This window comes from Procambarus clarkii, chromosome 48 (assembly GCF_040958095.1).
Source record: "Procambarus clarkii isolate CNS0578487 chromosome 48, FALCON_Pclarkii_2.0, whole genome shotgun sequence".
Lineage (NCBI taxonomy): Eukaryota > Metazoa > Arthropoda > Malacostraca > Decapoda > Cambaridae > Procambarus > Procambarus clarkii.
In genome coordinates, this window is record NC_091197.1 from 33,067,279 (window position 1) to 33,211,457 (window position 144,179).

A 144,179-nucleotide genomic window follows, 5' to 3' on the forward strand; every position below is an offset into this window, starting at 1 on the left:
TCACAGCCTGGTTGATCAGGTATCCTTTGGAGGTATCCATCCTCGTCCTTACTTTCTTCCTCCCTCCGTTTCACTCCCAACTACACCCCATCTGTTTACCATAGCTAATTTTTCTAGAGCTGCAGTCCTCTTATCCAACTTTTTGAGGTATTCCAAGATATGTGTACCAGCCTCAGAATTCACAGTATTACCCCTGCACCTTATTACTGTACCACGAGGATACACTTTCCTGGGGAAGGGGGGAAGCCCCGTCAGCTCTCTGAAGCTATTTTACTGATCAAGTGCCATACTACTTGAGTGTCATTAGTCCCTTTGTAAGTCTACCCCAAATATCCCTAAAGAAGGAATAAGGAATAGGAGCACAAGTCCCGCCAAACCCCAGGCAGCGGGTGTCCCCGCTAAACCCCAGGCAGCAGGTGTCCCCCCCCCCCTCCCCCTGGCAGCAAGTGAACCCAACCCCCAGGCAGTGTGACGGAGGTGGGATGTATGGTCATCTCCCTGAGGCAGGGGTGAATAACAACCCTCAAAGTCATCCAAGGCGAGAGGAAGCCCGGAAGAAGTACTGTACTGTAGTACAACTGAGCCCACCAGCATTTTCCAGGGCCCATTCCTGCCTGCCTCCTTCCCTGCCTGCCTCTTTCCCTGCCTGCCTCCTTCCCTCCCTCTTTCCCTGCCTGCCTCCTTCCCTCCCTCTTTCCCTGCCTGCCTCCTTCCCTCCCTCTTTCCCTGCCTGCCTCCTTCCCTCCCTCTTTCCCTGCCTGCCTCCTTCCCTCCCTCTTTCCCTGCCTGCCTCCTTCCCTCCCTCTTTCCCTGCCTGCCTCCTTCCCTCCCTCTTTCCCTGCCTGCCTCCTTCCCTCCCTCTTTCCCTGCCTGCCTCCTTCCCTGCCTGCCTCCTTCCCTGCCTGCCTCCTTCCCTGCCTGCCTCCTTCCCTGCCTGCCTCCTTCCCTCCCTCTTTCCCTGCCTGCCTCCTTCCCTCCCTCTTTCCCTGCCTGCCTCCTTCCCTCCCTCTTTCCCTGCCTGCCTCCTTCCCTCCCTCTTTCCCTGCCTGCCTCCTTCCCTCCCTCCTTCCCTGCCTGCCTCCTTCCCTCCCTCCTTCCCTGCCTGCCTCCTTCCCTCCCTCCTTCCCTGCCTGCCTCCTTCCCTCCCTCTTTCCCTGCCTGCCTCCTTCCCTCCCTCCTTCCCTGCCTGCCTCCTTCCCTCCCTCTTTCCCTGCCTCCCTCCCTGCCTCCTTCCCTCCCTCTTTCCCTGCCTCCCTCCATGCCTCCCTCCCACACCAGTTTGGTTTGGCAAGTTAAATATTATGATAGATATCGTGAGGAGACATTCACATATGGGACTAATAGAACAAGAACCTGTCAATGTAAGTTAGTGTCCAGAATACGCCTGGGATATAGACGTATCTGGCAGCTTTCTCAAAACCCAAATGTCGAGTACACAATGTGTCAACTTTGTGAAAGCGAAAACATGCACTCTCTTGAACATTATACAGTATTGTAGAATGTCCCATATTGACTGACTTTCGTCCTCCTGGGCTAAGGTATGCTGAACTGTGCAATTACTATATGAGTACTGGAACACTTGATGATATATTGGACTTGTACCCAAGATTAACCATGTAATGTATCAATTATACAATGTATGTATGTGATGTAACTATATAACCTGAGCTTGTAAAAGCACCTTAATCGCCTTCAGTTATTAAGTGCTTAATTGCACACCAGTTTCTCTATCAGCTATCTCACCCTGTCAGAGTAAAAGAGTCAAAAGAGCGCTGTTTGTCGACATAATTGTATTTGTGCTGCTTTTTCATTTGTTTTTCATTTTTCATTTTCATTTCTTATGTTTTCATTTCTTGTTTTCATTCTACTCATTATGCTCAATTAGTATTAAGCTTGTCATTTAAGTTTATCATGCCCGAAACGCTTTGCGTAATAGTGGCTTTAGGCATTGTATGTACTAGCTCTACCTATAAGTCAACCAATCCTTGTAAAAATTTATTGTATGTATGTACCTTACCTAAATAAAATTGTATTGTATTGTATAAATGTATGTGAATGCAGGTGTGAGTATATAAGTATGTATATATGTATATGTACATATATGTGTGTAATTACCTAAGTGTAGTTACAGGATGAGAGCTACGCTCGTGGTGTCCCGTCTTCCTAGCACTCTTTGTCATATAACGCTTTGAAACTACTGACGGTCTTGGCCTCCACCACCTTCTCACTTAACTTGTTCCAACCGTCTACCACTCTATTTGCGACGGTGAATTTTCTTATATTTCTTCGGCATCTGTGTTTAGCTAGTTTAAATCTATGACCTCTTGTTCTTGAAGTTCCAGGTGTCAGGAAATCTTCCCTGTCGATTTTATCAATTCCTGTTACTATTTTGTATGTAGTGATCATATCACCTCTTTTTCTTCTGTCTTCTAGTTTTGGCATATTTAATGCCTCTAACCTCTCCTCGTAGCTCTTGCCCTTCAGTTCTGGGAGCCACTTAGTAGCATGTCTTTGCACCTTTTCCAGTTTGTTGATGTGCTTCTTAAGATATGGGCACCACACAACTGCTGCATATTCTAGCTTTGGCCTAACAAAAGTCGTGAACAATTTCTTTAGTATATCGCCATCCATGTATTTAAAAGCAATTCTGAAGTTAGAAAGCATAGCATAGGCTCCTTGCACAATATTCTTTATGTGGTCCTCAGGTGATAGTTTTCTATCTAGAACCACCCCTAGATCTCTTTCTTTATCAGAATCCTTTAAAGATTTCTCACATAATATATAGGTTGTGTGGGGTTTATGTTCTCCTATTCCACATTCCATAACATGGCATTTATTAACATTAAATTCCATTTGCCAAGTGGTGCTCCATATACTTATTTTGTCCAGGTCTTCTTGAAGGGCATGACAATCATCTAAATTTCTTATCCTTCCTATTATCTTAGCATCATCAGCAAACATGTTCATATAATTCTGTATACCAACTGGTAGATCATTTATGTACACAATAAACATCACTGGTGCAAGAACTGAACCCTGTGGTACTCCACTTGTGACATTTCTCCATTCCGATACATTGCCTCTAATTACTGCCCTCATTTTTCTATCAGTCAGAAAATTTTTCATCCATGTTAGAAGCTTACCTGTCACCCCTCCAATATTTTCCAGTTTCCAGAACAACCTCTTATGTAGAACTCTGTCGAAAGCCTTTTTTAGGTCCAGATAGATGCAGTCAACCCAACCATCTCTTTCCTGTAATATCTCTGTGGCTCGATCATAGAAACTGAGTAAATTCGATACACAGGATCTTCCAGATCGAAAACCATACTGTCTGTCTGATATTATATCATTTCTCTCCAGGTGTTCTACCCATTGAGTTTTGATTAGTTTTTCCAATACTTTCACTATTACACTTGTCAATGATACAGGTCTATGATTGAGGGGGTCTTCCCTGCTGCCACTTTTGTAGATTGGAACTATGTTAGCCTGTTTCCACATGTCTGCTACGATTCCTGTACACAGGGATGCCTGAAAGATCAGGTGAAGTGGAAAGCTGAGCTCAGATACACATTCTCTCAGAACCCATGGTGAAATGCCATCTGGACCAACTGCTTTGTTCTTACTTAGCTCCTTGAGCATTTTGTCCACTTCGTCTCTAGACACCTCTATGTGCTCTATGTTGTTCTCTAGAAATCTTATAGTGTCTGGTTCCCTGAAGATTTCATTCTGTACAAACACACTTTGGAACTTTTCATTTAATGTTTCACACATTTCCTTTTTATTTTCCGTGAATCTGTTTCCCATTTTCAACCTCTGAATATTATCCTTTACCTGCAATTTGTTGTTTAGGAATTTGTAGAATAGGCCCGGTTCTGTTTTACATTTATCCGCTATCCCTTTTTCAAAATTTCTTTCTGTCTCTCTCCTTATTGCCGTATAGTTGTTTCTCGCATCTTTGTATCGCTGGTATGTTTGGGGGTTTGGCCTCTTCCTATACTGATTCCATTTTTGTGTGTGTGTATGTATATGTATGTGTATAAAGTATATATGGAAGCTGATCAGAATTACATTTCACCTTTGTAAATGCACATTAATGACACTATGTAAAAGACACATCGAATACTTTATGTAGGGCATACGTAAATCTGTGTACAGTATCTATGTATTTATGTATGTAGGTTAGCTTAGCATTTTAAAAGCACTGAATCACCTTCTGTGGTTGATTGTTCAATAAACCCCTGAACTATATGTTTAACACATCTCTAACCCTGTCCATGGAGGACAGAAGAAAAAATATATATATATGCTGGTTAGCATTGTAAATGTGGCGCCACATCTGTGGTAGAAAATAACAATAAAAAAAACAGTTTGGTGAAAATTTTTGATAATTTCAAAAGTGAAATTATCTCAATAATTGTGATTGGCTGTGAGAGTTATGACAAGTGGTGTACAATGAGTGTTAGGCCGGGCACTTCACTTGTTTATATCTTGTTTATTTACCACCTGAGATCAGTGGTAAAGGTTCACATTTTATGTTCAGCGGACAAGCATACCCCCTGGTTTTGTATACAAGAACATAAGAATGAAGTACATACGAAGCAGCTTCTATTTATATCCACCCTGGATAATAAACGAGATAGGAGCTGGATAATAAACGAGAGGGTCTTATAACAAAAATGCGAGATTATAGTGAGAGCTGATAAAAAATGATGACGACTGTTGGTAGTCGGCGACTTAAATTTGAAATCCATAGACTGGGAGGCATATGAAGCTAGAACTTAGGATTTTTGGATGTGTAGATTCATAAATCTCATCCTGGCAACATTCATGTATCAACATGTTAAACAAGCTACGAGGATGAGGGAAGGGGATGTTCCCTCCATGCTGGATTTGATGTCACACGTGGAGTACCACAGGGTTCAGTTCTTGCACCGGTGATGTTCATTGTCTACATAAATGATCTACCAGTTGGAATACAGAATTATATGAACATGTTTGCTGATGATGCTAAGATAATAGGAAGGATAAGAAACTTAGATGATTGTCATGCCCTTGAAGAAGACCTGGACAAAATAAGTATATGGAGCACCACTTGGCAAATGGAATTTAACCCTTAAACTGCGCATGGCATATATATACGCCTTGAATAACATGTCCCACAGTGCGCATGGCGTACATATACGCCATAGGGTGCCAGTCACGATTCAAATGGCCCGCGGCTACACGGGGTTCATATTAGTTTTCTCAGGGCTCTTGTAAACAGACGCCATTTAAAAAAAAAATCGTGGGCAATATTCTCAGGTGTGAGAGCAAAGTACTGTTGGAGCAACCAAGGCTGGCGCACGCAGCATGAGCGAACAGCATTGCTGTTCAGCTTGTGATCACAGCATCGCCGAAAAATGTCAAAATAAATATATTATTGCTATTATTTAGCGATGACAATATTACAGATGACCCCTAACTGTGATATAAATAACCAGGGTTGTGATAATAGCAGGATTGTTGTAATAATTAACGCTGTAGGAGGAGTGATGCTGAGGGACGGAGGGAGATTGCATCGTTTACTGACTGTGTGGCCACCTGTTATTGTCTGCATTCACCATACCAGCTCAGTGGTTCTCTATGGTGAACACAAATGTAGATACTTATATATAATGTGTGTATTAGTGTAATAACAGCAAAAGGATTATGCTGGGTGGAGCCATTTGGACGACTGAGGTGATGTCTTCTGCATGATTTGTCTAGATGTGCAGAGGGTGGCCACTATACTCTACAAGCTTAGGTGTACAGTTACGGTGCATACAACATGTAGATACTTGTATATAATATATGTATATAGTGTAATAACACTGCAAACAGTATTGTTGGGGGAAAAGTTTAGTGCGTGTGACCTCGAATGAGTGAGGGAGCCGCCAGCTGACTGTGTGTATAGCGACGACTCTTAGTGCCTGAACTAACTATATCAGCTTAGTTGTACAGTTGTGGTGAACAAAACATGTAGATTCTTATATATAACGTCTGTATATTGTGAATAAAATATAAAACAGGATGGTGGGAGGAAAAAGTGGGCGAGTGGCTGGCTGGTGTGTGGCGGTTACTCCTCGTTGCTTTTCAACTCTCAATGCCAACTTAGTGGTTCGTTATGGTGAGCAAAACATGCAGATACTTATATATAACCTGTGTATAGAGTGTAATAGCAGAAAAACTATTTGTTTATTGTTTTATGAACATAATAATTGAATCACTAATATGCACACCATACTTTTGAGTACAGCGATTATTCACCACTTTTTTATATAAATATATTACAATACACACTATTAAATAATATTACTGCAAAAAAAACTAAGAAAAAATCAATCAGAGACATAGAAATAATTAAGTGATAATATCTTTGTGACAACTCCTACTTGTCAGCGCGGGTGACGCTGACTGACTCTGACGACCGCTCTGTCAACGCCCACTTTTTGTCAGAATTCCTCGGTCAATTGCGCCTAAAATATATCGCCTACGATTTTTTTTTTCTCGTGCTCAGGGAACACAAATTAACATTTTAAGAAGACAAAATAATTTTTTAGAATTTTTTTTCTTGCGCACAGGGGTGTAAATGTCCTCAGGACCCTTGAGCAGTGGAAGGGTTAATGTGAATAAATGCCATGTTATGGAATGTGGAATAGGAGAACATAAACCCCACACAACCTATAAATAATGTGAGAAATCTTTAAAGAATTCTGATAAAAAAAGAGATCTGGGGGTGGTTCTAGATATAAAACTGTCACCTGAGGACCACATTAAGAACATTGTGCAAGGAGCCTATTGTTAGACCAAAGCAGGAATATGCAGCGGTTGTATGGTGCCCATATCCTACTTCTGTTATGTTACGTGGTAATTGGTTCCACAAATCAACACCCCTGTTACCTAACCTAATTTAGACTTCATATATATTATTTAGGCTTCAAATGTTGATTATAGCATATAGGTAGCATATATGATGAAACAATATAAATCTACTGGAGGTTTAATAAATAATGCACCAAGTTAGAACTCTTAAACCCCACCAGTAGCGTTCATGTTATACACGTGTCATACTCTTGGCAATGCTGTAGCATACCCATTTTCATGCTCCTAAACTTCACTTTGGTTATTGCCAATAACCCCTGTTTAATTTTAAAAACACCTAGAATATATTTTTCAGTTGCTCTCGTGTAATCGAAGCATTTAATTTATATCATAAAATATGCCATCGTAAGAGGACTGGAAGTACCTTTCTCAATTACTTTAATGTAATTTTTCTATCCTAATTTATTTGATCTTTGTCCTTATTTTCTTGTAGACTGGCTGAGCAAGCAATATTGAAGGAAGCCAAAAGAGGTGCCGAGAGAGCTGAGATTTGCGGTCCATCTGGATGGCTTAAGTGTAACCTGCCTTCCACAAACAAGACCTTCCTTCACAATACCCTCCTCGGTATGACGAGTGTTATGTAATGTTGCTTTGATTTGATTATTTGTAACTAGAAAACACTTGCCAATACTGTACTACATTCTTCATTGGTACTAATATACTGTATAGTTCTGTATTCCTCCAATACCAAATTCATATTTCATATTTTGAACAAGTTTTCATGATTATTCCAAAAACTATCAATAATCATTACATGGCTCACTAATTACTAAACTTCAGAATTTGTAACTACATTGGAACCTCAACTTACAAATAAATTATTTATTTGTAATGACACCATTTACTACATTTTCTCCTCCCTCCCATGAAATTCAAGTTTACAAGAATTTCTTCTTGTAATTCCTAAATTACTGTACTTAGGAATTTTTTGAGTTACGACCCCAATTTCGTCTGAAAATTCGACTCGCCTTACGACCTTTGCCTCGACTTGCGACTTTGTTGATACACGTATGGGTCGACTGAGCGCGTGGTTTCTTTTGGCACGGACGACCCCGCTTCAGTTTACCAGACTGCCCGCTTAGTGACGATCGTGCTTGTATTCTTTTTAAAGAATTTCATTGTTTTTGTGCACTTTTGTTTTTTGAGCATAAATATAATTATTATATATCACGCCATGGGTCCCAAGATAGTTCGTGGTAAGGTTCAACCTAAGAAAATAGCTGAGTAGAGGCAGTAGAGGATGTCCCTTCCTCATTAATTTAAGAAAACATGTGAAGTATGGGAAGAACTGCAAAGTTTTGATGAAAAAACTCACCCAGATAAAGCTGTAGCAGGCTGTTGCATTGACCTTTTAAGATGTCTCATTACAGACAAGTATTAAAATGTAGGGAAAAACGAGTGTCTTTAGACATTCTTAGTAAGACAAGCAAATAGTGAGCCACAACCAGGTCCTAGTGGTATGCCTGCAAAACATAGGAGAGAGAGTACCCCAGAGAAGTAATCACTGCCTGTTGTTATAATAGAATGAGACTCCCCCTTCCAAACAGTAAAACCTCTCCTCCTCCCTGTCTTCCATACGCCAACAAAAGTAATCAATAAAGGTAAGCAATAACTTGTACATAGTGTACTGTAGTACAAAATATGTGTGTATTATATATGAAATGTATTTTGAAGTTAATATTTTTGGAAGTGTGGAACGGATTAATTCAATTTACATTATTTTTTATAAGAAAATTTGTTTCGAGTTACGAATTAAATTTGTAAATGGAGGTACCACTGCATTATCAGCCTCGTCATTTCCTGTTACATTCATGTTCTTCTTGGTTGGCCATGTGTGTGTGTAACTAACAGCATTTCACTTTAGATAATGTTGGTCTCTTTCTTATAAATATTGGATCAATTCAATATTTCTGAATTTGATCTTACACATTTTCCATATTCAAACAATTCTGAAAAAAAAATTCCTTTAACATTGCTGATTAACACCCAGGAAGCTAAAAAATCTAAATAAAAAGCCTCTACCTCATGTAGTTAGCTGTAGTGGCCTGGAGAACTTGCATTTTTTTAACTTATTTTTAGAAATAAGGTTGTGGTGGGTTCTCTGTAGTGCCAGCAGCCAGGTCAGATACGCGTCCCCAAGCTTCGTCTACTTCAACTTGTTGGCGCAATGATTGCTTAGAAGGCTGGCTCTTGTGGTTCGAGCTGGCCCTTTCATGGGTCACCTCTTTGACAGGGAAGCAGGAGGGGGGGGGGGGAAGGTTAGCTGAGTTTGCCGGCTCTTGGTCCCTCAATTTGTGGGCTTTTCAAGTCTTTTCTGTGTGGAACTCCTGTGGCTCCCTGGAGCTATCAGGCTAATATGTGATACATTGGACTGGGACCATTAGTCTGTTGAGTTCAGCATACTGGGGACCACGAGCCAGAACCAGGCCCCCCTCAGAGAGGTGCAGGGAGCATTGGCCCAGGAACCCCCCCCCCCCACCTCTTATGGTTGGGCTTATGGTTGGGGGCTTTCCTTATTTTCCATTGAATGGAAGTTAGGCATCCAGAAAGGAAGGCATAACAAAACAAACCCCACATAGTAAGAAAAATTACAACTAAAAACCGAACAAAGAGGCAGAACTTCCTCCAATCCCAAGGAAACAAGCAAACGTCACACTCTACCCCCGCGTCGCTCTTCCGAGCAGCCCTCCCCTCCCCTCCCTGCGCCAGCTACCTAGCACTCCAGCTCATTTGCTAATGTGGTCCGGGGTGGATATCTTCTCTGGCCTTGATTTCTAAGGTGGTGTTTTGCCTTCGCGGCAACCTCTGCAGTATTGTTGTGTGTGTGGTGGCCAGGTGTCCTCATCAGTGCCGGGGCTGCATGATCTTTGGGGCATCCTTCCCTAGGTGCCCTGTGAGTACTGTCTTTGCGTGTTAGGATTCCCTTCCCTAGTGTGTTTGGGAAAACCATTTCTGTAGGAGTTTTTTTTGCTCGGCATTTATTCCCACCCTTGGGGCTAGCTGGGGTTTCGTGGTCCTTGTTTGGCCTTGGGTAAGGAGTGGTATTGTGCTGGTTAGGGTGTCAAGGTGTTGTGCAGCCTACCTACCTACACGGCAGCCAGTTTCTGTTTCCTCTGGGGACGTTGTACCTTTGTGGGGGGTTTTCTTTGGTGGGGGTTTTTTCTTGCCTGGTGGGGGTCTACCTGGTGTGGCTATTGTTCCACTTCTAATATCTTGGTGGCCCTCTGCTAGGCCCCTGTGATTGTACAAGTCGCAGGGGGTTTCATTGTTTTGATTTCCCCCTTGTTAGCTTTGGGTCTTAACCGGTTAGCAACACTTGCCCGGGCTTCCCGTAGCAGTCAGCCTACGGGCCCTGGAAAACCCTGTCGGGGCTCTGAGGATCCATGGATGCAGCTGTTTTTCGCTTTGATGCTTCACTTCTGAACTGGAGTGCTAGGTAGCCGGATTGGGGAGGTTCGGGGCTCCCCAAGGGCTGCGCGGACATGCGACGCGGCGGTGGAGTGTGACGTTGGCTTGTTTGCTCGTTTCCTTGGAATTGAAGGGAGTTCTGCCTCTCTGTTCACTTTTTAGTTGTAATATTCTTACCATGTGGGGTTTGTTTAGTCATGCCTATCTTTCTGGGTGCTTAACCCCGATTGAGGGCAGATAAGGAATATCCCCAACCACGGGGGCTTTTCCAGGGCCATTGCTCCCGGCACCTCTGAAGGAGCCAGGTTCTGGATCGTGGTCTCCAGTAGGCTGAACTCCATAGACTAATGCTCCAGTCTAATGTATCACATATTAACTTGATAGCTCTAGGGAGCCTCCAGAGCTCGCCCAGAAAATGGGGTTTCATTACATTCAATGCTGGATTTTTGCAGCGTGCAATGGAGCTGGTCGGTCCCATCAGGGCTTTCGGGTCTGGTCTCTTCTTCGTGCCTTTGTCGAGTCATTGCAGAGTGGGTGGTTTTGGGTGTGTGGTCGAAACGACCTCGTCTTTCCAGTTGGTTCCCTGCCTGTTTACAGTCCCAAAACAACCTAGTCTCTTTAGTGGGTTCCCGACTGTTTCTGGCCCCGAAACAGGATTGTTTGAATCTCCAGTTCATTCTCGACCTTTTCTGATTGAATTACTTCTTTCCTTGCTTCTCCTTTTCGATGGCTATTCTGTCCCAGATCTGTCTCATTCGTAAACCAGGCACTTGGATGATTTCTCTAGATCTCCAGGACATGTATTGGCATGTCCCTATCCATCCTAGGTTCAGGGATTGGTTAAGTTTTGTGGTGAGGCGGCAAGATTCCTGCTTTTGGGTCCTCTCATTTGGGCTGAATCTGACACCTCTCGTTTTTGTGTGTTTAACTCGGGTCATGGTGGCCCATCTTCATTTGTTAACCCTTAAATGGCACATGGCTATCTATATACCATTTGACACCCACAGGTGCATACAAAATAAAAATCTTTTTTCTTCCTAACCTGTTAATTTGTGTTCACTGATCATGGGAAAAATTCTAAAAAAATCGTAAGTGGCATATATTGCCCGCTATAGTGCGGGGAAGTCTAGCAAAAAATAGGCGCTGACTCAGCGTGCGTCCCAGGCAGTCTGTTGATCGCCAGCTGTCAGGCCGGAGTTGCCACAAAGAGATAATTACCTAATTATTTCAATGTCTCTGATTGATTTTTCATAGTTTTTTGCTGTAATATTATTCAATAGTGTGTAGTTTGATATATTTATATAATAAAATGAGTGAATCATTGCTGTACTCAAAAATATGGTATGCATATTGTTGATTCAATTATGTTCATCAATCAGTGAACAAATACTTTGTCGGTTATTACACTATATACACAGGTTATATATAAGTATCTGCATGTTTTGTTCACCATAACGAACCACTAAGTTGCTATTATGAGTCAAAAAGTAACTAGGAGTGACCGCCGTGGACCAGCCAGCCACTCACGCCCTCCCTCAAGTCACCTGACTCACCCACATTCTCCTCCCACAATACTGTTTTTGCTTTTATTCACTATATACAGACGCTATATATAAGTATCTACATTCGTGTTCACCATAACGAACCACTAAGTTGGTATGCTGAGTGGCAGTGGCAGGCAGTGGCAGCCTGCCACTGGCTGCCACTCCCTCCCTCCCTCCCTCCCTCACCTCACCTGACTTGCCACCATTCTCCACCCACCATACTGTTTTTGCTTTTATATACAGATGTTATATATAAGTATTTACATGTTTTGTTCACCATAACTGTACATCTAAGCTTGTATGGTGAGTAAAGGCACAAAGACGTAGGACCTCACACAGTCAGCTGATGGCTGCCGCCCTCAAGGCCAGACGCACTAATATTTCTCCTCCAACAATACTGTTTGTGGTGTTATTACGCTATATACACATTATATAGAAATATCTACCTGTTTTATTCACCATACTTGTACAAGTAAACTGGTATGGTGCCCAAAGACCATCATGGTAACCAGTAAACAACACCGTCGTCTGCACGGTGGCGTCGTGCAGATGACGCCGCCGCACTCACCAAAATGGCGGCTCCCAAGCTACTCCTCTTGCTGTTTATACCCTCTATACACACGTTATATATAAGTATCTACATTTGTGTTCACCATAGTGAACCACTAAGCTGGTATGGTGAGTGCAGTCAATAAAAGGTGGCCACAAACATTCCAGCGATACAAAGATGCGAGAAACAACTACACGGCAGTGAGGAGAGAGGCAGAAAGAAATTTTGAAAAAGGGATTGCGGACAAATGTAAAACAGAACCAGGTCTATTCTATAAATTCATAAACAACAAATTGCAGGTAAAGGATAATATTCAGAGGTTGAAAATGGGAAATAGATTCACGGAAGATGAAAAGGAAATGTGTGAAACACTAAACGAAAAGTTCCAAAGTGTGTTTGTACAAAATGAAATCTTTAGGGAACCAGATACAATAAGAATTCCAGAGAACAACATAGAACACATAGAGGTGTCTAGAGATGAAGTGGAAAAAATGCTCAAGGAGCTCGGTAAGAACAAAGCAGCTGGCCCAGATGTTGTTTCACCATGGGTTCTGAGAGAATGTGCATCTGAGCTCAGCATTCCACTTCACCTGATCTTTCAGGCATCCCTGTGTACAGGAATCGTAGCAGACGGGTGGAAACAGGCTAACATAGTTCCAATCTACAAAAGTGGCAGCAGGGAAGACCCCCTCAATTATAGACCTGTATCATTGACAAGTGTAATAGTGAAAGTATTGGAAAAACTAATCAAAACTAAATGGGTAGAACACCTAGAGAGAAATGATATAATATCAGACAGACAGTATGGTTTTCGATCTGGAAGATCCTGTGTATCGAATTTACTCAGTTTCTATGATCGAGCCACAGAGATATTACAGGAAAGAGATGGTTGGGTTGACTGCATCTATCTGGACCTAAAAAAGGTTTTCGACAGAGTTCCACATAAGAGGTTGTTCTGGAAACTGGAAAATATTGGAGGGGTGACAGGTAAGCTTCTATCATGGATGAAAAATTTTCTGACTGATAGAAAAATGAGGGCAGTAATCAGAGGCAATGTATCAGAATGGAGAAATGTCACAAGTGGAGTACCACAGGGTTCAGTTCTTGCACCAGTGATGTTTATTGTGTACATAAATGATCTACCAGTTGGTATACAGAATTATATGAACATGTTTGCTGATGATGCTAAGATAATAGGAAGGATAAGAAATTTAGATGACTGTCATGCCCTTCAAGAAGACCTGGACAAAATAAGTATATGGAGCACCACTTGGCAAATGGAATTTAATGTTAATAAATGTCATGTTATGGAATGTGGAATAGGAGAACATAGACCCCACACAACCTATATATTATGTGAGAAATCTTTAAAGAATTCTGATAAAGAAAGAGATCTAGGAGTGGTTCTAGATAGAAAACTATCACCTGAGGACCACATAAAGAATATTGTGCAAGGAGCCTATGCTATGCTTTCTAACTTCAGAATTGCATTTAAATACATGGATGGCGATATATTAAAGAAATTGTTCATGACTTTTGTTAGGCCAAAGCTAGAATATGCAGCTGTTGTGTGGTGCCCATATCTTAAGAAGCACATCAACAAACTGGAAAAGGTGCAAAGACATGCTACTAAGTGGCTCCCAGAACTGAAGGGCAAGAGCTACGAGGAGAGGTTAGAAGCATTAAATATGCCAAAACTAGAAGACAGAAGAAAAAGAGGTGATATGATCACTACATACAAAATAGTTACAGGAATTGATAAAATCGACAGGGAAGACTTCCTGAGACCTGGAATTTCAAGAACAAGAGGTCATAGATTTAAACTAGCTAAACACAGATGCCGAAGAAATATAAGAAAATTCACCTTCGCAAATAGAGTGGTAGACGGTTGGAACAAGTTAAGTGAGAAGGTGGTGGAGGCCAAGACCGTCAGTAGTTTCAAAGCGTTATATGACAAAGAGTGCTGGGAAGACGGGACACCACGAGCGTAGCTCTCATCCTGTAACTACACTTAGGTAATTACACACAGTCAGAAGACATCGCCACCACCCTCCCTCCCACAGCATTACTTCTCGCTTCATGGTGCACAGCGCTAAATATCACCACAATCCTGCTATTATCAGAACCCTGGTCAGTTTTATCACAGTCAGGGGTCTTCTGTAATAATATCATCGCTACATAATAGCATGAACAAGTATATTATGGCATTTTTTGGCGATGCTGTGGTCACAAGCTGAACAGCAGTGCTGTGAGCTGATGCTGCGTGCATCAGGCTTTGTAGCTCACTCAATACTGAGGCCCCTAACACCCGGGAGTTTGGCCCACAATTTAAAAAAAATGGCGTCTGTTTACAAGAGCCCTGATGAAGGTGTGGTGAACCCCATGTATCCGCGGGCCGTTTAAATCTTGCGTAGTACCCCAAAGCATCACATGATGCAATGCGCAATTTACTGCAAGTCGGTCAAAGCATCATATGATTCGATGCGCAATTGAAGGGTTAATGTGTTGGCCGACCTCGACAACTGGCTGGTGTGGGCTCCCAGCCAGTTCATTTGTCTGCTAGCAAGGGATCCTGTTCTTCTCCAGCTTTCTGGGTTCGGGTTCCTAGTCAACTGGCAGAAGTTCCAGTTAGTTCCGTCCCAGATTAGGAACTGGTTGGCCCTGTTTTGGGGTTTTTGGACATCTTTGCTTTCTTTTCCTCCTGTGGCCTTGCTCTGGCTGCAGCTCCACCATCTACTGGTGTTGGGGAGGAGCCAGATGACTTGGCCGTTGTTCAAGCAGTTGTTTCGGGAGCCTGAAATTTGTCCTTTTGGCCTTTTCTTTGGTCAGGATTTGAGGACATTAAACATACTGCAGGGTGCAAAACACAATCAGATTAGCCCATAGTAGGAAAGCAGCATGTCAAGTATTTGGGAATAATGATGGCTGACAATCTAACATTTAGGGAGCATAATCAAACAAATATTGCGTTAGCCAGAAAAATGCTAGGATGGATTAAGAGAACTTTCAAATCCAGGGATCCCATCACAATGGTTGTACTTTCAAATCATTTGTGCTGTCCCATTTGAATACTGCTCAGTGCTCACTTACCCCTTCAGAGTAGGAGAGATTGCTGAAATAGAGGGAATATAGAGAACATATACGGCATACATAGATGCAATAAAGCCCCTAAATTATTGGGACCGTCTCAAATCTCTCCAAATGTACTCACTAGAAAGGAGACAAGAGAGATATCAAATAATATACACGTGGAAAATACTGGAGGGCCAGGTACCAAATCTACACAGTAAAATAACAACATACTGAAGTGAACAATATGGAAGAAAATACAGAATAGAACAAGTGAAGAGCAGGGGTGCCATATGCACAATCAGAGAACACAGTATAAACATCAGAGATCCACAGTTGTTCAACATCCTTCCAGCAAGTGAGAAATATTACCGTAACAACCGTGAACACCTTCAAGAGAAAACTAGATAGTTTTCTTCAAGAAGTGCTGGACCAACCAGGCTGTGGTGGATATGTGGGCCTGTGGGCCACTCCCAGCAACAGCCTGTTGGACCAAGCTCTCACAAGTCAAACCTGGCCTTGGGCCAGGCTTGAGGAGTAGAAAAACTCCCAGACCCCATCAAGCAGGTTTGGAGGCTGTTCTGATTTCTTCTGAACGGCCCCTTTTGCCTTTCACGATATCTGGGTGCAGACTCCAGGGGGCCTGAGCTGACTGCTGCATCGTCAGCTTCCTCTTTGGGCTTTTCGGGGTTTGTTTTCCTGGCGCCTTCCTCTGCCCCCCCCTCCCCTTCCCCTCACTCAACGTCTTCATAGGCACCTCAGCGTTCAGTTACGGCTTTGTGACCAGTGCTTACCATGTGGGAAAAACCTGCTGGGATTGATATGAGAGGAGACTACCAGGGACTTGTACTGAACTAAATTAAAAAATTACTGTCTGCAAATTAATTCAACTAAAATCTCTAGCTAGGGTTGTAAATTCTAGCTCCTCTTTTTTTAATGACAGATTGTGGGCTGTAAGGGACAGGTGGGGTGAATGAATTAGTTGATAGAAGTTCCAGTCCACCTGTAGACAGGGATTCTCACATCAGCTTGTATTTTATACAAGGATAAGATTTAATAAATTCAGTTCTATGCTGAACACTAGCTCTGTTTAAATCAGGGATTTAAACATACATAGTCTAGCCTAGCACCATAACTATTAACAGCCAATATGTTCTTATACTATAAACTACAAATTAAATTGTAAAAGTATAATAAATGGCTTTAAATGTACTGTTACTAAGTACAAAATTATATTCAATTAAATGAACTTATATGATAACTTAAAAAATAACTAAGCAAGCAATTGTTAACTTAATTTATATATTCAAGTATATATGCAATGTATTTATATTCAATTTATATGATTATGTACAGTCAGCCTGACTGAATCTCTTCCAACACCATGGACACTTATGAGGTCTTGTTTACTTATTGCAGCTGAATCTTTTCTCACATAATGGACACCCATGAGGTCTAGTGCTTGGATAAAGAGTCACAGCTACACTACAATATTAATAACTTACTGAGGTATGAGGCGTTGCCTCGCTTTATAACCGACAGGCAGATTTATAGGATATTAAAGTCACACAAGAATACAATTGGCCAATTAATTCTCTAAATAACCTTCAATATACTTCTCTGTTTGCCGGGTGCCTGTCTGACAGTGTGCCAGACTGATAACTCTCTTGTCGCGAGTTTAGGCGTGATATTTTATATCACAGCGTTGCTGTATGATGTACTAGTAGCGTTGCTATGTGATTTTTCTTTAACTGCGTTGCAAAAGAATGATAGTGGTGAAGGTGGAGACAAGAGTCACTATGTGCTCCACTCTACGCTTATAGATATAAATGTTCTAGGGATTTTACTTGTCCAGGTACTCCCCCAGTTCTAGAGAGTATTCACTGGTGATAAAGATATTAGATAAGGTGTCTTGAGCCAAATAATGTTCGCTAAGGATCCGTCACTGTTCACTCGGTTGTAAACAAACGCGAAGTGCCGCGAGGTGTGGTCGTGGGCGCTTCTTCTTCCCAAGATACCCCTCCCTCTCCCTTAAGAGGTAGCTTTCAATGAATATTGATTGATTATTTTTACAGTCTAGACTTATGATTGAGATAAGATGTGATTATAATATAATTAGATATAGGATTTAAAGATTATAAGTAGTACTTGATAGTACCACTGATTCTTATTAAGGATTCGATTTATAATCCCTACCGGAAGCGATTAATGTTCCAATAGTTTTTTAATTAAGAAATCCTTCTAGAAGCTTCTGGATCCTTGAGAGATCATGCACAAAGTCACGTAGGCATCTATAGGGCCCTATGGCGTACGTGATCCAAGTGGCATTGTCATCTAGGATCAAGCTGTATAATGAATCTATAATGATTTGGATATGATTTTGTTATGATTTTGATATGATATAGATATGATATAGATATGATATAGAAATTATACATTTCTTAGATGATTATTAGATATGGTGGGTAAAAATTTCCCACACACCAGTCCTTCCTGAGTCGTTGGGCCCCCTCCCCTTGTTGACAGTACTTCCCAGCGGGGTCGTACCAGGGCTCGGGGTTCTTCCCATCGTGGTAGGCCAGTGGAGTTAGATTTGGCACCGGCACAGCTTTCGGTGCTGTCTGTTTCTATTCGGCGCGGGGATCGCCCTTTTCGCAGTTTAGGTGCTCATAAGATGCGTCGGCCCTCTCGCAGTTTGTCCCAGTGACAGGGTTGGGGGAAGGCTCGCTCTGTTTGCTCGGGCCCACAATTTGTGGCAGGCCTCTTCTGTGCTCTGTCGGGTCATCAGAGGGTTCCTGGGGTTGTTGCTTGGTTGGTTTTGACCAGTGGTGCATCTTCTTGTGTCCAGTTGTGGCTCTTAGCCGTTGCCTGCGTGCCGTGGCCGGGAGTGCATCTTCTTGTGTCCAGTTGTGTCTCTCAGCCATTGCCTGCGTGCCATGGCTGGGGGTGCATCTTCTTGTGTCCAGTTGTGGCTCTCAGCCAATGCCTGTGTGCCATGGCCTCTGTGGCCCTAGACCTACTTTGGGTTGCCCGGGGTTCCCTTTGTCTGTTCTGGGGTTTGAGTCTCCCAGGTTGTCCACGGTGTCCTTTCGGTATTGCCTGTTGTCTGGCTTTTGTGTTTTCGGCGTGTGGTTTCTGCCTCCTGGGTTTGTCCCTCTTTTCTCCTTGGCTTTGGGTAGGTAGCTCCGGGGAGCCGAAAGCCCCCCCCCCCCCCCCCCCCCCCCGAAAATCAGCTTTGAATGTAACAAAATGCCATTTTGTAGATGAGACTCGAAGGCTCCACAACAACCTCCCCCTCCCCTCGGTCAGCAGGTTTTTTGCGTGTTTTGACATCCAGCCTCGAACTGAAGGGTGTATCTCCGGCATGGTGGGTCTGGGGCTCTCCCTTTCCCCTCCCAGGGAGGGGAGAGCTGTGTAAACATGTGGCCTGTCACGTCATGCTCGTTTGCTCGTTTTCATTTGTGGAGTTCTGTCCACTTGTTAGTTTTAGTCATTTTAACCAGAATAGGGGGTTTGTTTTGAGGTGCTTACCTTTTTGGGTGCCTGGCCCAGTCGATGGCAGACATAGAATGCTCCAGTTTCCATGTGCATTTCTATAGGCCATTGCTCCTTGTACCTCTCTGAGGAAGAGGGGGGGGCCAGGTTCTGGCTCGCAGTTCCTGGTAGGCCTAGAACACCATTCACGCTGATTGATGTCAAAGTCTAATGATATACATATCAGCCTTGATGTCTCCGAGGAGCCTCCGGGTCTCGCCTAGAAAATGGCATTTCATTACATACAATGCTGTTTTTTTGGTTCTCAGGCCTCCGGTTGCCGGGTGGGTGAGCTTCATGCTCGTCTTTGGCGCCGGGGATCTTGTGCCTTTGGCCCTGGTGGGCAGTTTGTTCGACTGCAGCTGGCTCCTTCTTTTCTGGCGAGGTATGAGTCGGCTGACTTCCGGAGGAGTTCTTTGGTCGTAAATTTGTTGTTGTTTCGGCCAGGCCTAGTGCACTAGACAAAGTGCGTCATACACTTTGTCCGAGGGGGCTTTTATGATACTATCTTTGTGCACCCGGTACTGCTTCGGTGGACTTGCGGATTGATCTGGTTTCCCTGGTTCCCTGCTCCTAGGTTCATATTTTTCAGGTCATCAGCTTTTTTTTTCTAACTATACAGTGGTTTGTGTTGTGGCACAGACTTTCTGGGTGCTTTCCATATTGGTTTCAGACATGAGTAACTTTAAGCAAAAGTTTTCATAGTGCCACCGCTCTCTTTGCCTCTCTGAAGGGGCCAAGTTCTAGCTCATGGTCCCTGGTAGGCCAATAAGAACTCTGCAACTGATGGCACCTAGTAGTATGGCTCTGGATCAGTGTAAATGCTTCAGAGAGCCTCTGGGGCTCACCAAGAAATTTGCATTTCATTACATTCAATGCTGCTTTTTTATTTAGTATTTAGTATTTTTTTAGGAAGTGGTACTGCAAGAGTAATACTGTATCATGTTTTTCCTACAGGTACTTTGGCTGCTAACCGTGTTAAAGAGAAGCGGGATAGAAACCGCAGTGAAGATGGGAAACGCAGACGACAAATGGAGGAGAAAGAGAAAAATACGTACAAGAGGCTGTATATTCAAGCAAGTACAAAGCCCAAAAATAGCCAAGCAGTAAAAAATCGAGAATACTCTGCAGAGATTTGTAAAGTTTCTAATAAGGATTACAAAACGACAAATTTCCAGAGTGACAAGATTATAATGTGGAATGAAACGGGCTTGGAGCTAAAAAATTGCAATATTCAATTAACTAATGACAAAAAATCCAAGTTGCTTAATAAAACTGCTAATAAGAAAAATAATTCTAATATACCTGTATTGCCAAGAAGTATACATTTTATATCGGGTTCGGTTAACAATACCCGAGGCAGTGGAAAAAGATGAATGTTTCTTCATCAAATATTTATAGTGACTTATAGTTTTATATATATATATATAAAACCTCATATTTGATGTAAACTGACTTATTCTAATGAGGATTTGTTAATGTATTTTATTATCTTGCATATATTTTGTCTCATAATTAAGACAAATTTCATCTAGATATATAAAGGCAGCAGTCTCATAGGGAAATAAATGTATTATTTTGTTCCTTTGATGGTCATTTTCCTTTGGCTTCTCACTGTTCTGACAATTTCCTCTCCCAACACATTACTCTTACAATATACCAGTACAGTACTGTACTAGAATTGGTCCCATTATCTAACAGGATCTTCACCATTTACATTTCATATTTCTTCCCTTCTACTTTCTCATTTGTATTGAAGGTAATCCTAATTCTTGACACAAATTTTTGTTCCCGGTGCATATAGGTGACAACTGCCTCACATATATGAGACAAGTCAACATGTATCTTGAGATGATTTCGGGGCTTAGCGTGCCCACGGCCCGGTCCTCGACCAGACCTCCTCTTTGTTACTCACCCCCCAGGAAGCCGCCCGTAGCAGCTGTCTAACTCCTAGGTATCTATTTACTGCTAGGTAACAGGGGCATCATAGTGAAAGAAACTGCCCATTTGTCTCCGCCTCCACCGGGGATCGAACCCGGAACCTCAGGACTACAAATCGGAAGCGCTGTCCACTCAGCTGTCAGGCCCACTGAAATTAATGTCAGTGGGCCTGACATTATGCAGATATATCTGCAACACAATGCTTAGGATATAGCAAACATTTAAACATAACTTGAAGAATCACAACCATGCTGGGAGGGTGACAGCTCTTCCACTTTGCTTTGTCAGATTAATGGAAGATTACAATACGATTCAGCTTTCAGTTAACCTCTGAACACATTGAAAATCAATTATCTAAATGAATTCTTTATGAATGTGACACTAACATCAAACATGATATCAGATGTCACGCTATCTCCACTGGACTTTGAAGTAGCCATAGACAGCATGCCCATGCACTCTGCCCCAGGCCCAAACTTCTGGAATTCCATATTTATAAAAAATTGCAAAACACTATCACAGGCCCTAAACATCTTTTGGAGATGAAGCCTATTTTGTGTCTACCTGGTGGAGGCTCTGAGGTACCAAATGCCCCATGGCCTGGTCTCTGACCAGGTCTCCTGGTTGGTCAAATGGTCAACCAGGCAGTTGGATGCAGCTGCTCGCAGCCTCACGTATGAATCACAGCCAGGTTGATCAGGTATTGTTTGGAGATGTTTGTCGAATTCTCTTTTGAACACTGTGAGAGGCCGCCAGTTATGCCCATTGTGTGTGTACCATGAGAGTGTTGAACAGTCTTATGCTCTTGATCTTGATAGAGTTCTCCCTCAGCATACCTATTGCACCTCTGCTTTTCAGTGGGCCTATTTTGCACATCCTGCCATGCCTTCTAATATTTTCCACATGTAGATTATTATGCATCTCTCGCCTGGGCTCTAGAGAATACAGAGTTAGAACCTTTAATCAGTCCCAATAATTTAGATGACTTTATTGAGTAGATTCTATTGGTAAAGGATCTTTGCACCCTTTCTAGGTCAGCAATTTCTCAAGCTCTGAATGGGGCTGTTCATGTGCAACAATGTTCCACCCTAGACAGCACTAGTGTCTTGAAAAGTATCAATCATCATTGGTATCACATCCCTTGTAATCCAACCTGTTATTTTTCTGGCAGTTGTGACGGCTTTTTTATTGTATTCATTAAAAGGTATGGTATTCCACCATGATTATTCCTGGATCCTTTACATTACTTTTTCATTCTATAGTGTAATTTGATTCCGTTTTATACACTATTTTTGTTTTTTCCATAGCGTAGGTGCTGGAATATATTTTCATTAAACATTATATTGTTATTTGTGGCCTATTGAAAGACCCGACTTGCATCAAATTGGAGGTTTGCCGTGTCCTCTGTATTATCTACCTACATGAAAATCCTAGTGTCATATCCAAAGGATGATACAGTTTTTAGTTTGTATCCTTGTCTATGTATGATATGAGGATGAGAAAAAGTACCAGAGGAAGTATAATACCTTGGCCGGGGAAGGGGGGGTAAGCTCTTCACGGTATATGATTCCGGATTTTACTTTGTTGACTATTACACTCTGGGTTCTATTTGATAGGAAGTTAAAGATCCATCTCCCTACTTTGCCAGTAATTCCTTTTGAGCACATTTTCTGTGCAATAACACCATGGTCCTATTTTTCAAAAGCTTTTGCAAAATCTTTGTATATTACATCTGCATTTTGCTTGTCTTCCATAGCACCTAAGACCATGTCATAGTGAATTACCAAGTGTGAGAGGCAGGAGTGCCCTGTTCTGAACCCGTGTTGCCTGGGGTTATGTAGATGTGATTCCATGTGATTTGTAATCTTACTTCTTAGCACACTTTCAAAGATTTTGATAATGTGTGAATAGTTTGTATTTTACACTATTTTAAGTATGGCCACAACATACTTAAAACAGTGAAGACACACCACTTAACAAAGGATGCAGTAAAGTGGATGCAGAATTTTTTAGACCAATATGGAAGAAAATGCAAAACACCTGGTTGATACCTGGTTGATGGGGTTCTGGGAGTTGTTCTACTCCCCAAGCCCGGCCCGGGGCCAGGCTTGACTTGTGAGAGTTTGGTCCACCAGGCTGTTGCTTGAAGCGGCCCGCCGGGCCACGTACCCACCACAACCCGGCTGATCCGGAACTTCTTTTAGAAAACCGTCCAGTTTTCTCTTGAAGATGTCCACGGTTGTTCCGGCAATATTTCTTATAGTCGCTGGGAGGACGTTGAACAACCGCGGACCCCTGATGTTTATTCAGTGCTCTGATTGTGCCTATGGCACCTCTGCTCTTCACTGGTTCAATCTTGCATTTTCTTCCATATCGTTCACTCCAGTACGTTGTTATTTTACTGTGTAGATTTGGGACCTGACCCTCCAGTATTTTCCATGTGTATATTATTTGGTATCTCTCTCGTCTCCTTTCTAGAGAATACATTTGGAGAGCTTTGAGACGATCCCAATAATTTAGGTGTTTTATCTCGTCTATGCGTGCCGTATATGTTCTCTGTATTCCCTCTATTTCAGCAATCTCTCCTGCTCTAAAGGGGGAAATGAGTACTGAGCATTACTCAAGACGGGACAACACAAGTGACTTGAAGAGTACAACCATTGTGATGGGATCCCTGGATTTGAAAGTTCTCGTAATCCATCCGATCATTTTTCTGGCTGACGCGATATTTGCTTGGTTATGCTCCCTAAATGTTAGATCGTCAGCCATCATTATTCCCTAATCCTTGACATGATGTTTTTCTACTATGGGAAGATTCGATTGTGTTTTGTACCCTGTATTATGTTTCAGATCCTCATTTTTGCTGTACTTGAGTACCTGAAATTTATCACTGCTAAACATCATGTTATTTTCTGTTGCCCAATCGAAAACTTTATTGACATCTGCTTGTAGTTTTTCAATGTCTTCAGCAGAGGTAATTTTCATTGTGATTTTTGTGTCGTCTGCAAAGGACGACACGAAGCTGTGACGTGTATTTTTGTCAATATCAGATATGAGAATAAGGAACAGTAGCGGTGCAAGGACTGTACCTTGAGGTACAGAGCTTTTAACATCGCTTGGACTCGATTTTATCTGATTGACTGTTACTCTTTGTGTTCTGTTCGACAGGAAATTGAGTATCCAGCGTCCTACTTTTCCAGTTATTCCCATTGACCTCATTTTGTAAGCTATCACCCCATGGTCACATTTGTCGAACACCTTTGCAAAGTCTGTGTATACAACATTGCATTTTGCTTTTCTTCCAGGGCTTCTGTGATTTTGTCATAGTGGTTGAGTAACTGTGACAGACATGATCTTCCCGCTCTAAATCCATGTTGTCCTGGATTGTGCAATTCATTGTTTTCCATAAAACTAGAAATTTGATTCCTAATTACTCTTTCAAACACTTTTATTATGTGTGATAGTGCAACTGGCCTATAATTTTTTGCCAAGGCTTTACTCCCCCCCGTTGTGCAACGGAGCTATATCTGCAGATTTAAGTGCTGCGGGTATCTCCCCTGTATCCAGGCTCTTTCTCCATATTACGCTGAGTGCTCTTGCTACTGGTACTTTACATTTCTTTATGAATATTGAATTCCATGAGTCAGGCCCAGGGGCTGAGTGCATAGGCATATTGTCAATTTCTCTTTCAAAGTCTTCCGAGTTTGTGGTAATATCCGTTATATTATCTGCAGCTTGAATGTCATTCATAAAGAAGCTGTCTGGGTCATCAACTTTCATGTTGTTTATTGGTGTGCTAAACATAGCCTCATACTGGCTTCTTAGAATTTCACTAATCTCTTTGTTGAACCAGAACCAGTGAAGAGCAGAAGTGCCATAGGAACAATCAGAGAACACTGTATAAACATCAGAGGTCCGCAGTTGTTCAATATTGTCCCAGCGAGTATAAGAAATATTACCGGAACAACCGTGGACATCTTCAAGAGAAAACTAGATACAGGTCGTTTTTTTTCAAGCAGTGCCGGACCAACCGGGCTGTGGTGGATATGTGGGCCTGTGGGCCGCTGCAAGCAACAGCCTGTTGGACCAAACTCTCACAAGTCAAGCCTGTTCTCAGGCCAGGCTTGGGGAGTAAAAGAACTTTCGGAACCCCCATTAAGCAGGTTGCTCTAACATCACACATCTCAAAAATCTTTGAAAGATTTCTAAGAAGCAAGAGCACAAAACACATGGAATCATAGTGTCTTCATAACCCTGCGTAACATAGGTTCAGAACAGGGTGCTCCTGCCTCTCGCAATTGGTTGACCACTATATGGCCTTAGGTGGTATGGAATACAAGCAAAATGCTGTTGTCTTCACTTCACAGATTTTGCAAACCTTTCAATAATTGTGACCATGGTGTTATTACACATAAAATGAGCAAAAAAAAAAAAAAAGTTACTGTACTGGCAAAGTATGGAAGTGGATCATTAACTTCCTAATGAACAGATCCCAAATTATAATAGTCAACAAAGTAAAAACTAAATCTTCAACTGTGAAAATCTCAGTTCAGTAAGGCTCTACTTGCTCTGGTACTTATTCCAATTCTCATATCATAGTCAAGAATGCAAACTATAGTACTGTATTATCTTTTGCAAATGACACGAGGATTTTCATGTGAGTAGACAATATAGAGGACTCGGCAAACCTTCAATCAAATGTTAAATGTTTCAATGGATCACAGCAAATAATATGATGTTTAATGAGGGTAAGTTCCAGTTACTGTGATATGGAAAAATTTAAATATCAAAATAGAAACCACATATAAAGTGCAGTCAAACCACACTATTGAAAGAAAAACAATGTAAAAGATTTAAGAGTTATCATATCAGATGAACTTACACTTAAAGAACACAGCAAAGTACTTGTAGCTGTGAAAACTGCAAGTAAAATGACAGGTTGGATAACGAGAACCTTTCAGACGAGATGCCACACCATTGAAACTTTTAACGACACTAATGCTCTCTAGAGTGGAATATGTTGCACACTAACAGCCCCATTCAAAGCTAGAGAAATTGCTGACCTGGAGAGAGTGTGCAATGACATTTTGCTTCTAGATTCCACCCAATAAAACATCTAAATTATTGGGACTGCTTAGAAATTTTAAACCCGTATTCCCAGCACAGGCTACCTTGAGGTGCTTCCAGGGCTTAGCGTCCTCGCGGCCCAGTCGTCGACCAGGCTGGACAGATACATAGTAATTTACACTTAAAAAATACTAGGAGGACTGGTTTCAAATCTGTACAAAGAAATAACACTACATAAGACCAGGAGGCATGGTAGGATGTGCAAAATAGTCCCACTGAACAACAGAGGTGCAGTAGGAACAATGAGAGAGAACTCTATTAACATCAAAGGCTCAAGACTTATCAACACTCTTCCCCTACTCATATGGAGAATATCTGGCCGACCTCTTGCAGTTTTCAAAAGAGAACTCAACAAGCCCCTATAAAGGATACTTGATCAACCAGGCTGTGACCAGCTGCATCGAACAGCCTGGTTGACCAGATCACCAGCTGGGAGCTCTGGCCAGGAGAACGTTGATACTCGGAATCATCGACAGGCAGATGAAACATTAGCACCCAGTTACAGTTCAAGTTTAGTAGTAATGTTTGTTTAGTCTAATTTGTTTCTCCCTTTAAAACTTTTATGACTGTAAAGACTATTGCTGTCAGATTAGAAATGTAATAAAAAGACACCCCCCACCAAAAAAAAAAAAAATTTAATACATATTTCCCCCAACAATACACCTGACATACTGGGATTTATAGATACAGCTACTGTAATAAGGATTTATAATAATGATTTAAGTTTTGTGAACACCTTTTGGATAAATATTAAGTTGGGGCAGTTTTACTATAAATTTATAAGGAATGTTAATTATAAATATGGAATGGTTACTTTTTCATAATAGGAATGCAATAAAGGGGGAAAATGTAAATAATATTGAGAAGAGCTAAATTGCTCAAGAAGTGTGAAGCATTTATCTATGTGAGTCAAAGTGTTCATGATCTTGTGAACATGTTTGCTAGTACCACTGTACAGTAGCTACATCTTGTGAACATGTTTGCTAGTACCACTGTACAGTAGCTACATCTTGTGAACATGTTTGCTAGTACTACTGTACAGTAGCTACATCTTGTGAACATGTTTGCTAGTACCACTGTACAGTAGCTACATCTTGTGAACATGTTTGCTAGTACCACTGTACAGTAGCTACATCTTGTGAACATGTTTGCTAGTACTACTGTACAGTAGCTACATCTTGTGAACATGTTTGCTAATACCACTGTACAGTAGCTGCATCTTGTGAACATGTTTGCTAGTACCACTGTACAGTAGCTACATCTTGTGAACATGTTTGCTAGTACCACTGTACAGTAGCTACATCTTGTGAACATGTTTGCTAGTACTACTGTACAGTAGCTACATCTTGTGAACATGTTTGCTAATACCACTGTACAGTAGCTGCATCTTGTGAACATGTTTGCTAGTACCACTGTACAGTAGCTACATCTTGTGAACATGTTTGCTAGTACCACTGTACAGTAGCTACATCTTGTGAACATGTTTGCTAGTACCACTGTACAGTAGCTACATCTTGTGAACATGTTTGCCAGTACTGTACAGTAGCTACATCGTGTGAACATGTTTGCTAGTACAGTACTGTACAGTGGCTACCTTTCGTGAATGGTATTTCCTTAGGCCGGTGTGTGTGTGTGGTCAGGTCGACTGTGAAACCCTGTTTGGGCTCCAGTTCGGGGCCTCCAGGACCTCCCAGTGAATTTTGTAGAGTTCCGGGTTGGTCGACGTTTGAACCATCGTAGCCAAGTCAGTTAAGTCAGGTGTCTGGGAATCACCAGAACGCAGATTCAAGTCACCCCAATGCCTCAAAATAATTTTTCAATTTAAAAGTGATATATCATTGGGGGGAACCAAAGGTACCAGAGAGTGCTGCAGTGAAAGGGTTATAGGCAGTAAATTACAATACAGTACAGTATTTGAATAGCCTTTTACGGCTTTACTTGATGTGTCAAGATGTTAAATGAATCACAAATCATGTTAAATGTTTTTATATGTGCTTAAAACTCTATATTAATTCGTTGCTTTATAATTGTACTCATTGGATAACTAATAATGCAAACTTTGACGTGTTGCCATGTGTGGTTTGCCGCTACGTACCCAGGTTGTCTAGTCATGTGTTCACTGAGGCATGACAAGTTATGTCTTGTAGATGGCTATTGTATCTCAGGTCCTCCTTGTACACATTTAATGTATAAATTGTAAATCTTTTAATGTAATTCAAAATTATTTATTAAAAACATTTTGGCTACTTGCTTATAGTTGTGATCAATATCCAGATAAATCTGTTTGGCAGAAATAATTTTGTGGGTGTGGAAGGACATCATACAGTGGACAGTGACAGAGCCTTGTGGGTGTGGAAGGTCATCATACAGTGGACAGTGACAGAGCCTTGTGGGTGTGGAAGGACATCATACAGTGGACAGTGACAGAGCCTTGTGGGTGTGGAAGGACATCATACAGTGGACAGTGACAGAGCCTTGTGGGTGTGGAAGGTCATCATACAGTGGACAGTGACAGAGCCTTGTGGGTGTGGAAGGACATCATACAGTGGACAGTGACAGAGCCTTGTGGGTGTGGAAGGACATCATACAGTGGACAGTGACAGAGCCTTGTGGGTGTGGAAGGACATCATACAGTGGACAGTGACAGAGCCTTGTGGGTGTGGAAGGACATCATACAGTGGACAGTGATGGAGCTTTGTGCGTATACTATTTGGTGATCTTAATCTATTTTGCCTAATAATAAATGCTTCTCAAACAATAATTACAAAACCCAAAACAGCTACAGTACTAGAGAAATAATTGAACCAACTGATGATAAACTGTTTCATGCTGTATAAGCATCAGGATAATCTGAATATTGTCATGATATCCAATAATGCTATGGAAAAAATATAATGTTTACACCCATAAACATCATAAAAAAATTAATTGTTAAACATTTTGTATTTAACGTTAACCCCGTAAATAAAGGAAATCGATGAAGAATCGCATAAAAACTAATACTGTTCCTATAGAAAATACATAGTGGAAGCGTTCTATAGTGTCTTAAAAATCTATATATTTTAATTGTTCACGCTAGATGAAGTTACCAGCATGGTAATCATCATCAATTGCTTACTGTAGAGCAAGGTCATCTTGTCCTACCCTCCAGGCAATCGTCGTCAATTTACTATTTGGTGTCATTCTTCAATCTGTGCCCATTGGCAGAGTTGTTACTTGGTCTTCTGTTACTGGTAACAAACTGCATGCCCTTAAGGGTAGCGTGTCCCCGTGGCCTTCCTCCTACCACCGTAACCGGCGGTGGGAAACGGCTCTGGCAAGGTTATGTATTGGCCACACACGCTTAACTCACGGGCATTTAATGGAGCGCCGCTTTGCTCCTTATTGTCCAAACTGCATTGTCTCTCTTACAGTTGTGCATATCCTTGTTAAGTGTCCAGGCTTCCAGGACGAGCGTGTGTCTTGCTTCCCGACAGTCCCTCGCGGTCACTTGCTCCTCGATAGTATCTTTGGTGAATCAGATAATGTACCTTTGATATCACTCGCCTTATGCATTTTTGTTCTCATATTGGCATCCTTAGTGATATTTTGTGCCTTTTAAAAAATCCTGCAACTTTAAAAATGCTACATAAGTCTTCCAGGCTTGGTGCCTTCTTTTGATAATTACTATTTGGTATTTTCTGCTGGTGATTCAGTATTTCTGGATGACATTATCAGAGAGAGAGAATAGCAGTGAAGGATTGGGTTGCAAGACACTGAGCTGTGCCAGGAACAAATTTTTATGTAATATTGGTGTGTTTATTGCACTGTAGACCTGTATACAGTATTCAATCACTTGTAAATTGTGTAAATCAAAATAAGATCTCAAACATTTTAACCCCCAACATGATTATCACAGGTCTGGCTACTTGGCATGTCAGCAGATTTACATCACCACAACTGGTGGCTCAAATGATCCTTTGATGCAGCAATTTTTTTGGTGTGTATGAAACCCGAAAAGTCTTGCTAGTATTTTTTTTTGTGGGTGGGGGAACGGGGTTATTTCCTTAATATCTGTGTGCAACTGTCATTTTATGAGAACTTATTTTATAATTTGTTGTAGAGGCAGAGAGGTGCCTTTGTTCAAAGCCAGACTTGAGGCATCAAGTCAACACTTCAAAGTACACTCAAGCTGCTGAAATCATACCTCAAAGAAAAAGAATTGTAAATAAAATTAATGAGTTTTAACCACTGCACTGCGCAAAGCGCCTTTAGGCGCTCAGAGAGCTGTGCTTTTTGTTTTTTAATTTGCCTATATTTTAATGTTTTTTAATGTTTTCATTACTATTTGTGTTTTGAAATGGAAATAGTTGACTTTGGAAACATTTTGACATTAAATTTACCTGAACATTTGTAAAAATAACAAAAATATGTCCTTGACAATTGCACCAAGACGTTTTTGCCGAAAATAGGTGAGCAGTGCAAGGGTTAAGAGAGCCCTTTAATTCTTAATAATAATTATGGGTACCATCCAACTAAGAAATTTAAGGTAAAACAACAATAATTTCTATTCATGTACTGTAGTTCCAAAGATATATATTAGTAGTAACAGAAAATTTCTCCGTAATACTTTGAGTGTTACATTCTCCATACTGTAATACTCCGAGTATTTACAGTAATACTTTGAGTGTTACATTCTCCATACTGTAATATTCCGAGTATTTACAGTAATACTTGGAGTATTACATTCTCCATACTGTAATACTCCGAGTATTTACAGTAATACTTGGAGTATTACATTCTCCATACTGTAATACTCCGAGTATTTACAGTAATACTTGGAGTATTACATTCTCCATACTGTAATACTCCGAGTATTTACAGTAATACTTGGAGTATTACATTCTCCATACTGTAATATTCCGAGTATTTACAGTAATACTTGGAGTATTACATTCTTCATAGTGTAATACTCCGAGTATTTACAGTAATACTTGGAGTATTACATTCTCCATACTGTAATACTCCGAGTATTTACAGTAATACTTGGAGTATTACATTCTCCATACTGTAATACTCCGAGTATTTACAGTAATACTTGGAGTATTACATTCTCCATACTGTAATACTCCGAGTATTTACAGTAATACTTTGAGTGTTACATTCTCCATACTGTAATATTCCGAGTATTTACAGTAATACTTGGAGTATTACATTCTCCATACTGTAATACTCCGAGTATTTACAGTAATACTTGGAGTATTACATTCTCCATACTGTAATACTCCGAGTATTTACAGTAATACTTGGAGTATTACATTCTCCATACTGTAATACTCCGAGTATTTACAGTAATACTTGGAGTATTACATTCTTCATAGTGTAATACTCCGAGTATTTACAGTAATACTTGGAGTATTACATTCTCCATACTGTAATACTCCGAGTATTTACAGTAATACTTGGAGTATTACATTCTCCATACTGTAATACTCCGAGTATTTACAGTAATACTTGGAGTGTTACATTCTTCATAGTGTAATACTCCGAGTATTTACAGTAATACTTGGAATATTACATTCTCCACATTCTCCATACTGTAATACTCAAAGTATTATAGAGTGTAATACTCTGTAATACTATGGTAGTCCCCTTCTGTGTAAAGATTCTATTAAACTTTTAAGGTTAATCTTTTACACTCATTTGTTTTGGTCACCCCATATCTCTTACCTCCAAGTTGAATGCTCTGAGGCCCTAAACTTACTTAAAAGTCTTGTTCCTAATTTGTATTTTTCTCACACTGTCTAAACTCAGTTATGACTGTCCTGCTTACTCCTCTGCCACTCCTTTGACTCTGTCGTCTTGATGATCTGCACCATACTGGGTTACGCCTCGACTCTGGTGCTACTCATTTGTTCCCTGTCATGATCCTGTGTGTTGAAACCGATATCCTGTCTTTACAGGATTGTCGTCGTCGTTACTGTCTACACTATGTTGTGGGATCCCTGCAACACCCTCACTCACACTTATGCTGATTTTACTGCTGCCCCTCTTGTGGGCCGTGTTCTCTTCACCACCTTCCTTTTTCTGTATGGATGTGTCACTTGCAAGATTCCCTCTGGGTTCACGTTAGCAATATTTCTCCTCGTGTCATTCCATCCTTACCTCTTATTTTTGTTCATTCCGTTCTTGCCCCTTTTACCATGTGGGTCAAAATTTTGCAAAACTTTGACCCACATGGTAATGGCTTCTACCCGTTTTCACAAATGGGTCACAGTCAGCCAACGTTGTTGGCTATTCCGTTATCTTTCCTGACCAAAGCTCTATGTGCCACCTGGCCCCCCAAGAGACTAGCATCTTTACGGCTGAACTTTATGCAATCTTGTATGCTCTTCCTCAACTGCTTTCTTGCCTTCAACATTACTGTGCCTTTGTGGTTGAATCTTGCAGTGCCCTCATGGCTCTGGAGTCATATGCATCCTGTAGTAGTCAAACTTCGACATTGGCTATTACTTATTACTTTTACTTGTCTATCAGATTTAAGACAGTTGAGTTTTGCTGGGTTCCCAATCATGTTTATGTTATTTAAATGAACGTGTGGATGATGCTATGGCAGCTATCCGCACGTGTCCTATTTCCTCAAAAGGCAGTCTTTATTCAGATTTATACCCACTCTAGGTTAAGTGTTGGCCATACACGTTTAACTCATGGTCACTTATTGGAACACTGCCCTGCTCATTATTGCCCCACTTACAGTCATACACCATCTTGTGGAATGTCCAGACTCTCAGGACGATTCTATGTTATGCTTTCCTAATGTCTTGTGGGAACATTTGTCCCTCAATAGAAGCCTTGATGAATCCGATACCCTTGATATCACTCGCTTTGTGCGCTTTTGTTCTCATATTGGCACCCTCAGTAGTATGTAGTGCCTTTTGAATATCCTGCGCCACTAATGGTGCTACATAGTCTTCCCGGCTTGGTGCTTTCTTTTGATAATTACAGTACAGTACTTATAGTGTTCCATCATCATATGAAGTGGACAACCCCACTCTTAAGTGTAATATGTCGACTGAAACAATTTACCGACATACTTTCTGCTTATACCTAAACATTTGGTATAAGGTAATGTATATCAGTTGATTAACAGTTGAGAGGTGAGATCAAAGAGCCAAAGCTTAATCTCCACAAGCACGACTGGGTGAGTACTGTAAATATGTTTATACCTAAGCACTAAACTATACAGTATGCAATATTCAGTCTTTTCAAGGCAGTAATGGGTTGTGTGCTGCCTAATTCATACTATCCTACTGAACAAATATATATTTATAAGTTGTAATCCACACTTACATGGAAATAAACATTTCATTCACCTGGTCTCTTGGGAGACTCGAACCGCAGACCCCTCGTTTGAGAAGGCTCTATCGACCAAGCTATTGAGTAGTCTTAAGGGGCCCAGTGCATGTGGAAACTTCCAAATATGAAAAATAGTGAAAAATTGTAAACAAATGTTATTTGGCATTAGCGTCTTGAAAATTTCATCCCAGTATTTTAATAAATGTTTTTTTTTACAAATTTTTAACAAATAAATGTGTGGGCGATGGACGCCAACTGGTACTGATAATAATGATAACACCTCCTATACACTGGCAAACAGGGATAGAGAGATGCAAGCACCTGTCTGACACACAAAGAAGGCTAAGTAGTAGTAAGGAGGGTCCACAAAGTGAATATGCCGCTGGTGCCACCTGGAGGGCCAGATTTCACACATAAGAAGAAGTTAGTATGTTATGATGCTGTACTTTATTATATATATAAATTCATTGCCCAATGGCAATATTTCTTGTCACTTTGTATGAAAAGCTAACAACTATTTTTTTCTTCTTTCCTTTGTTTCTATGCAAATTTTGTAGTAACTAATACATCTTGGAGAATGCACATCCGGCACTACTCATGTGAATTGGAACGTAATTGGTCAACATGTTAATCAGCCACAGGTGGCAAAAGTTGACTTTTATTTTTTATTTTTTTTTTGGGGGGGGGGGGGGTACAATTTATTTACAGATTTCAGACTCTATTCACTTTGTCTCTGTAGGTTGTATTGATGAATGAGGACCAGATAAGGGAATTATCACTTATATATATATGGGTAATAAAGTTACTGCAATATATATTTTGTTATCCCTACATTTTATTTTTTTTGGTGGGTTATTTTTTCTTGACTTCATTTCAACATATATTGACTACAACTTTCACATATTCGAGTACAAATGTCAAGCAATATTTATTAAAACATACAAGAAAATTCATTAGTAATTAGAACTGCCATACTTATTGTCGATAACGTCAACTTCAATTATCTCAAAAAAATTAATTTCAGCTTTGAGACCAAATAAAAAATTTGGTTTCTGACCGAATCTGACCATTTTAACATATGTGCAAAGTGCTTAGTTCTAAGGAGTCCTCACTGTCATTTAGTCATAAACCCATAACGTTCAGTTATGAATTTTTTGCATCTAACTTTTGCACATATTTGGAAGGCCGCAGTGAATAATTATTTTACAGCAAACTACATTCTCAAACAATATTTTGCAGCGAGCAACATGAACGTCATATGCCATTCTGACACCATAATGAATAAAATAACAATTGGTGACATTTTAACATTTTTATTCTTAATTTGAAATCATGAAATTGTAATTTTTTTGTCTATTTTATTTTTTTATTTTTTCTGTTCATAGTATGATGTTTGTCCATTAGGAAAAGTTGGAGCATTTACCATGAAGATTATGCACAAAAAAATTGAGTGTGTTTAAGAAAGTTTGGGTGCACATGCACTGGGGCCCTTAATAAAGAAAGTTTCCGGAGGCAGCATCCTGCTGCCAAACTGGAATTTTTGACGTTCCCCGACTACTACTGAAGCTCGGAGGAATTACTGACCCATGATCATGTCATATAATTTGTCATCCACACTTCTGTGGAAATAAATATTCCATTCACCAGGGCTCTAGGAGACTCAAACCGTGGACCCCACATGTGTGGCTGAAGCTCTATCGTCCGAGCTATTAGAAATACAGTTACTCTCCTTATTAACCCTTTAACTGCGCCGCTTCTAAATATGACACCCCCCAGTAGTGCGTAGGAAATAAATTCAATTTAAATTTTTTTTTTTTTTTTTTAAAGTGTCAAAAACCCTTCCCTCAGAGTGCATATATAAAAAAAAAATCAAATTTGTACGTACTTTGGCTGCTATGGGGTCCGTAAGTTGGCGCGTGACGTCATCATTCCCCGTTCGCCCATGACGTATGCTCCCGGGGCGGGGCGTGCGAGTTGCCGCGAATATATTTTTGTTCATTTTTTGTGAACAGTTTCAAATACATTTTATTTGTTTTTACGTACTAATCCTATGTATAATGAAAACATACACTATATTATGGCAGTAAAACATCCGTACTGTCCGAGAACACTGTGTTACGTGCATGACACTTGTGTACACATATGTTGCACATATTTATCATGTATCATACTAATTTATGTATATATATATACAATCTATTTTCAGACTATACACTGTCACACTATATACATTCACCATGAACACATTCAGAACACCGTGAGTGAGAGCTGTCACACCCAGCCAGCCCTCCCTCACTTCTCCAACATTGTATTTGCCAACATTGCTCCTCCCATCATACAGTTATTCACACTAATGTTTCATGTTCATTAATGTATATTTACAACATATGTACACACTATACACTGTCACACACTATATACGTTTACCATCAACACACTCAGAACACCACGAGTGTGAGCAGCCACACCCAGCCAGTCTCCCTCACTCCAACATCTTACTCGCCAACATTGCTCCTCCCACCATACTGTTATTGTTTTTATTACACTATTTACACACGTTATATATATCTATCTACATGTTTTATTTACCAGAACTATGCAAGTAAGCCGGTATTGTGTCCAAACAGTATAGTTGCCACCATACACTGCATGAAAAATCACACAGCAGACAGCAGACGACGCTACGATTACTACGTAACCTCCCTCACCAAAATAGCTCCTCTTAACATTCTCCTGTTGCTGTTATTACACTATACACACACACTGTATATACCCATGTACATGTGTGTTCACCATAGTGAACCACAAAGCTAGTATGGTGAGCAAAACAAAGAGTGGCTGCCACACATTCATTCTTGTATCAACATGTTAAACAAGCTACGAGGATGAGGGAAGGGGACGTTCCCTCCATGCTAGATTTGATATTTACCAGGAAGGAGGAAGAGATATTTGACATTCAGTACCTTCCTCCCTTGGGTAAAAGTGACCATGTCTTTTTGGGAATAAAGTATGCAATGCGTTATAAGCTGGAAGAAAATAAGGAGGTTGAAGCAGTTGAAAAACCAGACTTCAGGAGAGGACATTATGGTGACCTTAGAAATTTTTTTAGTGAGTATAATTGGACAGACTTGATGCTAGGCAAGGAAGTGAATGAGATGTATGGCAAGTTTTGTGAAATATATGATAAAGGCACAAAAAAATTTATACCAAAACAGAGATGCAGGACCAGAAAACAGGATTGGTTCGACAGAAATTGTGAGAGGGCAAGAGACCAAAAGACACAAAAATGGAATCAGTATAGGAAGAGGCCAAACCCCCAAACATACCAGCGATACAAAGATGCGAGAAACAATTATACAGCAGTAAGGAGAGAGGCAGAAAGAAATTTTGAAAAAGGGATAGCAGATAAATGTAAAACAGAACCGGGCCTATTCTACAAATTCATAAACAACAAATTGCAGGTAAAGGATAATATCCAGAGGTTGGAAATGGGAAACAGATTCACGGAAAATGAAAAGGAAATGTGTGAAACATTAAATGAAAAGTTCCAAAGTGTGTTTGTACAAAATGAAATCTTCAGAGAACCAGACACAATAAGAATTCCAGAGAACAACATAGAGCGGATAGAGGTGTCTAGAGATGAAGTGGAAAATATGCTAAAGGAGCTCGGGAGGAACAAAGCAGCTGGCCCAGATGGCGTTTCACCATGGGTTCTGAGAGAATGTGCATCTGAGCTCAGCATTCCACTTCACCTGATCTTTCAGGCATCCCTGTGTACAGGAATCGTAGCAGACGTGTGGAAACAGGCTAACATAGTTCCAATCTACAAAAGTGGCAGCAGGGAAGACCCCCTCAATTATAGACCTGTATCATTGACAAGTGTAATAGTGAAAGTATTGGAAAAGCTAATCAAAACTAAATGGGTAGAACACCTGGAGAGAAATGATATAATATCAGACAGACAGTATGGTTTTCGATCAGGAAGATCCTGTGTATCGAATTTACTTAGTTTCTATGATCGGGCCACAGAGATATTACAGGAAAGAGATGGCTGGGTTGACTGCATCTATCTGGACCTAAAAAAGGCTTTCAACAGAGTTCCACATAAGAGGTTGTTCTGGAAACTGGAAAATATTGGAGGGGTGACAGGTAAGCTTCTATCATGGATGAAAAATTTTCTGACTGATAGAAAAATGAGGGCAGTAATCAGAGGCAATGTATCGGAATGGAGAAATGTCACAAGTGGAGTACCACAGGGTTCAGTTCTTGCACCAGTGATGTTTATTGTGTACATAAATGATCTACCAGTTGGTATACAGAATTATATGAACATGTTTGCTGATGATGCTAAGATAATAGGAAGGATAAGAAATTTAGATGATTGTCATGCCCTTCAAGAAGACCTGGACAAAATAAGTATATGGAGCACCACTTGGCAAATGGAATTTAATGTTAATAAATGTCATGTTATGGAATGTGGAATAGGAGAACATAGACCCCACACAACCTATATATTATGTGAGAAATCTTTAAAGAATTCTGATAAAGAAAGAGATCTAGGAGTGGTTCTAGATAGAAAACTATCACCTGAGGACCACATTAAGAATATTGTGCAAGGAGCCTATGCAATGCTTTCTAACTTCAGAATTGCATTTAAATACATGGATGGCGATATACTAAAGAAATTGTTCATGACTTTTGTTAGGCCAAAGCTAGAATATGCAGCTGTTGTGTGGTGCCCATATCTTAAGAAGCACATCAACAAACTGGAAAAGGTGCAAAGACATGCTACTAAGTGGCTCCCAGAACTGAAGGGCAAGAGCTACGAGGAGAGGTTAGAAGCATTAAATATGCCAAAACTAGAAGACAGAAGAAAAAGAGGTGATATGATCACTACGTACAAAATAGTAACAGGAATTGACAAAATCGACAGGGAAGACTTCCTGAGACCTGGAACTTCAAGAACAAGAGGCCATAGATTTAAACTAGCTAAACACAGATGCCGAAGAAATATAAGAAAATTCACCTTCGCAAATAGAGTGGTAGACGGTTGGAACAAGTTAAGTGAGAAGGTGGTGGAGGCCAAGACCGTCAGTAGTTTCAAAGCGTTATATGACAAAGAGTGCTGGGAAGACGGGACACCACGAGCGTAGCTCTCATCCTGTAACTACACTTAGGTAATTACACTTAGGTAATTACACAGTGAGGCTACCTCAATTCTCTCCCTCCCTCCCTCACCAAAATTCCTCCTTCCACAATAGTACACACAACGCTAATTATAACCACAATCCTGGTCATTAATTCCTGTAAAAGAATAATTGACCAAAGTTTATTTTGAAATGAAACCTAAAAAGTCATTTGAAGATTGCTAGATGGATGAAATAATGCTGTGGTGCTGTGGCTAGCGCTGTGAACATCGTGAACAGCATTGAATCACTGATATTTGAACATTGTACCCAGTCATTATCACACTCAGGCTCTTCTATAATACTATCATGGCTAAATAAAACAGATTATATATATATTTTGACAATATTAGGCAATGCTGTGGTCACACGCTGAACAGCAGTGCTGTGCGCTCATGCTGCGAGCACCTTGGTTGCTCACTCACTACTGAGGCTCTGACACCCAGGAATGTGGACCATGATTTTTTTAAAGATGGCTCTGTTTACAAGAGCCCTGAGGAAGCTGATGTGAACCCCATGTAGCCACGAGAGTTTTGAATGGAACGTGAAAAATAAAAACACCCGGAGGCGTGTTGCGCACCCGATGCTTAGGCCTGCAGGCGTGTTGCGCAGTTAAAGGGTTAAGGCTACTCAATAGCTCTGTCGATAGAGTTTCACCTTCTCACACGTTGGGTCTGCAATTCAAGTCTCCTAGAGCCCAGGTGAATGGAAAGCTATACTTCTTTGTTACCTATTATAACAAAGTCAAGCGCTTAGGGAGTAGAAGAACTCCCGAGACCCTCTCCAGGTAGTCTCCAGAAATTATGCATCATCATATTCAAAGAAACAAATATTTCAAACTTTGCTAATATGAACCTGTTATTGTATTTTAAATACTATAGTCGTAATAAAATATTAAGTGGTTTCTAGTAACAGAGAATATATTTGATTTATAATATACAGTATAATTATTCCTGTGTAATTATGTGTAGTGCACCACAGCCTACACTAATGCACTTTTGGACGAGTCTGTGCATCAACAGCACGGTCAGCTTCTGAGCCCAACTTTATGACAGATCACATCAACACAATTGCCAAGATTTTTATTTTGAGGTATCCACTCTTATCACATGACTTTGTCACTTAAAAAGAGAATTTTTTGTATGCACAATGCATTTAATTACATATACAAATGGAGTTTAGTCAATATAAAAGCAAGTCATTGCAGCTAACCCAAAATGCTTTCCTAAATACTGTATATAGAAAATTATAGCTTTACAATGATACTGTAGTGTGAGTCTCGCGACTCGTGCCTTTGGCTGGAATACACAGTGATAATACTGACATGTGAGGTTATCAAGCATCATATTTTATCCACAGGCAAACACCAGAATGGCTCTTCTCACTCAGCTAAAACATTCTAATACGGAAACTCGTGTTACTAATCTTAAAAAAAAATCTGTTGTTTTTTTCCATGCTTATTGCACAATGTGAAATTTAGTATTTGTTGGTATCTTTAAGATTACTAAAGAAGTAAAGAGTTTGCACTTTACTTTACAATGACATTTGACACTAGTAACAATACTGCTGGTAATCCAGGTGTGTAGCACTTTCCCTCAAGTCTTAATCACACACCAACACACTACCTCGCTCACACTCTACACCCAACTATGCCAAATGTCTCGCTTAAATACCAGTAAGAAAATGGGAAAATCTTTTTATGGTCAAAGAAGTATACTATGGAAATACTGTACCTATACTGCAATATCAGTTAAGTTTTGCAAGGTATGATCAGTTTTCATAAAATATAAATTTGTTAAAGGCATTTCCAAGGTCTGATGATCCTTGCAACTGATATGAGGATCAAAGGACTATGTTGGCCTAAACCAGAGTAGTTTACCAAAATAGTCAAAATGTTGCACACACTCTACCGTCACAAGTCTCATACTACAGCTACCAATTAACACATTTCTCACCGTAGATTCTTACAATTAGATAAAAACAAAAATGTTACAAAAACAAAAATTCCCTTGACCAGGCTGGATTAATTAATTTATTATATTTCTCAAAGTCACTTAAATTTTAGCATCAATTGCACAGTATTATATCTTGTATCAGTTCCTGACACGGTCTATTTCAGAGTACAGTTTTAGTTTTTATTTAGATAAATACACAGCATTTCTGAATGCTTATGAACATGAACTCCAGCCACACAACAAAGTTTGTTTAGTCACACTAACAATAAAATGCCCAAAGTGCTTCTTTCAAAAGTTTGACAGAGGTGAATACAAACTAGCTGCTATATGCAGTCTTCTTATGGCCAGACATTAAAAGTACTCACAGTGTAACTAAACGTTACTGATAATATTAAATTTACTGCCATAATTCAAATCACGGCAAATTATTTACGTATTAAATAAGAGTGGAATATACAACAGAGCAATTATAAAACATTACACAAATGTTCACGTGTGAAAATTTCAACATACAAGAAGAAACATTTGGTCCTAAAATACAAAACTCATCATTCATAAAAGACACAAGCAAAGTTGTTGTAGGTGCTGTCTCTCTCTCCCAGCTGACATACACTAGTGTTAATGTGTTTGGTGAAACACGCAGTTTCAACATCTCGATACACTAGAGCAAATCGGTTGGGTTGTGGCATCACAGTCAGTAGCTGGTGAAAGAAAGATTATTATTTCGTAAACACAAGAAAATATATGGTTCGCGTGTATTTCCTAATCTGAATGTGAAAAGGATCTGGGAATCATGATTAGCAGTAATTTTAAGCCAAAAAATTAATGCACAAATATACAGAATAAAGCCTTTATATCATTGTGATTTACTTCTAAAGGTGCTAGCAATATGATATCTAATCCTCAGTTTTATCTTTCTCTTATTAAGCTCTATATAGATTTTGCAGTTATTATAGTCACAATATTATAGAATGGACCAACATTTACTTGAATGCACCAGAAGAGGATGATAAAGGTGATCCCAGAAATTTTAAATCTTCCTTTTGAAGAGGGATTAAAAAACCAGCGTTGAATGTAATGAAACGCCATTTTTTGGGTGAGACCCAGAGGCTCCCCCGGAGCTATCCAGGCTGATATGTAACTATTAGCTTTCTGGCATCAGTCAAAGTGCATGGAGTTCTTGCCTACCGGGGACCATGAGCCAGAACCTGGCCCCTTCAGAGAGGCACAAGGAGCAATGGCCTATAGAAACCCCCATGTGGTTGGAAGCATTCTATGTCTGCCATCGACCGGCTCTGGCACCCAGAAAGGTAGGTGCCCCAAAACAAACCCCTATTCTGGTGAAAATATTGCTACCAAAAGCCAAACAAGTGGACAGAACTCCCCAAATGAAAACTTGCAAACTAGCATGACATCATCACGTCTCCAAGCTGCCGTCTGAGCAACCTCCCCCTCCCAGAGAGGGGGAAGAGAGAGCCCCAGACCCCTGGGCCGATGATCCAACCAGCAGTTCATGGCTGATGTGATACTGTCAGGTCGGGTGCCTCTGCCTCCTGATTTGGTTTCAGTTACTGTGCCTTGTGGCATGGACAGTCTTTACAGGAGCCACACACATTCTGGTGTGGTGTGTGAGCCAGGAGTAATATTCTATGGTACTTGGGCTGCATGTGCCTAGGGTTTCCTTCCCTAGGTGCCTGGTAAGTACTGCCCTTGGGGGCTTGGGGCCACCTTCCACAAGTGTCCTTGGGGTCTACCTCTGCTGTGTCTTTTAGTTTGGTACTTGGCCGCCCTTGGAGTCAGCTGGGGTTTTTGTTGCCCTTGTTTGCCTCTGGGTAGGGTAGTTTTCGTCACTGGTAGGGGCGCGGGATACTGCACAGCTAGTTATCATTTCTTATAGCGGTGATATTCTAAGAGCCAGAACCCAGGTAGATTCCAGGGAGGAAGCCAGCACCGCCTGCTGACATGCGAGCCGGGAGGCATAAATGAGCGACACTGCATCTCGCAGGATCAGCGCAAACAGCTACAACAAGGCAGACGACGTGCGAGCTGCCGAGCCCAAGGCACCGGACCCAGGAACGGTCCCAAGCGCCTCCACATCCTCCTCAAGCCAGTCAGAAGACAGCTGCAGGAGGGAAAAGAAACGCAAGGCCGAAGCCAGGAGGTCACGTGCGCGCAAGTCCTCAGCCACCTGCACAGCCGGAAGGAAGGGGACCTGTACATGAAGGTGCACAACGCCAAAATCCCGAGGAAGGGCAGGGGCAAACAAGCACTCATTGAGGTGCTCAAACTCTCCCCACCCCCCCCCAGGAAAACCTATACCACCGCAATGCCTCACGCCACTCAAGCATGCGGGAACAACAGAAGGTATGCCATGCCTCCAAACCAAAAACAGGACAGTCCGCTAGCCAGGACAACTCCGGAACCTCATAACGGATCCAGTAGGGAAACGAAGATGGATCCATAATAGAGGCGTAATCTGGGTCACGCAGGAGGCATTCCAATTAGGCCTCTCGCACTTTATGAGGCTGGATGAGGGAAGCCGAAAACCTCCGGAAAGACGGGACCGAAGCACCATAAGGGACATGAAACCAAACCCAGGGAGGGGCAGACACCAAATCCAATTCATATGCAGAGGGAAGAAAGGAAAGCCCCACTCCTTGTAACAGTAAGCCCCGCTCAGAGCGTAGAAAAACCCAGGCGGGGCCCAAGGCCCCCAAGTCGGCCCCTCTCCAGCCCCGGAATCCTTCACATCAGGACCCGGGGCCGTGTCATCTCCCAAAGCCCCGGCCTCAAAAGAAAAGGCTGGCGCAGCCGTAAAAGCCAGACAGAAGGGGGCCCACTGGTCAGACCCAGGCGCTTCGGCAGGGAGAACCGACTCGAATACCTCAGTCGCCACTCCAGAAGGGGCATCCCCCAAGACTGCCCAAGTCTCAAGACCATCTAAACCCTGCCCTGACCCCGAAACCCTCAGACATTTCGGGGCCGGAAGCAGGGGAAGGGGGGGACCAGATAGAACTACAGCAGAGGAAGGACGAGGGGGCACAGACAGAACCAAGGCCGAAGCTACCATTACCCCCAAGTCCAGGTCCCTATAAGCAAAATGGGGCAGACTCGGGGCATCCGGCATAGCAACCAACCTAGCGTGTTGTAACAACCTAAACCTAACATGCAACGCTTGCGCCGTCTGTACCCGAATAACGTCATCAGTAGACTGGGTAAACTTGAGTCACAAGCATGCAACAAAACTCACAGGACTCTGGGTCGAAAGTGTCACCAACTCAACAGGCAGCGTGACGGAGACAAAAACAGTGAGAGTCACCCTGAGACAAGGGGACAGAGCAACCCTCGAACTCGCATAAAGGAAGGAAGGGGGGCTCAGGGGGTCATATCCATCGGACCCACACACTCTTGTGGAGTTTCCCAGGGTCCTGAGATGGAACTCACGCTCAAGGAAGCCCAGGCAGGGTACTACTAACCGGCGCCCAAGTCTACCAAACAGGTTTCTAGGAACTGAACCCCCAGGACGTGTACACTCACGGGGGACCAAGGAGGGGATACCACCTGAACAGAGAAGAGTACTCAGTACACAGGGGGCAAGAACCAAGGCAGACCCCCCACCAGGCAAGCAAACAAAAAAAAGAAAACCCCGCAGGACAGTGTACCCAGGTAGACCAGAGCCGGCTGCTATGAATGGTGAAAACAAGCTGCCCAGTACCCTGCGCCCCTTACCTGTGCAAACTGCCTCCTACCCTAAGGCGAACAAGGGAGTCAGAACACCCTAACACACAAAGGGCGGACAAAAATCGAACAGTAAACGGCCAAGCAGAGGAAGAACCCAAGGAACTTGTGGAAGGTTGCCCCAAGCCCCAAACGGCAGTATTCACAGGGCACCTAGGGAAGGGAACCCTAGGCGCATGCAGCCCGAGTACTGAAGAAATATTCCTGGCTTATGCACCCCCTAAAAGACAGCCACCACACACAAGGCACAGAGCTGAAAATAAGTCTGGAGCCAGAGTACACGACCTCTGCCTAGCGCATCAGCCTCAGAACTGGAGTCTTGGGTAGCCGGCACGAGGGGTCTGGGGCTCCCCATTCACCCTCCTGGGGAGGAGGGAGCTGCGCAGACAGAGGCGCGGCGATGTGTGACGTCATGCTCGCTTGCTCATTTCAGTTTAGGGGAGTTCTGTCCACTTGTTCGACTTTTTATAGTAATTTTCACCGGAATCGGGGTTTGTTTTAGGGAACCTACCTTTCTGGGTGCATGACCCGGTCGATGGCAGACATAGAATGCTTCCAACCACACAGGGGTTTCTATAGGCCATTGCTCCTCATACTTCTCTGAGGGGGCCAGGTTCTGGCTCGGGGTCCCCCGGTAGGTCCTAAGAACTCCATACACATGACTGATGCCAAAGTCTGACATTAGCAATATCCAGCCTGGATAGCTCCGGGAAACCGAAGGGGCTCCCCCCAGAAAAGGGACGAAAATCTAAGAGCCAGGGACCAAGCACATTCCAAAGAGTGATCGAGCAATGCCTGTCTGCATGGGAGGCGAGAAGCAAAGAACAGAGACACCGCTTCTTTCATAATCAGCGCAAACAACTTCAACAAGGCAGCCAACGCCCGAGCCACTGAGGCATCGCACCGGATGCAGGCCCGGAACCCAGCGCCTTCACATCCTCTTCAAGCCAATCTGAAGACAGCCCAAGCAGGGAAAAGAAGCACAAGACCGAGGCCAAATGCCCACAGGCGCACAAGTCTTCAGCTCCCAAGGATGCCGTAAGGACAGGATCCTGCACGTGAAACTGTACCTGGCCGATATCACGAGGAAGCACAGGGGCGAACAAGCATGCATTGAGGTGCTCAAACTTGCCCCCCAAGTAAACCTGAACTACAGTAGTAGTTTCTCGCCACTCAAGCGTGCGGGTCCGACAGAACGCATGCCACACCCCCAATGAAAAGAAAAGGCAATCTGCCAACCAGGAAGACTCCTGTACCTTGTAATGCACCCAGTAAGGAAAAGAGGAACCAAACTCAAATGAAGAAGGCTCCATTATTGAGGCGAAATCCGGGTCTCTCAAGAGGTACGACGCAAGAGCCTCCCGAACCTCCTTATGCAGGATATGGGAAGCCAAAAACCTCCGGAAAGAGGGAACCGAGGAACCCAGGGGAACCCGGAGAGGAGCCGAACTCATATCAAATTCGTGCAGGGAGGGTGGGGTTGATAAAAAAAAAAAAAACTCCCCCTCCAGCAACAAGCCCCCCCCCAAGGGTACCAACACCCAAGTGGGGTCAAACGTGACTCAAGCCCCCTAAGTCAACTTCTCCCCAGCCCTGGGATCCTCCACGTCAGGACCCAAGGCAGAGCCATCCTCCAAACCCTCTGACCCTGGAGAAAAGGCAGAGTCCACCGGAAAAGCAGGGAAGAAGGGGGGTCCACTGGTCCGACCCAAAAGCCCCAGCAGGAGGAACCAGCTCAAATGCCTCCACCCGCAGAACTCCAGGTCAAAGGTGTCATTGACCCAACAGGCAGCATGGTGAAGGCAAAAACGGTGGTGAGTGTCATCCGGAGACAAGGGGACAGAGCAACCTTCAAACTCGCACGAAGCGAGATGGGACTCAGAAGATGCGTTCATTGGACCAATGAGCCCCAATGGGGTTTTCAAGGGGCCCTGAGGCTGATTGCTAAGGGAAGCCAGACAAGGTACTGCTAATCGGTTATCTAAGAATGCTAACCGGTTATCTAAGAACTACCAAACAAACAAACAAAAGTTGAACCCCTGCGATGTGTACAATCACGGGGACCTAGCAGAGGATCACCAAAATAATACAAGTGGTCTTGTCGCCACACCAGGCAGACCCCCACCAGGCAAACAAAATGAAAGAAATAAAAAACTCGCAAAAGTACAACGTCTCCAGGAGGAACAGAACCAGCTGCTATGCGTACTATAAGACAGCTGCACAGTACCTTGCGCCCCTGCCAACGACGATACTACCTCCTATCCAAGACCAGACAGGGGTAGAAGAAACCCCAGCTGACCCCAAGGGCAGGCAATTGCCGAGCAGCAAAAGAACCCCGCGGAGGTAGTCCCCGACCTGTTTGTGGAAGGTAACCCCAAATTGCAAGGGCAGTACTTACAGGGCACTTAGGGAAGGTGACCCTAGATGCATGCAGCCCCAGTACACCTTTGAATTACACCTGGCTCACACACCACCACACAATAGCACAACACCACAAGGCATAGAACCTCTCAAATTTGGAGCCAGAGTCGAATGACCGCCATTCGACACATCAGCCTCTGAACTAGGGTAGGATAGCTGGTGAGGGGGGTCCGGGGCTCCCCCTTATCTCCTCCCATGGAAAGGGGGTAAGGGGGGAGCCACTCTTAACCCTGCAAATATGCAATTGCAGGGTTAAGAGTGGCATCTTGAGTGAGGTCAGCATGTGGATGCAAGCATTAGGTGACCTGAACTGCCATCTGGTGGGAGGCTGGGATATTACACTATCCACTCGATTTAACAACCTATATGGAGTTGTACCCAGATCATTAAATCCAGGGCTCTGTTAAATTCGGAGTAATTGAAATGTAGGGAATACTTTGAGTAATATTCAGGCCCCTTATTGACTAAAAATTAAATAATTCTGAGCCATAACTTACCACATCACTAAACACTTGTTATCAATCCTGGCAAAAATCCACATACTGTATTACAAATACCTAAACAAAATTAACACTTTCGCGCACCCCGCCCGCCACCCCTCAACTGTGCGATATAGGACCCAGGGTGTCACGGGAGCGCGCGTAAATTCTGAAAAGTGTATACTCTCTTCAACTTTGTCACCTTAATTCTCGTCCTACGAGATTAAATTTTGTATCATTGTGTTCGCAATAGAATTCTCTACAGCACTAAATGCATATAAACTCCAAAAGCCCGGCTAATTACCCGCAGCAAACAGAGAAAGTGCGCATGAGTTACCCAGGAGCGCGCAAACGCGATAAAATGTTTTCACTATTTTCACTCTGATCACCTCAATTTTCGTCCTAGGTCTTTCATTTTGGTATCAATGGGTTCGCAATAGAATTCTCTATAGGAACATTAGCATATAAAATAAAAAACCTGGTCACGCTCCAACCGCCGACGAGTTGAAGACGGGCCACGTGTTAGCCGCGAGCGAGCGCTCAGACGCCTTCCAGCTACACTCCCAATTCCCGCCCTTTTCAAGCCTTTCTTCCCAATTTTCTTCCTGGAAGGGCCTTGTTCATGATCACTATCCATCGTGGAGTAAGCGTAGATAGTTTCTAAAGCCGCAGTAAGAAATATAGCCACGGAAAATAGCCAAAATGTTCACACGTTCGAGATGCGAGGGGAGGCAACATTGGTCACAACAGTGGAGCGAAAACAATGGGCCCACAGTGTGTGCCAAGCCGCCTGAGGGCCACGAGGCTCAACAAAGAAAATGGGAAGACATCGGCGCGCATTTTAAAACCAGTCCCCAAAAAATCGGATAAAAACCTGATTTTTGGCGATTATTTAAAGTGGATGACGCAATGCTGCGTCATCCCCGGTATTACCGCCAGTAAACGGATGACGCAATGCTGCGTCATGCCCGGGCGAAAGTGTTAAAAATTGTGCCAAAGCATACAAGATTAATGAAATTACAAACATTTATAGAAGTGTACCTCTTCATCCACATTCTTGGCAATATATGATATAAAGCCTCCGTGCTGCTGGGACCACTGGCTAGACACATTGACGAACAGGTTAGCATCAAGAGCGCACTTGTTTTCCAAGTCATCTCGGAGGAGTGTGTAACATCCATGGCTCCATCTTTGTACATCAATGCTTACCCGCGGACAAGATTCTGTAATGAATATATTAAATATTGCACTTAACTGGTTCCAAACATATCAATAAATACCTATAATCAACTATAAGTAGAGACACTTCACCTACAGGTGATCAATGTGGGCCTATTCCTGATCTTCTCCTAAGCTGCCATAATTAATGATACAATATAAAACTTTAATTTTTTTTATTTTAATTTATGTATATGTGCAAGAGTTCTTACATTCTCATAAAGCAAACATTCTTGCATGCATAGCATTCCTGACAGGTCCTTAATCCTCATTCTCCCCAGAATATGACCCGGCATATTCATGGGTACCTGTTAACAACCAGGTACCCATTCACTGCTGGGTAAACAGAGGCTACAATTAATTTAAGGATTGGTGCCCAGTCAATTCTCCCCGGCCACGATGCGAACCCAGGTCAAAGCACTCGTGAAGCGCCAAGAGTTACTCATTGTTGGATCAAGTTTTGTTTGCCACATAAATAATTGTGAAATATTTCTAGGGGTGTTATTGTGAGTTATATGACTCATATTTCTGGCAAATGTGTTGCAGTAATGGGTTAACCTTTGATTCCCATGTGGAAGCGAACACGAATTTGGGAATTATGTTTGCCTCAGACAAAGTTAGGAGAGCCTGGCATACTGAATGTGACCCTACAGCATCACTGCCATAAGCTCATGGCAGCTAATGAGGAAACCTGTACAGAATATTGTCAATATAAAACGGTCATTTTTTTGTATCGTTCTGGCTCAAGATGTGAAAAAAGGCCGAACTCAAAGAATCTCGGCAAAAGAGTTGGAATATTATGAGAGCAAGTCTTCACAACATGGGACGATTTTTTAATACCAAGACATGTTAATGTTCTTATATACAATATTTTGACTGAGTGACACACTGGTGGCAATTCTCACACATCGGGGAAGGGGGGGGGGGGATAAAATAGTTAAATCAAACTCGACTAACCTTTAGCATCTTCCACATTTGATTCAGGCTCAGAATCTGAAGGAGCAAGTTTGTGAAAGGTGAGTCCTGTCAGCTGTGACACTATTAAGAAGAGAGCCTCAGACTTCAAGAACTTTAGACAGTCAACAATTATGTCAGGTACCTGATCAAGCGTGAGAACCTGCAATAAAGAATTGCACATCTTTAATTTCCAAGTCATAAGAGAATGGAGATTTCTGCTCTGGGATAAAATATAAATCTGTTCTTTAAAACACAATTCGCTCAAATCTGAGCTCACAATTATTGTCGGAAACACACAAAAGAACAGCGGAGGAATCTTGACTTATAGGAGAAATAAAGTTGCTAAGTATAAACAATTTTCTCTAGACTACAAATTTCTCTAGACTACAAATGTTTTTCTCACGACTGGAAAACTGAAAGTGAAACAGATACTACGATATAAATGATACGAAATATGACCAATAACCAAATGGGAAAGTGAGAAGGTACACAGATGCCAGCATACTGTGTTTATGTACATCAATAGGGTAATGTAATGACTATAGGCTGGTGTAACGACCATGAGCTGGTGTAACGACCACAGCCTGGTGTAACGATCACAGGCTGGTGTAACGACCACAGGCTGGTGTAACGACCACAGCCTGGTGTAGCGATCACGGGGTGGTGTAATGACCACAGCCTGGTGTAGCGACCACAGGGTGGTGTAATGACCAAAGCCTGGTGTAACAACCACAGCCTGGTGTAACGACCACGGGGTGGTGTAATGACCACAGCCTGGTGTAGCGACCACGGGGTGGTGCAACGACCACAGCCTGGTGTAACGATCACAGGCTGGTGTAACGACCACAGCCTGGTGTAACGATCACAGGCTGGTGTAACGACCACAGGCTGGTGTAACGACCACAGCCTGGTGTAGCGACCACAGGGTGGTGTAATGACCACAGCCTGGTGTAGCGACCACAGGGTGGTGTAATGACCAAAGCCTGGTGTAACGATCACAGCCTGGTGTAACGACCACAGCCTGGTGAAACGACCACAGCCTGGTGAAACGACCACAGCCTGGTGTAACGACCACAGGCTGGTGTAACGACCACAGCCTGGTGTAGCGACCACGGGGTGGTGTAATGACCACAGCCTGGTGTAGCGACCACAGCCTGGTGTAGCGACCACAGGGTGGTGTAATGACCAAAGCCTGGTGTAACGATCACAGCCTGGTGTAACGACCACAGCCTGGTGAAACGACCACAGCCTGGTGAAACGACCACAGCCTGGTGTAACGATCACAGGCTGGTGTAACGACCACAGGCTGGTGTAACGACCACGGGGTGGTGTAATGACCACAGCCTGGTGTAGCGACCACAGCCTGGTGTAACGACCACAGCCTGGTGAAACGACCACAGCCTGGTGAAACGACCACAGCCTGGTGTAACGATCACAGGCTGGTGTAACGACCACAGGCTGGTGTAACGACCACGGGGTGGTGTAATGACCACAGCCTGGTGTAGCGACCACAGCCTGGTGTAGCGACCACGGGGTGGTGTAATGACCACAGCCTGGTGTAACGACCACAGCCTGGTGTAACAACCACAGCCTGGTGTAACGACCACGGGGTGGTGTAACAACCACAGCCTGGTGTAACGACCACGGGGTGGTGTAATGACCACAGCCTGGTGTAACGACCACGGGATGGTGTAGCGACCACAGCCTGGTGTAACAACCACAGCCTGGTGTAACGACCACGGGGTGGTGTAACAACCACAGCCTGGTGTAACGACCACGGGGTGGTGTAATGACCACAGCCTGGTGTAACGACCACAGGGTGGTGTAATGACCACAGCCTGGTGTAACAACCACAGCCTGGTGTAACGACCACGGGATGGTGTAGCGACCACAGCCTGGTGTAACAACCACAGCCTGGTGTAACGACCACGGGGTGGTGTAACAACCACAGCCTGGTGTAACGACCACGGGGTGGTGTAATGACCACAGCCTGGTGTAACGACCACAGCCTGGTGTAGCGACCACAGCCTGGTGTAACAACCACAGCCTGGTGTAACGACCACAGGGTGGCGTAATGACCACAGCCTGGTGTAACGACCACAGCCTGGTGTAACGACCACAGCCTGGTGTAACGACCACAGCCTGGTGTAGCGACCACAGGCTGGTGTAGCGACCACAGCCTGGTGTAGCGACCACGGGGTGGTGTAATGACCACAGCCTGGTGTAGCGACCACAGGCTGGTGTAGCGACCACAGGCTGGTGTAGCGACCACAGCCTGGTGTAGCGACCACAGGCTGGTGTAGCGACCACAGCCTGGTGTAACGACCACAGGCTGGTGTAACGACCACGGGGTGGTGTAATGACCACAGCCTGGTGTAGCGACCACAGCCTGGTGTAGCGACCACAGGCTGGTGTAGCGACCACAGGCTGGTGTAGCGACCACAGGCTGGTGTAGCGACCACAGCCTGGTGTAAACGACCACAGCCTGGTGTAACGACCACAGCCTGGTGTAACGACCACAGCCTGGTGTAACGACCACAGCCTGGTGTAACGACTACAGCCTGGTGTAGCGACCACAGGCTGGTGTAACGACCACGGGGTGGTGTAATGACCACAGCCTGGTGTAACGACCACAGCCTGGTGTAACGACCACAGCCTGGTGTAACGACCACAGCCTGGTGTAACGACCACAGCCTGGTGTAACGACCACAGCCTGGTGTAGCGACCACAGGCTGGTGTAACGACCACGGGGTGGTGTAATGACCACAGCCTGGTGTAGCGACCACAGGCTGGTGTAACGACCACGGGGTGATGTAATGACCACAGCCTGGTGTAACGACCACGGGGTGGTGTAATGACCACAGGCTGGTGTAGCGACCACAGGCTGGTGTAGCGACCACAGGCTGGTGTAGCGACCACAGGCTGGTGTAACGACCACAGCCTGGTGTAGCGACCACAGCCTGGTGTAGCGACCACAGCCTGGTGTAGCGACCACAGCCTGGTGTAGCGACCACGGGGTGGTGTAATGACCACAGCCTGGTGTAACGACCACGGGGTGGTGTAATGACCACAGCCTGGTGTAGCGACCACAGCCTGGTGTAGCGACCACAGCCTGGTGTAGCGACCACGGGGTGGTGTAATGACCACAGGCTGGTGTAACGACCACGGGGTGGTGTAATGACCACAGCCTGGTGTAACGACCACAGCCTGGTGTAGCGACCACGGGGTGGCGTAATGACCACAGCCTGGTGTAGCGACCACAGCCTGGTGTAGCGACCACAGCCTGGTGTAGCGACCACAGGCTGGTGTAGCGACCACAGCCTGGTGTAACGACCACAGCCTGGTGTAACGACCACAGGCTGGTGTAACGACCACAGGCTGGTGTAGCGACCACAGGCTGGTGTAGCGACCACAGGCTGGTGTAGCGACCACAGCCTGGTGTAACGACCACAGCCTGGTGTAGCGACCACAGCCTGGTGTAACGACCACAGGCTGGTGTAACGACCACAGCCTGGTGTAGCGACCACAGCCTGGTGTAACGACCACAGCCTGGTGTAACGACCACAGCCTGGTGTAACGACCACAGGCTGGTGTAGCGACCACAGCCTGGTGTAACGACCACAGGCTGGTGTAGCGACCACAGCCTGGTGTAACGACCACAGCCTGGTGTAACGATCACAGCCTGGTGTAACGACCACAGGCTGGTGTAACAACCACAGCCTGGTGTAACGACCATGGGGTGGTGTAACAACCACAGCCTGGTGTAACGACCACGGGGTGGTGTAACAACCACAGCCTGGTGTAACGACCACGGGGTGGTGTAATGACCACAGCCTGGTGTAACGACCACAGCCTGGTGTAGCGACCACAGCCTGGTGTAACAACCACAGCCTGGTGTAACGACCACAGGGTGGCGTAATGACCACAGCCTGGTGTAACGACCACAGCCTGGTGTAACGACCACAGCCTGGTGTAACGACCACAGCCTGGTGTAGCGACCACAGCCTGGTGTAGCGACCACAGCCTGGTGTAGCGACCACAGCCTGGTGTAGCGACCACGGGGTGGTGTAATGACCACAGCCTGGTGTAGCGACCACAGGCTGGTGTAGCGACCACAGCCTGGTGTAGCGACCACGGGGTGGTGTAATGACCACAGCCTGGTGTAGCGACCACAGGCTGGTGTAGCGACCACAGGCTGGTGTAGCGACCACAGCCTGGTGTAGCGACCACAGGCTGGTGTAGCGACCACAGCCTGGTGTAACGACCACAGGCTGGTGTAACGACCACGGGGTGGTGTAATGACCACAGCCTGGTGTAGCGACCACAGCCTGGTGAAGCGACCACAGGCTGGTGTAGCGACCACAGGCTGGTGTAGCGACCACAGGCTGGTGTAGCGACCACAGCCTGGTGTAAACGACCACAGCCTGGTGTAACGACCACAGCCTGGTGTAACGACCACAGCCTGGTGTAACGACCACAGCCTGGTGTAACGACTACAGCCTGGTGTAGCGACCACAGGCTGGTGTAACGACCACGGGGTGGTGTAATGACCACAGCCTGGTGTAACGACCACAGCCTGGTGTAACGACCACAGCCTGGTGTAACGACCACAGCCTGGTGTAACGACCACAGCCTGGTGTAACGACCACAGCCTGGTGTAGCGACCACAGGCTGGTGTAACGACCACGGGGTGGTGTAATGACCACAGCCTGGTGTAGCGACCACAGGCTGGTGTAACGACCACGGGGTGATGTAATGACCACAGCCTGGTGTAACGACCACGGGGTGGTGTAATGACCACAGGCTGGTGTAGCGACCACAGGCTGGTGTAGCGACCACAGGCTGGTGTAGCGACCACAGGCTGGTGTAGCGACCACGGGGTGGTGTAATGACCACAGCCTGGTGTAACGACCACGGGGTGGTGTAATGACCACAGCCTGGTGTAGCGACCACAGCCTGGTGTAGCGACCACGGGGTGGTGTAATGACCACAGGCTGGTGTAACGACCACGGGGTGGTGTAATGACCACAGCCTGGTGTAACGACCACAGCCTGGTGTAGCGACCACGGGGTGGCGTAATGACCACAGCCTGGTGTAGCGACCACAGCCTGGTGTAGCGACCACAGCCTGGTGTAGCGACCACAGGCTGGTGTAGCGACCACAGCCTGGTGTAACGACCACAGCCTGGTGTAACGACCACAGGCTGGTGTAACGACCACAGGCTGGTGTAGCGACCACAGGCTGGTGTAGCGACCACAGGCTGGTGTAGCGACCACAGCCTGGTGTAACGACCACAGCCTGGTGTAGCGACCACAGCCTGGTGTAACGACCACAGGCTGGTGTAACGACCACAGCCTGGTGTAGCGACCACAGCCTGGTGTAACGACCACAGCCTGGTGTAACGACCACAGCCTGGTGTAACGACCACAGCCTGGTGTAACGACCACAGGCTGGTGTAGCGACCACAGCCTGGTGTAACGACCACAGGCTGGTGTAGCGACCACAGCCTGGTGTAACGACCACAGCCTGGTGTAACGATCACAGCCTGGTGTAACGACCACAGGCTGGTGTAACGACCACGGGGTGGTGTAATTGTAACGGGGGGTGGGGAAAATAGCTCTATCTTGTCCATTATTCCACCCCCCAGTTAACTAACGAGGCCGGGGGAAACAGCTCTCTCTAGTCCGTTATCCCGTCCCCAGTTAGCCAACTATTCTAGAGCACCTCCAGAGTTCCTAAGGCAACCTCTCTCGTTCAACACCTTGTAACCTAGGTGAACCTAGAAAGAAGAGAGAAGAAAGAAGATAAGACAAGCTGAGTGAGACACGATGCCTCGTGTCCCTTGCTGGTATCAGCATCATTGCATGGAGCGTAATTGCAAGACAGGATCGTTTGCCTTAACTGGCCGCCCCTCCTACAAGCATGTTGCTCTGTTGAGTGATTCTTCCTGTGTCATGCGGACTTGATGTGGCTGTCAGAAGTAGCTCTCTGAAGGAGGCGTGCTGGAGCAACAGGGAGGAAGAAGAGTAGGATGGGATTTCTACTGTTGGCAACTATATGAAGGTCTCGAAACTTGTAGTCCCTATAGCTGTGAAGAACCCCAATATACGTCTCTCATGGTGATTGACGTAGGGCCAATTACAGATCAGCTGGGACAACCGAATTCCACGGTCCTGTGCGCAGTTCAAGTAGTAACGGCTTTCGGGTTGACCAAGGGTTGTTGTGCGTTAACGACGGAGAAGCGACGGAGGCAGTTGTGTTGAAGAAATGTGGTACAGGATTATCTACAAGACCAAGCAGTGACGTCGCCCAGCCAGAGACAATGGACGTCTGTCTATATATTTCATTTTTTTAGAGTAGGATGATGTATATTTGTTTAGCTAGGATGTATTCTTTTCGTTAATAAAGTTGTCGCACACAGCTAGCTTGCTTTAGCAGTGTTGCAAAAACTTTATTTTCGGGGAGAAGGGGAGATGTAACACTGTAAAAGTGTTTGGTTTAGGTTAATACATACATAGAGTACATGAGTCACAGACAAGGATCGGAGAGGCGCCAGTGGTCTGCCTGAGATCTCACACCTCTAACCGTTAACGACCCCAAGTGACCTGAGGTCAGATCATGAGAATTTCACCTTGCTTCCGCTAAGCTCTTAATTGGAGCCGGGTAGCCTTCAAACATGCCGACGTTTAAGGAGTGGCTTGGTAGTGCCGGAGGCTATCTACTTGTGGGCGGAGTTAGCTACTAGGTTCCCCAATATAAACTCGGAGAGCTATCGAGCATTAAGCAATAGGAGACCGGCCAGCGGAGCAGAGCAGAGGCCAGCCGTCGAGATAGGCCGTCACCAGACGGGGGGTGACGCCTGCCTGAAAATTGCAGACCCCCCCCCCCTCTCTATTCAACTTAGACTCAGTCCTCGGTGAGTGAACATTTAGGTGACTTGGTCGTGTTTACATATGTTGTGTGATGATCAGGGGCAGTCAAGTTGTAGGGTTCTCGAATTCTTGGATGATGACTCACTTTGCATATTAAACTGGAACATTTTAATTGAATTGCTAAATTATGATACTTCATGTGAAATATAATTATGAATTTATTATTTAAATTGTGTTTAACTTTGTTCCCTAGAGATTTTGAGTTGAGGTGAGAAAGCCTCTGTAGTTACTGGTTTCATGGTTTAGAATGAGTACATGATAAAGATGGGACCATACTAATAATGATCTCTTGATAACATCTTTTGAGAATTTTGTGATACAGACAAGTTCCATTCCTTGTCTTGTATGTAATGATCATGAATGGATGGTGGCAGCATTTCGTCTTCTACTATCTACTCTTCTACTTCTACTATCTACTCTTCTACTACTACCTATCTATTCCTCTCCCTCCACCCCTCTCTAAACTCTCCCTTTCAACTAATGACCCTCCTCGCTCCTCCCACCTCCCTACCTCTCACCCCGAACCCTCACTAATTACTTCACTATTCATTTCTTTCCTTTCGCTTTCTCTTATACGTTTTGTGGCAATGATTTTGTATTCTAGAGTTCTCTCTAGAGTTTCGGGTAGCTGATCCAGTTACGACGCCTTGTAGTCTTAGTACCTAGGTAGTCAAATACCTAGGTTACAAGGTGTTGAACGAGAGAGGTTGCCTTAGGAACTCTGGAGGTGCTCTAGAATAGTTGGCTAACTGGGGACGGGATAACGGACTAGAGAGAGCTGTTTCCCCCGGCCTCGTTAGTTAACTGGGGGGTGGAATAATGGACAAGATAGAGCTATTTTCCCCACCCCCCGTTACATAATGACCAGCCTGGTGTAACGACCACAGCCTGGTGTAACGACCACGGGGTGGTGTAATGACCACAGCCTGGTGTAACGACCACGGGGTGGTGTAATGACCACAGCCTGGTGTAGCGACCACGGGCTGGTGTAACAACCACAGCCTGGTGTAACGACCACGGGGTGGTGTAACAACCACAGCCTGGTGTAACGACCACAGCCTGGTGTAATGACCACAGCCTGGTGTAACGACCACGGGATGGTGTAATGACCACAGCCTGGTGTAACAACCACAGCCTGGTGTAACGACCACAGCCTGGTGTAACGACCACAGGCTGGTGTAACGACCACAGAGTGGTGTAACGACCACAGGCTGGTGTAATGACCACAGGCTGGTGTAACGACCACAGGCTGGTGTAACGACCACAGCCTGGTGTAACGACCACAGCCTGGTGTAACGACCACAGGCTGGTGTAACGACCACAGAGTGGTGTAACGACCACAGGCTGGTGTAATGACCACAGGCTGGTGTAACGACCACAGGCTGGTGTAACGACCACGGGGTGGTGTAATGACCAGCCTGGTGTAACGACCACAGCCTGGTGTAACGACCACGGGGTGGTGTAATGACCACAGCCTGGTGTAACGACCACAGCCTGGTGTAACGACCACAGCCTGGTGTAACGACCACAGGCTGGTGTAACGACCACAGGCTGGTGTAATGACAGCAGGCTGGTGTAACGACCACGGGGTGGTGTAATGACCAGCCTGGTGTAACGACCACAGCCTGGTGTAACGACCACAGCCTGGTGTAACGACCACAGCCTGGTGTAACGACCACAGCCTGGTGTAACGACCACAGGGTGGTGTAACGACCACAGGCTGGTGTAACGACCACAGGGTGGTGTAACGATCACAGGCTGGTGTAATGACCACATGCTGGTGTAACGACCACAGGCTGGTGCAACGACCACAGCCTGGTATAACGACCACGGGCTGGTGTAACGACCACGGAGTGGTGTAACGACCACAGCCTGGTGTAACGACCACAGGCTGGTGTAACGATCACGGGCTGGTGTAACGACCACGGGCTGGTGTAACGACCACGGGCTGGTGTAACGACCACAGGCTGGTGTAACGACCACGGGCTGGTGTAACGACCACAGGCTGGTGTAACGACCACGGGCTGGTGTAACGATCACGGGCTGGTGTAACGACCACGGGCTGGTGTAACGACCACAGGCTGGTGTAACGATCACGGGCTGGTGTAACGACCACGGGCTGGTGTAACAACCACAGGCTGGTGTAACAATCACAGGCTGGTGTAACGACCACAGGGTGGTGTAACGACCACAGGGTGGTGTAACGACCACAGCCTGGTGTAACGACCACAGCCTGGTGTAACGATCACAGCCTGGTGTAACGACCACAGCCTGGTGTAACGATCACAGCCTGGTGTAACGACCACAGGCTGGTGTAACGACCACAGGCTGGTGTAACGACCACAGGCTGGTGTAACGACCACAGCCTGGTGTAACGACCACGGGCTGGTGTAACGACCACGGGGTGGTGTAACGACCACAGGCTGGTGTAACGACCACGGAGTGGTGTAACGACCACGGGCTGGTGTAACGACCACGGGCTGGTGTAACGACCACGGGCTGGTGTAACGACCACAGCCTGGTGTAACGACCACCGGCTGGTGTAACGACCACAGGCTGGTGTAACGATCACAGGCTGGTGTAACGACCACAGGGTGGTGTAACGACCACAGGCTGGTGTAACGACCACAGGCTGGTGTAACAACCACAGGCTGGTGTAACAACCACAGGCTGGTGTAACGATCACAGGCTGGTGTAACGACCACAGGGTGGTGTAACAACCACAGGCTGGTGTAACGATCACAGGCTGGTGTAACGACCACAGGGTGGTGTAACGACCACAGGCTGGTGTAACGATCACGGGCTGGTGTACTGAGTACAGGCTGGAGTTATGAGTACAGGCTGGTGTACTGAGTACAGGCTGGTGTACTGAGTACAGACTGGTGTACTGAGTACAGGCTGGTGTACTGAGTACAGGCTGAAGTACTGAGTACAGGCTGGAGTACTGAGTACAGGCTAGTGTACCGAGTACAGGCTGGAGTACTGAGTACAGGCTGGTGTAATGAGTACAGGCTGGTGTACTGAGTACAGGCTGATGTATCGAGTACACTCTGGTGTAATGAGTACAGGCTGGTGTACTGAGTACACAGACTGGTGTACTGAGTACAAGCTGGTGTACTGAGTACAGGCTGGTGTTCTGAGTACAGGCTGATGTACTGAGTACAGGCTGGAGTACTGAGTAAAGGCTGATGTACTGAGTACAGGCTGATGTACTGAGTACAGGCTGGAGTACTGAGTACAGGCTGGTGTACTGAGTACAGGCTATGGGAGCCAGTCAGCCGAGCGGACAGCATGCTGGACTTGTGATCCTGTGGTCCTGGGTTCGATTCTGGGCGCCGGCGAGAAACAATGGGCAAAGTTTCTTTCACCCTATGCCCCTGTTACCTAGCAGTAAAATAGGTACCTGGGTGTTAGTCAGCTGTCACGGGCTGCTTCCTGGGGGTGGAGGCCTGGTCGAGGACCGGGCCACGGGGACACTAAAGCCCCAAAATCATCTCAAGATAACCTCAAGAAGATAGTGTACTGAGTACAGGCTGGTGTACTGAGTACAGGCTGGTGTAATGAATACAGGCTGGTGTACTGAGTACAGACTGGAGTACTGAGTGCAGGCTGGAGTACTGAGTACAGGCTGGTGTAATGAATACAGGCTGGTGTACTGAGTACAGACTGGAGTACTGAGTACAGGCTGGTGTACTGAGTACAGGCTGGTGTACTGAGTACAGGTTGGATTACTGAGTACAGGCTAGTGTACTGAGTACAGGCTAGTGTACTGAGTACAGGCTGGAGTACTGAGTACAGGCTGGTGTACTGAGTACAGGCTGGTGTACTGAGTACAGGTTGGATTACTGAGTACAGGCTGGTGTACTGAGTACAGGCTGGAGTACTGAGTACAGGCTGGTGTACTGAGTACAGGCTGGTGTACTGAGTACAGGCTGGAGTACTGAGTACAGGCTGGTGTACTGAGTACAGGCTGGAGTACTGAGTACAGGCTGGTGTACTGAGTACAGGCTGGTGTACTGAGTGCAGGCTGGTGTACTGAGTACAGGCTGGAGTACTGAGTACAGGCTGGAGTACTGAGTACAGGCTGGTGTACTGAGTACAGGCTGGTGTACTGAGTACAGGCTGGTGTACTGAGTACAGGCTGGTGTACTGAGTACAGGCTGGAGTACTGAGTACAGGCTGGTGTACTGAGTACAGGCTGGAGTACTGAGTACAGGCTGGTGTACTGAGTACAGGCTAGTGTACTGAGTACAGGCTGGTGTACTGAGTACAGGCTGGTGTACTGAGTACAGGCTGGAGTACTGAGTACAGGCTGGTGTACTGAGTACAGGCTGGTGTACTGAGTACAGGCTGGAGTACTGAGTACAGGCTGGAGTACTGAGTACAGGCTGGTGTACTGAGTACAGGCTGGTGTACTGAGTACAGGCTGGAGTACTGAGTACAGGCTGGTGTACTGAGTACAGGCTGGTGTACTGAGTACAGGCTGGAGTACTGAGTACAGGCTGGTGTAGAAATAAATGAAATCTTACAAGTAAAGATAAGGTGTCAATTTTAAATAATTTATATTTTCTTTTAAAAGTTAAAATTTACAATATTCCAACATTTTATCATACCTCAAAGAACTGTTTATTGGCAGGTCCAGTCCTTGTCCAGTTGAGATTTTCCTGCTTAAGAGCTTCTGCGAGTTCGTTGTATTTATCCTCTGCAAGGAATGACTCGAGTTCAATCTCCGAATCTGCACGGAACTTATGACGTATTTCTTTCTGAATGTTCATATCCAGATAAGTTGGGTTGATCCAAGAATAGAGTTCTTCTTCCTGGAAAGCAATGTCTATTATTACATTTGTATATTTCAAAGTCCCATTACTATCAGGTTACCGACTGGCGATTATTGACATGGGCAGCCGGCTGCTCCTATGATGTTGCCATCAGCTGGCCAGCAGAAACTAGCGAGTGTATGACCAAATTACTGTCCACATTGTTTGCTGCATTGTCTGTTTACTTTCTATGAACCTTGCAGTTGCCTGTTTAGCTGCACTTCCTTTTTTGGGGGGGGTTGTTTATTCAGTGTGGGTGATCATGAGACAAGGAACAAGGTGGTCATCAGGAAGGAGTGGGCAAGGAATGAACCAGTTCAACCGCAAAAGGCCGAGGGTGAACCAGAGGTCCACCAAATCCCATTTCAGGACCAGGAAGAGAACCCACCGAAGGGACATTGTCATTTTGACCATGCCCGAAGCCACCCAATCCAGAATAACCTAATGCAGGCAAAGAAGAGAGGCCTGCCCAGAAAGGCCTGAACCCCCTGGAAGGGCAAGGAACTGACCAACTCTATTAGATGCTGCGAAAAACAACCTGAAACCCCCCTGAATTTTAGGACCTGGATTTGGCAAATGGAGCGTGTTAACCGCACCATCAAAGTTTTGAACTGCTAAAGGGCCTGCTTGATATCTGCTTGATGGGGTTCTGGGAGTTCTTCTACTCCCCAAGCCCGGCCCAAAGCCAGGCATGATTTGTGAGAGTTTGGTCCACCAGGCTGTTGCTTGGAGCAGCCCGCAGGCCCACATATCCCCCTCAGCCCGGTTGGTCCGGCACTCCTTGAAGAAAACTATCTACAGTAGTTTTCTCTGAAGCTGTCCACGGTTGTTCCAGCAATATTTCTTATGCAAGCTGGGAGGATGTTGAGCAACTGCGGACCTCTGACGTTTATACAGTTCTCTCTGATTTTGCCTATGGCACCCCTGCTCTTCACTGGTTCTATTTCTGCATTTTCTTCCATATCATTCACTCCAGTATGTTGTTATTTTACTGTGCGGATTTGGGACTTGGCCCTCCAGTATTTTCAGCATGTATATTATTTGATATCTCTCCTGTCGTCTTTTTAGCAAGTATATTTCGAGAGCTTTGAGAAAATCCCAATAATTTAGTTACTATATTGTGTCTATGTATGCCATTTATGTTCTCTGTACTCCCTCTAATTCAGCAATCTCTTCAGCTCTGAAGGGGGAAGTGAGTACTGACCAGTACTCAAGATGAGACAGCACAAGTAATTTGAAGAGTACAGTACAACCATTGTGATGGGATCCCTGGATTTGACAGTTCTTGTAATCCATCCTATCACTTTTCTGGCCGACGCAATATTTGCTTGGTTATGCTCCCTAAACGTTAAGTCGTCAGACATCATTATTCCCAAATCCTTTACATGTTGCTTTCCTACTATGGGCAAATTTGATTGTGTTTTGTTCCTTGTATTATGTTTAAGGTCCTCATTTTTACCGTACCTGAGCACCTGGAATTTATCACTGTTGAACATCATGTTATTTTCTGCTGCCCAGTTGAAAACTTTATTAATATCTGCTTGTAGTTTTTCAATGTCTTTAGCAGAGGAAATTTTCATGCTGATTTCTGTGTCATCTTCAAAGGATGATACGAAGCTGTGCCTTGTATTTGAGTCTATATCTGATATGAGAATAAGGAAAAGCAATGTTGCAAGGACTGTATCTTGAGGTACAGAGCTTTTAACTGTGCTTGGACTTGATTTTATATAGTTGACTGTTACTCTTTGTGTCCCGTTCGACAGATAACTGAGTATCCAGCATCCTATTTTACCGGTTATTCCCACTGACCTCAATTTGTGTGCCATCACTCAATAGTCACATTTATCGAATGCCTTTGCAAAGTCCGTGTATACAACATATGCATTCTGTTTTTCTTCTATTGCCTCAGGGATTTTGTCGTAGTGGTCCAGTAGCTGTTAGAGGCATGATCTTCCCGCTCTAAATCCATGTTGGCTTCAATTGTGGAGGTCACTGGTTTCCATGAAACTAGTGACCTGATTCCTGATCACTCTCTCAAATACTTTTATTATGTGGGACATTAGTGCAACTGGTCTATAATTCTTTGCCAATGCTTTGCTCCCTCCCTTGTGCAGGGGGCAATGTCTGCTGCTTTAAGCGCATCTGGTATCTTCCCTGTGTAGAAGCTCTTCTTCCACACTATACTGAGTGCCTGTGCTACTGGCACTTTGCATTTCTTTATAAACATTGAGTTACAAGAGTCTGAACCCGGGGCTGAGTACATGGGCATATTGTCAATTTTTCTTTCAAAATCTGCCACGCACGTGGGCCGGCACAAACCACGAGAGACCACCTTCAAAAAGTAGTGAACTGCTAAAGGGCCGGCACAAACCACGAGACACCAAAATCAATAGAGAGAGGGGGAGTGAAGAATAAGGAGAGGGGGAACAAGTTCCTGAAGATTGCATACACCAACATAGATGGAGTGAGATCGAAGATACTGGAGTTAAGTGATGTAATACAGCTGCAGACACCAGACATTGTTGCACTCACGGAGACAAAACTTGAAGATGTAATTTTAAATGAGGTCATATTCCCAAGGGGCTACTCAATTTGGAGACGGGACAGAAAAATTAGGAAAGGCGGTGGCGTTGCTGTGCTGGTAAAAGAACACCTAAAGGTGAAGGAAATAATGACTGCCAATCCACAAGAAGTTGACATAATAGCACTCTAGAGATCTGCTATGAGGATGATAAACTAATGATGATAAATGCATATAGTCCACCGCCAAGCAGCACATGGTCAAAGGAGGAGCTAGATAGTAAACGTGAAGGTCTTATAACAATAATGAGAGAGATTATAGCGAGAGCGGATAACGATAGATCACGACTGTTGATAGTCGGTGACTTCGACTTGAAATCCATAGACTGGGAAGCATATGAAGCTAAAACAGAAGATTTTTGGACCTGTAAATTTGTAGACCTCATCCTGGAAACATTCTTGTATCAACATGTTAAACAAGCTACGAGGATGAGGGAAGGGGACGTTCCCTCCATGCTAGATTTGATATTTACCAGGAAGGAGGAAGAGATATTTGACATTCAGTACCTTCCTCCCTTGGGTAAAAGTGACCATGTCTTTTTGGGAATAAAGTATGCAATGCGTTATAAGCTGGAAGAAAATAAGGAGGTTGAAGCAGTTGAAAAACCAGACTTCAGGAGAGGACATTATGGTGACCTTAGAAATTTTTTTAGTGAGTATAATTGGACAGACTTGATGCTAGGCAAGGAAGTGAATGAGATGTATGGCAAGTTTTGTGAAATATATGATAAAGGCACAAAAAAATTTATACCAAAACAGAGATGCAGAACTAGGAAACAGGATTGGTTCAATAGAAATTGCGAGAGGGCTAGAGACCGAAAGACACAAAAATGGAATCAATACAGGAAGAGGCCGAACCCCCAAACATACCAGCGATACAAAGATGCGAGAAACAACTACACGGCAGTGAGGAGAGAGGCAGAAAGAAATTTTGAAAAAGGGATTGCGGACAAATGTAAAACAGAACCAGGTCTATTCTATAAATTCATAAACAACAAATTGCAGGTAAAGGATAATATTCAGAGGTTGAAAATGGGAAATAGATTCACGGAAGATGAAAAGGAAATGTGTGAAACACTAAACGAAAAGTTCCATAGTGTGTTTGTACAAAATGAAATCTTTAGGGAACCAGATACAATAAGAATTCCAGAGAACAACATAGAACACATAGAGGTGTCTAGAGACGAAGTGGAAAAAATGCTCAAGGAGCTCGGTAAGAACAGAGCAGCTGGCCCAGATGGCGTTTCACCATGGGTTCTGAGAGAATGTGCATCTGAGCTCAGCATTCCACTTCACCTGATCTTTCAGGCATCCCTGTGTACAGGAATCGTAGCAGACGGGTGGAAACAGGCTAACATAGTTCCAATCTACAAAAGTGGCAGCAGGGAAGACCCCCTCAATTATAGACCTGTATCATTGACAAGTGTAATAGTGAAAGTATTGGAAAAACTAATCAAAACTAAATGGGTAGAACACCTAGAGAGAAATGATATAATATCAGACAGACAGTATGGTTTTCGATCTGGAAGATCCTGTGTATCGAATTTACTCAGTTTCTATGATCGAGCCACAGAGATATTACAGGAAAGAGATGGTTGGGTTGACTGCATCTATCTGGACCTAAAAAAGGCTTTCGACAGAGTTCCACATAAGAGGTTGTTCTGGAAACTGGAAAATATTGGAGGGGTGACAGGTAAGCTTCTATCATGGATGAAAAATTTTCTGACTGATAGAAAAATGAGGGCAGTAATCAGAGGCAATGTATCAGAATGGAGAAATGTCACAAGTGGAGTACCACAGGGTTCAGTTCTTGCACCAGTGATGTTTATTGTGTACATAAATGATCTACCAGTTGGTATACAGAATTATATGAACATGTTTGCTGATGATGCTAAGATAATAGGAAGGATAAGAAATTTAGATGACTGTCATGCCCTTCAAGAAGACCTGGACAAAATAAGTATATGGAGCACCACTTGGCAAATGGAATTTAATGTTAATAAATGTCATGTTATGGAATGTGGAATAGGAGAACATAGACCCCACACAACCTATATATTATGTGAGAAATCTTTAAAGAATTCTGATAAAGAAAGAGATCTAGGAGTGGTTCTAGATAGAAAACTATCACCTGAGGACCACATAAAGAATATTGTGCAAGGAGCCTATGCTATGCTTTCTAACTTCAGAATTGCATTTAAATACATGGATGGCGATATACTAAAGAAATTGTTCATGACTTTTGTTAGGCCAAAGCTAGAATATGCAGCTGTTGTGTGGTGCCCATATCTTAAGAAGCACATGAACAAACTGGAAAAGGTGCAAAGACATGCTACTAAGTGGCTCCCAGAACTGAAGGGCAAGAGCTATGAGGAGAGGTTAGAAGCATTAAATATGCCAAAACTAGAAGACAGAAGAAAAAGAGGTGATATGATCACTACATACAAAATAGTAACAGGAATTGATAAAATCGACAGGGAAGACTTCCCGAGACCTGGAATTTCAAGAACAAGAGGTCATAGATTTAAACTAGCTAAACACAGATGCCGAAGAAATATAAGAAAATTCACCTTCGCAAATAGAGTGGTAGACGGTTGGAACAAGTTAAGTGAGAAGGTGGTGGAGGCCAAGACCGTCAGTAGTTTCAAAGCGTTATATGACAAAGAGTGCTGGGAAGACGGGACACCACGAGCGTAGCTCTCATCCTGTAACTACACTTAGGTAATTACACTTAGGTAATTACCACCTGTAACTACACTTAGGTAATTACACTTAGGTAATTACCACCTTCCAAAAGTAGCGAGCACAGTGCTGACCAGATAGTGAACTGCTGGCCATGTGAAGTGCTTCAGACCCACCACGTAAATCCAACTCCTGGTGCTCGGCAACAGCTTGGAGAAACAGTCCTTACTTAATCAAACATTTGTATAGTCCACTGAATAATTTGTACCGAATACAGTTTGTTCAGACCATCTAGGAATTCTAAATAAAATACAGAGGAGGATTCTGACATGGTTTATACCTGGTATTGGGGACATTTCCTACAAAGACAGTCAAAAACAAATGGTACCTACCATATAGAGAAACTTGGAAATTAGTTTATTTGCCTCAAGAAACCAGCCAAGTCAAACATTTAATGTTTTCTGCAGATATATAAGCAACTGATTAGTACTAAAGATATAGCCAATTGGCTCAGATGATCTTTGCAAGACTTTGGGAAATGATAATATATACACATTTTGGTAGCCAACCATGGGTTCATATAAAGTTAAAATAGATGTGTGAGGAATGATTTTAATTATCATTATTATTTCTTTTCTCATACATGCACTGGCAAGGAGCTGCCCTAGAGAAGATAGAGAAGTATCTCTAGTGGAAGATGATTAAAGATATGTTAAACATTGAGTCTCACGTGCTACCTTCCACACTTGGTACCACCACAGCAAACCTAGTACCACTAAACTAACATACCTGGTTGGTTGATACCTGGTTGATGGGGTTCTGGGAGTTCTTCTACTCCCCAAGCCCGGCCCGAGGCCAGGCTCGACTTGTGAGAGTTTGGTCCACCAGGCTGTTGCTTGGAGCGGCCCGCAGGGCCACGTACCCACCACAGCCCGGCTGATCCGGAACTTCTCTTAGAAAACCGTCCAGTTTTCTCTTGAAGATGTCCACGGTTGTTCCGGCAATATTTCTTATGCTCGCTGGGAGGACGATGAACAACCGCGGACCCCTGATGTTTATACAGTGCTCTCTGATTGTGCCTATGGCACCTCTGCTCTTCACTGGTTCAGTCTTGCATTTTCTTCCATATCGTTCACTCCAGTACGTTGTTATTTTACTGTGTAGATTTGGGACCTGACCCTCCAGTATTTTCCATGTGTATATTATTTGGTATCTCTCTCGTCTCCTTTCTAGAGAGTACATTTGGAGAGCTTTGAGACGATCCCAATAATTTAGGTGTTTTATCTCGTCTATGCGTGCCGTATATGTTCTCTGTATTCCCTCTATTTCAGCAATCTCTCCTGCTCTGAAGGGGGAAGTGAGTACTGAGCAGTACTCGAGACGGGACAGCACAAGTGACTTGAAGAGTACAACCATTGTGATGGGATCCCTGGATTTGAAAGTTCTCGTAATCCATCCGATCATTTTTCTGGCTGACGCGATATTTGCTTGGTTATGCTCCCTAAACGTTAGATCGTCGGACAACATTATTCCCAAATCCTTGACATGCTGTTTTTCTACTATGGGAAGATTCGATTGTGTTTTGTACCCTGTATTATGTTTCAGATCCTCATTTTTGCCGTACCTGAGTACCTGAAATTTATCACTGTTAAACATCATGTTATTTTCTGCTGCCCAATCAAAAACTTTGTTGACATCTGCTTGTAGTTTTTCAATGTCTTCAGCAGAGGTAATTTTCATGCTGATTTTTGTGTCATCTGCAAAGGACGACACGAAGCTGTGACGTGTATTTTTGTCTATATCAGATATAAGAATAAGGAACAGTAGCGGTGCAAGGACTGTACCTTGAGGTACAGAGCTTTTAACATCGCTTGGACTCGATTTTATCTGATTGACTGTTACTCTTTGTGTTCTGTTCGACAGGAAATTGAGTATCCAGCGTCCTACTTTTCCAGTTATTCCCATTGACCTCATTTTGTGAGCTATCACCCCATGGTCACATTTGTCGAACGCCTTTGCAAAGTCTGTGTATACAACATCTGCATTTTGCTTTTCTTCTAGGGCTTCTGTGATTTTGTCATAGTGGTTGAGTAACTGTGACAGACAGGATCTTCCCGCTCTAAATCCAAGTTGTCCTGGATTGTGCAATTCATTGTTTTCCATAAAACTAGAAATTTGATTCCTAATCACTCTTTCAAACACTTTTATTATGTGTGATGTTAGTGCAACTGGCCTATAATTTTTTGCCAAGGCTTTACTCCCCCCCCTTGTGCAACGGAGCTATATCTGCAGATTTAAGTGCTGCTGGTATCTCCCCTGTATCCAGGCTCTTTCTCCATATTACGCTGAGTGCTCTCGCTACTGGTACTTTACATTTCTTTATGAATATTGAATTCCATGAGTCAGGCCCAGGAGCTGAGTGCATAGGCATATTATCAATTTCTCTTTCAAAGTCTTCCGAGTTTGTGGTAATATCCGTTATATTATCTGCAGCTTGAATGTCATTCATAAAGAAGCTGTCTGGGTCATCAACTTTCATGTTGTTTATTGGTGTGCTAAACATAGCCTCATACTGGCTTCTTAGAATTTCACTAATCTCTTTGTTGTCCTCTGTGTACGTACCTTCATTTGTAATTAACGGTCCAATACTGGTCGAGGTTTTGGATTTTGATTTTGCGTATGTGAAAAAATATTTCGGATTTTTCCTTATCTCTTGTATAGCTTTCTGTTCCAATTCCATTTCCTCAGACTCATATGATCGCTTCAACGTTTGTTCTATTTCCTCAATCTCCCTGCTTAGGCTTGTTTTCCTTGCTTGTGATAGTTGTGTCTGCCGAAGCATTTCCGTTATTTTTTTCCTTCTCCTGTACAGTCGTCTCCGTTCTCTTTCTAGAGTGGTCCTCTTTCTGCCCCTCCTCACAGGCACGTGCTTCAAGCAGACCTTGTAAGCTTCAGCTGTCAGTTGAGCTATTCCCTGTGTTGGAGTTTTGTCGCTTAAGACCGTCTCCCATTGAATGGTTGCAAGGTCTACATTTATTTTTTCCCAGTCAATCCTCTTATTGTTGAAATTGAATTGATTGAATATTCCTTCTCGCTTGTTTGGTCTCTTAGACCTACTACCGTTATTTATGCTAGTTCGCACTTCAATGAGCTTATGGTCTGAGTATGAAGTATCTGAGATTGTGATATCCCTGATTAGTTCATCATTGTTTGTGAATAACAAGTCTAGTGTGTTTTCGTTCCTAGTTGGTTCTGTAATCTGTTGATTGAGCGAGAATTTGTCACAGAATCTCAAAAGTTCTCTAACCTGTGGTTGGTTATTTCCCGGGTCATTCCCTGCTATGATATTTGTGTTTGCCGTTCTCCATCTTAGACTCGGTAAATTGAAATCTCCAAGAAAGATAATATCTGGAGCTGGGTTTGCTAGGTTGTCAAGTATGTTCTCTATTTTGTGCATCTGCTCTGTGAATTCCTCAATCGTTGTATCTGGCGGTTTATATATTAGAATAATAATTAAGTTTAGTTTCTCTACCTTCATTCCAAGTACCTCTACCACCTCATTAGTTGAATTTAGTAGTTCTGTGCATACCAGGTCTTCTTTAATATACAAACCTACTCCTCCATTTGACCTAGTTTTTCTATCACATCTATATAGATTATAATTTGGAATCCAGATTTCACCATCCATGTAATCTTTTGTATGAGTTTCCGTGAATGCCCCAAATATTGAGTTTGACTCTAATAGAAGGCCATTTATGAACTTAACTTTATTTCTTGACTTTGGCTTTAAACCTTGAATGTTTGCAAATATGAATGATTGTCCATGTTGTGTGTAACTTCTGGAAGGTTTTGGTAGTTCTCCCTCCTCTCTACCCTGACCCAGGGTGTGTTGTTGTGGCAATGGTTTGTCCAGTTTTGGAAGTGATACTGGGGAGTGTGGTAGTCTCTGTGTAGTTGGGGGGTGTAGTATGTGTGGGCTTGATGCCGAACTGTAGTCCAGTCTTGGGCATTTCCCCCTCTCCATCCGTACTCCTGCCACGTTTCTGCCTGTCTGTTTCTCCCTCTGTTTGTACCTGCCTCTAAAAAATTTTCAGGGCTATTATGTTGGACTTCTTCTCTTATATGGCGCTGTGTACCTCTGACGTGGAAATCGGGGCAGTGAAGATCGTAGCATTTCCTCTCATTGACTGAGAGTGTGCATAGCTTAGGGTGAAAATATCTACACTCTGTATCAAAACGACATCTGCCTTTCCCTAACCAGTTTCAGCATTTCCGTGGGTGCATGAATGAGCATTCCGTGCCTCTGGGCCCATATCTACACTGTCCTTTTGCATAATACCAGCAAATATTTTCATTTGTGATTGTATTATTCTTGTTTGTACCCGTGCACGACTTGGCTACCTCTATGTTTTTTGTTCCAACTTTCTCGTTTCTGCATTCATTCTCGGTATTGCCCTTATCTTTCTCCTTGTTGCTTTCGTCTTTCTCATTTGTGTTCTCATTCGTCTCATTTTTTCTCTCCTTATTCATATCACCAGTGTGCTCTACACTATTGCCTTCATTTTTGTGTACCTCGACACTATACCCGTCTACATTGCTACTTTGACTCTCTAAATTCTCAGTCCCTGGGTTGTGTTCAGAGTTCGTTGCTGTCTTTATATACTCTGCATATATTTCTGGTAGTTTTTGTGTGAATTGTAGCCTGTGTTCTTCAGGAATGTTATTCATTAGTTTGGTGATGTTTTCCCACATCTGTCTGTCTCTTTGACAGATCCAGTAGTTACCTTCCCGGTTTGCATATTGTGTAGGTAATCCTGTACAACTTAGGTGAAACCTTATGTTACAAATGTTACATACAATGCCTACAACACTCTTCCGAAGTGACTTAAGGCAGCCTCCACACACCTCCATGTTGGGTTTGTGATGTTATAATAATATATGCATATATTTAAGTATTATATGTATGTATATATAATATGTATCCAGTATACAGAGCACCACTTGGTTTCCGAACTTTAGTTATCCGAAACTTCCAGTTTCCCGATTGGGGTTGGAGAGTCATGCTACCCGAACAAAGTTCGGGTAGGAAGGGGTCCGCCAAGCGTCACGCCGGCTTGTTGTGGTGGGTGGGCGATGGTCCAGTTTGCCCACTGTGACTTCACAGATTCACGGCCTATTATTCCTATTATTTTGAATTGCCATAAGGCTGGAATGTTCATTCTGTGCTTTTGTTTTACATATCTGCACAATCAAGAAACATCTGTGCACCATGTTGGCTCCAAATGCACGCATTGCGTCAGTGATGGCTGACTGGTGGGTGGATGGACGATGGAGCTTAGGTGGGAGGCAGTATGAATGAGGGGGGGGGGAGAATCAGTGAGAGAGGGGGAGAGAGAGATGCTAGGAGGGAGGGGGAGGTAGGGAGAGATGTTAGGAGGTAGGGAGAGATGCTAAGAGGGAGGGGGAGGTAGGGAGAGATGCTAGGAGGTAGGCAGGAAGGGATGGAAGTAGTGAGAATTAGGGAGGGAAAGGCAGGCTGGCAGGCACAGGCAGGCAGGCAGACAGGCAGGCAGGCAGGCAGGCAGGCAGGCAGGCAGACAGGCAGGCAGGCAGGCAGGCAGGCTAGCTTGCAGGAAGGCTGGCAGGCAGGGAGTGAGTGGTAGTCACGCAGTTGAACCGCGTGACCTTGAGAGATGGGATGTAGGGGGGCGGGTGGTTTGTTGGTGGTGGGGGTGAGACCGGCTCATTCCCGAAGATAAGCCTAACACACACTACCCGTTAGCATGATGGCAGGGAGGGAGGCAGGCTGGCAGGCTGAGAAGGAGGCAGGCTGGGAAGGAGGCAGGCAGGCAGGAAGCGATATATGGGTGTTGAAGTGAACCGTGAACCACGTGACCTTTGAGAGTGTGTGTGTGTGTATGGGTTTGGGGTGGGGGGGTGGGGGAGGTGTGTCGGTGGTGGGGGAGGGACTGGCTGACTCCGTAAGCCTAACCACACTCCACAGACCTGTGACCCAGATTTGTTTCTTAAATGTACAGTACATCATCGTATATTTTAGGCAGGATGTGCCTGCAGGCTGGCAGGATGTGCCTGCAGGATGTGCCTGCAGGCTGGCAGGCAAGCTGGCAGGCAGGCTGGCAGGATGTGCCTGCAGGCTGGCAGGATGCGTCTGCAGGCAGGCTGGCAGGATGTTTCTGCAGGCTGGCAGGATGTGCCTGCAGGCTGGCAGGCAGGCTGGCAGGATGTGCCTGCAGGCTGGCAGGATGTTCCTGCAGGCTGGCAGGATGTGCCTGCAGGCTGGCAGGCAAGCTGGCAGGCAGGCTGGCAGGATGTGCCTGCAGGCTGGCAGGATGCGTCTGCAGGCAGGCTGGCAGGATGTTTCTGCAGGCTGGCAGGATGTGCCTGCAGGCTGGCAGGATGTGCCTGCAGGCTGGCAGGCAGGCTGGCAGGATGTGCCTGCAGGCTGGCAGGATGTTCCTGCAGGCTGGCAGGATGTGCCTGCAGGCTGGCACTCAAGCTGGCAGGCAGGCTGGCAGGATGTTCCTGCAGGCTGGCAGGATGTGCCTGCAGGTTGGCAGGCAGGCTGGCAGGATGTTTCTGCAGACTGGCAGGATGTGCCTGCAGGCTGGCAGGCAGGCTGGCAGGATGTGCCTGCAGGCTGGCAGGATGTTCCTGCAGGCTGGCAGGATGTGCCTGCAGGCTGGCAGGATGTGCCTGCAGGCTGGCAAGATGTTTCTGCAGGCTGGCAGGATGTGCCTGCAGGCTGGCAGGCAGGTTGGCAGGATGTGCCTGCAGGCTGGCAGGCAGGTTGGCAGGATGTGCCTGCAGGCTGGCAGGATGTTCCTGCAGGCTGGCAGGATGTGCCTGCAGGCTGGCAGGATGTTCCTGCAGGCTGGCAGGCAGGTTGGCAGGATGTGCCTGCAGGCTGGCAGGATGTGCCTGCAGGCTGGCAGGATGTTCCTGCAGGCTGGCAGGCAGGTTGGCAGGATGTGCCTGCAGGTTGGCAGGATGTGCCTGCAGGCTGGCAGGATGTGCCTGCAGGCTGGCAGGATGTGCCTGCAGGCTGGCAGGATGTGCCTGCAGGCTGGCAGGATGTGCCTGCAGGCTGGCAGGATGTGCCTGCAGGCTGGCAGGATGTGCCTGCAGGCTGGCAGGAAACATCCAGAGGATGTTTGCCAGACGTCTTAATAATCAGTTAGGAACAATTAAGGACTTTTATAAAGCGGATCAGGACTTCACTTATTGGTGAGTAAAAACAAAACACGGTCGCATTTACGCCATGAACCTGTCGATTTTTTTCCCCTAGAGTGTTTTTCGTAAATTTTTCGGAAACATTTCTTTTTACATTTCTAGTTTATTTTTTCCCCTCTATTTCTCGTATACAAACTTACATGTTAACCGACGGGTCTCGTCCCCAAGGGGTTCGGAAACCAAGTGGTGCTCTGTATTTATAATATTACATATGTTTATTTGTTCAAGTTTATGTGGGGGTACTTATCGCCTTGTGGAGAAAATATGGTCGTCTTGGGACCGTCCAGTTGACCGTTGTTTGTCCCAGGTCGGGGGCAGGATGGGCAACCAGGATGTCACTGGTTGCCAGTTACTTGATTTACACACTGATTATGTGCCTGTAATTACCTAAGTGTAATTACCTAAGTGTAGTTACAGGATGAGAGCTACGCTCGTGGTGTCCCGTCTTCCCAGCACTCTTTGTCATATAACGCTTTGAAACTACTGACGGTCTTGGCCTCCACCACCTTCTCACTTAACTTGTTCCAACCGTCTACCACTCTATTTGCGAAGGTGAATTTTCTTATATTTCTTCGGCATCTGTGTTTAGCTAGTTTAAATCTATGACCTCTTGTTCTTGAAATTCCAGGTCTCAGGAAGTCTTCCCTGTCGATTTTATCAATTCCTGTAACTATTTTGTATGTAGTGATCATATCACCTCTTTTTCTTCTGTCTTCTAGTTTTGGCATATTTAATGCTTCTAACCTCTCCTCGTAGCTCTTGCCCTTCAGTTCTGGGAGCCACTTAGTAGCATGTCTTTGCACCTTTTCCAGTTTGTTGATGTGCTTCTTAAGATATGGGCACCACACAACAGCTGCATATTCTAGCTTTGGCCTAACAAAAGTCATGAACAATTTCTTTAGTATATCGCCATCCATGTATTTAAATGCAATTCTGAAGTTAGAAAGCATAGCATAGGCTCCTTGCACAATATTCTTTATGTGGTCCTCAGGTGATAGTTTTCTATCTAGAACCACTCCTAGATCTCTTTCTTTATCAGAATTCTTTAAAGATTTCTCACATAATATATAGGTTGTGTGGGGTCTATGTTCTCCTATTCCACATTCCATAACATGACATTTATTAACATTAAATTCCATTTGCCAAGTGGTGCTCCATATACTTATTTTGTCCAGGTCTTCTTGAAGGGCATGACAGTCATCTAAATTTCTTATCCTTCCTATTATCTTAGCATCATCAGCAAACATGTTCATATAATTCTGTATACCAACTGGTAGATCATTTATGTACACAATAAACATCACTGGTGCAAGAACTGAACCCTGTGGTACTCCACTTGTGACATTTCTCCATTCTGATACATTGCCTCTGATTACTGCCCTCATTTTTCTATCAGTCAGAAAATTTTTCATCCATGATAGAAGCTTACCTGTCACCCCTCCAATATTTTCCAGTTTCCAGAACAACCTCTTATGTGGAACTCTGTCGAAAGCCTTTTTTAGGTCCAGATAGATGCAGTCAACCCAACCATCTCTTTCCTGTAATATCTCTGTGGCTCGATCATAGAAACTGAGTAAATTCGATACACAGGATCTTCCAGATCGAAAACCATACTGTCTGTCTGATATTATATCATTTCTCTCTAGGTGTTCTACCCATTTAGTTTTGATTAGTTTTTCCAATACTTTCACTATTGCACTTGTCAATGATACAGGTCTATAATTAAGGGGGTCTTCCCTGCTGCCACTTTTGTAGATTGGAACTATGTTAGCCTGTTTCCACCCGTCTGCTACGATTCCTGTACACAGGGATGCCTGAAAGATCAGGTGAAGTGGAATGCTGAGCTCAGATGCACATTCTCTCAGAACCCATGGTGAAACGCCATCTGGGCCAGCTGCTTTGTTCTTACCGAGCTCCTTAAGCATTTTTTCCACTTCGTCTCTAGACACCTCTATGTGTTCTATGTTGTTCTCTGGAATTCTTATTGTATCTGGTTCCCTAAAGATTTCATTTTGTACAAACACACTTTGGAACTTTTCGTTTAGTGTTTCACACATTTCCTTTTCATCTTCCGTGAATCTATTTCCCATTTTCAACCTCTGAATATTATCCTTTACCTGCAATTTGTTGTTTATGAATTTATAGAATAGACCTGGTTCTGTTTTACATTTGTCCGCAATCCCTTTTTCAAAATTTCTTTCTGCCTCTCTCCTCACTGCCGTGTAGTTGTTTCTCGCATCTTTGTATCGCTGGTATGTTTGGGGGTTCGGCCTCTTCCTGTATTGATTCCATTTTTGTGTCTTTCGGTCTCTAGCCCTCTCGCAATTTCTATTGAACCAATCCTGTTTCCTAGTTCTGCATCTCTGTTTTGGTATAAATTTTTTTGTGCCTTTATCATATATTTCACAAAACTTGCCATACATCTCATTCACTTCCTTGCCTAGCATCAAGTCTGTCCAATTATACTCACTAAAAAAATTTCTAAGGTCACCATAATGTCCTCTCCTGAAGTCTGGTTTTTCAACTGCTTCAACCTCCTTATTTTCTTCCAGCTTATAACACATTGCATACTTTATTCCCAAAAAGACATGGTCACTTTTACCCAAGGGAGGAAGGTACTGAATGTCAAATATCTCTTCCTCCTTCCTGGTAAATATCAAATCTAGCATGGAGGGAACGTCCCCTTCCCTCATCCTCGTAGCTTGTTTAACATGTTGATACAAGAATGTTTCCAGGATGAGGTCTACAAATTTACAGGTCCAAAAATCTTCTGTTTTAGCTTCATATGCTTCCCAGTCTATGGATTTCAAGTTGAAGTCACCGACTATCAACAGTCGTGATCTATCGTTATCCGCTCTCGCTATAATCTCTCTCATTATTGTTATAAGACCTTCACGTTTACTATCTAGCTCCTCCTTTGACCATGTGCTGCTTGGCGGTGGACTATATGCATTTATCATCATTAGTTTATCATCCTCATAGCAGATCTCTAGTGCTATTATGTCAACTTCTTGTGGATTGGCAGTCATTATTTCCTTCACCTTTAGGTGTTCTTTTACCAGCACCTTTTACCTGTAATATCCTAAGGGAATTTCTGCTTTCTTCCGGCTTGTAATGTTATTCACTTACTCTATTACTAGTTCTTAGCTCCACTTTCCCGTATTACAGTATATATTGCCAGTATATTATCACTGAGGAAGTACACTGTTACTGCGGGACGTCCTCTACACTGTGTAGGCCTCGTGGCTGTGGTGTAAACAGCCTAGTGTGATGCCTCCTCCACAACTTTACATTTATACTTTTTCTTTGTACAATTCTCTAACACTATCCACTAATTTATATGTTGTGTTACACGTTCCACTTCACTGTTCATTCACAGTGAATGAACTTCACTGTTCCACTTCACTGTTCATTCATTCACTGTTCATCCACTTCACAACATAATACAGTATTCACAATATCATTTGACTCCATAGATTTGGTGTAAAGTGCTCTATGTTAGGTATAAAGTATTCTACATTAGTACTAAACTATTCAACATTAGTTATTAATCAGTGCTCCGTAGTTCTGCCAGTGTAGAGTACTTTGCTATGCATCACACTGGGTGTAGAGTGCTCCACACTGGGTGTAGAGTGTTCCACACTGGGTGTAGAGTGCTCCACACTGGGTGTAGAGTGTTCCACACTGGGTGTAGAGTGTTCCACACTGGGTGTAGAGTGCTCCACACTGGGTGTAGAGTGCTCCACACTGGGTGTAGAGTGCTCCACACTGGGTGTAGAGTGCTCCACACTGGGTGTAGAGTGCTCCACACTGGGTGTAGAGTGCTCCACACTGGGTGTAGTGCTCCACACTGGGTGTAGAGTGCTCCACACTGGGTGTAGAGTGCTCCACACTGGGTGTAGAGTGCTCGGTGTCAATTGTCACAAACAATCGTTCACCATTTCCTTATGGATTTGGGAAAATGTTTACCAATGCACACTTACCTCAATGTGAACTGGAGCTTCCAAAAGTGGCCGAGGGGCAATGTATTTTGCTGGTCGTTCAACTGGTGGCCCGTGAAACCACCCATTAATGGAGAGGCGAACCTTTTCTTGGGTCAGCACTTCTGCTACCTGCCAACACATAACTATTAGTTTACAGATTAAATCTCATTACAGTATACTTCAGTCTACTATAGTCAGTAATCCTAACCTACCATTATTACCATGTTTCCCACATTATTGGAGGAAAGGAGGCATTGGCCTCCTCCTTTACTGCTGAGAGCAGCAGTTTCTCCTCCACATTTACCGGGATGGTTGTCACCCAGCTCTCTCCTCTCCCTTTTACTGGGATGGGTGTGTCACCCAGCTCTCTCCTCTCCCTTTTACTGGGATGGGTGTGTCACCCAGCTCTCTCCTCTCCCTTTTACTGGGATGGGTGTGTCACCCAGCACTCTCCTCCCAACCACTTGGGCCGGACAGTAGAGTAACAGCCTCGCATCATGCAGGTCGGTGTTCAATCCCCGACCGTCCAAGTGGTTGGGCACCATTTCCCCCCCCCACCCCCGTCCCATCCCAAAATCCTTATCCTGACCCCTTCCCAGTACTATATAGTCTAATGGCTTGGCACTTTCCCCTGATAGTTCCCTTCCCCCTTAACTGAGATGGGTGTGACCCCCAATAATCCCTGTTCCTCCTTTACTAAGATGGATGTCACTGCAGCAGAAATCATGGAATGTAACAGAAATTGAAGTCATTGAGGAAGACTCCATATACAGCTTCATATGCAACAGGCTCTGCAGTCTCAACACCAATCAACTGAAGGCTGGGAGGCGGGACACAAGATGCTCTCACAACTAGGCAAGTGACGGAAGGGAAATATCAGGAGAAAAGTGCCAAGCCATTACGACTATATAGCACCGGGAAGGGATCAGGATAAGCAATTTGGGATGGGACCAGGGGGGGACTTAGTGGACGGTCAGAGATTGAACGCCGACCTGCATGACGCGAGACCGTCGCTCTACCGTCCAGCCCAAGTGGTTGAAGGCAAGTGAAGGAGAAAATAGATCAACTTACACCAGCATTTCCATCACCATTACCCTCAAATTAGCCTCTGAAGTATCCAGCACACTGCTACACTCACAAACACCACACATATCATTAGTAGTTAGTAACAGTTGATTGACTGACAGTTGAGATGTGGGCCAAAAGAGCCAGAGCTCAACCCCCGCAAGCACAACTAGGTGAACTAGGTGAATACAATACAGCGACAACCTGAAGCCCCAGTTGTGCATGGTCGTTGGAGGCCATTAGTGGGAATGCTCAAATATTGTAATGTTCTACTTTTTGAGACAAGAGAAATTAAATAGGACCCTTACAAGGTTTATAAAACGATTCCTTATTTTACCCATGTAACTTAAGCAAAATGTCTATACTAATGCTAGAAAACTTCACCCAAACATATTTGTATGACTGCTAGAACACATCTGATGAACATATTTATGTGACTGCTAGAACACATCTGATGAACATATTTATGTGACTGCTAGAACACATCTGATGAACATATTTATGTGACTGCTAGAACACATCTGATGAACATATTTATGTGACTACTAGAACACATCTGATGAACATATTTATGTGACTACTAGTACACATCCCCTCAACATGTGTGACTACTAGAACACATCCCCTCAACATGTGTGACTACTAGAACACATCCCCTCAACATGTGTGACTACTAGAACACATCCCCTCAACATGTGTGACTACTAGAACACATCCCCTCAACATGTGTGACTACTAGAACACATCCCCTCAACATGTGTGACTACTAGTACACATCCCCTCAACATGTGTGACTACTAGAACACATCCCCTCAACATGTGTGACTACTAGAACACATCCCCTCAACATGTGTGACTGCTAGAACACATCCCCTCAACATGTGTGACTACTAGAACACATCCCCTCAACATGTGTGACTACTAGAACACATCCCCTCAACATGTGTGACTACTAGAACACATCCCCTCAACATGTGTGACTACTAGAACACATCCCCTCAACATGTGTGACTACTAGAACACATCCCCTCAACATGTGTGACTGCTAGTACACATCCCCTCAACATGTGTGACTGCTAGTACACATCCCCTCAACATGTGTGACTACTAGAACACATCCCCTCAACATGTGTGACTGCTAGAACACATCCCCTCAACATGTGTGACTGCTAGTACACATCCCCTCAACATGCGTGACTACTAGAACACATCCCCTCAACATGTGTGACTGCTAGTACACATCCCCTCAACATGTGTGACTGCTAGTACACATCCCCTCAACATGTGTGACTGCTAGTACACATCCCCTCAACATGTGTGACTGCTAGTACACATCCCCTCAACATGTGTGACTGCTAGTACACATCCCCTCAACATGTGTGACTGCTAGTACACATCCCCTCAACATGTGTGACTACTAGAACACATCCCCTCAACATGTGTGACTACTAGTACACATCCCCTCAACATGTGTGACTACTAGTACACATCCCCTCAACATTTGTGACTACTAGTACACATCCCCTCAACATGTGTGACTACTAGAACACATCCCCTGAACATGTGTGACTGCTAGTACACATCCCATGAACAAAATCAAAAGCTTACCGTACTTATAATATAATGATACCGGTAATAATTTTCCAACAATACATAACTATACCTTCCCACCGAAAATAAGTCAATTTACCTTAGTAACCTCCTTCATATACTGTTCAAGTAAAGCATTTACAGTCAAAAGTAGTGTTGAAACGTACCTGGTGAAATGATACCGGGGACACCTCGAAGAAAGCAAAACCATTCCATTTTGGCTGCAGAGACCTGACAACATCTTTAGGCTGTTTGTGCTCTGTAAAATAAATGGGGATCAATTATTAGGCAATGCCTTAAAACAAGATACATTTACTCACTATTATATTAATGTTCATAGGGTTATGCAATTTCTCCTTGAAAATGAGCAACAGAGAATTACATCTGAAATCCTGGTCTGGCTATTTATCATGTCGTCAACAAAATCCTCTCTGGCTATGTATCATATCAACAAAATCCTGGTCTGGCTATCTATCATGTCATCAACAAAATCCTGGTCTGGCTATTTATCATGTCGTCAACAAAATCCTGCTCTGGCTATGTATCATATCAACAAAATCCTGGTCTGGCTATCTATCATGTCATCAACAAAATCCTGGTCTGGCTATTTATCATGTCGTCAACAAAATCCTGCTCTGGCTATGTATCATATCAACAAAATCCTAGTCTGGCTATCTATCATGTCATCAACAAAATCCTGGTCTGGCTATTTAACATGTCGTCAATGAAAACAGTATGTGTATATAACACGGCAGCGCTGTCCAGTGAGAGATTAGTCCAATACTCTCTTAGGCTCGTCATGCCTACAATTCTTTCATGTGGACCAAAGTTTTCTTTTTATAGATTGTATTCATTTACTTAAAAGATAAGATACCAAGATAAGACAGCACTTTATTTGAAGATAACATTTTTTAAGAGCTTCATTAAATTCCAGACACATGCAGGGGCTAGAGTTGATAGAGGGGGATGGTTGACACAAGTGAGGCAATGGTGGCGTGAGATAAACATCACAATCCTTTGAGAAGCAGAACTAACAACATGGTCACCATGGCAAGAGAGAATACTATAACCAGACGAGGAGTCACAATAACGTGGCTGAAATATGTTGACCAAACCACACACTAGAAAGTGAAGGGATGACGACGTTTCGGTCCGTCCTAGACCATTCTCAAGTCGATTGTGAGATGCAATCAACTTGAGAATGGTCCACGACGGACCAAAACGTCGTCGTCCCTTCATTTTCTAGTGTGCGGTTTGGTCAACAATATACTATAACCTGTCATGTTTGAGACTTAATTAAGTATATATAGGTAAACATTCCAAAATTTAGATGAGAGGCTTTCTGAAGTATATCTGCTGTATGGATAACATTAATATTACTGGTGTAATACACAGGAACCCAGAGCAAAACCTCAAGGCCTTCAGGGATACTAAACTCAACCTCAAAGAAGCAAACAACATTAAAACACACAACAAGTGCAGCCTTTGAGCACAGCAACAGTCAACACAATCACTCTTGCTAAATTAATACTGTCTCCACTCGATCATCTGGACTATATGGGAAGGCCCCCCAGCCGGATTATCACATTTTTCGGATAATGGTACTTTTTCACCTACGAGTCCAAAAGTGACCATTTCCAACTATTTTTATACTACAAACAACATAATTTGAATTCCCTTACCACATACAATTATTAAATATTCAACTAGAAACCTCAACTTACCTTGTTGGTGTTCGTCTTCTTGATTGATGCCACACATCTTGAAGTTAAAAATTCTTAACAATTTACGTAACCTATACTAACACAACACTAAAATTAACACTTAAAATTACTGTACAGTTCATTAAGCTAAGTTAGTTTTGAATGCCAGCTGCTGAAGCCTCACTAGTTAAAGGCATTTGGGTTGCCTGTGAGGCCTCACTTGTTGAAGGCGCTTGCTTGCACCTCACTTGTTGAAGCGCTTGCATGCCTTCACTTGTTGAAGGCGCTTGGCTTGCCTGTGGCACCTCACTTGTTGAAAGTGCTTGGCTTGCCTGTAATGCCTCACTTGTTGAAGGAGCTTGGCTTGCCTGTGGCGCCTCACTTGTTGAAGGCGCTTGGCTGCCTGTGACGCCTCACTGGTTGAACAACACGTAGCTTGTCTTTAATTGCTAGGACAATCTTCTTCCTCTTAACACTTCCAGAACGATTGATGCTGCTACCAGACATATTCTTGGCCAAAAATGTTCAAAGTTACTATGAAAATTCAGAAAGTCATTTAAAAAAATATTTCACTAATGGCGCAGCACTGTGAGGCCGCACTGGTTGAGGTGTATAACTGTGACTTGTCTTTAATTGTTAGGACAACTTTCTTCCTCTTAACACTTCCAGAATGATTGATGCTGCTACCAGACATAGTCTTGGCCAAAAATGTTCAAAGTTACTATGAAAATAAAAAAGTTATTTAAAAAAATATTTCACTAATGGCGCAGCACTGTGTATAACACGAGGGACAGACGCACATGGGTTGACCAGTGTTGGACGGGTCCACTTGGGGTGGAGCAGCTATAGCACGTTACGTAGGCCGCCAGGAGGAAAAAAATTCACAATATTTTTGAAGGAAACTTCAGCCTGTGCACAATGCTTTTAGGAAACTTATTTATTTGTTATTACTTAATTACTAGTACTTATTTCATTTGTTTTTGACTATGATTAATTGTTCTAAAATTAATGGTAATTCCTGTACCCAGGTGGTCCCTCCTGACGCACCCCTCCCAACACCACCCACCCACCCCACCCACCCCATCCCCTCCTCCACCATGCGTCTAGAGCCACAGACGGGATTAATACGGTATGGCCGTATTTTCATCCGGCCAAACCAGCTTTTATCCGGTTCCTGTGGCCATTTGGCCGGATATTGTGATAACTTTATCCGATCACGATTTTGGCCGTATAAGGGCGTTTTCCGGATGTTTGAATCCCGGATAATCGCGGGGTTACAGTACTTACAAAGTATAAATTGCACAACAGTGTTTCTCTGACTTCCTCTCACCCTTGTCTCACCAACCTCATTCTCTCCTCCCTTTACTCATTTATTACTACTAGCCCCATGTATCTCTGTTGAATCTGATGATGTTAGAACTAGCCCCGTGTGTATCGCTGTTGGATCTGATAATGTTAGCACTAGCCCCGTGTGTATCTCTGTTGGATCTGATGATGTTACCACTAGCCCCATGTATCTCTGTTGAATCTGATGATGTTAGAACTAGCCCCGTGTGTATCTCTGTTGGATCTGATGATGATACCACTAGCCCCATGTATTGCTGTTGGATCTGATGATGTTACCACTAGCCCCATGTATTGCTGTTGGATCTGATGATGTTACCACTAGCCCCATGTATTGCTGTTGGATCTGATGATGTTACCACTAGCCCCATGTATTGCTGTTGGATCTGATGATGTTACCACTAGCCCCATGTATTGCTGTTGGATCTGATGATGTTACCACTAGCCCCATGTGTATCTCTGTTGGATCTGATGATGTTAGTACTAGTCCTGTGTATCTCTGTTGGATCTGATGATGTTAGCACTAGCCCCATGTATCTCTGTTGGATCTGATGATGTTAGTACTAGTCCTGTGTATCTCTGTTGGATCTGATGATGATAGCACTAGCCCCGTGTGTATCTCTGTTGAATCTGATGATGTTAGAACTAGCCCCGTGTGTATCTCTGTTGGATCTGATGATGATACCACTAGCCCCGTGTGTATCTCTGTTGGATCTGATGATGATAGAACTAGCCCCGTGTGTATCTCTGTTGGATCTGATGATGTTAGTACTATTCCTGTGTATCTCTGTTGGATCTGATGATGTTAGCACTAGCCCCATGTATCTCTGTTGGATCTGATGATGTTAGTACTAGTCCTGTGTATCTCTGTTGGATCTGATGAAGTTATTAGAAGTAAAATAGTATCAACAAATAAAGTCTCCTTCCTTCATGGCATTTGTCTACATTGTTGTCAGAACTTGCTAAATTACTATGGCTTGAAGATAGCAAAATCATATCACTTCTACTAGTCACAATTACGATTAACAATAATGATCATTAATGATTATACATACCATCAGTATTAAAAAGGTCTAATGAACCACCATCCTGCTCCTCCCATGGCGGCACCAGGTACAGTATATAAGCAATTCGCCGACTATCTAGCTCATCATCGTGGCACAGAAGTACATCTATAATAGAAGAAAAGAATGAAGGCTTCTCTCTCTCTCTTTACTCATCATCTTATTGCTTACTCATGAGACACAAGACTTGAGTTCAAAGACTATTGGAAAGTGCTCTAGATTTCAGCAGTACATTTAAATTTGATTCATTATCAACAATAGCAAGAAAGGTGTTGAGCATATGATATGCCTTTGTAGCATGGGACTAGTTTTTAACTTTACAAAATACATAACTGAAGCAGAGTGCAATGAGGCATAGACACATGTTTATTTATTATTATTTATTTATTTATATACAAGAAGGTACACTGGGTTTGTGAGGATATATAGCATGGTATTTACAATCTTGTAAAGCCACTAGTACACACAGCATTTTGGGCATGAGATGTGTTAGAACTGTTAGAACTTCATCGCTTCGACCACCTCCCAGCCTGACGTGGGCAAGTCTTTTGTTCAGTATTTAGCCACGTCATTAATCCTTTGTTACCAATATTTACACAACTTAAATTGTATTACGAATGGCACAATAGTCAGTTGAAGGTAACTTTTATTGTGTCTGGCCCAATCCTGCCACATAGTGCATTTCTTCAGCAACCTACCTGCCCACCACTGAACTAACCTTTTTGACATTTGTTCTGTTTTTCAAAATTTTTATTTTTTTTATTTTCATTTTTTTATTTAAGAAATATGGAGCAGCCTACCTGCCAACCACCGAACAAACCTTTTTGACATTCGTTCAGTTTTTCAATTTTTTTTATTTTTTTATTTTGTCTTTTTTTATTTAAGAAAATGGAGCAGCCTACCTGCCGAACACTGAACGAACCTTTTGCTATAATACAAATGAAAAAAATTTTGAACAAATTTGAAGAATGAAAAATGTCATAAAGGTTTGTTCAGTGTATGTAAGGTAGGCTGCTCCATTATTTAAAACATCGAATATCATATTGATGTTTTTCGGTGGTAGAAAGGATTAACCCTTAAACTGCGCAATGCACCTGCAGGCCCTCGTCTAGTTTGCGCAACGCACCTCCGGGTATTTGTATTTTTCACGTTCCATTCAAAACTCCCACGGCTACATTGGGTTCACATCAGCTTCCTCATGGCTTTTGTAAACAGACGCCATATTTAAAAAAATCGTGGGCCACATTCCTGGGTGTGAGAGCCTCAGTACTGAGTGAGCAACCAAGGCTGGTGCACACAGCATGAGCTCACAGCACTGCTGTTCAGCTTGTGACAACAGCATCGCCTAATAACGTCAAAATATATATACTGTATAATTTGTATTATTTAGCCATGATAGTATTACAGAAGAGCCTGAGTGTGATAATGAATGTGTACAATGTTCAAATATCAGTGATTCAATGCTGTTCACGATGTTCACAGCGCTAGCCACAGAACCACAGCATTATTTCGTCCATCTAGGAATCTTCAAACGACTTCCTAGGTTCCTTTACAAAATAAACTTGCGATCAATTATTCATTTACAGGATTTAGTGACCAGTAATGTGATAACAGCAGGATTGTGGTGATAATAAGCATTGTGCATAGTATTGTGGGAGGAGGAATTGTGGTGAGGGAGCGAGGGAGAGAATCGAGGTAGCCTCACTGTGTGTGTGTGTGGCAGCCACTCTTGTTTTGCTCATCATACTAGCTTAGTGGTTTGCTATGGTGAACACATATGTACATGGGTATATACAATGTGTGTATATACCCATGTACATATGTGCATAGTATTGTGGGAGTTGGAATTGTGGTGAGGGAGGGAGGGAGAGAATTGAGGTAACCTCACTGTGTGTGTGTGTGTGTGTAATTACCTAAGTGTAATTACCTAAGTGTAGTTACAGGATGAGAGCTACGCTCGTGGTGTCCCGTCTTCCCAGCACTCTTTGTCATATAATGCTTTGAAACTACTGACGGTCTTGGCCTCCACCACCTTCTCACTTAACTTGTTCCAACCGTCTACCACTCTATTTGCGAAGGTGAATTTTCTTATATTTCTTCGGCATCTGTGTTTAGCTAGTTTAAATCTATGACCTCTTGTTCTTGAAATTCCAGGTCTCGGGAAGTCTTCCCTGTCGATTTTATCAATTCCTGTTACTATTTTGTATGTAGTGATCATATCACCTCTTTTTCTTCTGTCTTCTAGTTTTGGCATATTTAATGCTTCTAACCTCTCCTCGTAGCTCTTGCCCTTCAGTTCTGGGAGCCACTTAGTAGCATGTCTTTGCACCTTTTCCAGTTTGTTGATGTGCTTCTTAAGATATGGGCACCACACAACAGCTGCATATTCTAGCTTTGGCCTAACAAAAGTCATGAACAATTTCTTTAGTATATCGCCATCCATGTATTTAAATGCAATTCTGAAGTTAGAAAGCATAGCATAGGCTCCTTGCACAATATTCTTTATGTGGTCCTCAGGTGATAGTTTTCTATCTAGAACCACTCCTAGATCTCTTTCTTTATCAGAATTCTTTAAAGATTTCTCACATAATATATAGGTTGTGTGGGGTCTATGTTCTCCTATTCCACATTCCATAACATGACATTTATTAACATTAAATTCCATTTGCCAAGTGGTGCTCCATATACTTATTTTGTCCAGGTCTTCTTGAAGGGCATGACAGTCATCTAAATTTCTTATCCTTCCTATTATCTTAGCATCATCAGCAAACATGTTCATATAATTCTGTATACCAACTGGTAGATCATTTATGTACACAATAAACATCACTGGTGCAAGAACTGAACCCTGTGGTACTCCACTTGTGACATTTCTCCATTCCGATACATTGCCTCTGATTACTGCCCTCATTTTTCTATCAGTCAGAAAATTTTTCATCCATGATAGAAGCTTACCTGTCACCCCTCCAATATTTTCCAGTTTCCAGAACAACCTTTTATGTGGAACTCTGTCAAAAGCCTTTTTTAGGTCCAGATAGATGCAGTCAACCCAACCATCTCTTTCCTGTAATATCTCTGTGGCTCGATCATAGAAACTGAGTAAATTCGATTCACAGGATCTTCCAGATCGAAAACCATACTGTCTGTCTGATATTATATCATTTCTCTCTAGGTGTTCTACCCATTTAGTTTTGATTAGTTTTTCCAATACTTTCACTATTACACTTGTCAATGATACAGGTCTATAATTGAGGGGGTCTTCCCTGCTGCCACTTTTGTAGATTGGAACTATGTTAGCCTGTTTCCACCCGTCTGCTACGATTCCTGTACACAGGGATGCCTGAAAGATCAGGTGAAGTGGAATGCTGAGCTCAGATGCACATTCTCTCAGAACCCATGGTGAAACGCCATCTGGGCCAGCTGCTTTGTTCTTACCGAGCTCCTTGAGCATTTTTTCCACTTCGTCTCTAGACACCTCTATGTGTTCTATGTTGTTCTCTGGAATTCTTATTGTATCTGGTTCCCTAAAGATTTCATTTTGTACAAACACACTTTGGAACTTTTCTTTTAGTGTTTCACACATTTCCTTTTCATCTTCCGTGAATCTATTTCCCATTTTCAACCTCTGAATATTATCCTTTACCTGCAATTTGTTGTTTATGAATTTATAGAATAGACCTGGTTCTGTTTTACATTTGTCCGCAATCCCTTTTTCAAAATTTCTTTCTGCCTCTCTCCTCACTGCCGTGTAGTTGTTTCTCGCATCTTTGTATCGCTGGTATGTTTGGGGGTTCGGCCTCTTCCTGTATTGATTCCATTTTTGTGTCTTTCGGTCTCTAGCCCTCTCGCAATTTCTATTGAACCAATCCTGTTTCCTAGTTCTGCATCTCTGTTTTGGTATAAATTTTTTTTGTGCCTTTATCATATATTTCACAAAACTTGCCATACATCTCATTCACTTCCTTGCCTAGCATCAAGTCTGTCCAATTATACTCACTAAAAAAATTTCTAAGGTCACCATAATGTCCTCTCCTGAAGTCTGGTTTTTCAACTGCTTCAACCTCCTTATTTTCTTCCAGCTTATAATGCATTGCATACTTTATTCCCAAAAAGACATGGTCACTTTTACCCAAGGGAGGAAGGTACTGAATGTCAAATATCTCTTCCTCCTTCCTGGTAAATATCAAATCTAGCATGGAGGGAACGTCCCCTTCCCTCATCCTCGTAGCTTGTTTAACATGTTGATACAAGAATGTTTCCAGGATGAGGTCTACAAATTTACAGGTCCAAAAATCTTCTGTTTTAGCTTCATATGCTTCCCAGTCTATGGATTTCAAGTTGAAGTCACCGACTATCAACAGTCGTGATCTATCGTTATCCGCTCTCGCTATAATCTCTCTCATTATTGTTATAAGACCTTCACGTTTACTATCTAGCTCCTCCTTTGACCATGTGCTGCTTGGCGGTGGACTATATGCATTTATCATCATTAGTTTATCATCCTCATAGTGTGTGTGTGTGTGTGTGTGTGTGTGTGTACTCACCTAGTTGTACTCACCTAGTTGTGTTTGCGGGGATTGAGCTCTGGCACTTTGGTCCCGCCTCTCAACCGTCAATCAACAGGTGTACAGATTCCTGAGCCTATCGGGCTCTGTCATATCTACACTTGAAACTGTGTATGGAGTCAGCCTCCACCACATCACTTCCTAATGCATGTGTGTGTGTGTGTGTGTGTGTGTGTGTGTGTGTGTGTGTGTGTGTGTAATTACCTAAGTAATTACCTAAGTGTAGTTACAGGATGAGAGCTACGCTCGTGGTGTCCCGTCTTCCCAGCACTCTTTGTCATATAACGCTTTGAAACTACTGACGGTCTTGGCCTCCACCACCTTCTCACTTAACTTGTTCCAACCGTCTACCACTCTATTTGCGAAGGTGAATTTTCTTATATTTCTTCGGCATCTGTGTTTAGCTAGTTTAAATCTATGACCTCTTGTTCTTGAAGTGCCAGGTCTCAGGAAATCTTCCCTGTCGATTTTATCAATTCCTGTTACTATTTTGTATGTAGTGATCATATCACCTCTTTTTCTTCTGTCTTCTAGTTTTGGCATGTTTAATGCTTCCAACCTCTCCTCGTAGCTCTTGCCCTTCAGTTCTGGGAGCCACTTCGTAGCATGTCTTTGCACCTTTTCCAGTTTGTTGATGTGCTTCTTAAGATATGGGCACCACACAACAACTGCATATTCTAGCTTTGGCCTAACAAAAGTCATGAACAATTTCTTTAGTATATCGCCATCCATGTATTTAAATGCAATTCTGAAGTTAGAAAGCATCGCATAGGCTCCTTGCACAATATTTTTTATGTGGTCCTCAGGTGATAGTTTTCTATCTAGAACCACCCCTAGATCTCTCTCTTTATCAGAATTCTTTAAAGATTTCTCACATAATATATAGGTTGTATGGGGTCTATGTTCTCCTATTCCACATTCCATAACATGACATTTATTAACATTAAATTCCATTTGCCAGGTGGTGCTCCATATACTTATTTTGTCCAGGTCTTCTTGAAGGGCATGACAATCATCTAAATTTCTTATCCTTCCTATTATCTTAGCATCATCAGCAAACATGTTCATATAATTCTGTATACCAACTGGTAGATCATTTATGTACACAATAAACATCACTGGTGCAAGAACTGAACCCTGTGGTACTCCACTTGTGACATTTCTCCATTCCGATACATTGCCTCTGATTACTGCCCTCATTTTTCTATCAGTCAGAAAATTTTTCATCCATGATAGAAGCTTACCTGTCTTCCCTCCAATATTTTCCAGTTTCCAGAACAACCTCTTATGTGGAACTCTGTCGAAAGCCTTTTTTAGGTCCAGATAGATGCAGTCAACCCAACCATCTCTTTCCTGTAATATCTCTGTGGCTCGATCATAGAAACTGAGTAAATTCGATACACAGGATCTTCCAGATCGAAAACCATACTCTCTGTCTGATATTATATCATTTCTCTCCAGGTGTTCTACCCATTTAGTTTTGATTAGCTTTTCCAATACTTTCACTATTACACTTGTCAATGATACAGGTCTATAATTGAGGGGGTCTTCCCTGCTGCCACTTTTGTAGATTGGAACTATGTTAGCCTGTTTCCACACGCCTGCTACGATTCCTGTACACAGGGATGCCTGAAAGATCAGGTGAAGTGGAATGCTGAGCTCAGATGCACATTCGCTCAGAACCCATGGTGAAACGCCATCTGGGCCAGCTGCTTTGTTCTTACCGAGCTCCTTGAGCATATTTTCCACTTCATCTCTAGACACCTCTATCCGCTCTATGTTGTTCTCTGGAATTCTTATTGTGTCTGGTTCTCTGAAGATTTCATTTTGTACAAACACACTTTGGAACTTTTCATTTAATGTTTCACACATTTCCTTTTCATTTTCCATGAATCTGTTTCCCATTTTCAACCTCTGGATATTATCCTTTACCTGCAATTTGTTGTTTATGAATTTGAAGAATAGGCCCGGTTCTGTTTTACAGTTATCTGCTATCCCTTTTTCAAAATTTCTTTCTGCCTCTCTCCTTACTGCTGTATAGTTGTTTCTCGCATCTTTGTATCGCTGATATGTTTGGGGGTTTGGCCTCTTCCTATACTGATTCCATTTTTGTGTCTTTTGGTCTCTTGCCCTCTCACAATTTCTGTCGAACCAATCCTGTTTTCTGGCCCAGCATCTCTGTTTTGGTATGAATGTTTGTGTGCCTTCCTCGTATAGTTTTAAAAATTTGGCATACATTTCATTTACTTCCCTGCCTAGCAACAATTCTGTCCAATTACACTCATTAAAAAAATTTCGAAGTTCCCATAGTTGCCTCTCCTTAAATCGAGTTTATCAACTGTTTCAATGTCCCCATTTTCTTCTAGATGATATCTTAAAGCATATTTAATGCCTTACAGGACGTGATCACTCTTTCCCAAGGGAGGAAGGTACTGGATGTCAAAAATCTCTTCTTCTTTCCTGGTGAATACTAGATCCAGTACTGACGGTACATCTCCTTCCCTCATTCTTGTGGCTTGCTTTATGTGTTGATACAAGAATGTCTCCAGAATGAGGTTCACAAATCTGCATGTCCAAAAGTCCTCCGTTCTTGCTTCATAGGCCTCCCAGTCTATTGCTCTAAAGTTGAAGTCCCCCAGTATCAACAGTCGTGATTTATCTTTATCTGCTTGTACAATAATATCTCTCATGACCATTATGAGGCCCTCTCGTTTGTCATCCAGTTCTTCCTTTGTCCAAGTGTTGCTTGCTGGTGGGCTGTAGGTATTTACAATTATCAGCTTATCATCCTGATTCCAGACCTGCAATGCCATTATGTCAATATCTCGAGGGTTTTCAAATATTAACTCTTTTACCTTCAGGTGTTTTTTCCACCAGTACAGCCACTCCTCCTCCCTTCCTAGTTTTCCTGTCACGTCTCCAAACTGAGTAGCCTCTTGGGAATATGACTTCATTTATTATATTTCCTTCAAGTTTCGTCTCTGATAATGCAACAATATCTGGGACCCTAAGCTGGATTATATCTTGCAACTCCAAAGTTTTTGACCTCACTCCATCTATGTTGGTATATACAATTTTCAGGAACATGTTCCCTTTTCCTTTGCTCTTTACTCCCCCTTCCACTACTGATCTTGTTGCTTTGTTTTTATGTACCATTTCACAAGCTTTCCAGTCCCTGTCACTTTGTAAAAAAAAGAATTTCTGTCTTCTTCATTTCTATCCCCATTTAGACGTTTTGCCTCAATTAGGTTCATTTTCAGCTTTTCTCTGTCTTCCTTGGAGAGGTCTTGTCTTATTGACCAAAATTTGCCAACCTCATCACTCTGCAGTTTCCTGGCATTTCTTAGCACTTCCATCATGTTTTTCACTCCATTAAACGTCACCCTCAAGGGGCGGTTCTTTTCTTTCTCATATTTTCCTATTCTTCTAAAATCACTGACATTTTCCTTTGAGCCTTCTCCTAAACCTACTATTTTCTCTATGATTTTCATCTCTTCTGCCGCTCGGTCCACCCTAGATGAAATTTCCTTCTCTAAACATCCAAAAATGATTATGGACTTAGTTCTATCTGCAGTGTTTTGTACCAGTTTACTGTTGGTAACCAGTTCTTTCCTAATTGCTTGCCTAATTTCTGCTTCTTGTTGGTCATTTTTTTGGTGTGTGTGTGTGTGTGTGTGTGTGTGTGTGTGTGTGTGTGTGGCAGCCACTCTTGTTTTGCTCACCATACTAGCTTAATGGTTCACTATGGTGAACACATTTGTACATGGGTATATATAATGTGTGTATATAGTGCAATATCAACAACAGGAGTATGTTGGGAGGAGCTATTTTGGCGAGGGAGGTGACGTAATCGTAGCATCATCTGCTGGCTGCTGTGTGAGTTCTCATGAAGTGTATGGTGGCCACTGTAAAGTTTGGACACAATACCGGCTTACTTGCATAGTTCTGGTTAATAAAACATGTAGATAGGTATACATAACATGTGTAAATAGTGTAATAAAAACAAAAAAAAATGGAAGAGTGAGGGAGAGAGTGGATGTTGGAGGAGTGAGGGTGTGGCAGCTGATACTCGCAGAGTTCTGAGTGTGTTGATGGTGAATGTATATAGTGTGTGATAGAGTATAGTATGTAAATAGATTGTATATATATACATAAATTAGCATGATGTATGGGAAATATGTGCAACATGTGTGTTCATATGTATCATGCACGTAACATAGTGTCTTCGGACAGTACAGATGTTCTTCTGCCATAATACAGTGTACGTGTTCATTATACATAGGATTGGCACGAAAACACAAATAAAGTGTATTTGGAACTGTGCGCAAAAAATGAACAAAAATATATTCACGGCAACTCGAGCATCCTGCCTCGGGCACCCTACCGGCCCCGGGGTGTACGCCACGGGCGACCAGGGAATGATGACGTCACACGCGAACTTACGGACCCCATAGCAGCCAAAGTATATACAATTTCGACCTTCTGGTACTATACCCATACTCAGGGAAGGGTTTTTGACACTTTCAAAACAATTAGAATTTTTTTCCAGATAATTTATTTCCTGTGCACTGGAGGGGAGAGGGGGGGGGGGGGGGGCACCATATTTGGAAGCCAAGCAGTTGAGGGGTTAATTTGAGTTCCATTATTGTCAATGGGGACATTCGTTTTGTATGACGTCCATTTCACATGACGATCATGGCACCGGAACGGATTAAATTCATTATTCGAGGTTCTACTGTACTGTACTTTATCTCCATGACCATATGCTAGTCGTGGGTCTTGGTGGGTGAGTGTGCGTTACAGAGGTTATAATTTAGAATAGGTTGCTACCAAGGGGGCCTTAAGAGCAATGTTGAATACAATATATCTAAATTTACTGGTTTACCACCTCAGAATAACTTGAAGGATAAGTAATGGTCAAATTTCTTGGAAAAAATGTCTCGCAGCATTTACATGAAAATCTATGCTTGAAATGTACTGTATATTGTAATATACAAATAAATGTATTAAAAACAATTTACATACCTGTATACATATATCTAGAACAGCTCATGTCAACAGTATCAGTCAGAGGAATGCCAGTCATATCTATCAGCCAATTTCGAAAGTCACCATACAAGAAATTTTTAAGTCCTGTAATGTGTGGAGTGAGAGCTTTCTTTAAATCGCAGGTCTGTGAAAACTGTAAGAAAGAAGTGTCCATAAAAGATATATTAGATAAAAACAGCAAATAGACATTGTTCACGCTCTTAAAGTAATTTTTAACAATAAAAATATTGACATACAATATTCTTAGAAAAAAAAAATGTTGAATGTAATGAAACACTATTTTCTGGGTGAACTCCGGAGGCTCCCTGAAGCTATCGGGCTAATATGCGATACATTAGACCAGGGCATTAGTCTATGGAATTCAGCCTACCGGGAACCACAAGCCAGAACCTGGCCCACTCAGAGAGGCACAGAGAGCAATGGTCCTTTAAAACCCCCCCTGTGGTTGGGGGTTTTCCTTATTTGCCATCGACTAGGGTTAGGCACCCAGAAATGTAGGCATAACAAAACAGACCCCACATGGTAAGAAAATTGCAACCGAAAATCGAACAGAGGCAGAACTCCCTCAAATCCCAAGGAAACAAGCAAATGTCACACCTCGCCTGCAGCCCTCCCCACCCCAGGAGGGGAAGGAGGGAGCCCTGGACCCTCCACGCCAGCTAACCAGCAACTCCAGTTCGAAGACTAAGCATCAAAACAAGGCAAAAACTGCTGACCGGAGGGAGGGAGAATGCCAGGGAGCCTCCAGTGCTCACCCAGAAAATGGCATTTCATTACATTCAATGCTGGTTTTCTGTGGGGAACCCCCTCTGGCTCCCTAGAGCTACATAACCAAAGATAAGGAAAAGAAAGACTTACCTGGGAGGCGGCCACCAAATGCTCAACTCAAAGGCGAGACAACTGGCTGCAACCTGCAACCCAAAGCCACAGATCACTATGGTCACCTTGGTCGTGGTGACTCGTGATGCAGATGGGTCACCACGACTCAGGTAAGACGGTTAAATACACGAGGTACCAGATTCAAGCCAAAAGGAAGGCAACGAAAGCAGAAAGCCCGACGCCCCATCATGAAACCTAACCAGGGTCTGAACCCTGGATGAATGGGAACATGCCAATACGCATCCTTGAGGTCCAGGGACACCATCCAGGCACCCGGCCCCAACAGAAGCCGGACCTGAGACAGAGTGGTCATCCGAAAGGAGGGGCAAGGAATCCAGGGGCTCAGACGGGACAAGTGCCAAAATGAACCGCAGAGCTGCACAGTCCCATTTCAGCACTGGAAACTGGTGGGAAACCCACCTGAGGTACGGGGTTATTTCAACCACACCCAAGAGCTCCCACTCCAAGATGACCCGACAGAATGCAGGGGAAGAAGCCTGCCCCGCCATCCCAAAACCCCCCAGAGGAGGAGGAGCCGCCCAACACCCCACAGGTTTGAGGATACGACCCAAAACGCCCACGAATCGTGGGTCCAGGCGTGAACAAACAGCATGACCCCCCCCCCCATCAGCAGGGCGACCCGCGAAAGGGCAGAAGCCCCTTACGAGAAGCCGGCCGATGAGCAGAGCGAATATCGTGCCAACCATACAACGCCGACCTACAAGGACATGCTGGCTCAGAAGCTGGCACCAATGGTCCACCCCGACCTATGTAATCCCGAGCCCGAGCACGACCCTTCCGAGAAGGCCGAGAACAGCCACTCCAGAGAACCAACAAATCCGACACAGGACGACAACTAGACGAAGATGCCTGCAAATACTGCCTGTCTCCACAAACAGCAACAGACAATACGGTGATGAAAACCTAAGAGCCAGGGGCCCAAGCGGATTCCAAGGAGAGAGTGAGCACAGCCTGCCAGCATGGGAAGCGAGAACCAAAGAACAGAAACATTGCCTCCTTGAGAATCACCACAAAGAGCTTCAACAGTGTGGCCAATGCCCTAGCCGCCAAAGCCAGCACCCCAGACAAAGGCCCGGCACTCAATATCCCCACATCCTCCTCGAGCCAGTCCGAGAACCGCTCAAGAAGGGAAAAGAACTGCAAGACCAAAGTCCTCAGCCACCAAAGATGCAGAAAGGGTAGGAACCTGCACGCATTAACCACTGCACTGTGCAAAGCGCCTTTAAGCACTCTGAGAGTTGTGCTATTTTTTTTTAATTAGGCTATACAGTATTTTAATGTTTTTAATGTTTTCATTACTCTTTGTGTTTTGAAATGGAAATAGTTGAGTTTGGAAACATTTTGACAATTAACTTTACCTGAACATTTATAAAAACAAAAATATGTCCTTGACAACTGCACTAAAAAAGTTTTTGCCAAAACCAGGTGCGCAGTGCAGTGGTTAAGGTGCTCAAACTCGCCCCACAGGTAAACCTGCAGAACGGTAAACATCTCTCGCCACGCAAGCATGCAGGTCCGACAGAACCCATGCAATGCCGCCAATGAAAAGAAAGGGCAGTCTGCCATGAAGACTCCGGAACCTCGAAACACACCCAAGATGGGGAAGAAGAACAGAACTCAAATAAGGACGGATTTATCACGGAGGCAGAAAACCTCCGGAAGGACGGGGCCAAGGAACCCAAGGGAGCATGGACTCGAACCCAGGAAGGAGCCGAACTCGAATCATACTCGTACAGGGAAAGGGGGGGGGGTAAGAAAACCCCTCCCCTCTGCAACAACAGGACCCACAAAGAGGGCACCAACACCCAAGTGGGGTCAAAGGGGGGCCCAAGGCCCCAAGGTCGACTCCTCCCCAGTCCCGGGAACCCCCAATTTGGAACCCGGGGCTGAACAGTCCTCCACACCCTCTACCCCTGAAGAAAAGGCAGAGCCCAGAGGAAAGGCGGAAAAGAAGAGGGCCTGTTGGTGGGACCCAGAAGCCTCAGTAGGAGGAACCGGCTAAAATGCCTCCGTCACCAACCCGAACGGGACAGCCCCCGAAGCTGGCAGAGTCTCATTACAAACTAATCCCTGCTCCGACCCCAAAACCCTCAGACTTCTGGGAGCCAGAAGCAGAGGGAGAGGTGCAGGATGAACAACAGGGGAAGGACCAGGGAGCGCGAACTGAACCAAAGTCAAAGCGACTAACGTCCCCAGGTCTGGGTCTCTATAACCAAAGTGGGGCAGTTGCGGGGCATCCGAGTGAGAAATCAACCTAGCGCATTGCAGCACCCTAAACCTAGCTTGCAACACGGATGCTGCCTGCTGTACCCTAACAGTAATGTCATCAGAGTAGTACTGGAGAACAAGCAGAGAACACAACTCGCAAGACTCTGGGTCAAAGGTGTCATTGACTCAACTGGCAGCATGATGGAGGCAAAAGAGGCGACTGTCGCCCCGAGAAAAGGGCACACAGCAATCTTCAAACCCGCACAAGGCAGGCTGGAACTCAGAAGATGCACCCATAGGTCCACCGAGCCCCAACAGGTTTTTCCAGGGACTGTTATGGGAAGCCCAGACAAGGTATTGCTAATCGGTTAAGATCCACAGCTAACAAGGGGAAGATCAAAACACTGAAACCCCTGTGATGTGTACAATCACTGGGGCCTAGCAGAGGGCCAAAAAAAATATTATAAGTGCAACTATAGCCACACCAGGCAGATCCCCACTAAGCAAGAAAAAAAACGTAAAATCACAACGCTCCCAGAAGAAACAGGAACTGGCTGCCGCGTAGGTTGGCAGCCTGCACAACACCTTGATGCCCTAACCAGTACGATACCACTCCCTACCCAAGGCCAAACAAGGGCCACAAAACCCCAGCTGGGCCCAAGGGCAAGGTAAATGCTGATCAGCATAAACCCCTATGGAAAGGGTTTTCCCGAACACACTAGGGAAGGGAACCCTAACAGGCAAGGACAGTACTCACAGGGCACCTAGGGAAGGATGCCCCTAAGAGCATGCACTCGGCACTGATGTGGACACCTGACCACCACACACATCATCACAGCAGAGGTCGTCAAGAAGTCAAAACACCGCCTTGGAAATCAAGGCCAGACAAGACCTCCAACCCGGACCTCATTAGCGAACGACCTTGGGTGATGAGTAGCCAGTGTAGAGAAGGGGAGAGCTGCTCAAATGAGCGGCACGGCAATGGAGTGTGACGTTTGCTTGTTTGCTCATTTCCTTGGGATTGGAGAAAGTTCTTTCTCTCTTTTTGTTTTTGTGTTTGATTTTTCTTACTATGTGGGGTTTGTTTTGTTATGCCTACCATTCTGGGTGCCTAACCCCGGTCGATGGCAGATACTGTATGGAAAACCCACAACCACAGGGGGGGGGGGGGTTTCAGGGCCATTGCTCCCCTGCAACCTCTGTGAGGGGGGCCAGGTTCTGGCTTGTGGTCCCCAGTATATCAAACTCCTTAGACTAGTGCCCCGGTCTAATATATCACACAGCCCGATTGCTCCAGGGAGCCGAAGGGACTCCCCCACGGAAAATGCCTGGGTCTGAACACCGAGAGCAAGCAGCGCTTGAAAACCAAGGCAGGGCTGACCAAGGAGTCAAAACACACTTTCCCAGAAGACTCCCGCCTCACCAGCTCACCAGTAACAGCTGGACCGTGAGAAAAAGGTAGGAAACCCCCCCCCCCCTCTACCAATCCAGCCAAAGGTGACCACCATAAGGGCCACATAGTCGGGAAACAGAGAGATCTACCAATATGGAGATCGACATCAGGAGCACCAAATGCCTAGCATGGCCAGAAAAAAATGGGAACGATAGCTGTGTAAAAAAAAAAAAACAGAACAGACCATTGGCCAGGACGTTGGACACACCTTGGATAGAACCACATAGAGAAGCAAACCAAGAATTCTGCAGACGAGCTCCAGAAGCAACCAGCCCCAAAGAGACACGGACCATAGAACCCACAGTCGAAACCAAACCATGGGGGAACAGTCTGAATAGAGCCGGAGCAACAAGCCCAGAGGAAGCCAAACCCTCCGTTGCACCTGCCATATAGGCGCAACTCCCACACCAGACTGAAAATCGACAAAGCACCAACAACCACAGCCTAAAAGGGAGCTAAAGACCAAAACCCAAACTGGCAGCCAAGGCAGCTGGGAATGCTGAGAATGGAGGAAGGAACCATGGGAAATGTACCCCCGAAATGGGAAAAGAACCGTCGATGCAGCAGCCAGCAAAGAGTCACACAGAGTCCATACCCAACGAAAGCAAGAGGCAAAGACCGTCCTGAAGGAATAGAACCTCCAAAGCCAAACCCCACCCAACGGGGAACCAGAAGGGCAAAGTACAGGCTCCCAATTGACCGCTCAAGTAACCGCCAAGCCAACCCAACCCCGAAGAGAGCAGAGCCACAGCCAGGACAAGGCTGCAGGAGGCAGGGAAGCGAGGCCAACCGAGAACCCAAAAAGAGTTCCAACCAGGTCCGAACAAGGAATGGAACCCCCAAGACTTCTGCCAGAATGCCAGGAACCCAAACCCTATGAGCCAGGGAAAGACCCAGATCCCCAGCTAGCAGACAACAGACTGGACAGGGGCCCACACCAGCCAGTCATTGAGGTGGTGTGTTTTGGATGATCTGGTCTGCCTCCCTCCTAACCCCAAATGAGAGGAGAGGTGGGGCAAACTAGCAAGTGCTAGGTTCATTAAATTTTGGTGGTTTGTTTTCATTGTTCTGGAATTTTGGGGCTGCGGTCTCATTTTTAACTGTGCAGTAGTCTGTTTTGATTTGCATATCTTTCTGGGTGGATAGTGGATGGTGGACAGCCCTTGGATGGTGGCAAAGCTGATAAACTTTAAATATAAAGTGTTCATAGGCCATAACTCCCTGTGCCTCTCTGAGGGGGGGGCCAGATTCTAGCTCATGGTCCCAGGTAGGCCAACAGAACTCCATAACTGATGGCACTAAGTAGTATGCCACTTATTCAGTGTGATAGCTTCAGGGAGCCAATGGGGCTTCTACCAGAAAAAAAGAAATAGCATGAAGCAACCCTCCCATCCCACTCCAGCAGAAGGCACAAAAGACCATACAGGGAAAATGGGTGTTTATGAACCCTTCTTGAATTCCCAAGAAACTAAGACCCTGGGGTAAAGCCATGTTCTGAATCAGATGCCATAGACAGAAAATTATTTCCCCCAAGGGAAGGATCCAAGCATCAAAATATGCCCCCCCCCCAAAGAAACAGAAGGCAGTGAAAATGGGAAATATCAGCTCAACTGCCTTTGCCGCCAATGTGGAAGGTGTAACCCCCAAGAAGGCCCAGCTACACCCAAAGAAACACCAAATGGAAAAACAGGTGGAAACCACCAACCTCCCCGACTCTCAATCAAGAAAACATACAAGGGCTGACTTGGGTATGCACATTAACAGAAGCATTAACAAAAATATCCTACTACTAATACAGTGGAACCTCGAGTGACGGGCGGCTCCAGTTACGAGCATTTCGAGTAACGAGCAAGCCACTCGCAGAAAATGTCTCGAATGACGAGCTTTCCCTCAATTAACGAGCGTTCCCACTGCTTCTCGGACACCTCCGATGATAGTTTTGTTGTTGTTTCACAAGACGAGTTTTCCACTTGACGAGCTCGGTGCCGGAACGGATTAAACTCGTTAATCGAGGTGACACTGTACTAAGTTCATTTGGTCATGGTACAAACTGGTTTAGATACCAAATTATATTACTATCCAATGCACTTTATATAACTTCATGTTACTCTTTTGTTTGACACACAGTACTCTTGTTTATATCAATATTAAGAACAGTTTTCAGAAAACTCGTTTTTGACACTTCCTATAATATTTACCTTGTAAAGATCGTTGCTCTTCATTATAAACTGCATGTCCTGTAGCTCCTCTACAACCCCCTTAAGACAATCCTCATTTTTCAGGAAGTTTGGAAGATAACAGCATGTAAAAGGCTCCTTTATAACCTCCAAGCCTGTATCTAAGAGAAAATACTTGTTATCTATTAGGGTTCAAATTATAATTATAATAAACAAAATCAAATACACTGTTCAATAATTAGAAACTCTTAATAAATATTTAAATTTCTTGCCCAATACAGAAAAGCTTGCAAATAATCAACTTAGTCTTGCATAGACCCCAAACCATATAAATCTTTAAGGTAATTAGTAGATTTATATTTGCTATTTTTTAATCAGTATTGAGCAAGCCAACAACCACATAAAGCAACACCAGTACAACATTACAGTGTATTTGTAGTAATACTTTGCCTGTAAAGGCTCGCAGTCTGTCGAGTACATGATAATGACAACCTTGTGTCACATACACAATCCCGCAACAACACCTCGTTACCTTCAGGGATGCTAAAGAAAACATTAGGAGAATGCACTGAATTTGAACATTACAAGATCACTGAGCAAAATCAAGGAAAATGCAACCTTGCTACCCATCTTAATACTTCAAAATATCAATTCTAATACCTAAACCCTAACATTTGTAAGCTCACTTCACCTTTATAAGCACTAGCCTTGTGCTAGTGCTAGATGTGATGCAGCTCTTGCACACAACCTATTATCTGCTCATAAAGTCTGCTTTCATCTGGGTGTTGCTCTACATAATAAGACTGGAGTCATATTTTGGGTAAACCATGAACAAAGCAACTGTCATCATCATCAGTATTCTCACATTACCCACTGCCATAGGGTTGGCAGGAATTTCCATCAAGACTACAGAAAATAGAGGAAACATACATACATACATTATATATCCGATCGTGCTACAGTGGGGACTCTAAGCTTCTTTTTGGGGAGCATGAAATAAACTCCTGTGAAGGTGTCCAACAAGGTGACCCCTTAGCCCCCCTCCTTTTCTGCCTAGCTATCAAAGAGGTCACTGATAGTCTGACAAGCGAGCTAAACATCTGGTACCTGGATGATGGCACTCTAGCTGGAACTCCGGAAACCATTTTGGAGGATATAAGGAAAATCCAGGAGCAGGGAGCAGCCTTAGGCCTCATTCTCAATGCATCCAAATGTGAAATAATCTCCCGCAATCCAGACATCACTGGGCAAATACAAAATGTTCTTCCAGACATTCTCGTTGTCGAGCCACCGGACTGCACTCTCCTGGGTGCCCCCATTGGCCCACGAGCAATCGAGGAGGTCCTGGTTGCAAAAATCACTGACCTAAAGAGAATGCAGGACAGGATTGACAAGATTGATGCCCATGATGCTCTCTTTCTCCTTACAAGATGCCTGTCTCTCCCTAAGTTGACCTACTTTCTGAGATGTTCTCCATCCTACAGCAGCCCTAAGTTAAATGTGTATGACACCCTTCTGAGGTCCATGCTGGTGAAAGTCCTGAACCTGCCATTGGACGACTCTCAGTGGGAGCAAGCAACCCTTCCTGTAAGACTCGGCGGCCTTGGTGTCCGCACAGCCTCCCAAATTGCTCTACCAGCCTTCCTTTCCTCCTCTCATGCATCGCACGACCTCGTCAGAGATATTTTACCTGCAACCCTGAGAGATTCAGCAGGAATACACGATCCTGCGTTCACTGAATGTTCAAATCAGTGGGATGTTCTTGCAGCCCCAGCAACCATTATAGAGCCAACAAAACAACACAAACAGTCCGGCTGGGACCACCCTCTAGTGGAAAAAGTAGCTGATGCCATGCTCAGCGTCGCAACATCAGACAAGGAGAAAGCCCGCCTCAGAGCAGTGCGTGCCCCCCATGCAGGAGACTTCCTCCTGGCAGTACCCATGTCAGCAATGGGCACGCGCCTAGATCCAGAATCCCTTCGTGTAGCAGTGGCCCTCCGCCTTGGTGCCCCAATTCACACTGAATACAAGTGTATTTGCAACAGGGTGGAAGCAGACCAATACGGACTGCATGGGTTGCATTGCGGAAGCACAAAGGGCTGGCATGCAAGACACAACGAGGTCAATGACATCATCAAGAGAAGCCTCGTCTCGGCTGGGTGCCCAGCGGAGAGAGAACCTCGCATCCTAGGGGTCCAAAACCCGGATTTCCCCGCACTTCGCCCTGATGGCATCACCATATACTCATGGAAGGAGGGTAGACAGTTGGTGTGGGACTACACATGTGTATCCACCCTGGCTGACACCTATGTACACTTCGGAGCTGATCAAGCAGGTGGGGCGGCCAACCACAGGGAAACAGCAAAATCACTCAAGTACAGGCGACTGGAAGGTCAATACCTCTTTGTTCCCATAGCGTCTGAGACGCATGGCCCCTGGGGCAAGAGTGCCTTGGGATTTCTCAAGGAATTGGGTTCCAAGCTCATTGACGTCACCAGAGACCCAAGGGCTTCCAGTCTTTTATTTCAGCGTCTCAGTGTGGCGATCCAGAGGGGAAATGCTTGCTGCGTCCTCGGTTCCTGTCCAGAAGCGGAGGAGCTTCAAGAGATCCATAACCTTTACGCATTTGTCTTGTATGTTTTGTAACCTTTAAATACACAATAAAGGAAAAAAAAAAAAAAAAAAAAAAAAGGGAAGGGGGTGGTAGGAGAAAAACACACAGAAACTGTATTGGAGGGGACCTACATTCCCTCCAATGCGTTATGTGTGGTTTCCTCCGAGGCTATGGGTCCCCCTTCTTCCAGCCAGAAGTGGTACTCCCTTCCATACATTATATATATATGTATATATATATGTATATATATATATGTATATATATGTCGTACCTAGTAGCCAGAACGCACTTATCAGCCTACTATGCAAGGCCCGATTTGCCTAATAAGCCAAGTTTTCCTGAATTAATATATTTTCTCTAATTGTTTTCTTATGAAATGATAAAGCTACCCATTTCATTCTGTATGAGGTCAATTTTTATTTTTGGAGTTAAAATTAACGTAGATATATGACCGAACCTAACCAACCCTACCTAACCTAACCTAACCTATCTTTATAGGTTAGGTTAGGTTAGGTTGCCGAAAAAGTTAGGTTAGGTTAAGTTAGGTAGGTTAGGTAGTCGAAAAACAATTAATTCATGAAAACTTGGCTTATTAGGCAAATTGGGCCTTGCATAGTAGGCTGAGAAGTGCGTTCTGGCTACTAGGTACGACATACATACATACATACATATATTATATATATATATATATATATATATATATATATATATATATATATATATATGTCGTACCTAGTAGCCAGAACTCACTTTTCAGCCTACTATTCAAGGCCCGATTTGCCTAATAAGCCAAGTTTTCCTGAATTAATATATTTACTATAATTTTTTTCTTATGAAATGAAAAAGCAACCCTTTTCTCTATGTATGAGGTCAATTTTTTTTTATTGGAGTTAAAATTAACGTAGATATATGACCGAACCTAACCAACCCTACCAAACCTAACCTAACCTATATTTATAGGTAAGGTTAGGTTAGGTAGCCAAAAAAAGCTAGGTTAGGTTAGGTTAGGTAGGTTAGGTAGACGAAAAAACATTAATTCATGAAAACTTGGCTTATTAGGCAAATCGGGCCTTGAATAGTAGGCAGAGAAGTGCGTTCTGGCTATTAGGTACGACATATATATATATATATATATATATATCGTACCTAATAGCCAGAACGCACTTCTATGCCTACTATGCAAGGCCCGATTTGCCTAATAAGCCAAGTTTTCATGAATTAATTGTTTTTCGACTACCTAACCGAACCTAACCTAACGTTTTCGGCTACCTAACCTAACCTAACCTATAAAGATAGGTTAGGTTAGGTTAGGTAGGGTTGGTTAGGTTCGGTCATATATCTTCGTTAATTTTAACTCCAATAAAAAAATATTGACCTCATACATAATGAAATGGGTAGCTTTATCATTTCATAAGAAAAAAATTAGAGAAAATATATTAATTCAGGAAAACTTGGCTTATTAGGCAAATCGGGCCTTGCATAGTAGGCTGAGAAGTGCGTTCTGGCTATTAGGTACGACATATATATATATATATATACACATACATACATACATACATACATACATACATACATACATACACACACACACACACACACACACACACACACACACCAACAGTAAACTGGTACAAAACACTGCAGATAGAACTAAGTCCATAATCATTTTTGGATGTTTAGAAAAGGAAATTTCATCTAGGGTGGACCGAGCAGCAGAAGAGATGAAAATCATAGAGAAAATAGTAGGTTTAGGAGAAGGCTCAAAAGAAAATGTCAGTGATTTTAGAAGAATAGGAAAATATGAGAAAGAAAAGAACCGTCCCTTAAGGGTGACGTTTAATGGAGTGAAAAACATGATGGAAGTGCTAAGAAATGCCAGGAAACTGCAGAGTGATGAGGTTGGCAAATTTTGGTCAATAAGACAAGACCTCTCCAAGGAAGACAGAGAAAAGCTGAAAATGAACCTAATTGAGGCAAAACGTCTAAATGGGGATAGAAATGAAGAAGACAGAAATTCTTTTTTTTACAAAGTGACAGGGACTGGAAAGCTTGTGAAATGGTACATAAAAACAAAGCAACAAGATCAGTAGTGGAAGGGGGAGTAAAGAGCAAAGGAAAAGGGAACATGTTCATGAAAATTGTATATACCAACATAGATGGAGTGAGGTCAAAAACTTTGGAGTTGCAAGATATAATCCAGCTTAGGGTCCCAGATATTGTTGCATTATCAGAGACGAAACTTGAAGGAAATATAATAAATGAAGTCATATTCCCAAGAGGCTATTCAGTTTGGAGACGTGACAGGAAAACTAGGAAGGGAGGAGGAGTGGCTGTACTGGTGAAAAAACACCTGAAGGTAAAAGAGTTAATATTTGAAAACCCTCGAGATATTGACATAATGGCATTGCAGGTCTGGAATCAGGAAGATAAGCTGATAATAGTAAATACCTACAGCCCACCAGCAAGCAACACGTGGACAAAGGAAGAACTGGATGACAAACGAGAGGGCCTCATAATGGTCATGAGAGATATTATTGTACAAGCAGATAAAGATAAATCACGACTGTTGATACTGAGGGACTTCAACTTTAGAGCAATAGACTGGGAGGCCTATGAAGCAAGAACGGAGGACTTTTGGACATGCAGATTTGTGAACCTCATTCTGGAGACATTCTTGTATCAACACATAAAGCAAGCCACAAGAATGAGGGAAGGAGATGTACCGTCAGTACTGGATCTAGTATTCACCAGGAAAGAAGAAGAGATTTTTGACATCCAGTACCTTCCTCCCTTGGGAAAGAGTGATCACGTCCTGTTAGACATTAAATATGCTTTAAGATATCATCTAGAAGAAAATGGGGACATTGAAACAGTTGATAAACTCGATTTAAAGAGAGGCAACTATGGGGAACTTCGAAATTTTTTTAATGAGTGTAATTGGACAGAATTGTTGCTAGGCAGGGAAGTAAATGAAATGTATGCCAAATTTTTAAAACTATACGAGGAAGGCACACAAACATTCATACCAAAACAGAGATGCAGGACCAGAAAACAGGATTGGTTCGACAGAAATTGTGAGAGGGCAAGAGACCAAAAGACACAAAAATGGAATCAGTATAGGAAGAGGCCAAACCCCCAAACATACCAGCGATACAAAGATGCGAGAAACAATTATACAGCAGTAAGGAGAGAGGCAGAAAGAAATTTTGAAAAAGGGATAGCAGATAAATGTAAAACAGAACCGGGCCTATTCTACAAATTCATAAACAACAAATTGCAGGTAAAGGATAATATCCAGAGGGAAATGGGAAACAGATTCACGGAAAATGAAAAGGAAATGTGTGAAACATTAAATGAAAAGTTCCAAAGTGTGTTTGTACAAAATGAAATCTTCAGAGAACCAGACGCAATAAGAATTCCAGAGAACAACATAGAGCGGATAGAGGTGTCTAGAGATGAAGTGGAAAATATGCTAAAGGAGCTCGGGAGGAACAAAGCAGCTGGCCCAGATGGCGTTTCACCATGGGTTCTGAGAGAATGTGCATCTGAGCTCAGCATTCCACTTCACCTGATCTTTCAGGCATCCCTGTGTACAGGAATCGTAGCAGACGTGTGGAAACAGGCTAACATAGTTCCAATCTACAAAAGTGGCAGCAGGGAAGACCCCCTCAATTATAGACCTGTATCATTGACAAGTGTAATAGTGAAAGTATTGGAAAAGCTAATCAAAACTAAATGGGTAGAACACCTGGAGAGAAATGATATAATATCAGACAGACAGTATGGTTTTCGATCAGGAAGATCCTGTGTATCGAATTTACTCAGTTTCTATGATCGGGCCACAGAGATATTACAGGAAAGAGATGGCTGGGTTGACTGCATCTATCTGGACCTAAAAAAGGCTTTCGACAGAGTTCCACATAAGAGGTTGTTCTGGAAACTGGAAAATATTGGAGGGGTGACAGGTAAGCTTCTATCATGGATGAAAAATTTTCTGACTGATAGAAAAATGAGGGCAGTAATCAGAGGCAATGTATCGGAATGGAGAAATGTCACAAGTGGAGTACCACAGGGATCAGTTCTTGCACCAGTGATGTTTATTGTGTACATAAATGATCTACCAGTTGGTATACAGAATTATATGAACATGTTTGCTGATGATGCTAAGATAATAGGAAGGATAAGAAATTTAGATGATTGTCATGCCCTTCAAGAAGACCTGGACAAAATAAGTATATGGAGCACCACTTGGCAAATGGAATTTAATGTTAATAAATGTCATGTTATGGAATGTGGAATAGGAGAACATAGACCCCACACAACCTATATATTATGTGAGAAATCTTTAAAGAATTCTGATAAAGAAAGAGATCTAGGAGTGGTTCTAGATAGAAAACTATCACCTGAGGACCACATTAAGAATATTGTGCAAGGAGCCTATGCAATGCTTTCTAACTTCAGAATTGCATTTAAATACATGGATGGCGATATACTAAAGAAATTGTTCATGACTTTTGTTAGGCCAAAGCTAGAATATGCAGCTGTTGTGTGGTGCCCATATCTTAAGAAGCACATCAACAAACTGGAAAAGGTGCAAAGACATGCTACTAAGTGGCTCCCAGAACTGAAGGGCAAGAGCTACGAGGAGAGGTTAGAAGCATTAAATATGCCAAAACTAGAAGACAGAAGAAAAAGAGGTGATATGATCACTACGTACAAAATAGTAACAGGAATTGATAAAATCGACAGGGAAGACTTCCTGAGACCTGGAACTTCAAGAACAAGAGGCCATAGATTTAAACTAGCTAAACACAGATGCCGAAGAAATATAAGAAAATTCACCTTCGCAAATAGAGTGGTAGACGGTTGGAACAAGTTAAGTGAGAAGGTGGTGGAGGCCAAGACCGTCAGTAGTTTCAAAGCGTTATATGACAAAGAGTGCTGGGAAGACGGGACACCACGAGCGTAGCTCTCATCCTGTAACTACACTTAGGTAATTACACTTAGGTAATTACACACACAAAGGGTATTAAAAACAACTACTTTCCATGCACATTCATCATTAAACAGCATCATGAGGAACTAGCATCACCACAATGTGCATGCTCAATTTTCTCTTCTTCCCAACATTTTTTCAAGTGTTAAAACCTAGAGAAAAACAAGTGTCTTTAGACAGATTCTTAGTAAGACAAGCAGGCAGTGAGCCACAACCAGGTCCTAGTGGTATGCCTGCAAAACGTAGGAGAGAGCACCTCAGAGACGTCATCACTGCCTCATGTTATAATGAAAGGGGACTCCCCTTCCAAACACTAACACCTCTCCTTGCCCCCCCCCCCCTCCCTGTTCCTCACCATCTTCCATATGCCAACAAGTCATCAATAAAGGTAAGCTATAACTTGTACATACTATAGTACAAAATATTTGTGTGTATTATGTATGAAATGTATTTTGAAGTTAATATCTTTGGGAGTGTGAAATAGATTACAGTAATTCAATTTACATTTTTTATGGGAAAATTTGTTTTGGGTTACAAATTTTTTGCTTACGACCAGTCTCTGAGAACGGATTAAATTTGAAACCTAAGGTATCTTTGTACTTGTGCTCGGTCTCGACTTCACTATTAATATAACGATGTGCATTGAATTTTGTAACTAGCTCATCAAGACTGTAACTTACTTAGCTAAATGAATTGTGGGGTTCAGTCCCTGAGCCCATTATGTGCCTCTGTAACCCTTCCCACTACCACCCACAGCATGGGTATGGGGTGCATAATAAATGAACTAAACTAAAACTAGTAGAGAAAAGGTACAAAAGGTATAGAGGGAAAATACATAACTGTTTACAAATAAATAATAAATTTTATAATAAATACTATACTAGTATTTACCTTCACAAAACTGTCCTTTGCCTTCACTCCAATGTTTCTTTATTTTATTTTTATATTCTTCATCGGCATACACTGCTGCAAGTTCCACAGTAGCAGGGGCCGCACTTCCATTTATAATGCTTGTGCTTATCTGGTCATCTTTCCTCATTTTCTTAACAGCTGGACTATCAAACTCTTCATCAAATACTCGGGAAATACCCTCCTCCGAGAGGTGAGCCGACTCTGTACCATTGTGTGGAGTCTCGCCCGTGTGTGTTACACCTGGTGTCTGTGCATCACTCTCACTCTCCACCACACTCTGCTTCCCCTTTCTCCTTCTGTTTCTTTTTCTCTTCCTTTTATTTGTCTGGTTATTATTAGCCTGCTGCAAAGGTTGAGTGGTACAACATTCATCTTTAGTATCATCCATATCCCCCTCAGTATTAAACTTACCACTAGTTTCTTCTCCATCTTTTAGATCACTGTCAGCAGCCTTAAGAATTCCATCTCCATTTTCCTGTGAGTCAATAATCGACTCTGCATTATTATCTTGTTTATCTTTAAAATCCTTTTTGGCTCTTCTCCTTCTATTCCTATTTCTTTTGTTTTTCTTTTGCTGACTTGAAACAGATCCTCCAATATTTTCCTCAGTGGGTAATACATCATCATTTGGAGATAGTTTTATTTTCTTCATATTACCATCACTAATTTCTGCATTTTCTTCGTTTGTGACATTTGCGGCTTCTGCCATATCCACAGGCACTGAATTATTTCTCTTTCTCTTTCTTCTCCTTTTTTTTGCAGGTTGATCACTGACAATAGTAGGCTCAATACTGGTTACCGTCTCTGACATCTGAGCAACATCATCACCTTCAGTAGTGGATGCTCTTTTTTTATTGCGCTTTCTGTTCCTCCTCTTGGCCCGTCTCCTCTCCTGCACTTCCATACCATCCGCAGTGCTCACATTTAAGTTACATTCACTATTAATTGCACCTACATTCTGCATACCATCCATATTAATCATTGTGGAATTTACGACATTTATCGACTGTATACCATCAAAATTATTGATATTCAAACTGGTATCATGTGTAGCATTCACACCATCCAAATTAGTCATATTTGAATTAACATCATTTGTAGATTGTGTTTCAACTTCTCCATTGCCCTGGGAAGCTGAAGCCCTTCTTCTTTTATTCCTCCTCCTCCTTTTTTTCCTTTCTGTGCTACTAGACATAACTAAACTTTGTTCTCCTGCATCAGTAGCTACTGAAGCACAGCCTGCTCCACTATTTCCATCTATGTCATCAAAATCTTTTACCTCAATTTTACCATTGCCAATACCTTCAACATTTAAGTTGCCTTCATTAACCAATTGTGAACTTCCTACATTCTCAAGTGCCAACTCATTATCTCCTCCGCCCTGAGAGCTCATAGGTCTTTTCCTTCTATTCCTTCTTCTCTTTTTCTTTTCGGTGTTACTAGACTTCACTATACTGTTTTCATCATTAGTATTTATTGCAGAACTCACTGCACTAATGCCATCAGTGTTACTTGACGCAGATATCTCAGTCAAGCAACCATCTTTATTTCCCTCAACGCTAATGATACTTTGATCTTGAGCGGGTCCTGGTGTTGTAGAATCCTCTGTCGGGTACTTTCCTCTTCTCCTCCTCCTCGATCTTTTCTTTTTAACATGTCCTTCTAATTTGTTTTCTTCTTCATTTTGTAAGGGTAATTCACTCTTCACATCTGTAGCAGTGGGCTGAAGAGTGCTGGGTCCAGATGTAGAATCTTCTGCCGGGTTCCTTCCTCGTCTCCTCCGCCTTGATCTTTTCTTTTTAACGTTTTCCTCAAATTTGTTTTCATCTTGAATGGTTTCTGCTTCCAGCATTATTTCTGCAAAATAAATTTAGAATTATTCCCTATACATACGTTAGATCACATTTTCCTGGAACTTTGAATAGTAATAAAGGAAAAAAAAAAGCGTCGAATGTAAGGAAACGCCATTTTCTACGCGAGACCAAGAGGCTCCCCGGAGCTTATCCAGGCTGATATGGATATACAGTATTAGACTTTGGCATCAGTGAATGGATTGTGAATAGAGTTCCTCCTCCTGATCTTAGGAGTTCTTAGGCCTACCGGGGACCACGAGCCAGAACCTGGACCCCCTTAGAGAGGCACGAGGAGAAATGGCCTAGAAAATGCATATGAGCATTTGGAGATATGTGATTCTATGTCTGCCATTGACCGAGTCAGGCACCCAGAATGGTACGGATCCCAAAACAAACCCTTATTCTGGTTGAAACTACTACTGAAAGTCAAAAGTGGACAGAACTTCCCAAAGAAAAACAAGCAAATGAATGGACAGAACTTCCCAAAGAAAAACAAGCAAATGAATGGACAGAACTTCCCAAAGAAAAACAAGCAAACGAGCATGACGTCACCACTTGCTGTGCTACCGTCTGCGCAGCTCCCCCCTCCCCAGGTGGGGAAAGAGGGAGCCCCAGACCCCTTGTGCTGGGAACCCACACCTTGGAGCCAAGGTGTGGGTTCCTTGGAGCCTTGGAGAGAGAATCCTGAACCGAAGCGTCACAACAAATTGAGGGGAAGAGAGATAAGAGAGCACTCTGTCCAACAACCAGGACAGCTCAGGCAGCGCGTGAGTAGGCCGGAGGTGAAACAATGCCCGAGACAGCTTGAGACACGGCACAAAGGTAACATCGATGCCGAAAGCAAGCTGTAGCGGCTCCACCAGCGCCGCACAAAACGAGGCAACAGTATTCAGCATAAGATGACGGTCCTGAAGCAGCCACGAGAGAAAGGACAAGACCACCTTAACAGAAAGGGAAGTATACCTACAAAGAGAAAAAAAAAATGGAAGGACTGCCAGGAAACTTCATACTGCCGCCGAGACTTTATACTGCTGCCGAGTCTCCAAGCGAGCTAGGACCTGGAGTAACAGCGGAACCAGGGGGGGGGGAAGAGGTACAGGTAACCCCACCTCAACCAGTCCTGCTGCAAAACATTCAACCTCGACAACCTCGCAGTGGGTACCATATATACCAGGAGACGACTTGACCACACCGATGCGAAGAGGTCCACCTCCGTGAGCCCGTACGTCCAGCAGAGCCAACTGAATGAGTCGGTGTCGACCATCCATTCCAAGGACAGGGAAATGAATCGACACAGGCCAGAATGTTGGACACCCCCGGAATGTGAATGGCCAGGAGAGCCAAGCCCCGAGAACTCAGCAGATGAGTCACCCGAAGCGACCAGCCCCAAAGAGCCAAGGACTGCATCGAACCCTCTCGGTTCAGGCAACGAACCACCGGGGGTAGCAGTCCATATGGAGCCTGATCGTCGATCCACGAGGGACCCGAACCTTTTGAAGTGACATCCATACTGCTGTGAACTCCCGCACCCTGCTGTGGGCCCAACAGAAGGATGGACCCCACCACGGGGGTCCTGGCCGGCCTGGTGAGCACTGGTCACAAAGCCCCAGCCAAGAGACGACACGTCCGTGAAAACATCGAGCGAAGGCTCGGGTAGGCACCAAGGCACTGAACCCTGAAAAACCCGAAGAAGAAGCCGGCAACACAGCAGCCAATGCAAAGTCCCCGGAGCCCAAACCCAGCGTACAGTACGTGAGAGAGGCGGAAGGGACGACTCCGAAGGAACCAGAACAGCCGATGAAACCAAACCCGACCCGGCAGGTAGACTACCACGACAAAGTTCAGGCTCCTGCACAAACCCTCGAGCAACCGTCGAGTGACCCGGGAGCCCTCCCAGAAACAAGCAAAGGCAGGAGCGCAGCAGAAACAGAGACTCCGGAGGGAGAGACTAACAAGCGGTTCGAGAGTCCCACACAAGACCCAGCGCCAAGTCCAAACCTGAGAGGGAACCAGATGGGACTTCTGCCAGTTCACCAGGAACCCGAACCCGGCGAGCTGGGAACCAGATCCCTGGTGAGCAGACACGCGGACTGGCTGTGAGCCCAGACCAGCAAGTCGTCGAGATAGGCCAGCATCTGAAGACCTAGGAGATGCAGACGAGCCACCACGACCCGGGTAAGGAGTGTGAACACGCGAGGTGCCAGGTTCAACCCGAACGGGAGACAACAAAAACAGTAACCAAGACACCCAACAACAAAACTGGATGATTCAACCCCCAGATGAATTGGGATGTGCCAATACGCATCCTGGAGGTCCAGAGATACCATCCAAGTGCCCAGCTCCAACAGAAGCTGGACCTGGGACAGAGTAGTCATCCGGAAAAAAGGGGGCAAAAGACCCAGGGGTTTAGATGGGCCAAGTCCAGAATGAACCTCAGGTTCACACAGTCCTGTTTCGGGACTGTGCGAACCTGAGGAACCTGAAGAAAATTTATTTATTTGCACAAGCATGCAATCAAGCACCCAAATGACATCTAGATCAGAAAGAGCCACAGAAAAGGAGTAGCCATTGATCAAACTATTAGGTTAGTGTACGGACTTTACAACCAACGATTGTCTTTGATTACAGAAGAACTGACAGGTATGAAAAAGGAAAAGACTGACCATTAGGATTACCCTAAATGGAGCTAAACAGAAGTACTCAGGAATGTTAGGGAATTGCAAAGTGATGAGGATGGGAAACTGGTCATGAGGACAAGATCTTTCAAAGGAAGGCAGAGAGAAGCTCAAATTGAACCTCGTCAAAGAAAAAAGTTTAAGTGAGGGTAGGAATGAGGAAGGAATCAACTTTTTGGTCTACAAGGTGATAGGAGTTGGGAAGCTTGTGAAATGATACATAAAAAAAAACAGCATTGAATGCAATGAAATTTGCCACTTTCTGGGAGTTGGCGCCGGAGCCGGATGTGATGGTGATGCCAGAGCCGGATGCGATGTTGGCGCCAGAGCTGAATGCAATGTTGGCGCCAGACGCGATGTTGGGATTGAACGAGGTGTCGGTGCCTGAACCGGGCGCAATAGTAGTGCCATGGTTTTTAAAACAAACAAAACAAGGACCCAAAACCTGTCGATATAATAAATAGGGAATCCGTAAATATGGGATATCGGGGAGAACAAATGGAATATGTAAATATGATCATTCTAGAAAGTGCAGAAACCTTCTTAGTACTGGTAAATGTACCAAAAGCTGTGATTTCTTTCACCCAGAACTGTGCAAGAACTCATTAAATACGAATGTCCAGCTTTTCATATAAAAGGTACCAGGTGAATAAGATCGACAAACCGCCTCGATGAAATCAGCTACAACACTAATTACCAGAATGTTTTTTATAGAAAGAGGAGGAGGAGAAGAATAGCTAAAAAATGTTCAGACTCTACCATTAACTTGGTCAAATGCTAAAGAGGACGCAAACACAGTGGCCTTCCTACCAGAGCCTCAGATATTAACACTAAGTAAAGCATCCAGCACTTCCACAAACATGACCTCATTTTTATTTGCCAACATTCAGGGTAAAAAAACACGCAAATCTAACAAAGTGCACTTCATAGATGGCCTTCTACAAGAGACAAATGCAGTGTTTACAGTCCTAACAGAAACCCATACCAAGGACTACCATGATGGTGAAATATGGATTTCGGAGTACAATCTTTTCAGATGTGACAGGAAACACAGGCTACAGGGTCAGCCTGTACATCAAAGACACACTCATATGTACTGAGCTCCTAAACACCACAAACAATATGGTGGAAGTATTGATAATCAAAATAGAAATCTTAAATGTAGCTATTGTCCTTGTATATAAGTCACCAGAGGCAAATCCTCAGCAATTTAAAGATCAACTAATGAAAATAGAACACTGCTTAGAAAGCCTCACAAATCCAGCCCCAAACATCATCCTGCTAGGGGACTTCAACCTATGGCACCTGAAATGGAAGACCATAGCTAATACAGTTATATCAGAGAGAATTCCGGGAAGTAGCCTAAATGAAGTCACATGCAAATGACCTGCTACGGATGTGCTACAGGTTTGCCTTAAACAAGCAAATAGTAGAACCAACTCGAAAGGAGAACACGCCGGACCTCATTTTCACTAATAATGAGGAATTGATCAGGAATGTAATGATTACAAATACCTGTTACTCAGATCACAACTTAATTGAGACTTTACAGTCTCCGTGGTGTAGTGATAAGACACTCGCCTGGCGTTGCGCGAGCGCTATGTCATGGGTTCGTATCCTGGCCGGGGAGGATTTACTGGGCGCAATTCCTTAACTGTAGCCTCTGTTTAACGCAACAGTAAAATGTGTACTTGGATGAAAAAACGATTCTTCGCAGCAAGGGATCGTATTCCAGGGACCGTAGGATTAAGGACTTGCCCGAAACGCTACGCGTTCTAGTGGCTGTACAAGAATGTAACAACTCTTGTATATATCTAAAAAAAAAAAAAAAAAAAAAAAAAAAAAATTGAAGTTCTGACAAGCATGGGGAATAGACCTTCAAAACCAGTCCTGATTCCCAGTACAGGAGATTTCAGCAAATTCAATTTCAATAATAAACAGATAAACTGAGAGCAAATAAACCAAGACCTCACAAAAATACACTGGAAAGAACAGCTAGAAAATGCAAACTTGAACCAGGTCCTGAAAAAATAAGCTCAGTAGCACTAGAAATATGTTTAAACTGCATACCCCTAAGAAAAAAAGGAAGAGATGCAAATTGGAATGGGAACGTCGTTCCTTCTATAAACAAAGAAAACGAATCACGGAGCAGCTTGAGAGTCACACCCTATCTCAAGCGAAGAAGGTTAGATAGAGAAATAGAAACAATTGAACTAAAGCTACAAGAATCATACAAAACCCAGGAGAGGCAAAAAGGGCAAAAGGACATCAGGGAAATAAGAGAGAAATCCAAAATATTTTTTCTCCTATGCAAAATCAAGATCAAACTACATCTAGTATTGGGCCCCTGCGAAAGGGAGATGGAACATTCAATGATGACAACAAAGAAATGAGCGAAATACTGAGGAATTAGTACGAGTGTTTTCAGCGAGCCACTAAGCACACTGAAGACTGATAATCCAAATGAATTTTTCATGGATATGACACCAACATCAAATCATATATCAGCTGTCACCCTATCCCCACTGGATTTTAAGCAACCATAGACAATATGCCTATGCACTCTGCACCAGGCCCTGATTCCTGGAACTCTATATTCATCAAGAACTGTAAAAAAACATAATCGCATGCCCTTCATATTCTTTGGAGACAAAGCTTAGATACTGGCGTTATCCCTGACATACTGAAAACAGCAGAGATAGCACCACTCCATAAAGGAGGAAATAAGGCAGAGGCAAAAAATTACAGACTGATAGCATTAACATCACACATCATAAAAAGCTTTGAGAGAATGTTAAGAAATAATATCACAAAACACATGGAAACACAGCATCTCCATAACCCTGGACAACATGGGGTCAGAACAGGGTGCTCTTGCCTATCACAGTTGCTGGACCACTATGACATGGCATTAGATGCCATGGAAGACACGCTGAAACAAAGCACTGATGTAATTTACACAGATCTCACAAAAGCCTTTGACAAATGTGACCATGGTGTTATTGCACACAAAATGCGTTCAAAAGTAATTACAGTACCGGAAAAATAGGCAGATGGATCTACAATTTCCTGACTAATAGAACCCAATGTGTAATAGTCAACAAAATAAAAATCCGGACCATCAACCGGGAAGAGCTCAGTACCCCAGGGTACTGTGCTTGCTCCAGTACTTTTCCTCATCCTCATATCGGACATAGACAAGGACACAATCTATAGCACTGTATCATCCTTTGCAGATGACACTAGGATTTTTATGATAGTAGACAAAATAGAGAGCACAGTAAACCTCCAATCAGATGTAAACCAGGTCTTTTAATGGACTATAGAAAATAACATAGTACAGTATTTAATGAATATTAGTTCCAGCTCTTGCACTGTGGAAAAAATGAAAGTATAAAAGCAGAAACCACGTACAAAACGCAGTTAAATCATAACATAGAACGAAAAAGCAATGAAAAGGATTTGGATGTACTCATGTCGGAAGACCTTACTTTTAAAGAACACAATAAAGTAGTGGTCACAACTGCAAGAATAATGACAGATTGGATAACAAGAACTTTTCACACTAGAGATGCTATACCGATGATGATACTTTTCAAAACGCTTGTGCTCTCTAGAGTGGAGTACTGCTGCACAATGACAGCCCCTTTCAAAGCTGGAGAAATTGCTGATCTGGAGAGCGTGCAGAGATCCTTTACTGCTAGAATCCACTCAGTAATACATCTAAAATACTGGGACCGACTAAAGAGCCTAAATCTGTATTCTCTTGAGCACAGGCAGGAGAGATACATAATAATTTACACATGGAAAACAGTAGAGGGGCTGGTCACTAACCTGCACACAGAAATAAAATCACATGAGACCAGGAGGCATGGCAGGATGTGCAGAATAACCCGTTGAAAAGCAGAGGTGCAACAGGTACTCTGAGAAAGAACCCTACAATATCAACATCAGAGGCCCGAGACTGTTCAACACGCTTCCACTACACGTAAGTGGCATAACTGGCCGACCCTTCACAGTGTTCAAGAGAGAACTTGACAAGCACCTCCAAAGGATGACAAGCAACCCAAAAGATGACATGTACCTCCAAAGCATACCTGATCAACCAGGCTGTGACTCATACATCAGGCTGCAAGCAGCTGTGTCCAACAGGCTGGTCAACTAGTCCAGCAACCAGGAGGCCTGGTTGACGATCGGGCCGCAGGCAGGGACGCTAAGCCCTGAAAATACCTCAAGGTAACCTCACGGTAAGGTAAGCTATAACTTGTACATACTGTAGTACAAAATATTTGTAATATTATGTGAAATGTATTTTGAAGTTAATATTTTTGGGAGTGTGGAACGGATTAATTGAATTTACATTATTTCTTATGGGAAAATTCATTTTAGTTTGCAAATTTTCAGTTTACGAGCCATCTCTGGTATCGGATTCAATTTGCAAACCAAGGTACCACTGTATATATATATACATATATATGTTCACAATATCTATTACAGTTTAGTTTTAAATATAAATAGCACGAGGTATGTAATATTTTCTTATCAAGTATATCAAGTAAGCCACAATGTAGAACTGAGAACAGATGTGTTTTCACCCACAGGGTTTAAACCCATGGAACCGCCTACCCGCCCAAGTCGTAAATGCCAAAACTCTGTTAACCTTTAAACTACAGCCAGCGTGCTGTCCTCGTTGAGGCCCCTAGGGTTAGTGGCCCCCAGATGAATTAGGTAAATAGTATGTAACAATGTTCCGAACCATAATAAAATCGGTCCCAAGTAGCAATTGGGTCAACCCATGTGTTGCATTTTCACAAAGGTCGCCCAAGTTAAAATCGGCGAATGCTGATTTTAACATTCATAATTTCCCCACAGATATGAAGTTCCCATGGCGCAGTGGTAAAACACTGACCTAACCTAACATTAAAAATTTTTGGATTTTTGGTTTAATAGGTTATCAAGATGTATTCAACAATATTCTTGGGGCATTCATTTTTAACTTGGGCGACCATTGTGGAAACGCAACATATGGCTTAACCCAATCGATAATCTGGTTTGATTCTAACAAGGGTTCGACCAACAAATATAACACCCTTATATAACAAATATGGGATAAGTAAGGTTAGTATTGCCAGAAACGCAGCATGTACTAGTGGTTTAGGTATTGTATGTACTTGATCTATCTATAAATCCTACATTATGTTTGTAACTCATCTTCTATGTATGTACTTTGACACGAATAAACATTTTGATTTTGATTTGAGTGTGTAAGAGAGCTTATGGCAGTATATGGTGGCATAGTGGCCAGGCACAGTGGGGCCACAAGTGCAGTGGCCCCACTGTGCCTGGCCAATGCCTGGCCACTGTGGCTGGCCACTATGCCACCATGTACCACCACAAGCTGTCCTACACACACATATTAACCTCACTCGTCCCCATAGTGTTATATAAGAGGCTGTTATTATATTGTCATATACTAATTTACCCAATTCACCTGGGGGCCACTAACTCTAGGGAGCCATCGACGAGGACCTTGGACAAGCCGGCGGCTTGTCCAAGCTCCCCACCATTGGTCCCGATGACCTTGATCTTGTAGTTTAAAAGGTTACGATAGTTTGGGGGCCATTTATAGGATGTTTGTGAGGGAAGGTGTTGGTGAAAGAGCAGCAGCCATTGTTGGTAGCCAGGAGTGGCGGCCACGGCTCTGGTGGCCACCAGCGGTCTCCCCGGCCACACACCTGGCTCTCCTCGCCTCCATATGTGCGGCGACACACCTGTGCCACACACCTGCTACACATCAGGGGTCAGGAGTCAAGAGAGGAAGAGTTACCGGGAGTGTTGTCTTGTGTCCACATGGTCCAGGGAGCTGCTTGTGTTTACATCCCCTCCATCCCTAGGGTGGCCTCCCTCCCTCCCTCAAGACCTGGGGGGCCCTCCACGCCGGCCCCTCTCCCCCTCCAGCCCCGGGGTGGCCACCCCTCCCTCCCTCTTGCCCATGAGGGGGGGGGGCCACCACGCCGGCCCCTCCCTCCCACTTGCCTAGGGAGCCCTCCAAGCCTGGGGTGGCCTCCCTCTCTCCAGCCTCGGGGAGCCCTCCACGCCGCCCCCTCCCTCCATCCAGCCCCGGGGGGCCCTCCACGCCGGCCCCTCCCTCCATCCAGCCCCGGGGGGCCCTCCACGCCGGCCCCTCCCTCCAGCCCCGGGGGGGGGGGGCCTCCACGCCGGCCCCTCCCTCCAGCACCGGGGGGGGCCCTCCACGCCGGCTCCTCCCTCCAGCCCCGGGGGGGGGGGCCCTCCACGCCGGCCCCTCCCTCCAGCACCGGGGGGGCCCTCCACGCCGGCTCCTCCCTCCAGCCCCAGGGGGGTGGCCTCAACGCCAGCCTCTCCCTCCCTCCAGTCCCGGGGGGGCCCCTCCACGCCAGCCCCGGGGGGGCCCCTCCACGCCAGCCCCGGGGGCCCCTCCACGCCAGCCCCGGGGGGCCCCTCCACGCCAGCACCGGGGGGCCCCTCCGCGCCAGCCCCGGGGGGCCCCTCCACGCCAGCCCCGGGGGACCCTCCACGCCAGCCCCAGGGGGCCCCTCCACGCCAGCCCCGGGGGGCCCCTCCACGCCAGCCCCGGGGGACCCTCCACGCCAGCCCCGGGGGCCCTCCACGCCGGCTCCTCTCTCCCTACAGCCCCGGGGGCCCTCCAAGCCTGGGGTTGCCTCCCTCCAGCCCCTTTTTTTTGGGGGGGGGGGGGAGTAAAGAGGAAGGAGAGGCATAGGTGAAGGGAAGTATAGAAGTGGGAAATACAGTGAGAGGTATGAAAGCAGGCGGGCTGTCCGCCTTGCTGACACGATGTGTGGGTGTTGGCAGCTAAGCTAAGCTGGCTCCCTCTTGTCAGGGAGCTGTGAGTGTGTGAGAGGTTCTTCACATGTGTTTCACCATATATGGATGTCCATAGATGAATACTGTGTAGCATTCATATATACACACTCCGATGCTTCCACACATGTTGTTCTGTTATAATAATAATTAAATAAAGAGCCTTAAACAGAACAACATGTGTGGAAGCATCGGAGTGTGTATATATGAATGCTATACAGTATTCATCTATGGACATCCATATATGGTGAAACACATGTGAAGAACCTCACACACACTCACAGCTCCCTGCCAAAAGGGGGAGCCAGCTTAGCTTAGCTGCCAACACCCACACATGGTGTCAGCAAGGCGGACAGCCCGCCTGCTTTCATACCTCTCACTGTATTTCCCACTTCTATACTTCCCTTCACCTATGCCTCTCCTTCCTCTTTACTCCCCCCCCCAAAAAAAAAGAGCCCCTCCCTCCCTCCAGCCCCGGGGAGCCCTCCACGCCGGCCGCTCCCTCCCTCCCGCCCCGGGGGCCCTCCATTCCGACCCCTCCCTCCCTCACTCCAGTCCCTGGGGGGGGCCTCCACGCCGGCCCCTCCGTCCTTCCAGCCCTTTTTTTAGGGGGGGGGGGAAGTAAAGAGGAAGGAGAGGCATAGTGAAGGGAAGTATAGAAGTGGGAAATACAGTGAGAGGTATGAAAGCAGGCGGGCTGTCCGCCTTGCTGACACGATGTGTGGGTCTTGGCAGCTAAGCTAAGCTTGCTCCCTCTTCAAGTTCAAGTATGTTTATTGAGATAAGCAATAAATACATCTCAAAGGGATAGAGTAGCTTAGGCTATTTCTACCCCCCTCTACTTCAAGTCCCTCAAGGGGCGCACAAATGCAGTGAGTACAAATAGACAAATAACATTACAAGAATCCCATTTAACATTGCAGGTTAATATAGTAAGTACAGCATATAATTGTTACACTCTTGGGGCAAAATTCTTGTAGCTCCTAAGTATACTGTCTATCATACCATTATCACACATCCAAACAATTTGATGTGGTACACTATTTATTTCCTTATTTCTATAGTTATCAATAAGTTGACACTCTAATACATAATGTTCTAAGGTGTGGGCGTGCGGCAAACTACATAATTTACACTCCTTATCTTTTTCACTGACATCAACACCGTATTGCCAGATATATTTGTATCCTAATCTTAATCTCATGTAAATTGAATCCTTCCAAGTAGACTTTCCTTTACTATAAGTGAAGGACGAATTTGTATTTATTATTGAATAATTCTTAAGTGTGTCAATACTGACCACCATTGCCATTCTCTTTATCATTTCTTCACCCTCTTGGATCATCTTGATTCTTGTTTTTATTTGTTTCAAGGTTAACTGACATGCTCCCTCTTGTCAGGAAGCTGTGAGTGTGTGAGAGGAGAGAGGACACTCCGATGCTTCCACACATGTTGTTCTGTTTAAGGCTCTATTTTATTATTTATTGAGTTATTTATACATACACATACTTATATATATCTATATAAATAAAAATGGAAATGTTCGTTTGTTCAAAATCGCAAATCTCCGAAAGTTCTTCACCGATTGCTTTGAAATTTTCACACAATGTTCCATTTGCACCCAAGCGAGGTTTTATATACATACTATATTGATGTCACGTCTGTGATAGAAAAAACATGTTTTTTTTTTTTTTTTAAACTGTGTTTTTCATGTGAGAGAAATCTTCGAAACCCCTTTACCGATTGCTTTGAGATTTTGACACGGCGTTGCATTCAAATAGGCGCGTGCTTTTATATACCTACTATATAAATGCCTTACCTGTGACGGGAAAACAAGATTTTTTTGAAAAAACAGTGCCATCTGTTGGTCGTAGGAGTAACACATGCTGTAATCTCCCAAAGTTCTTCACCGATTGCTTTGAAATTCTGACACAACGTTCCATTCGAATCTGCGCGTGTTTTTATATACCTACTATATAAATGCCACACCTGTGACAGGTAAAAACATTTTTTTTTCAAAAACAGCGCCATCTGTTGCACGTAATAGTAACACACACACGCTTTACTAAATGTGTAACGAATTCCATTTCAATGTTTCCGATTGCATTGATAAATTTAGTTTTCATAGATTTTGATTTATTTTCATTTTGATTTAAATATTTTGTGAGACATTACATTGGAATTGAGCTGTGTTGTTTACCAAGCCATTCATTTTGTAAGTATTATTATAGATGCCACACCTGTGACAGGTAAAAGCAGTCTGTTTTAAAGAAACAGCGTCATCTGTTGCACGTAAGAGCAACACACGCTATCTATGTAAATATGTAAAAATGGAAAGGTTAGTTTGTTCAAAATCGCTAATCTCCGAAAGTTCTTCACCGATTACTTTGAAATTTTGACATAACGTCCCATTCGTATCCGAGCAGGCTTTTATATACATACAATATAGATGTCACATCTGTGACGGTAGAAAAACATGTTTTTTTTTTAACTGTGTTTTTCATGTGAGGGAAATCTTTGAAACCACTTTACCGATTGCTTTGAAATTTTCACACAATTAACGTTGCATTTGAATAGGCCCATATTTTGATATACCTACTATATATATATGCCTCACCTGTGACAGGAAAAAAGCATGTTTAAAAAAAAAAAACAGCACCATCTGTTGGATATAAGAGCAACACACGCTGTAATCTCCGAAAGTTCTTCACCGATTGCTTTGAAATGTTGAGACAACGTTCTATTCGAATACATGCATGTTTTTATATACGCACTATATAGCTGCAACACCTATGATAGGTAAAAAAATAATTAAAAATAGCGCCATCTGTAGGATGTAAAACCACTCGCTATTCTATATATGTTACAATTCCAGTTCTGTTTCCAATTGCATTGTTAAGTTGAATTTTCATAGATTTTGATTGATTTTCGTTTTGATTTAATAATTTGCGTGACATTACGTTGAAATTGAGCTGTGTGTTCTTTACAATACCGTTCATTTCATGTATATATTTTATTTTTTATTTTTTCATTTTTTTCATTTCGTTTTTTTAATTGTTCTATTTTTCAATGCAATTGGCAGTGGAATTGAGCTGTGTTGATTGATCTGCATTTGAATTGAAATATTTTGTTAGTATTTTTTGTTTTGAAAATAAGAAAATGGACAACGCATTTATTTCATAGCTGCATATGTGCCACAAATAGCCATGAATCCACTGGCTACAACGTTAACTGCGTTCTTCACGTTATGTCAAAATGACGCGTTTGCGAAAACACTGCTGTATTCGGAAGTGCCTGCGTATTACACATAGAATGCCAGTAGAAAATAATTTGAACGATGCAAACGAGGAGAGCGAGTCGACGGACAACCTGGCATATTCAAACAAACTACGATAGGCAGACTGTACACCGTGCATCCTAATCAAGATGAATGATTCTTTCTTCACATGCTGTTGGCAAATGTTCCCGGTCCAACGACTTTCCAGCAATTGAGATTTGTCAGCGGCGTACCACATGCCACTTTCCGTAGTGCTTGTCATGCTCTGAATTTATTGGAGAACGACCGACACTGGGATGTGTGCATTATTGACGTGTCCAACACGTCACATCCAAATCAAATTCGTGCATTGTATGCAATCATATTGACCGCCTGCTCTCCTTGATCTCCAACAGAGTTATGGGAGAAATATTAATAGCACATGGCTGAAGATATTGTCCGTCGAATACGCAAGGAAAATTCAAATATGAACATGGATTTCACAGCAGAAATCTACAACGAAGCGTTGATAATGATTGAAGATTTGTGGTTAGAAATCGCAAACAAAGTTCTCAATTGGGAATGTCATCATCGAATCGATCTGCTACTGCTTAGTTCGGATGTAGAATTGCGTCGTGGACAAATTTATAACACAGGTGCTCTGTTGTCGTATGTGCAATCAAATATTCCTAAGCTAAAGCATGAGCAAAACGGCATTTACGATCAAATAATTAAAACTGTCAACAACGGGCTTGGAGAAATCTTCTTAGAAGCGCCAGGAAGAACTGGTGAAACAACCCTAATTAGATTGATTCCGACAGCAATTCGATCCCAAAATGGCATAGTCTAGCTCTTGTGTTTTCCGGAATAGCTGCAACATTGCTACCAGGTGGAAGAACTGCTCATTCGGCTTTGAAATTACCATTGAACATGCAATTCATTGAAACTCCCATGTGCAACATTTCCTAAGCTTCCGGCATGGGAAAAGTATTTCAGAAATACAAACTTATTGTTTGGGATGAATGCACAATAGCCCACAAAAAATCGCTCGAGGCTCTTGATCGAGCATTGCAAAATTTGCGTGGGAACATCAGACCATTTGGCACGCATTAATATTGCTTTCAGGAGATTTCATGTAAACATTACCTGTAATTCCTCGATCGACACCAGAGGACGAAATAAATGCTTTCCTGACATACTGTACTCTGTGGCTCCACGTAAAGACGTCAAACTTAACTACAAATGTGCGTGTCCAGCTGCAAAACGATCCATCAGCTGAGATATTCTCACATCAGTTGTTGGAAATTAGGAACGGAAGCGTGCCGATTGATCTGACCTCAGGACGAATTTAATTGACTCATAACTTCTGCAATTTAGTGATGTCAAAAGAAGAATGGGTTGAAAGAGTATTTCCCAATATTCAAACCAATTATAAGAATCACGATTGGCTGAGTGAACGAGCTATTCTTGCGGCCAAGAACAAAGATGTCTACGAACTTGACAATATTATTCAGTCTAACATCCAAAGCGAGGCAGTTACATACAAGTCCGTCGACACTGTTGTGGAAGCAGATGAAGAGGTTAATTATCCAACATAATTTTTTAATTCACTCGATCTGCCAGGGATACAACCGGACGTACTGCAATTGAGAAGTGGTGTGCCAATTAAGAACACTGCTTTTCCCAAAAAAGTGGTGGGTTTTCTGAGGAAAAGAAAACGTATCTTAGGACATCTTAGGACCTCTTCTATTTCTTATATATATAAACGATCTGCCTAATGTCTCTAATATTCTCAAACCTATATTGTTTGCTGACGATACTACCCTTATCTACTCAAACCTCAACCCACATACACTAAATAATGTTGTGAATAATGAATTAAAAAAAGTCCACTTATGGATGTCAACGAACAAACTAACATTAAACATCGAAAAGACTTACTACATCTTATTTGGAAGCAAATCATCAAATGCAATTCAGCTACAGATAGACAACATTAACATCAGTAATAAAAATGATGGCAAGTTTCTTGGCCTATTCCTAGACAAGAGACTCAACTTCAGCACCCACATTCAACACATAACTAAGAAAGTCTCTAAGACAGTTGGTATACTCTCCAAAATCAGATATTATGTTCCTAACTCTGCTCTCCTCTCACTATATTATGCACTAATCTACCCCTATCTTAATTATGGTATCTGTGCATGGGGGTCTACCACTGCAAACCACCTTAAGCCCATCATCACACAGCAAAAATCTGCTATCAGAATAATAACTAACTCTGCTTTCAGACAACACTCAGCTCCCTTGTTTAAATCCCTAAACTTGCTAAATATTAACTCCCTCCACACATTCTCTTGTGTCAACTACATTTACAAAACCCTGTTCTTAAATGCAAACCATGCTCTGAAACTCTCCCTGGACAGATGTAATAGGACCCATTATCACCACACCAGAAATAAATATCTCTTTGATATCCCCAGGGTCAAACTTAATCTGTGTAAACACTCTATGCAAATTAAGGGACCTAGTCTATGGAACTCACTCCCTAGTGAATTGAAAAACTGTAAAACTTTTGCCTTATTTAAAAGCAAAACCAAAAAGTACCTAACTTCATCTATTTAGTTTCCTACACTGAGCTTTAAATTTGCTCTGTACCTAGTGTTACCCAATCTCCTAATTTTTATGTAATATCAAACAACCTTATCATTGTGTTCATTGCTGTCTTCTTTTATGTGCTAGCCATATGCTGTATTGTGACTACCAATTTTTGTCAACTACCATTCAAGCTGTCATTGCAATCAATCATATATTGTTTCTGCTGTATTGTGCCTACCAATTTGTTGTCAACTACCATTTTAAGCTGTCATTGCAATCAATCATAGCTACCTATGTGCTTTAATATACTGTACCTATAATTTTCTCTCATCTTCTTTTTTTTTCATTCCATGTAATCTGTTTTCATTTTTTTGTCTATAAACTTTGCAAGTATTTACCTCCTTAAAATTTTCTTAGATTAAGGACCTGCCCGAAACGCTGCGCGTGCTAGTGGCTTTACAAGACTGTAATTACCATATTTGTATCCTTACATTCCTTATGTACATTCTTGTATATGCATAAATAAATAAATAAATAAATAAATAGTATGTCTGAAAGCTGAGTCTAACTGCCCAAGCTGCGTGCGCAATGAGCCAAGGTTATATAAGCTCTGCCTGCAGACTGGGTGGCACCTGTTCTCGATAAGCAAGCAGCTGCTCACTTACAAAACGGCGGCTTCCCACTTCCCATACTTTGACCATTTGTTCACCACTTGGTCCGGGAGACATATCCCGTCACGCAGGGTGCAGTTGCGCCTCCACAGATCTCCAGTATCATCTTTTGATACTGGTAATGGCTCGAAAGGGCCACCACTTACGGGCTATTCATGCCCGTGCCACCTCTTGGGTGGCTTAATCTTCATCAATCAATCTTCCCACACCCGCCCTGGGGTCAGCCTTACGGGATTGGTCCCTGTGAGGGCGGGCTCCAGCGATGACCAGTCTTACGACATCGTGCACAGCGCCCCTACTTGAGTGTATAATCCCTGCTGTACGATCACCTCACAAGGACATTGTATGGCGGGGTACACCTTGCCCTCTACGCTCTGGATCGTCGCGATGATGCTCCGTTGGCTTCACCAAGGACGCTGTTTAACTTGCAGCATGTTAACTGCCTAGTAGAACGGCTAGTTTAACTTTAATTGTAAACAGTTAGGTTAACTGTTTAACTGCCTAGTAGAACGGGTTTAATTGGTACCTTTGTCAGTCAGGAGGAATCCAGCTGTTTTTAATGCCCTCTCCTGGGATGCGGGCACGGTTGCTGTCACAGAAACGAGTGGCCATATTCCTAGTTAAAGGTTGGCGAGGAACACTGGCCTCGCAAGGTCTAGTTGGTGGGCTCTTGCCTCTCTATGCTCATGGCACGTTGCGATGTCACTTCGTTGGCCTCGGCAAGGGAGCCGTTTCACTTGTAGCATCTGTCTAGTAGACCCGGTTTGGTAACTTTTTCAGTCAGGGGAAACCTGTCAGAGGCACGGTTACAGCCACAGTGCGAGTAGTCACATTCCTAGTTGCAGTTTAGTTTAGTTCATTTATTATGCACCCCATACCCATCCCGTGGGCGGTAGTGGAAAGGGTTACAGAGGCACATAATGGGCTCAGGGACTGAACCCCACAATTCATTTAGCTAAGCAAGTTACAATCTTGATGAGCTAGTTACAAAATTCAATATAAGTCGTCACATCAACAATGGGTTCGAGATCGACCTCAAGTGCAGGTTCTAAGTTAAGCAACTGACATATGTGGAGAGCTAGTGTCACAATTTATATGTTTGTCCTGCACACCGCCCCCCATCCAGTGGGCAGCGGTGGATAGGTTACAATCACTTAGTTACTACCTACAGTTAGCAAACTGGGGATATTTGGCTAAAATTTCTGGTAGCAGATCATTTTGAATGAAATATTTACACATCGCTGGAACATTGGTTATAGAATTGTCTCTAAATTCACGTATCTTTTCGCACTCCATCACATAGTGACGGAGGGTGTACGAATAATTTTGTTGACACAGTTTACATTTGGTCAGGTCTACATCGGCAGATAATGAGAATTCCCAGAGATACTTGTAACCGAGTCTAAGCCGAGCAGTAGTAACATCTAGAAGTCTGCTGATTTTATTGGATGATCCATAGATGTGTGGCTCCTCTTGCATGATAGTATGATGATAGATGGAATTACTGGTGTCAATTTCACTTTGCCTCAGATCTACAAGATCTTGTTGAAGTTCTCGGTGTACTGCTGCTCTCAGATTGCTCATTGACAATCCAAGGTTACACTCAACGGCTCCTTTAAAGGCAGATTCTTTGGCTAACTTATCAGCTCTATCATGCATTCGGAGGCCAACATGAGATGGAGACCACATGAAATGGACTCTGTTACCATCCTTAATAATTTTGTTGTATTTGTGTCTAGCTTCGGCCACGAGCATGTTACAGTTATGTCTTAAAGAGTTGAGAGCATTTAAGGATGATAAGGAGTCACTTACAATTAATGTATCAAGTTTTGAGACTTGTACACATTTCAGTGCAAGGATCAAGGCAAATAGTTCAGTCTGAAGGGTAGAGGCCCAGTTGTTTATACGGACTCCCCACTCAAAGTATAGGCCATCGCCCATTGTCAGGACAACTGCACTTCCAGCTGCACCCGTGGGGCGGTGTAGGGAACCATCAGTGTATATAATTTGAGAGAGAGAATGCTCTGTGGACAGAGCATCAATATGGCTTAAGGCGTTGAGCTTTGCCTCAAGACGAAGCTTGGGCTGATCTCTAATTTGCTTCTTGGGTGGAAAGGGAGGGATTAAAACTGGAAAGGGTGTAACCTCCCACGGTGCAGGAAAGTGCCGTTGTTGTTTCTCTTGGTACAAATCATGAACCCCATACATTCTGAGTTGAGTTCCAGTTTTTGTTATCCATTTGGAACAATGCTGATCTTCAATAAAGAAATTCTGGAGGGCTTCTGTGCAAGGATTAGGATGAGTTAGCCTAAGCATTTTTATACCAATTTGACAGTTAATTTCAGTAACACGATCAACAACGCTCAGAATATTAAGTTCCTTTCTCATATTAAGTATCTTTGTGGTACGAGGGCACCCAAGGATTATCCTCAAGGCTTCGTTCTGCAATTTTTCAAGCCCTCCAAGCTTTCTTTCAGGCATCAAAACAAGCAGAGGTGCAGCATAATCCACTAAAGATCTGATGTATGCAAAGTACATCATTTTGACAATTCTGACATTGGCACCATAGCCTGAGTGATAACCTGCAACAGCCTTGAGAGCTCGGAGCCTCTCTTTAAACTGACGACAGAGTCTGAATACAACAAGACCATACAGTGGCACCTCAGGGCCAAGGTATTTGAATCTGTTTACATAGTCAAGCTGGGAGCCATCAGACAGTTGCATCTTGCGAACAGCTCCTCCCTGCCTGGGTGGGCGCCGATTTAGTATCTTTGTTTTCTCTGCTGAGATGACTAAACCTAGGTCTTGACATGAGTCTAATACAGAGTTAAGAGTGTTCTGCGTGTTAGCATACCCAGCGGTGTGTATCATTATATCATCAGCATACCCAGTGGTGTGTATCATTATATCATCAGCATAGCTAATGATGTGGACGTTGGGTTTGCTCGGTATAGAGTTTAACAGCGTGTTTATTAAGATATTAAATAAGGTAGGACTGAGGACACCACCCTGCGGGGTGCCTAGTTCAAAGTCTCTTGTTACACTCCTATGCCCCTGGAAAAATACAGATGACTTCCTGTTGGATAAGTAACCCCTGATCCAACAAAGAAGCCGACCACCAATATTCATTCTTGCAAGCTCACTCAAGATAACATGTCTATTTGCAATATCAAAGGCAGACTTAAGATATAGGAAGGTGGTATATGACTAGTTGCAGCGGCCAGCCGCTGCTCGCCCTTCGGGGTTGGGGGTTCCGCGCCGCTGGCCCTCACGGGATGGGGGGTGCTCCGCCGGAACCCCCAAAGTGCTAAGCCTGCAGATAGCTAAGAAATATTACCATGAATTGTAATTAGTGTAAATTCAAATAATGCAACTTTCAATTACTAACTATAGATGCAACTATTAATTGTAATTGATTTAATATTTTATCATTATAATGATTATTCATTATAATGATTATTCATTATAATGATTATTCATTATAATTATTTTTTAATACTTTATTGTTATGCATTAGTCACTAATTATTTATCATTCACCCTAATTAGCTATTTGATTCATTAAAAATAATTGCTTATCATTATACTATGTGTTATTATTATTATATTTATTATATAATAATAATAATAATTTATTATTTATTATTAATTTATTATATATTATTAATTTATTATATATTATTAATTTATTATTAATTTATTATGTTATTAATTTATTATTAATTTATTATATATTATTAATTTATTATTAATTTATTATATATTATTAATTTATTATTAATTTATTATTTACTATTATAAAATAAACAAGTCCCAGAAACAAGTCTTACGAACTTGACAATATTATTCAGTCTAACATCTAAAGCGAGACAGTTACATACAAGTCCGTCGACACTGTTGTGGAAGCAGATGAAGCGGTTAATTATCCAACAGAATATTTTAATTCACTCAATCTGCCAGGGATACCACCGCACGTACTGCAATTGAGAAGCGGTGTGCCAATTATCATGTTACGAAATATCAACCAGCCAAAGCTTTGCAACGGCACGCGGATTGGAGTAAAAAAAAATCATCAGCAACGTCATAGAAGCAACAATTTTGACAGGACCTTTCAAAGGTGAAGATGTCCTCATTCCTCGCATTCCCATGATTCCAACGAATATGCCATTTTAATTTAAGAGATTGTAATTTCCAAATTCGATTGGCGTTTGCAATCATCATCAACAAAGCTCAGGGCCAATCTTCAGAATTGTGCAGTTTATATCTAGACACGGATTGCTCCTCACGAGGACAATGATATGTTGTGTGTTCTAGAGTCAGCGAACCAGACAATCTTTATATCTCTACAGACAATGGAACAACAAAAAATATGGTATACCCACAAGCATTGTGAAATTAAACATATTAGAAACGTGCACTTTTTTTCTTTTCTTTCTTTTCCATTTAACCAGACTAAGCCACAGCACGCGTGGCGGGTACAGCTAGTACCTATATATATATGCATATGCACAACTATACACATATACACATACATACTCAATTTTTTCAATTATTGGAGGGAAGGAATTCTGGTCAGTATTTCATCTGGGAATTATGTACTGTGGGGCTGGGTTTTCATCTAGTAAATCGAGGCTCTTGGACCACCAGCTGTGGGAGCGGGGCGTCTCATCTTGGGCCCCCAGCTGTGGGAGTGGGGCATCTCATCTTGGGCCCCCAGCTGTGGGAGTGGGGCATCTCATCTTGGGCTCCCAGCTGTGGGAGCGGGGCATCTCATCTTGGGCCACCAGCTGTGGGAGTGGGGCGTCTCATCTTGGGTCACCAGCTGTGGGAGTGGGGCGTCTCATCTTGGACCACCAGCTGTGGGAGTGGGCGTGTCATCTTGGGCCACCAGCTGTGGGAGTGGGGCATCTCATCTTGGACCACCAGCTGTGGGAGTGGGGCGTCTCATCTTGGGCCACCAGCTGTGGGAGTGGGCGTATCATCTTGGGCCACCAGCTGTGGGAGTGGGGGCGTCTCATCTTGAGCCACCAACTGTGAGAGTGGGGCGTCTCATCTTGGACCACCAGCTGTGGGAGCTGAGCGTCTCATCTTGGGCCACTGGCTGTGGGAGCGGGGCGTCTCATCTTGGGCCACCAGCTGTGGGAGTGGGGCGTCTCATCTTGGACCACCAGCTGTGGGAGCGGGGCGTCTCATCTTGGGCCACCAGCTGTGGGAGTGGGGCGTCTCATCTTGGGCCACCAGCTGTGGGAGCGGGGCGTCTCATCTTGGGCCACCAGCTGTGGGAGTGGGGCGTCTCATCTTGGACCACCAGCTGTGGGAGCGGGGCGTCTCATCTTGGGCCACCAGCTGTGGGAGCGGGGCGTCTCATCTTGGGCCACCAGCTGTGGGAGCGGGGCGTCTCATCTTGGGCCACCAGCTGTGGGAGTGAGGCGTCTCATCTTGGACCACCAGCTGTGGGAGCGGGGCGTCTCATCTTGGGCCACCAGCTGTGGGAGCGGGGCGTCTCATCTTGGGCCACCAGCTGTGGGAGCGGGGCGTTTCATCTTGGAGTAATCTTTCTAACATTGGGTCCTAATAACATTTCGATGGTGTTCCACACCCTGATGACTTGGTGTTGTAGTCTGATGTTTAGTGGCTGTGTGTTCAGGAGCTCATGGAGCTCCTGGATTGTCTCATCATATGGTGGACGGTGTTTTGCTGCTCTCCTTAGCGCCTTATTTTGCACTGCTTGCAGTTTCTGCATGTTAGTTTTCGTTATGGTGTGTAGTGGTACTGGGGGATATTCTAGATCTGGTCGAACTAGAGCTTTATATAGGTGGATCTGAATGTGTGTACTGAGGCTTCGGAATCTCCTCAGTTTTCCTAAGGCTGCTTTGCTTTGGCTTTCTCATCTACATTAATGACCTTCCAAATGCCTCCCAACACCTCAAACCAATTCTATTTGCTGACGACACAACCTTCATTTACTCCAGTCCTGATCCCCTTGCTCTAAATGCCACAGTAAATACTGAGCTAAATAAAGTCCATCTGTGGCTAACTGCCAACAAACTCACCCTTAACATTGACAAAACCTTCTATATTCTGTTTGGCAATAAATCCTCTAATCAAATAAATCTCAAAATAAACAATACCCAAATTTGTAACAAATTAGATGGCAAATTCCTTGGCATTCTCATTGACCACAAGCTTAATTTCCAGGGACACATTCTAAACATATCAAAAAAAGTTTCAAAAACTGTGGGCATTCTTTCTAAGATCAGATATTATGTACCACGCCCTGCCCTGGTGACTCTCTATTACTCCCTTATCTATCCATATCTCAACTATGATATTTGTGCTTGGGGCTCTACTACCCAAAATCACTTACGTCCTCTAATTACTCAACACAAAGCTGCTATTAGGACAATATCCAATTCTGGCCCCAGACATCACTCGGTACCCCTACTTAAATCTCTGAATATGTTAGACATTAAGTCACTGCACATTCTCTCATGTGTATTATACATATATAAAACGCTAAACTATAATGCCAATCCTGATCTCAAAAGCTTCATAGAAGGTTGTATCAGAACCCATGAGCATCACACCAGAAATAAATACAGTTTTGATATTCCTAGAGTACGACTTAATCAAACTAGAAATGCTCTACAAATCAAGGGGCCCAGAATGTGGAATGACCTTCCCAACCATGTTAAAGACTGTACCTCTCTCAACCAGTTTAAGTTAAAAGCGAAGCTATACCTAATAAATTCCCTGTAACCTACCTTACCCTTCTATTGTCAACCAATGTCTGTTTTTTTCTTTAAAGAGCGCTGTTTGTCGACATAATTGTATTTGTGCTGCTTTTTCATCTATGTTTTCATTTCTTGTTTTCATTCTACTCATTATGCTCAATTAGTATTAAGCTTGTCATTTAAGTTTATCATGCCCGAAACGCTTTGCGTAATAGTAGCTTTAGGCATTGTATGTACTAGCTCTACCTATAAGTCAAACAATCCTTGTAAATATTTATTGTATGTATGTACCTTACCTAAATAAATTGTATTGTATTGTATTGTTTAGTCGGTCCTTTACATGAATTTGTATCCCTGTTCTATTTATCATGAGTCCAAGTATTCTGCCTACCTTCGCATATTGGATCGGATGGTTGTCAAGGGTAATGGGTCCGGGTTTCTTTTCGCAATGTGTATTATCTGAAACTTTTGTTTGTTGGTGCTAATTTTCCATTGCTTCTCAAAGTTGTTTATGAGTTCAATTGCTGTCTTGGTCTTGTAGGCTAGCAGCGGCTTTGATGGTCCCAGTTGGCATATTATTTGGGTAACTTCGTCAGCGTATGTGATGTATTCTCCATGTTGGGGTTGGGGTAGGCCAGCTGTATATATGTTGAACAGAGTGGGGGAGAGGCAGCTTCCTTGTGGTACTCCACTTTTCAGTTCTATTACGTCACCCAAGTAGCTGCCGATATTAAGCCTAGCAGTTCTGTTGTCTATAAAGCTGTGGGCCCCTCTGCGGTTTCTAAACCCATGCTGCCTGGTGTTATACTTCCCTTCCTCTTCCATGTACTTCACAAGTCTCTGATTGATAATTTTTTCGAATATTTAACCTGGTATTTCGAAGAGGAACATTGGCCTGTAGTTTTCAGTTTGGGTTGGGGGTTTACCTGGCTTGGGGAGTAATCTTATTGTGGCATTCTTGAAGTATGTGGGGAATAGTCCAGATGCAAGAGCTGCATTTATTATACATGTGTATTGATGGAGTGCAATCACTGGTAGGTTGGATAATACCATCTTATTTATCTTGCTGTTGCCCGGCGCCTTGTTCTTGAAACCCATAATTGTTTTATGGACCTCTGCAATGGTTATGTGTTTCATAAGGTGGCAGTCATCGCGTATGTTGTTAAGGTCTATTGTTTGCGTCGGAAGTAGTGCTTCAGCTCTGTTATCGACTTGAGTTGTAATTTCCCTTTCATTAATGGGGCAGAAGTTTAAATTTTCTTTCGGGTTTATCCTGAATATTTTTTCACAGAACTTCCTGAATTCTTGTTCTTGTTCTCTCTCCTCATAGAGTTTATTTCCTGAGGCGTCTATGATGTAGGGTGTTTCCTCAGAAGAGCTTCCCATCAGGGTCTTTACTTTTTTTTCCAGAACTTTCCTGGGTTTCTGTAGTCGACTTGGATATTGCTTATTAGGTCATCACATTTTTTGGTGTACTCTGTTTTGCATAGATCTTGCAGCTCATCTTGTAGTTCCCTTTGTAGTCTTTTGCGCTCATCCGTCCACCCGTGTTGTGTTATGAGTTGTAGAAGGTTGTTATATCTGGTTTGCAGTGTCCTGAGCGCCTCCGTGGCTGGGATTGATTGATGAAGATTAAGCCACCCAAAAGGTGGCACGGGCATGAATAGCCCGTAAGTGGAGGCCCTTTTGAGCCATTACCAGTATTAATAGATGATACTGAAGATCTGTGGAGGTGCGACTGCACCCTGCGTGACAGGAGATGTCTCCCGGACCAAATGGTGACCAAATGGAGTCATGCCGTGGCTGGGGGGTGTGGGAGCGTTATATAGTGAGCTACGGGGATATGATCATTCATGCATTTTTCTATGGTGTTAATCCGTGTATTTAACTCAGCGTTTATGCATGATGTTTCTTTTCCATTAAAATTTGTGACATTGATTTCCTGTGCACTGCTTTTGAACGCTTCCCAGTCAGTTTTAGTGTATTGAAGTCTTGGTGGTGAGGGTTTCTGAATAGGGTTAGTTTATAGCGTCATTATTATTGGTAGGTGGTCGCTTGTGCTCACAGGGCCCCTTTCTATGTGGGTGTTTAGGAAGTGGTGGTTGTTTGACAGTATTATGTCTGGTTTACCACTGTGGCCTTGTCTGACGTAAGTTGGGAAGTCTGGGCCCAGGTGGGTTAGATTTCCGTACCTTATCATATTGTGGATGGCTTCTCCTGCTTGGTTGTTCCTTCCGTGTCCCAGTGTTCTGTGCTTGGCGTTCAGATCTCCCAGGAAGTAGGCAGGTCTGTTCCTTCTGGTAAGTTTCATGATGTCGGCCAGGGAAAGGTAAGGACGTCTTGGTGGTTGTTAACATGTTCCTATGAAGATTATACCTTTCGTAATTTGGAGTTCAATTGCCAGGAAGTTTTCTTGAAAGTTATCTAGAATTTTGTGTGGAATATATCTTTTTACAGCAATTGCTGCTCCATTATTGGCCTGGTAAATTTTGTAATTAAAGATCTTTATCTTCTCACTGTCCTTTTTTCCATGACTGTTAATGAGTATTATATCAGGGTCTATTTCTCTGTACAGGTTGCTGAGTTCCAATGCTCTGTGCGGAGTGCAGCATAGAACATTGTGTTGAATTATTTTTAATGACTGGATGGCTATGTTGAAACTGATGAGTCTCTTCCACCTAGTGGATTATTTGGGATCGATGCATATCCGTTGCGCATTGCGGAAAACCTATCGACACTTAACTGTTGAATGGTTTTGGTTGAAAGTATGCGACATTATCCAGCTGTACACGTCATTCGTATCGACACCGTCAATGTTGTGTTGGAACTTTGTACTGAGTTTTTACATGTTCTCGGAGGGTCGTGAGGTTGACCATGTGAGTTGTTTCTCTTGAGAAGAACTCGATTTTATTGGAGGTATTTTCTGAGTCCCGGGTGTCTGTGTCTGAGTGTGCAACATTGTCTGTGGGTGTGCGGTGAGCAGTGATGCCCCCAGCGTGTCCCTGATCCTGTGTATCCAATGGAACTTGTATGTTTGATTGTTTGTATGCGGGCACTCTTCGGAGGTCATTAGTGGTTGCTGTTGTTGTTTCGTCTTCCTTTGGCTCGTTGATGGTTGCTGGAGTCGTGGGTGCTGGCACTTATTGGGAGTTAGTCACAGTTGGGGTAGTGCTGACTACGTTGCTGTCCACCAGGGCTTTTGTGATGTTAGTGAAGGAGGGAGTGTCTGGGAATTCCATTTCTGGGAGACCATTCCTCTTGTAAGTTTCTTTAATTACGGATCCAAATGACCCTGGACTTGCTAGGTTTTCTAAGTGAGCAAAGATCATACTGCCCAGGATCTTTGTGGGTAGGTCACAAATTACCTGTGAGGTCGTGTTTGCTGGATTGTGTGGGGTAGTGTTAGCAGGATTATTTAAGTGATACCTTATTTGACCAAGCATTGATGGTAGTTATACCTGGCATAGGTATTATTGGCCATTGCTGTCTTTTTTGCTGTGGCTTCGGCCCTTTTTTATTTTAGGATGTTCTTCCTAGTGGGACAGATTGATGCCAGCGTGCGGTGGGGACCCTCACAGTTGAGACATTTGAGGTTTGATTTATTCGTGCCGTCTCTGAATGTGTGTCCATGCTGGCCACATTCTGAACACACTGTGACCGTTTGTAGGCACTCTGCGACTGTGTGGTCGTATTTATAACATTTCCAACAAGGGGGCTATGTTATAGAATTCTTCTTGCTCCAGCCCCGGGGGGCCCACCACGCAGGCCTCTCCCTCCCTCCAGCCCCGGGGAGCCCTTCATGCAGGCCCCGGTGAGCCCTCCATGCCGGCCCCTCCCTCCTGCCCCGGTGAGCCCACCATGCCGGCCCCTCCCTCCTGCCCCGGGGAGCCCTCCATGCCGGCCCCTCCCTCCTGCCCCGGGGAGCCCTCCATGCCGGCCCCTCCCTCCTGCCCCGGGGAGCCCTCCATGCCGCCCCCTCCCTCCTGCCCCGGGGAGCCCTCCATGCCGGCCCCTCCCTCCAGCCCCGGGGAGCCCTCCATGCCGGCCCCTCCCTCCTGCCCCGGGGAGCCCTCCATGCCGGCCCCTCCCTCCTGCCCCGGGGAGCCCTCCCTCCTACCCCGGGGAGCCCTCCATGCCGGCCCCTCCCTCCTGCCCCGGGGAGTCCTCCATGCCGGCCCCTCCCTCCTGCCCCGGGGAGCCCTCCATGCCGGCCCCTCCCTCCTGCCCCGGGGAGCCCTCCATGCCGGCCCCTCCCTCCTGCCCCGGGGAGCCCTCCATGCCGCCCCCTCCCTCCTGCCCCGGGGAGTCCTCCATGCCGCCCCCTCCCTCCTGCCCCGGGGAGCCCTCCATGCCGCCCCCTCCCTCCTGCCCCGGGGAGTCCTCCATGCCGGCCCCTCCCTCCTGCCCCGGGGAGCCCTCCATGCCGGCCCCTCCCTCCTGCCCCGGGGAGCCCTCCATGCCGCCCCCTCCCTCCTGCCCCGGGGAGTCCTCCATGCCGCCCCCTCCCTCCTGCCCCGGGGAGTCCTCCATGCCGCCCCCTCCCTCCTGCCCCGGGGAGTCCTCCATGCCGCCCCCTCCCTCCTGCCCCGGGGAGTCCTCCATGCCGCCCCCTCCCTCCTGCCCCGGGGAGTCCTCCATGTCGCCCCCTCCCTCCTGCCCCGGGGAGCCCTCCATGCCGCCCCCTCCCTCCTGCCCCGGGGAGCCCTCCATGCCACCCCCTCCCTCCTGCCCCGGGGAGTCCTCCATGCCGCCCCCTCCCTCCTGCCCCGGGGAGCCCTCCATGCCGCCCCCTCCCTCCTGCCCCGGGGAGCCCTCCATGCCGCCCCCTCCCTCCTGCCCCGGGGAGTCCTCCATGCCGCCCCCTCCCTCCTGCCCCGGGGAGCCCTCCATGCCGCCCCCTCCCTCCTGCCCCGGGGAGCCCTCCATGCCGGCCCCTCCCTCCTGCCCCGAGGAGTCCTCCGGGCCGTACGACCACACAGCCGCAGTCTGCCAACATAGGGATATCAAAGTATGTTCTGAATATGGCCAGCAGGGATACATATTCAGGGAGTGCACAGATAAAACAAACCCCAAATGTCTCGATTGTGGAGGCCCCCACTGCACGCTGGCATCAGTCTGTCCCACAAGGAAGAATATCCTAAAACAAAAAATGGACGAAGCTGCAGCAAAAAAGACAGCAATGGCCACAATACCAATGCAGGTATCACTACAACAGCAATTGAACTCAAACAACTTTGGGAAGCAATAGAAAATTAGCACAAACAAACAAAAGTTTCAGATAATACACATTGCGAAAAGAAACCTAGACCCCATTTTCCTTGACAACTGCCCAATCCAATATGCGGAGGTAGGCAGAATATTGGGAATCATGATAAATAGAACAGGGATACAAATTCATGTAAGGGACCGACTGAACAAAGCCAAAGCAGCCTTAGGAAAACTGAGCAGATTCCGAAGCCTGATTACAAACATTCAGATCCACCTATATAAGGCTCTAGTTCGACCGCACCTAAGATTATCCCCCAGTACCACTACAAACCATAAAGAAAACTAACATGCAGAAACTGCAAGCAGTGCAAAATAAGGCGCCAAGGAGAATAGCAAAATACCATCCACCATATGATCAGACAATCCAGGAGCTCCATGAGCTTCTGAACATAAAGCCACTAAGTAAGTAATTATCAAAAGAAGGCACCAAACCGGGAAGGCTATGTAGCACCATCAAAAATGCAAAATAATCAGAGGGCGCTAAATATCACCAAGGATGCCAATACGAGAACAAAGACGCATAATGCGAACGATATCAAAAGTATCCGAGACACCAAGAATTCTATTGAGGGACAGGTGACCGCAAGGGGCGGTCGGAAAGCAAGACACACGCTCGTCCTGGAAGTCAGGACATTGAAGAAGGATATGCACGACCGTAAGAGGGACAATGCAATTAGGACAATAAGGAGCAGGGTGGCGCTCCATCAAGTGACCATGGGTTAAGCGAGTATGGCCAATACGCAACCTTGCCAGAGCTGTTTCTCATCGCCGGTTACAGTGGTAGGAGGACGGCCACAAGGAAACACAACATTTAAGAGTACATAGTTTGTTACCAGTAACAGACGACCAAGAAGCCTGCCAACGGGTAAGGATGGAGGAATGGATAACCGGGTAAAAGTCGGAATAAGGAATACCTTTACGAGAGATGGGACAAGAGCGGACAGCTTCCTTGGCGGCAGCATCCGCACGCTCATTTAAAGATACACCAATATGGCTGGGAACCCAACAAAACTCAACCGACTTAAATTTACTGTGAACAAGAAACAGCCAATACTGGATCTCGACAACTACTGGATGAACCGGATTAAAGGACCCGAGAGCCATGAGGGCACTACGAGAGTCAACAACAACTACAAAGGAAGACTGACAACGAGAAAGCAGGAGACGAAGAGCATAAAGAATAGCATAAAGCTCTGCTGTGAAGATGCTAGTCTCCGGAGGTAAGCGACACATATAAGTGCGATCAGGAAAAACAACAGAGTAGCAGACCTTTCACAGACTTAAACCCATCGGTGAAGACAGAAACGGAGCGGGAGTGAGAAGAAAAGTGCTCAAGGAAAAGGCGTTTTAGAACCGTAGGAGGGGTAAAAGCTTTAGGGATGCGGGTCAAGGAAGTATAAAACTGCGGAAGGGGGACTCCTCCACGGGGGCAAAGAAGGAACAACACGAGGAGAAACATTAGAAATACGAACGGAAAGAGAATCCTGTAAGCAAGATAACCGGACATAAAGAGAGAGGTGGTGAAGAGGAACAGGAACCACAGGAGGGGTAAAAGTTAAAGCACAACAGAGGCGAGAGGAAGGATGTTGTAAGGACCGCGCAAGATAGCGAAGACAGTAGCGATCACGGCGGTCCTGGAGAGACAGGAAGCCAGTGTCAACATACAAGCTAAGGACGGGAGTCGAACGAAAGGCACCAGAACTGAGGCGCAACCCAGTATGGTGCAAAGCATCAAGACGGCGAAGAGTAGAAGGAGAAGCAGACGAGTAAGCAGGGCAACTATAATCGAGCTTAGACAGGATGAGAGAGGAATGTAAAGCAAGGAGAGTGCGTCTATCCACTCCCCAAGAAGTATGGGACAACACCCGAAGGAGGGTAAGGGCCTTAGAGTACTCAACACGGAGGTAAGAGATATGGGGAGACCAAGGCAAACGAGTGTGAAGGAATAATCCCAAAAGCTTCGCGGAATCTTTGTACTCAAGGGGATGACCATAAAGTGACAAAGAGGGACGAAGAACAACCCGTTTCCGAGTAAAAGTCATGGCACAAGTCTTAGTAGTAGAGATCTTGAAGCCATGATCGGTGGCCCAAGACGACACGGCATCAATCGCAAGTTGAAGCCGGCGTTGAAGGAGAGGCGAATCATCACCCTGACAGCAAAGGGTAAGATCATCGACACAGAGAGCAGAGAAAACGCCTGAAGGAAGAGAGGAAAGAAGACCATTGAGGGCAACCAGAAAAAGAGCAGTGCTCGGAACACTACCCTGGGGCACACCTTCGTACTGCTGAAAAGAGGCAGAGAGAGCGGTACCAAGGCGCACCCGAAAGGAACAACGAGAGGAAGCTGCAGAGAAAGAGAGGGGGATGACCATGAAGGCCAAAAAAATGAAGCTGGGATAGAATATGATATCGACAAGTGGTGTCGTAAGCCTTTTCCAGGTCAAAAAGGACGGCAACAACAAAGGTCTTCGCAGCAAAAGCAGTACGAATATAGACCTCCAAGTTCACCAGGACATCTGTCGTGCTGCGGCACTTGCAGAAACCAAATTGAGAAGGGGAGAGGAGGTGATGGTGTTCCAGGCACGTCCTTCACCTCCGTGAAGGACTGGTGAAACATCGGGAACAAACTTACCCGCTATCTTGCGGATACACTTTCAGATCAGTGGCAGAGGAGTTTCGGACGTAATAGTGAAGACATAAGATGCCCGACATTCACGTTTAGCTGTACGGATGGCCCTACGGGCCACCGCGCTCGCCTTCCGAAAGAAAAGAAAATAATTGGCCGTCTGCCGACGGCGGTGTCTCTTCCAGGTTGCATGCTTACAGCGGACAGCTCGAGCACAGTCTGCATTCCACCAGGGAACGCACTTCCGTGGACCCCGAGAGGAAGAGCGAGGAATAGAGCGGAGGGCAGCGTCGAAGACAGTGTCATGAAAAAGGAGGAGAGAGCGAGGGAGAGGTCAGAGAGCAGCATTGAGGGTAAAGAGGTTCCAGTCCGCTTTAGCAAACTGCCACCTAGGGAAGGAGAGAGGAGGGCGAAAAGAGAAAAAGGTGACAAGGATGGGGAAATGGTCACTGCCATGGAAGTCATCAAGAACCTGCCACGTAAAATCTAAGTAAAGAGAAGACAAGCAAAGAGAAAGATCAAGACAGGAAAGGGTGCGAGTCCGAGTCCAAATGAGTGGGCTCACTAGAATTCAGAAGAGACAGGGAAGAAGAGAGGAGAAACGGCTCAAGGAGGCGACCCCGGGTATTCGTCAGAACGTCACCCCAAAGAGAATGACAATTGAAATCACCCAGCAGGAGCACAGGCTCCGGCAAGGAGTCAAGTAGGTGTTTCAGATCATGAAGAGAAAGCGGGACACTCGGGGGGAGAGAAATGGAACAAAGAGTGTACCATTTCCCCACAAAGATATGAGCAGCAGAACAATGGAGAGGCGAAGGAAAAAGTAAGGGGACAAAGGGAACATCAGAGCGAATCAAGAGAGCAGAAGAGTTAGGAGCCCCAGCAAAAGCTGGGGGGGGGGGGGGAGAAAGGAATAGCCACGAAAGTGACCAGGACGAGCACCAAGCATCAGCTCCTGGAGACAGACACAAAGGGGTGAAAATCGCAAAATCAGAAGTTGGAGTTCAAGGAAATTGGCGTAATAACCCCGAACGTTCCATTGAAGAATAGACATCGACGAGAAAAGAAAGGACAACAACAGAAAACAAGGAAGAAACAAAGGTGAAAGAGCAACAGAGCACGTTAAAGAATATCAGGGTCGGGATCAGGGTCAGCAAAGTCAGGGTTAGGGGGCATGGGTAAACTGAGCAAAGACGGAGGGAAGGAAGCGGGAGAACAGACCAGAGGTGGACAGGCGGGGTCCGGAGGAGGAGGCAACCGAGAGGAGTAGTCAAGGACAGCAGCAGGAAGAGGGGAGTGCACCTCAGCAAAGGCAGTTTCTTTGGCAGGGGTCAAAGAAACCTCCATAGCAGGAACAGGAGGCGCAACCACTGAAATGGGAGGGGAAGGGGTGATAAGAGTCAGAAGTAGGGGCCGAGGAAGAAAGCGAAGCCTTCTTACCCGCCGGAGAGGAGGAAGGAGAGAAGCCAGGCTTACACTTCTGACTTAAAAGAGACAGGTGTCCCAGCAACTACATACTGGGCAACGGATTCCAGTGTCTCAACAGGAGAAGCTGAACGAGAGCACACATGATGGCTAGTAGGAGAGTGATGGACATAGGCCCACACTGACAGGCGGCGGGAAGTAAATAGATGGAGGAGAAGGATGGGAAGGAGGATCGGAGGGAGACAAGGAAAAAGACACAAGAGACATGACAGACCGGGCAGAAAAAAGGGAAACCCCAGACAGAGAACCAGGAGGGGGACTCTTCGGGACAGAACTCAAAGGAACAGAGGAGGGGGCAGTGGGCGTATCAGGGTCCGAGGCCCGGAAACGGTTGTGGGTCTGAGGAAGGTGGGAAGGACGAGGAGAGGAAGAGCGCAACACACGAGCATAAGAGACGTTAGCATAAGGCGGGAGTCGGCGAATCTGGCGCCTCGCCTCAGGAAAAGATGAACGCTCCCGGTGCTTCAAGGTGAGGACGGCTGCCTCAAGCTTGTAATGGATACACGCATGGGAGAAGGTAGGATTGGCCTCACCGCAGTTGAGGCAGCGAACCTGGGGAGAAGTGCACTCCAACTTAGAGTGACCTTCGCCCCCACACAAAGGACAGAGACAGTCAGTCCCATAGCAGCGGAGGGCACCAAGCCCAAACCTCCAACACTTGTTACAAAGCCTAGAAGAAGGAATGTACTCCTGGACAGAGCACCTGGCACCAGCAAGAATGACAGAGGATGGAAGGGTTCTACCATCAAAGGTAATCTTCACAACCCGAAGAGGTTGACGGCGACGACCACGAGGGGGACGAGTAAACGAGTCTACCTGGAAGACAAAATGGCCTTGGGCATCAAGGATATACTGAATATCATCGTGGCAGTCCTGCAGATTCCGAACACCGGTCGCAACATGGGG

General features: G+C 44.2%; 3 protein-coding genes across 6 annotated transcripts in view; 1 reads left to right on the top strand and 2 right to left on the bottom strand.

The window, feature by feature from the left end:
* Positions 1-28,325, top strand: part of LOC123764822 (uncharacterized) — a 30,849-nt gene extending 2,524 nt beyond the window's left edge. The window contains exons 2-3 of the mRNA XM_045753009.2: positions 7,334-7,464; positions 19,963-28,325. Of these exons, the coding sequence (XP_045608965.2) occupies positions 7,334-7,464; positions 19,963-20,381 (550 nt within the window). The 3' untranslated portion in view covers positions 20,382-28,325. The remainder of the gene's footprint in view (positions 1-7,333; positions 7,465-19,962) is intronic.
* Positions 28,326-40,598: 12,273 nt separating this feature from the next.
* Positions 40,599-119,754, bottom strand: LOC123764892 (Prolyl 3-hydroxylase sud1). Of its 4 annotated transcripts, none has more exons than XM_069302675.1 (11): positions 119,603-119,754; positions 109,227-111,104; positions 100,747-100,886; positions 93,964-94,120; positions 84,365-84,481; positions 80,430-80,521; positions 77,608-77,736; positions 60,908-61,111; positions 49,363-49,522; positions 48,229-48,410; positions 40,599-41,250 (listed from the first exon to the last, which is right to left on the bottom strand). In XM_069302675.1, the coding sequence occupies exons 1-11, from the start codon at positions 119,625-119,627 to the stop codon at positions 41,098-41,100; spliced, it is 3,237 nt and encodes a 1,078-aa protein (XP_069158776.1). In that variant the 5' UTR covers positions 119,628-119,754; the 3' UTR covers positions 40,599-41,097. The 4 variants fall into 4 exon arrangements, with proteins under 4 accessions (XP_069158776.1, XP_069158778.1, XP_069158777.1 ...); XM_069302677.1 differs by having other exon boundaries at positions 119,560-119,674; XM_069302676.1 differs by having other exon boundaries at positions 119,511-119,649.
* Positions 119,755-138,007: 18,253 nt separating this feature from the next.
* Positions 138,008-138,820, bottom strand: LOC138351198 (collagen, type I, alpha 1b-like). The gene has a single exon (XM_069302841.1). The coding sequence runs from the start codon at positions 138,818-138,820 to the stop codon at positions 138,008-138,010; it is 813 nt and encodes a 270-aa protein (XP_069158942.1).
* Between the last annotated feature and the right edge of the window lie 5,359 nt (positions 138,821-144,179).

Bases quoted from the DNA above. Each gene is read 5' to 3' on its own strand.
- LOC123764892 (XM_069302675.1), bottom strand. From the start codon at position 119,627: ATGTGGACACAAGACAACACTCCCG. The intron at 111,105-119,602 runs GTAACTCTTCCT...TTTATTTTGCAG, and splicing joins GACACAAGACAACACTCCCG to AAATAATGCTGGAAGCAGAA. The intron at 77,737-80,429 runs GTACGTTTCAAC...ATGTGTTGGCAG, and splicing joins CCCCGGTATCATTTCACCAG to GTAGCAGAAGTGCTGACCCA.
- LOC138351198 (XM_069302841.1), bottom strand. From the start codon at position 138,820: ATGGAGGGCTCCCCGGGGCAGGAGGGAGGGGGCGGCATGGAGGGCTCC.